Consider the following 140,988-nt stretch of genomic DNA (forward strand, 5'->3'; position numbering starts at 1 on the left):
CTCTGGGCTTAGGACTGTTTTAGCTGAGGGAGTCAAATGAAAGGAGTAAAAATCATTGCTTCCGCAACAACTAGTCAGGGATCCATGTCCATGTAGTCTGGTCGGTCTAGGGCCAATATTAATATTTTTATTGATGTTTTTGGGAGGATGAATCTAGACTGTATACATTAATCTGATGAATAACACAAAGACAAAAATATACACGGCCTGTGTCCTTGGTGATTATTTATCGTTTAGGTGTTTAGTGTCTAGCTTCTTCAAATGAGACTATAAGTTACATGAGGCCAGGCACCCTGTCTGTCTTGTGCGTTGCTATCTTCCTGGTGCCTGGAACGGCGCCTGGACCTAACAGTCACGGGGGAGGTTGTTTTAGATGGCTTCGACAATGCCACTAGACGGTGACACACACGGACAGCAGGATGGCAGAGGAGTATTAACTCCGCCGTGGAATTTGGGGAAGTCTTCGGAAAGAAGGTGGCATTTGAACTTGAAGAGTGGGTAGGACTCTGTGAAGTGGAATGGAAAGGGAAGAGTATTCCAGAAAGGGTGGGATACCATAAATAAAGGCACAGTGTCATGAAGAAAAAGATATGTTTGGGAGCTAATGTTTATTTTATTTTTATTTTTGACAGAGAGAGACACAGCAAGAGAGGGAACACAAGCAGGGGGAGTGGGAGAGGGAGAAGCAGGCTTGCCGCTGAGCAGGGAGCCAGATGCGGGGCTCGATCCCAGGACCCTGGGATCATGACCCGAGCCGAAGGCAGACACTTAACGACTAAGCCACCCAGGCGCCCCAATGTTTACTTTTTTGAGAGAGAGAGAGAGAGAGAGAGAGAATGAGTGGGGACGGGGATGCAGAGGGAGAGGGAAAGAGAATCTGAAGGAGACTCCACGCCCGGTACAGAGCCCAACATGGGGCTCGATGCCACCACCCTGAGATCACGACCTGAGCTGAAATCAAGAGTCAGATGCCTAACCGACTGAGCCACCCAGGCCCTCTGAAAAGCTTACTTTTTGAACATCGGTACTTTTTAAGAGTGTACAGTATTAGTGCAGAGTAAACTTCCTTCCATACCTTACTTTGTGCAATAGTTGTGAAACAAGGACCACAGGGGAATGCAAGTCAATTAAACACCTTTAGAAGACTATGGAGTGAAATTCTTATGTGGATAATCCTGCCCACAGTGAATCACCCCTATATATGGCCTTGGTCTAGCTTTTCCTAGAGGCTTATTCAAGGAAGTAGGAAGAAGCGGGAGAGTTGAGAGAAAAGGTAACAGCGGCTAATATTTTTTAACAAAAAGTTAGAAAGATCCAAGTTTAAGGTTATTTAATGTGAAGAGGCAACACCACAAACGTTCACCATTTCAGGATTAGCACTAGCCCACGCAACCTGTCTTGAAAACAGATCAGCAGATGTGGAACCTTCAGATACTTATTTGGTGAACACCTACTACACAGCAAGAGCTCTGCCTACTTGCTTCACCTAATCCTCACAACAATCCAGAGAGGTCGGGATCACCACCCTCCAGGCTACAGAGGCCCAGAATGGTTAGGGAACCGGGGTGGTAGATGAAACTGAAATCGAGGCCGACCCCGAGGCTCACCCTCTTTTCTGACCCCATGCTGCCTCTAACGTAGGCAGCGTTTTGCTTGCATATAGAGAAAACGTTCTTCATTCAACATGAAGCACCACACCACAGAAAGGCACGGGTTTCGGAGTGTGTTATGTGAGTCATTCTGGGCCACTCCTGTTGCACTGTGAAGCATTGCTTTTGCTCCCTAAATAGCCCCAGACCACGGTGTGTATCATCCATCCATTACAATTAACCCCGGGGTGAAGATACTGTTTCGAAGCCCTGGTTGAAATGCAGATGTGTGACCTGGGAGGACTGACAGCATCTCTCAATTACACCTAATTAAAGAGCGGGCTCTTGGAGAACTTGACCTGACTGTCCAGGTGTCGGGAAAGGCGGGGGCTGCCCGCGCACCCCGGAGGGCTGGTCCCCGGGCACAGGAAGGCAGGTGGGGCGTGCGTGCCAGGATTGCGGGCATCACTCGGTGAGGCCGCAAGGGCCGGAACTGACCTAAAGCAAACTTTGCCTTCTGGACAATTCTCTGGGGAGCAAGCGAGAAGCACACCTTGCCCCTCATTGCAGGGCGCTCTGCAGGACACGCCGACAGGTGTCCGGGTCCCCGCGCCTCCCGCGGGTCAGCCCGGCACGACCCAACGCGGCCACCGCGGCCGCGTCCCCGCTCTGGGCGCCAGGGGCGGTCCCTCCCCCGGCCCCGCGCCCCCGGCTGGGGACTGGGCATGCTCAGTCGCCGCCCGCGCCGCGCTCCCAGGGAAGCCTCCGCACGCCCTCCGCGGGCTGCTCTCGGTCTCCTCCCCGCCGCCGGCCGCCCGGGTGCCTCCCGGCTCGCTCCGCTCCCCGCGACCCAGATTCCTGGCCCGCCCCCGCCCCGCCCCGCCCGCGCCCGCAGCCAGTGCGGCAGCCGCGGCCACCCTGTGCAGCCGCCGCGCGGGGGACGGACGGGCCGCGTCCAGCGCCGCCGCGAAGCGCGCAGCCCGAGCGCCTGCGGAGGGCGGGGATGGAGACCCGGCCGCCGCGCGCCGGGACCTGCTGAGCTTCCCGCCGCCGCCGGCGTCCGGGTGAGTCGCCGCGCCTGGGGCCGACCCCGGAGGGGCAGAGGGGCGAATGCCCTTGGAGAGCAGGGGGGTGGTGACGAGGACGCGGCACCGTGCGAGCTGCGTTGCGTCTGGGGCGCAGCGGAGAGGTCAGGGTGGTGACTAGAGAGGGGCTGGAATGAGAGTGCGCCCTGTCTCGGTGCAGGGGCTTCGGGGGGCAACCAGGACCGTCATCCTTTCCCCCCTCCGGCCTCCCAGAACTAACACCCGCGGGGCTGCGGGGCCGCGCGGGAGGCCGTTTGCGTCTCGGCCCGGACGCGGGTCACCTAGCGACCGAACGGGGGCTCTGGAGGAGACATCCCTGGCAGAGGCCAACAGGGGAGACGGGGACACCAAGGGCGGCCTGGCCCCGGCGAGTGGCCGACCCGGGTCCCGCGCCCCCCCACCGCACCCCCGCGCCGCGGCCTTGGGCCCCAGGGGCGGTGCGGGCCTGCGGGGCAGGGGGGTCTTCCGCGGTGCGGTCCCCGAGGGGCCGTCTGAGGGGCTCCTGCAACTGCCAGGAAACTCCTCAGTTCGAGAGCATCTCTCCTTCCCGGGCAGGTAGAATGAACAGGCGTGTGGGGAGCGACGGGCGGCGGGGCTGCTGACAGCGGAACGGTGGAGGGTGGCGGTGGGTGTGCTGTCGCGAGTGCCTTCTGCCCCCGAGTGTGGGTGCGGGCTGCTCCTCCTCGGCGTGCTCCTGCTCTACCTCTAAGCGGCGAGTCCGGTAACGCCTTCTGAATATTTCAGGAACGACCTCGCAGGCTCGCTTGCTTCAGCTCAAGTTTAATGAGTGTGTTTGTCAGCCCTGCTGCTCTGTACAGCCAGGTGGAAGAAGCCCCGTGCCTTAAGCTTTCCAAATGTCCTCCGTTTCTCGCACCAACTAGGAAAATGCCGCTACTGACCCCCAGTGAGCTTCGGCATGGTCCGATAAATTGAGTGTGTCGTTTGGAGAGCCCGGTTTTGGGCAGGCATCCAGGCATTGTTCTGCATCTCTGCAGTGTGTGCGTGTTGTGCCGGTAGCTTGCTTGACAACCGTCCTTAACTGGGGCTGCCAATATGGTGGAAAGCAGGTACTGTGCTTGTGTCGGGATAAACGTCTTAATTCATTATCCCCTTGTGACACCCGGCAGTTATGCGGACGTAGTCATTCTCTCCCTAGAAGTTGAAGCTGAGATCAGTCCAGCTGAAATTCTGAGGAAGGTACACTCCAGTATCCCTCTCCTTAGGGAGGTATTTCTCTCTCCTTAATGCTTTCGTGGGAATAAGTAATGAGCAGTCACTGTCAAGAACACTGAAAGAAGAATGCATTAATGTGGGAAACTTTCAGGATTGGAACAAGCTATCCCCTTCACTCCCATTGCACCATCACCATCGGTAAACCCGCGCACACAGCAGTTAGTACTCTCCCATGGTACTCCTTTGCAGAAGAAACCTGCTTTTTCTTTCCTCACTGAGACAGGTATGTCTTTCAACGACCTGTGAGGAATTCTGTTGACCAAGGTTTCAAGCCTCCAAGATTTACAGGAAACTAAAAGAGGCAACTCTTTCCGCTTTCCAGCCCATTCACACTGACGCTGAAGCGCTTGGGTTTACAGATGTTTCCCCTTTAGGGGCGGCTTCTCCAACAAAGACCCACTGCAGTTACATCACAGCCCAGCTCCGCCTGCCGGGCCGCTTCTCCCCAACCTCTGAGTGAGGACAGTATGTCTCACTGTGCTTGATTAATGAAGAAAAGAAATCCCCAAAATCAAAGACTTACTTATTTTCAATATTGTGTTTTGCTGGCTTAATTGAAAATATGAAATTTTTAAAAATTATTAATTATTAACACACGTAGGTAGGACTTGACTCAGGCATAGTAATAACTGAGTATCAGCTTTGTAAGAGATTTTGAACAGTGCTACAGTGTTCTTTCTGCTAAAATTATTAACAGATATTAGAAAGGAGTTATATAAATTAGTAAAATAAATGGAAATTATATAAACAGCATTTCCTAAAGCGTGTTACTGAGATGTTCGGAAAGAAACCCAGCTGCAATAAAAGACAAAATCTGCCCAACTGAGAAGTTTGCAGAGCTGGGACACAAACCTCCAAGTGCTCTAAAGAAGCATCTTTAGAATTTTTAAGGAGTCACTGGTTGAACTGTCAGACTTAGCAAGTAAAAATACAGGCTGCCCAGTCAAATTTGAATTTCAGATAAACAATGAATAATTGATTTTAGTTCAAGTATGCCCCATGCACTTCTTGCGACATACTTAAAAAAATATTTGTTGTTTATCTGAAAATCAGTTTTGATGGAGCAGCTTGTATTTTATCTAGCAACTCTAGTCACTGGAAAGTTCTCACTCCTCGTTTTTGGGTCACTTATGGGTTGAAAATAAAGTGGAGCAGGAATCATATGCTGCTCTGCAGACAATCTGGGACAAGCTCATTTCTGGTTCAAGCTATTGAAAATAACTCATGCTTAAAAGTTAGTAGTTTCAGTTCAACACATATTTGTTGAGTACCTCAGCTTGCTAGGCTTAGTGAGAGGTGCCAAAGCTGTGAAGATGAGTAGGGACAGTGTGTGTGTGAGGGGGGGAAATCTACATCATGAGACATGAAACTTGCTCCGCCAAGTGTGTCTAGGAGCCTGGGAGCAACACTGAATTCTGCTGGGCAGCTCCAGTCGGGGAGTGAGATGACCAGCACTTTTGAGGGGCCTTGAATAAGAGAGTGAGATCTTATCCTTATTCTGGGAGGAAAACAAAGATCTTATCCTTATTCTGGGAGGAAAACAACCCCTGGGTTTATAGCTAGTGGAGGAGAGCCAGAAGTTGAAGGGTTTTACTTGAAGGCTTCAGTTAGAGGACAGAGTGGCCTGCTGAGGAGGGAAGTGAGAAAGAGATTCAGAAAGAGACTTTAAAGAGTTGCTGATGGGAGGGAGCCGAGATGGGACAAGTGCAGGGCTTGCTAATGGGGGAATGCATCTCATTGCATTTAAAAAAGCAGTTGGTCTGCCTTTGACTAATACCCTAAATCCTGCTTCACTATTCCGCTACCATCCTGGTTTCCTCAGGTGAACAGTCATCAAGTAACACTGGAGTATAGCATTTTATAGTGTTTTGTATGAAAGTAGATGTTTAAGTGTAATATTGAGATGTCTATCAATATTCAGTTGCTTCTGGCACAAACTTCTGAAAAACGATTAGCAGATGTTTTGGTTTTAGCAGATCTACTGCCTCAAGTAGGAAAAGATACTAACTTGCAATCATTTTCTGATGTCCAGCTATCTTTAAGGAAGCAGATGCTGATGGTGGAAAGAATGTAGATTTTACAGAAATAGCACTGTGTGAAAATGACCGACCATATGCCTGTAGTACCAGAGAGTACCTACTCAGAATATTCCAAATGCAACTAATTCCAAAAAACAGCATACCACTTATATTCGTGTCTGAAAACCCAGCAGGTGCCTTCACTATTAATCAGCACAGGAAGTTTCCAGAGAAGTTAAAGATCAAACCAGTACAGTTCATGTAGAGAACTCAAAGATTCCAATTTGTCAATCTCAAGCAAAGGACACAGAGTGCCATTCTAGATAGCACTTCTGTCAACAAATCTAGTTATCTGAGGGACCATCTTCAGAAGAGGCTCATATGTTTGAGTATCCAGATGGTTAAATTTCCATTTCATATTTTATAGTAAGTCTTAAAAATCATAAAAATTACTCTATGCTAAAATGCATAATGAAGTAGTTAATTAGGGTGTTTCTTATCAAAGGATTATCCTTTAAAATAGAGGGAAAAAAAAGTCCTATTTCAGATATTTGTACCGTTCTTCTTTGTAGTGTCTGCCAAACGTGTCTTGCCTTATAATTCTGATAGATGAGAAAAAAAGTGATCTAGGACATACTGAACTTACTAAAATTTCCAGGCAATTAGACCATAGGTTTTATTTTCAGCAAGATTTCCCATGGATATGGCTTATTAAAGAAAGGCTTACTGCAATGGTCTCTAATGACGGCTTACGTGCACTATCAGCCCGCGAGAGCTTTAACTGAAATTGTGTGCTCGGTTCACATTCTAAGTCCTCAGTAAATACTCTGAATTTAAAGAATCTGAAGACAGTGTGTTCTTGCATCCCAGGAGCTTTGAACCCTCCAGCACACTTATGCTGACCACAAGCAAGTCTTATTTTACATCAGTTTCTGTGCTATAAAATGAAAGATAGGCGCATTTAAAAAAGAAAATTATGCCAACTCCAATCCTCTATGTCTATAAAATAAATGTTAGCTGTTACTACTGTTTTAAGGGATAAATAACTTCATTTTCAGGGTAATAAGACAATTTGTATATTGTCTGTGTACCCTCTGCTGTTTTAGGCACCATTGAAATAATTCACAATTTGCTCTGTTTCATCTTATGCTTTTTCGGTACAAAGTGAGATGATTGTGGTAAATACTTAAAAAGAGCTCATTAAACCCCTTTAAAAAAATCAGTCTCAAACAAGCTAATAACTGCAGAACTCAAAGGTTTTTACATAGTTTTTAAATGTAGTTTCCATTTTAATTATTGGTATTAGGACTTGGTTAATGAGAATGCTTAGTATAAGAGCTTATTTCAGCTGCTACAACTCTCCCTTCCTAGTTCCCTTGTACAGCTAGATGGCAAAAAGCTGCCATGTGTTTTGAAGGTTTCATTCATGGTAAAATTAATTATTTATCCCACAGCTGCTTTTTGGCTTAGCAAATATCAATGACATCATAAACCCTGTCCTCCGCGCTTTTTTTACATCACCAGTTGGCATTATAAATATTTTAAGTGTAAATCGATCTCTGCAATGAATTTACTATACAAGTACATTTCTTCCTTTTTCCTTCAGAAGAAAAATAAGAATGTTCCACCCTTCAGAATTTAGAAGCCAGATTTTCTAAAGATTCTACATTCCAGTAGAACACTTTAATTTTAATTAGATTTTCTTTGGTCTTAGAATCCATTTAAGTTAGCAAAAAAACTTACAACAATTGTTTTTTAAAAAAAGTTAAATCATACATTCTCTTAAAATGGTAAGCATTTATCAAAGTTGTTTTAATTAAAATGTGCATTATGCACATCATTAATTTTTAAAGCCTATATTAAAATGCCTAATGTAGAATTTTGACTTTCATATTGACTCATATACAAAGTCTACATAGCCCAATAGTAAACCCAGCATATGAAAATCAAGACTTACAAAAGGATTGGGTTATAGTTTTTGCTTCACTGAAGAGTTCTGTGTTGAATCAGAAATTTCTCCTACTGTTCTTTTAAATTATAGATAACCAAGAGTATTTAAAATAGAGCCAGACCATCAGATTTTTAAATCCCCACAATCCTTCTGGGACACATCTGTAAACGAGGCTCTTGAGTAATCTTTGTGGATGAGATACAGAAATGAGGTCTAGGATGTGGTCTAATAGCTGGGTTGATCAGCTGTACTCAAAGAATGTTCATAGGTGTGGAAGCCAACACAGAAGGCGGTTTGTGTTGGCCTGCTTCAGAGCTCTTGCCTTGACCCTGACATTTCCATAATTTTATCAATGACTCAGGTATACTTAGACTGTATGTATATTAGGTTTGCGGAGGAAGCAAAGCTCAAAGCACTAGTGAATGTGAATGACAATCACTATTAAACTTGATATCCCTGAGCCCAGAGCAAGGGCTGAAACTAAGACTGTGTTTAAAAAGAATAGATGTTGGCTTCATTTAGGTTCTAAAATCAGTTGCCCAAGGACATGGAATGGAATTCCTAGCTTAACAGCAGTTTGGGTTGTAAAAAATAGTTTTAGGTCAGTTGAGCATTAACCAACAAGACAAAAGAAATTAATGCTATCTTTGGTGAGATTCATAGACGAATAGAGTCCGTATCAGAAACAAACAATGTAATACACTATACTCAAAACGATGCATTGTGGACTACCTGTCAGGGATGTAACAAGGGGGACTGCCTTTGTTGGTATGGATGCTGGCTCACATGACCTTAAAAGCACCTCTTAAATCTGATTATGCAGTTTAAATTGAGCTCCCAGGCACCTATACGTGAGTCTGCTAATGTCTAATTCAGCCTGATTCAGTAATATTTATGTAAGATGTAACTATTATATATCCTTTTGTTGACTTACAGTGAATATCTATCCTTATTCTTTTCTACTTAATGATTATTCCCTAGATAATTAATCAATCATCACTTAAAGTAAGTGCATCTATTCTGTGACCACCACTGGGTTAAATTTAAAAGGCTATTTCCAAGCATTCTTTCATTATCTTAGATCATAATTAAAATTCCTAGTTCAAAATGATATGTATTTTGAATAGCCATAAAATAGGCATGTGTCCAGGTTTTAATATAAAATTGCACAGTACACCTAATCAACTTAGACAAAGATGGAAGGCAAATGTGTGTTCACTCCGTGTACTCTCTGTGTACTCCACTACTCTACCTTGTGTTTTGGCTTTCAAAAGTATTTCTTTATAGGGTCAAGCGGACACTTGTTCCTTTTGAATGCTGTCATCTGAACCCCTTTCCCATGTTGGGGGCTCTCCCACATTATGAGGCAGAGCCCACTCCCCACCATAGGAGCTAAAATGCTAGATACATCAGGCTTGAATCCTGGGCCCATGACCGACTCCACCCCAGTGGCAGGTGCTCCAGACAGCAACACCCCTTTGCCCTGCCGTGCTGGGGGATCAGCGGGGCTTGCTCCAGAGTCTGGACCCAGTGGCAGCAGGAGAGGTGTCTTCACTGGACCCGCTCCATGCCATCATTTTGAGGGTTATTTTTGGCTACATAACCTCTAAACCTAGTTCTCTGTCCTCCTGGAGAGTCTATAGTTTACCTTCAGAACAAATTCCTTTTCGACTAAAATAGGCAGAGCTAGTTTCTGTTCCTTGTGATAAGAAATCCTGACTGTTAGGGGGTGTGAGTCTGTGCTTATGCTGGCATGTTAGTCGGTCACTAGGACCTACTGAACATGATGCACTCCGGAAAGCACAAAAGGGAATGTTTATTCATTTTCTGAGTATTTTCTGGCTTGGCACTGGACAGAAGAGGCACACGAAGCTGGTGTTTTCAAATTATTGCTGTTGGGACAAGCAGGAGGGTGGGGTGGAGGGTGGAGACATATTATTTTGTGGGTTTACTGATTCTGAAGATTGATTTAGCACGGATAAAGGGTCAGAATAAGGAAGGATGCTCTTGAGAAAAATACTGTGTTTCATCAATTCCAAGAGGCCATTTTTTTTTTTCATCTTAACATTTGTGGAATTAGGAAACATTGTTAGAGTGTGTCATATTTTAATTGCCACTTTTTTCTCCTGAACCCATCTACTGTATTTCACCAAATATAAAATGTTATTGATATACGCTATTACATGTTTTAACCACTAAGAAACAAGCTCCATAAATATTTTAATTTTTTTTTTTGAGAGAGAGAGAGAGAGAGAGAGAATGTGAGCGGGGGAGGGGCAGAGGGAGAGGGAGAGAATCTCAAGCAGGCTCCATGCTTAGCGCAGAGCCCTACGCGGGACTCCATCTCACGGCCCTGAGATCATGACTTGAGCTGAAATCAAGAGTCAGATGCTTAACCAACTGAGCCACCCAGGCGCCCCCTCAGTAAATATTTTTAAATGGCGACACCTAACACCATATGGAGGCTCTAGAGCATTTATAGTTCTCAAGAGAACTAAGTCAGTCATGGAAGTGGTATGGGTTAGATACCAAATTCCTGTTCATTTTTGTTGTAGTCTCCCAAAGCTCTTAAAGAGTAATAAATTTGCCTCTAACTTCTGTTATGAACAGTCAGGTGCTAATCATCTTTGCTTGGCTGTAAAAACTGCTGCTTATGGTTATAGTGATTCTCAATTTTGTTGAAGGCACCTTTTTTTTTTGGTAAGCTTTTATTTGGAAAATGTCAAATATATACAAAAGTAGACAGAATAATATAATGGATCCCAATATTCAAAAATCATCAACTCATGACCAGTACTGTTTGATTTTTAACCTATTGTCTGCCCACCCCATTTTATTTTGAAGCATATTCTGGACACATATCATACCATTTGTAAATATTTGTGTATGTTCTGTGAACTATGATGACTTTTCAAAAATATATAATCACAATATCATTATTACATTCCTGAAAAATATATCTATAATTTGTGACATCTTTTTTTTAATAACAAATTTTGTATTCATTAATTAGGTTTTAAGGTGCTTTTATCTTTGGAGGTTTTTAAAAAGAAAACCAAATTAGGTCCACTTCCATGTCTACTGATTTCTTTTTAAGAAATTAATATGATGCTGGTAGGTTATACTGTAGCTTTGGAGTAGTATTGATCTTGATTTTCCATTCTGTAGCTTTCTTATTATTGTGTTTTCCAGCTGAGAATTTGTATAAATATGCTGCTATTCTTTCCATTTCCAAAGCGACCTTCGGAAAACTCATATCCCCTTTTTATTTTCATTCCCAAAAGGAGGATTCATAATTACTATATCAAATAACTTGGACATTCTGTTAGATAACGGGCACACCTACACTGCACCATGTCAGCATGTGTTAACACAAACTCTGACTCCCCTGTTGAAGATTTCCAGTGCATCTTCATCTATGTCACATCCAGCACTCAACCTGCAGCTCATGGCCTAGTCAGATACTGTTCTGGAAGTAGGGTGGGCTTTTTGAATCCGCCCACTTGTTGCAGGCAGTGCTCTGGTTCCTTAAGCCTTAGGTTTCTCTTTCATTCTTTCTCTCTTTTCTGTCTTTCTTTCTGTATGGGTTCACAGAGTTTAGGGCACTGGACCTCGGGAGGCTGGAAGCACCATCCTCTGTGTGTCATCTTCTTTAAATTTAAGTTTTTGTTTTTATCAGAGTAATATCCACCATTTAAAACATCATATAATTATCTGTCAAGTAATCTGTCAGTTCATTTTTTTCATGAAGACATCCTTTGTTAAGCCCCCATTCACCATCATCCTGAGAATTCCTTTCACCTTTCTCAAATATGGATCTTCTGATTCCTGTATCCTTGAGGAGATTGTCTTGATGAGAATGTCTTCTCATTCTCTACCTTCATTTCAGTGGAATGCTTCCTTCAGAAACTCCTAAAAAGGCGTGCTTGGGAGGTACATGAAAGGCTTGTGTTAATTGTCTTCATTCTCACCTCATACTTAATATTTTGGCTGGGTATAGAAATCTAAATGGGAAGGAATTTTTTCTCATAATTTTTATTCTTGCTTCCATGTTCCTACTGACAAACTGGATGCTCTGATTCTTAGCCCTTTGTATGTGAACTGTCTGTTTTTATTCCCCCACTGGAAACATTTATGTTGTGAAATTTCATCATGATATGTGTTGGTGAGGGTCTTTTGTTGTTTAAGGACCTGGGTACCCTGTGGGCCCTTTTGATCTGGAGGCTTGGATTCCTCAGTTCTTGGAATTTCTTGTATTATTTCTTCAATAATTTTTTCACATACTTTTTCACTTTTCTTTCTCTCTGGAATATCTGTTGTTTGAATGTTGAATCTTTTCCTCCCATTTTTTCATCTTTTTGTCAATTTCTTCTTGGCAGATTTCCTCAAATCTGGGACATTTCTTCAATTTTCATTTCTATCATTTAAAAAAATTTCTAAGAACATTTTCTTATTCTCTTAATGTGGATTTTTATTATTTCTCATGTCTCTTTCATGAGTGTAATATTTTTCTAATATCTATGAAAATTAACTATGATGTATTGTTTTCTTCCTTTGCATTGCTCCTGTTTCTTCCAAATTCCCCCTTTTCTCACCTTTCATTGAGTCTCTGTAATTCAGTCAAGTTAGAAACTTTTCTTAATTCTCTGATAATCCCTGACTGTCTATTCACATTTAAGACTGAGGCACTAAAACACTGGAAGCTCTCTATGCATCAGTGGAGCTCGTTGACCAGTAGGGGGCTGGTGCTTCACTGGGGGAGATCCACATGTGTGTCGGATAATTTCCTGAGGGATAAATCCCCAGTAGCCTGAGGAGTAGCATTATGGCTGCCTCTGTTCTGAGAGCTGAGTGGAAGAAGAAGCCTGAATAAATCTCACATTTACCATGTAGTCTTTCACTTAAGCTTCTTGTATTCAGTATGAACCAAAAGTTCAGAACGTCTCTAGTTCAACCTCTTCAAGAGTAAATCTCACCTATCCTGATAGAATGGTGAATACTTGCTTTCAAAGAATGGGGAAAGAGATCTAACTATTCCTTATGGAAAATGTCAGCCAAGCCTCCTGTGTTGACTTCATCCTACACTACCACTTTTAGAGGAACTGGGCACCACGAACTCCTGGATATAACCAAGATTCTGTATTCTAAGTTGTATTGCCTTTGGGTCACTTCCTTCACTGCAGGCTTCATCAATTAGGCTAAGTAAATTACCACTTGTCCACCCTTTTCAAGCTCTAGAAATCTGCTGATACCTCATGTATGCCCCTGTTGCCCTCAGCCTTATGGATTTATGCCTTTTTGATTTCTTTACACTCACATCAGTGAGATTTCATGTGTTTTATTTGCCACGTTTAAATGGAAGTCCATGACACAAGTTTTAAGGGCACACTTAAAAGGAAATAAAGATGTAAAATACTGTTACATACATCAGCAATAATTGTAGTGAGAGAATTACTATGCAGTACGGACCTCATATTGCCTGTGTAAACTCGCACAACTGCCATACTTGTTTTGCTTACTCCTCTTGTCTCCTAACGCACAGTAAAATTTAATACTCTCTTAACCTACTCATACCATCTTCTTAGCAAAATATTCCACCTAACACATACTACTATAAATAATACGTACTCCCCCCTAAAAAGAGAGAGAGAGAATTTCACGTAATCACTGATCAGAATCTTGTCACACATCCATGATGAGTCCATGATACTGACCGATGGCTTAGGAAGCCTTGCCTAAGAGGGTGGTCTGGTTTAGTCTGACATGGCTGAAACGTATTTTTGTTTGAGACAGCTCAGAGCTTCTGTACTGACTTCGGGAAGGCCCTAGGCTCCATGTGTGAGATCTACTAGATTTTCCACTCCTGGAGGGCAAAGTCTGTGTGCTGTTTATTTTGTGTCTCTTAGTGCCTACAAAGAACTGAGCATAATAAGTAAACATGTTTATTGACTAGAAATAGGAGCTGAGGTCTTTTCCTACCAACTGGTTGTCTGGCCTTGGACAAGTCATCTGTTGGATCTGATTGAGGCCAAAAGAGCAGGTCACTTAGAAGAGGTGAAGGGGAAGAAAAGGGTCGGGAGTGGGATGCCAGGGGACACACTTAGGCTTAAAGGGTAGGCAGAAGGAGAACGTGAAATAGATGGAACCAGGAGAACAAGGGTCACGGAAGCCAAAAGAGGCCCTCAGAGAAGCAGCATCACATGAAATCATATCAACTAAGGACAAGAAAACGGAGCTTGGATTAGACCGTGCTCTGTCTTCAACCAAGCGTTTCCATACTCACTCATTCAGTCTGTGTAGATAAGGCATGCTCTTCACTCCTGAGATGGTTATGGTGAGAGCCTAAGACGGGAGCACAAGGGAGTAGTGCTGAGCCCCGTGTATGTGTGAGAACATCGTGTGTGTGATTTGTGTACGCTGTGTGTATACTGGAGGGACTGTGACGTGGAAGAGAACCAGACCCTAGAGACTGTGCAGTAAGGGCTTGGGAGGATCTCCAGTGAGGTAAGAAGGACATGAGTTGCTCGTATGTCATCAGCCTGTGACGTACCATGGAGTTTACTCACTCAGCCTGGTGTAACCTGAATAGAAAGGTTTGAGTCAGGGAACAAGAGTCCCCTACTGTGATTTGCTGCAGGCCGTTAGTGCTCTTGGTCACCAGCCAGTGGATTCTTCTGCAAAAGCATCATAGCCTGGAATTTGGAAATAAGTAGTAGGCTTCAGTCTTACTCTATTTCATTGATTCTAAGATTTTTTTTTCCCCACACCACTGAAATTATGTTGTACCACAGTCTAATTAGCAGCATTTTTTTGTTCCTTAAGGACACATGACATAATGGTATATTTTACCCTTGATGGCCCTGATGAAATACCATTGGAGAGAATAAAATAATATTCACTCAGCAAACATTTATCACGTCACGCATATCAAGTCATAGCTCTAAAGTGAGTTTAAAACTTTTTTTTTCATTTGCTTTACAGTACGAATTGTTACGGAAGCCTAACCTAAAAGATCTACTTGTCCTCAGTGAATGTTATTATCTCATCTGTGTGCTGTGGGTTTGCCGCCAGGTCCCTGGAAACGCTCCAGTTGGCTTCCCTGTCCAGTGTTTCTAGCAGATGCCCTCACTCTGTTTCATTATATGAAAGAGAAAATTTTACAAAAAGTATCAGTTTAGATTGGCAAAATCATAATCCATTTAATTTTTATGCAGACATAAGTGTACCATTCTTTGATTATGATTTTATTTAGAAATTTAACTTTGAAAACTCAAATATATGATTGAGAATGTATAAAATCTACATTGAGTATTTTTGTGTTAAAATGGATTAATACTTAGATTTTGAAATTTCCTTTTTTTTTTTTTTAAAGATTTTATTTATTTGACAGAGAGAGATATGGGACAGCGAGAGAGGGAACACAAGCAGGGGGAGTGGGAGAGGGAGAAGCAGGCTTCCTGGCAAGCAGGGAGCCCGATGCGGGGCTCGATCCCAGGACCCTGGGATCATGACCTGAGCCGAAGGCAGATTCTTAACAACTGAGTCACCAAGGTGCCCCGAAATTTCCTTACTCTTTTAAAGATGAAAGACAAATCTGATCAATTCTGCTTTCCCCACCCTTCACTCCCTCCATGAAAACAGTACAGACATGTAGGCAACCACAGTGAGAGCCAGAAAATCACTGCACCTTTAAAGCAGATCATAAATACATCTGCAGGCAGCACTGAATTCTGTGGCTGGCATGGGCCCCCATTGCTATAAATCACAAAAATAAACCCTGGATGAGTGTTTTATTCCCGAAGAAGGGGAAAAAAACCTTCTTAGTTGTCGTATTAGTGAGTGTCAGCAGAGCATTTTTCAGGCTAATCGCCAGAGGAGGAAAGTTCTGGAATGTGGCCTCAGGGAGAATGTTATACATGAACATTATACTCTACTGTGGTATGCAGGCCAGCATGTTTTACATGTAAATGCATAATCGGAAAGATTTTTCATTTCTCCAGGATGGTGAATTTTCATATTGCTTGCTCTCTCCGTCATCTGCATACCTGTAATAAAGTCAAAAGTGGCATTGTATACATGTTTCAAATGCTCAAAAATAGCCTTAGAAATGTTTCTTTCTCTTCTCTTTCCTCCCCTGCTCTGCCCACCCCTCCCTTCTTATCTCACGTGGTGAGTGACTGGGTTATATCCTTTGAAGACTGAGTCCGTCATTTGTCTAGGGCTCCCTGACACAGTGCTTCTTAGGACTTGACAAAATAGAAAGCATGATGCAAGCTTAGCTATTCCCTAAACTTGCTAATCTGGACCTATTTGTTCACCTAATTTGAGTCTGATGCTTGGCCCACCGGATTTAAAAGACTGACCTCCACCTTCTTGTGTTGCTTTGCCGGTCGGTCCAGCCAGAGCCCAGCCCCTCACATGGCAGGTGGCTTACCAGCCACTCCTCAGCCACATCCATCTGTACCCCTGCCTCTGTTCCCACAGACACGTGCTCGTTTGGGAGCGATTCTCAAGTAATCACATCCTAAAACGATCTTCGCTTCAAACATCTGTAAGGTTTGGCCTTTATCAGAATAGCTGCCTTTCTCTCTGTTTTACCTCCCCCTCCCCCCAGCCATATAGCTATGGCTGAAGAAAGGGTGGGAAAGAGGAGCCTGTATCTGTTTCTGCAAGAGTCCCAAATCTCTCCTTGACTGATGCAGGGATGTCACCACTGTGACTTCACTGGACGCTAGCAGGACACTAGGAACACCCTCTGAGACTATTCCAGTGGGAAACTGAAATTGCCCCACAGGTAAAGGTCATTTACTTGGGTTTATTATTGTCTCAAATACTTTTAAGAAATATTTAAAGTGACAGAGTATAATAAAGACAGAGAATAAATGGAATTGAACCAAATTAGCCATAGGCTTTCTTCTGATACCCAAAGCAGCTTTTGATCAAATGTATTTTTAGGGGAGAAAGCTATAAAAGTTATTATTTCTGGACCTTATGGTTCATTGCTTTCTTCTTTCAAGTGAAATGAGAAGAAAAGCTCAAAGTGAGGAAATTAAATCAGTGGCAAATCATTTGCTACTGCTGACCTTGACTTTATCACCTGCAGAGTTAAGCTGTAGGTGTGCCCCCAACCCAACTGCTAAGTGGACGTTTTTTTCACAACTGCTAAAAACTGTTGCCCAAACTTTTGTCTTTTGAATCCAGATTCAGGGGAGGGGGAGTGCAATGTGTTTTCATCTCCAGATTATAATCACACATTTTGAGATTGACCCGTTTGATTTTTTTCTCCTTAGTTGTGCTGTAGCGTGAAAAGAAAACAACAGAAGCAGTTAGGGAAATCTAAAGAATGGAACTTATTTTGCTTTTCAATGACTTCAAGAAAACTCATTCAAGTTAATATATTTCCTAGGTAGATGTGGAATATTTTACCAGCCATTATATACAGTTTATGTACAGTAAAAAAAAAAAAGGTAAATATTTTCATTTGCAAAGGGAAAGGTGTAGTGTATTATGAAAACAAAAACACACAGAGGTGGACTGAAACCAAACCCAGAGAAAATGCTGATTTGAAGACCCTGTCACACTGATCAATGACTCAAAGAATAATTTGGGAAGAATGCAATCACCACACAAACAGCACTATGAACCTAGAGCTTGGATTTCACTGGATTTCCCCCAAGGGAGCACTAGATTTACATTGAGGGGAAGGGAACTTTTACTAGTAGTTACTTCAGAATTATACTACCGAGGATTCATATGTCCTTGGAAATGTGGCCTCAAGAGAGGATATAAAACCCACCCGTTGGGGCTCTGTTGTGTAAGTCCCCATAAAATGTTCTTGTTTGGAAACTTTCAGATCTGCAGTGCATTTGCTTCAGGAAAGGAAAGAGGTTAATTTTTAGTGGAAGAGTAACCCTTATTATGCAAGAGTCCCCTAGCTAGCTCCCAGAGGAACACGAAGTTTTCAAGTGCAGATGTACATCCAGGCCTTGATTATCCCCAGCTCTGCAGTTTAGTTTGAATTGAATACACTATTCATTTCTTTCACTCTTTTGTCAGTCCAGAATTTTACTTCAGCGGTTTCCAAAGGCAGCACAGGAGAGTGATTAATAGCAATGCCTCAGGAGCCAGGCTGCAAGGCTCTGAATCCCAGCTCTGCTCTGCCAGCAGTAGCTGTGTAACCATGGGAAGGTTGCTTTACCTCTCTGTGCCTCAATTTTCCCAGCTGTAAAATGGAGATAATAATAATTATTCACTTCATAGGATGACTGTTAAGTAAGTTACTATAAACAAAGCTCATAGAATATGGCATATGGTAAGCGCTTTGTAAATATCAGCTATTATTCACAAACCTTTAGGCTGAGACTAAATATGTAAATTAAATTTTATTTTTTAAATGTGTTCCATATAACTTTTTTTTATTTTTATTTTTTTTTTCTTAAAGATTTTATTTATTTAATTGACAGAGAGAGAGACAGAGAGAGAGGGAACACAAGCAGGGGGAGTGGGAGAAGGAGAAGCAGGCTTCCCGCTGAGCAGGGAGCCCGATGTGGGGCTCGATCGCAGGACCCTGGGATCATGACCCGAGCCGAAGGCAGTCGCTTAACCAACTGAGCCACCCAGGCGCCCCTAACTTTTTTTTTAAACTAGGATAATCCCAAATTAGGCAAGTTGTGAGAGTAGAACACTGTTCACTTTGTAGACTGTCTTTTATTTACATATAAACATTATGAGTCCACAAGCATTTTGGTTGTTATAGGGGACTTAGCCAGAATTTGAAGGGCTACATACAACATCGATTTTTTAGTCTCACATAGGGGTTATGATTTTATTGAAAGGATTTCTCTTTCCTCTAGTTGAGTGTCTAATTCATTCCCTGGGATGCTCAATAGATAGATTGGTTTCTAAGAGGCAGGGTCACCCCGAGGGACTCTACAAAGAGCCTTAGGGGGTTCTCACTCAAAGGAGGCAGGGCAGGTTCCCTGATACCAGGTGAGAGGATGAGTTCTCAGAGGCGCAGACCACACCTGCTGCCCCTCTCTTCCCAGCTGGAAAAAAAAAAAAGTACAAAGGGGACATAACCCCACACACAGCACTGAAGTGTCAACTGATCTCGGAGGTGTTTGATGCATCAAACACAGTCATTTGATCCTTCCCTTTGGAACAGGTCCGGGTAGTGGACTCATACATGTGAAGAGGAATCACTGCAGATAAACTGGAAGGATCAGGAAACCCATGATTATGATCATATTCTTTATTTTGGTTTAAAAAAATCTACAGGGTTTTCTTTTTCTTCCAGCGGGGAGATTTTTCATTTGTTTTATTGGTGCTGTTACAGAATAGCGCTATTAAAGAAGTGCATTGCTGTAGAAGGGTGCTGAGTTCACTCCAACAAATCCATTCTGAGCCCCCAATGTGCCTGGCATCGTATCAGGCCCTGGGGCTTCCCTGGTGCTCTAAAAGAGCATGTAGTCCAGAGGGGAAAGAAACAGGAAGCACATCACTTCAGGACAACAGGAGAGATTTAAAACAACAGGGAATTCTGATGTCTGCCTGGTTAAAAACCCCTTCAGCAAGGAAGTTACAGGGAAGAGATGGCACAAGAGTGGTTCCCACATTGTCCTTGCATGCTGCAAAGCAGGGGGGCATTAGAGTTCGTGTCTGACCAAAAGAGGGTGAACTTTATATAAATAATACCTGAATAAATCTGAATTAAACAAGAAGTTCATATCAGTGTTTTTCATGTAGTGAGACAGATACAAACAAGGCCAAGTGACTTAACTGAGTTAAGGTCAACAGGCTGCTGTGTAAAATACTTGAGAATCTACCCAGCCTACCCTTTTGTTAAAATGCTGTGCAGACCAGAAGCAGCTGCAAATTCTCCCTAAACCCTGGCCCTGCCCAGCACTTGAAAAATGCTGCTTTGGCCACAAAGGCATAGATTAACTCAGCACCACTCAGGGGAAAAGCAACTCAAAAGACATTTTTTTTAAATCATAGTGGCTTGGAGTATCATACTTTCACACTATTTGTTGCATGTTCCTACCTTTACACAGATTGTCTAGTTAATAGCAACTAGGACGTTGACAAATGTGCCTCCTTTAAAACAAAGCCAGATTTAAAAAACTTTAAATTTTAAAAAATCAGTAATTTTTTTCTTATAGAAAACATTTAAAGAAGCTATTTTTTAAAATATTTTATTTATTTATTTGAGAGAGAGAATGAGATAGAGCATGAGAGGGGGGAGGGTCAGAGGGAGAAGCAGACTCCCTTCCCAGCAGGGAACCCGATGCGAGACTCGATCCCGGGACTCCAGGATCATGACCTGAGCCAAAGGCAGTCGCTTAACCAACTGAGCCACCCAGGCGCCCTTAAAGAAGCTATTGAATGAATACCCAGTGAGCACTGAGTTAAACAGCATTTACATAGGCTTTCCACCCAAAGCCATTTTTGGTGTCTCCTCTTTGGGGGACAGATAATTAGAACTAATTGCTGTCTTTGTTTCCTGTTTGGGGGACAGATAATTGGAACTAATTATTATTTTCCATCCCTTCACTTTTCCCATCCAACCAGTAAGTCCAGTTGATGCTACCTTCTCAGTATTTTCCATGTCTGTTCACTTCTCTCCACCACCACTGTCAGTGTCCCAGTTCAGGTCACAACTTTCCAGGATTTATCTAAACTATCTCCTCAGTGATTCTTCACTTGACAAAATGACCTTTCATTTTAGAAGAGTCTTTAATGGGGCGCCTGGGTGGCTCAGTTGGTTGAGCGACTGCCTTCGGCTCAGGTCATGATCCTGGAGTCCCTGGATCGAGTCCCGCATCGGGCCCCCTGCTCGGCAGGGAGTCTGCTTCTCCCTCTGACCCTCCCCCTTCTCATGTGTTCTCTCTCTCATTCTCTCTCTCTCAAATAAATAAATAAAATCTTTAAAAAAAAAAAAAAAAAGAAGAGTCTTTAATAAGAATGATAAAATACTGATAATAACGAGTACCAACTCATTTAGTGCATATTGTACACCTACCACTATGCTAAGCACCTTACATGCTTTAGTTCATTCAATCCTTAGTACAATCCTACAAGGCAGTTTTAATTTCTTTCCCCATCTACCAGGGAGAAAACTAAACCCTAGAGAAGTTAAACACCTTGTCTAAAGCCACTTGGCAAGTGGTAGATCCCAGATATGAACTCTGTCTCTAAAACTTATGCTCTTAACCACCATGCACACGCTGCCATGTTTGCTGAATTTTCCTTTAAATAGTAAAGCTCCCTTGCAGTATTAAACTATGTTATATTACCCAGCATGATGCTAGCATATAAGAATTCAAAAAGTTTTTTTTTTAATGGATAGATTCAGGAATACTTATGTAGATGACAAGAAGCTGAAGTATTATAATATTTCACTTATCCCACATCATTATGAAAATTTTTTAGATAAACCAGTTTTCTAGATAACAAATTAAACCATTTAAGGATATAATTATGTTTATTTTGATAAAATCTCTCTGAAATTTATTTTTCTTTATTGCCTTAGTAGTACAATTCTAATTTATTACCCTAATAACAGAAAAACTATTGTTATGAGCAACAAATGTTGTATACACTATTTAGTATTTCCTTCACCCACTGAGCCCCCAAGTGCCCCCAAGAATTTTTTTAAGACTTTATTTATTTATTTGACAGAGAGAGACAGCGAGAGAGGGAACACAAGCAGGGGGAGTGGGAGAGGGAGAAGCAGACTTCCCGCCGAGCAGGGAGCCCGATGCGGGGCTCCACCCCAGGACCCTGGGATCTTGACCTGAGCCGAAGGCAGACACTTAATGACTGAGCCACCCAGGCACCCCTGGATTGTGATTTTAATTACCATCAATATGCTGAGGAAGCCCAGATCTTTGTCTCCAACTGGATTTCTCTCCTGACTTTCAGATCCATGTATATCCACACTACCACTTGACCTTGCAAGTTCAGAATGCCCCAAAGACCTCCAAATACACCTAGACCCTTAGATCTGCATCTCCAGAATTCCATTTCTTAGTGGAAGATTCTACTGTCTAGCCCTAGGGATAGGCATAATGTTTGACGACTCCTTTTCCTCCACTAATGTTCCCTAATCAGTAAATTAACAAAAGTCCACTTGATTTTACCTTCTAAGTATCTCTCAAATCCATCACACTTCTTTCTCTGTCCATCGCCCTCTCCAGCCACTAGTATCTCTGCCTGGATTGTTGTAACAATCTAAATGGTGCCCCTACGTACAATTCTAACACAATCTAACTTACTCTTCATACCACAATCAGAGTATATTTTAAAACTAGAAGTCTGGTCATGTCACATCTCAGTTTGAAAACTTTCAGTAGTTCCCCATTGCTCAGGGTATGAGGTTCAAATGTCTTCAATATTGCTTACAAAGCCTTCTGAGACTTCTTGCCTTTCCATACTTTGCCATCCCTTTTTACCTGTCCCTCTCACCGAACACAACTAGGTCATAGAGAACATTTCCCCTCTACACGCTGTGTATTCTCTTCCTTCTAGGATTTTGCATGTGCTGTCTGGGGAGCCCCTGACCCCTACATCTAAAGTATGCATCTCTCATGCTCACAATCACAGCGGCTGTTTCCACTTGTAATATTGTGGTTAAGTACCCATTTGTTTCTATCATCTTCTCTTCTCTCTCTCCCTCAAGGGGACGGACGGAACCCATGCCCACTTGTTCAACCTGTACCCCTAGCACCTAACTCTGTGTCTAGAGCAGAGTAGGCCCTAACATTTCTTTTAAATTTTAGTATAGTTTTAGATTTAGAGAAAAGTTACAAAGACAACACAAAGAGTTACCTTACACTGGCACCCAGTTTTCCCTATTGTTAACATCTTACATTAATGTGATACATTTGTCACAACTAATGGACCAATGTGAATACCTAATTATTAACTAAAGCCATGCTATTCAGATTTCCTTAGTTTTTTTCCTTAAGTTTACTTATTTTTTAGTAATCTCTACACCCAGTGTGGGGCTTGAACTCATAATCTCCAAGATCAAGCGTCACATGCTCCTCCAACTTAGCCAGCCAGGTGCCCCCAGATTTCCTTAGTTTTTAACCTAATGTCCTTTTTCTGTTTCAAGATCCCATCCAGGATACCACATTCTATTTAGTATCCATGTCTCCTTAGGTACCTCTTGGCCTTGACAGTTTCTCAGACTTCCCTTCTTTTTGATGATCTTGAGAGTTATAAGGAGTACTGATTGGGTATTTTGTGGAGTATCCATCAATAAGAATTTATGTGATGTTTTTCTCATGATTAGACCAGGTTATGAGCTTGGAGGAGGAAGACTGCAGAGGTTAAGTACCATTTAGATCACCTCATATCAAGGGTACAGAGTGTCAACATGACTTACCACTGTGATGTTAACTTGATCACCTAGCTGAGGTAGTATTTGCCAGGTTTCTGTAGTGCAGGGTTACTAATTTCCCCCCTTTCCATTTTGCACTCAGGAGGTCACTACACTATGTCCAGTCTACATTCAAGGGGTTAGGAGTTAGGCTCCACCTCCTTGAGGGCAGAGTATCCACATAAATTATTTGGAATTCATTTGTACTAGACACTTATATATTCTTTCTTTATTTATTTGTATCAGTATGCAATCATGGATATTTATTTTCTACTTTGGGCAATAATCCAATACTACTTTATTTATTTTGTTACTTAAATAGTTCCAGTTTTGTCCATTGGGAACTTTTTCTGTTGGCTCCTGTGTTTATTTGACATATCCTTGATTGTCTCTCTTTTAAGCACTCCCTTACTTTCTGGCACAAGACACTTCAGGTTCATCTTGTGTACTCCCTGCCCCTGCCCTAGAATCAGCTATTTTTCCAAGGAGTCCTGGTTCCCTTAATTGTAAAACCACGATCTGGGCTCTGGGTAGGTATAACACTTTTTAATACAAAACCGGATTCATTTTTAAAAGCCACAAAAGCACAAATACTAATGTATCTTCCTACCACCCAAAATAAGCAGGTGTTTTTTCCCTTTGTTTTGCTTCAGATATATGTTAAGAAATAAAACAAGAAATCAAAGGCCAGTTTTCCCCAGTCCTAACCCCTTCCCTCGCCTCCCAGAAGCAACCACAATCTTTTTTTTTTTTAAAGATTTTATTTTATTTGTTTGACAGAGAGATAGAGAGAGAGCACAAGTAAGCAGAGAGGCAGGCAGAGAGAGAAAAGCAGGCTCTCTGCTGAGCAGGGAGCCCGATGCGGGGCTCCATCCCAGGACCCCAGGATCATGACCTGAGCCGAAGGCAGCCGCTTAACCGACTGAGCCACCCAGGTGCCCCAGCAACCACAATCTTAAGTTGAGGTGTAGATCTCTTTTTCAAGCATTCATGGAACAGTTACAGAAGCATATGTATTAAAGGAAAAACCTGGCTTTTATTTGGGCTGAGCTGCCCACCTTCCTGGGCTGTTCTGGTTGGTAGTGGTGTCTGTGCCCCGAGCCACGTGTCTGCACCCTCAGCTGTGGCCTTGCTCTTACATGCTGGGGCTCCGTTCGTCTCTTCTCTCAGCACCTCCAGCCACTCTCTCTTCTCTGGTCTGTACCTTTCTATCTTGCCCCAACTTGCTGCTTTGTAGGCAGCTTCTGGCAACCTCCCTGTCAGGAGGAAGAAGACCGGGCGCCTGGGTGGCTCAGTTGGTTAAGCAACTGCCTTCGGCTCAGGTCATGATCCCGGAGTCCCGGGATCGAGTCCCGCATCGGGCTCCCGGCTCAGCGGGGAGCCTGCTTCTCCCTCTGACCTTCTCCCCTCTCATGCTGTCTCTCTCTCTCTCTCTCTCTCAAATAAATAAATAAAATCTTAAAAAAAAAAAAAAAGGAGGAAGAAGACCAATAGCCCGTAGACTTTGCGGAAGCCAACTATAAACCGGAAAGTGCTAGGCAAATGGAAAATTTTCCTGTTTTGTTCAAAGTGCCAAAAGGGGAGGGGGTGAGGGCATAACATTCATTTGTTTGAAGTACTTGGCTCTTTAACATCTAATTTTTAGCCTAAAGACATTACTAGTTGCTTCTAGTTACTTTTGAGTTGTACTTCTGGAAAGTTGAGGCTACCACATTTAAGGCCACCAGATATCTAGAAATTAGGATAGTTAATTTCATGATTCTTCATTTCTATTTTTCTTACAAATACTGTTCTTCAAAATATAGGAATAATACCCAAAACAGAGAAAACCCTTACTATTGAAGAGGTTGCTTATGAAACGAATTCCTTCTCCAGCAAGGGACTTACAATGAAAGACTAATTATGTAATTATAAAGTGAAAGCCTTTGGCTATAATCTCCATCCACCGAATTGCAATGCTATGTGAGCAGTTTAGTTGATCACGTTCTGGGTGCATAGCACATTATCTGCTTATTAAGGTAAGCAGTAATCTTGGGTTTGGGATTTCTAGCCCCATTAATAGTAAATATATTAAATTTCTTCCCACAGCTTACACTTACTCTGACAAAGGCAAGTTTGGAAGCAATTACTTGGAGACAGTTTGGATAACACCTAGATAATCAAAACGGGCACAATGAAGCACTTCCTGAGGTAAGTATTTTTGGCCTGCTTGAGCCCTCTAAAATGGAGAGACTTCCTTCCGAATTAGGAAAATAGTTCTCTGTTCACCATTTGTAATCCTATAACCAGATGTCTTAGGATTGCATAAAATAGCATTGTATTTTAGCTAAGAATAATTTGGTCACAAGTTTCCTCTGCTGCCCTATCTGAATACTGATGCTAAGAGAGCACTTACCAGTAGGAGATTACAAGAGATCATAAGAGAGCACAAGCACAAAAGCACAGGGCAGGTGTACTTTGGACAACCTGGATGCCATGTGTCTCTAAAGCCTTAAGGTCGAGGTTTGAGGAATCAGTAAGTAGTTAAGGAATCAGTATAATTTGTGTGGAATTATTTTCCTGAAAAAAGTAATTTTAAATATTCCTTAATTTACATTTTAGTTAGCTGGCCATTCATACAGGCATTTTCAAATATTCCTTTTTGGTAAAAAAATATATATATGCATATAAAACATATATATGTGCATATATATATATATATATATATATATAATATATGCATTCTAAGCTTTTGCTCTTCCTGCCTCCTTGATGCCTCTGAACCCTGCATTGTTGGTTCCCTCAAGATTGTGCTATATAGAGTAACATATATGCTGGTGTGTTCTGTAGTGATATTGTATTGTTCTGAAAGCCATTTGGCTGGACCTATAATTATAATTATTTTTAAGAGTATTTAACAGCCATTCACAATCCATTAATGAAATTCCCAGAGAAATTTTACATCATATTAAAGTACGACAAATAGAGTTATTCTGGTCCCGAAAGTTAGAAAATAATACATACTTTCCAGAATATTAAGTTTCTTTTCCTCAAGATAGCCTACCTCTATTACACATTCCTGCGCCTTGCTCTGGCTGTTTTCTCTAAGCAAGTAATTAGTGGGCTCACTTCTTTGAGGAAATGATTTCATTCTTTTAGTGGCTTCCATTTAAGATTTTCTTTCCCTCACTGATTTTGATTGCGTCACTGTGTCCGGAACACCTAGATCAGTTTGTGTGGGATTCACTGTGTTTTGGTGGGGCTACTGGTCTTAGAATTACGGAAACCTCTCAGGAGGTCACTGTTAAACAGCTTATAGGCATTAGCTTTGGTGTTATTGTACAGAATACTCCTCAGCCTGTTTATCTTAGCTGTGTAAAAGGGTAGTATTTGAAAAATCACTAGGACATATGCCAGCAAAGTACTGACCTGACATGATTGTGGCTGCCATGGTACTTAACCCATCTACTTACACATTCATGAAAAATTGGTATTTATGAATCCCTCCTGAATGTAAACATGGCGTCTCTTAGTTGCAGAAGGTTTTAGTGTTAGATGAAGCTTAGGGGTCAGGAACTCCTTTTGAAAAGGGGGAGATGATAGTGGTGAAGTCTGGGGCAAGATTCGTCTACTGGATTTCTTCTTCAGAGTCTTCATTTAGAAAAACTTGAGCAGCCTTACAACCAGCCATTTTAGGAGAAATAGTAGCATTTGTTTCTGCTAGTCTTCTGTTAAGCTGAATAGCTACAACACTGTGTCTAGTAGAGACGAGAACATTTTTGTAATTAATTTGTATTTGGAACTGAGAACTAGTCTGGTAAAACCCTGCTGTGACTTCACAGCAGGCCAGCACCAAGAAGAACAGAACCAGCACACCCCAGTCAGTTCCATGTTCTGATACAAATCCTTCTCTTTCAACTCGAGACACGTTTTATAAATATTACTTGACACTGATCATTTATATGAAACGGAAGCCAGGGTAACAGATTACATATCAAGAAAGAAACTTGAGGATTTTCAGTGACCATTGGTTTTGAAATAATAAAAGGAAATTCAATCACTGCCCCAAGCTGACTATTGCTTTGGCCTTAGTTTGTGTTTTTAATGCTTTTTATTAAGTAATAACGTACATATTCACTATATGTTGGTGTTTATGGAATCGGAAGGGTAAGAGGGCAAGGAGAATTGCCCTGAATTACAAGCTCTATCAGGTCATTTAAGATTGCCTTTTTGGGTGCCTGGGTGGCTCAGTTGATTGGGCGACTGCCTTCGGCTCAGGTCATGATCCTGGAGTCCCGGGATCGAGTCCCACATCGGGCTTCCTGCTCGGCGGGGAGTCTGCTTCTCCCTCTGACCCTCTTCCCTCTCGTGCTTTCTATCTCTCTCGTTCTCTCTGTCTCTCAAATAAATAAATAAAATCTTTAAAAAAAAAAAAAAGATTGCCTTTTTCCCCCTGTAGTCCCTTTGCACAGATGTGGGACAATTTCGGCAATCTTTTCATTTGAACCAAAGAGGAGGCTATGTAAACACAGCCTGAACAAATTAGGTGTTTATTCCTGAGCTCAGCAAATACATTATGCAGAATAAGGAGTTGATTCTGAGAAGAATTCAGTATTATTTAAAAGCCCACAGAGTGGTTAAAATCTGTCAGCCTCTGAGTTGCTCTAGAATGAAATGCTTCATGTATAGCTCCAGAAGAAATGAGGTTAATCTTAAACCAAGTTGGGGTAAAGAATGGATTTTAATCCACAGTTAAGTGACATGATACCCACACTCCGCTCTTTCTAGCTCACTGCTGCCATCAGTGTAACTGTCACCAAATGTATCGATGGTGTGACTGTTCAGAGCATAGCAGAGTGCAGAAAGTATTTGATTAAAAAAACATTACATGAAATATTAGAAGTCATTGCCACAGGATTAGTACACCCAGCTGATGGGTATATTTGAAATTGAGAGCAGATATAGGAGACTGGATAAGTAACCTGTAGTCATTCAGTGACTTTAGCCATGGTCTGCATTAAGGGAATACAAAGATAAAATGCAGAAGAAGTGAATTTATGTAGATGATCAGAAGAAGAGGGGGCACTTTTTGAGCCCCAAATAGAACTGAGGCTTAGGGTTTAGTTTATATATTTTATTAATTTTAATTAAGTTGATGTATATAATAGGGATGGCTTAAAACTTGCACTAAGATCTTTTCCCATGCTAGGATTTTTTATTGAAATTGTATTGAACTGTAAAAAGTTATCAGAACATTATGAAATTTTCTAATAAAGGGAATCTTTTAAGTCACTCCATGTAAATAATTGCTTCCAACTGTGCTAGCCTCGGGATCTCACTTTCTTGGCTGTGGACTCCACTGCATACCTGTTTCCCTTAGGCAGAAGAGCGGGAAGGAAAGCATCTGTCACACTCACACCTCCTTGGGAGAAATTTTGAGAAATAGAACAAACTTATACCCAAGTGCTGGCTATAAAGCAGTGAAGGGGGGGGAAGTATTTTACTGCTATCATTAGGTAAATAAAGGCTTCCAACTAACAAAAAGATCTGTAAATTGGTTTTTTAAATCCTTCACACTTGATTAATATCTCGGTCCACTGATTCATTTAGTAGGCACTTACTGCTAATAATTCTAGTAGAATCCCACATTTTTAATTTTTATTTTCTCTTTATAACAATTGTAACAAAGTGGGGATTACTATCCCTTTATACAGAGCAAGGCAAGAAGGCTCAGCAAAGTTAAATAACTCATCCAGGGGCACACAGATATTTGAAGGCAGGCCCGTCTGCCTTCAGAGATGTTTCTCATCATTTTTGCAGCATGTTACCTCCTCACTCTGGGCCTGTTGTGAGGTGTTGTAGGTGACACAAAAGCGAATATGTGGGGACCTCTGCTCCAAACCTACCACTTGCTACAGAGATGAGGCACACACATACAAAGCTCTGATAGAAGTAGCAATGTGCTCTCCGATGTGCCACAGGCATTTTGTGGCAGGAATGTTCAGGGAAGGCTTCACTGAGGGGAGGCTGAGGGAAAGGAAGGACTGGAAGTCAGTATTTTTAATTAAGGACAGAGAGTGTGGGAGGTGGAGAAGATGCTGGGAAGGAAAAGGGCTGAGAAAGTGTGACCAGCTGCCACAAGCAGCAAGTGGTCCAGGTTTATTGGCTGTAGACCCTTTTTAGGGTGAGTAGAAGAGAAGTGGCAAAGATAAACTTGGGGCAGTTCTCGGAGACCTTTGCAGGCCGGGCATGACACAGCCCAGGAGCATGGGAACCTTTTCAGCCAGATCTACAGTGGGACTTGAAGAGAAGGGAGAGTCTGATGAAAACTCTTTTTGCCTTGCGACACACGTCTAGCCTTCTCTCAGAGCCAGAAAGCTAGTCCATTCCCTTCACCTGAAGAATGAGAGGGCAGAGACCCAGAGAAGCAAAGTGTCTTGTCCGAAGTCATAGTTCATAGCGGCAAATCGAGGCTAGAACGGAAGTCAGGCTTCCAGACACTTCCCTACTTAATCAAGCGGTGTTTCCACTCAGCACCAACCCATTTCCACTACTTTTAAAGGGTAGAAGGTGCGTAGAGTCATGCATGTAGTTGTTCCAGAATTTGGTTAACATTGCTTGAAACGATGACTGAGCTTAGGAAATACAGAGGCGGAGTCCTGAAAAGGGGAAGGTTTATGGCCTGAGCATCCAAATACCTCTCTCACTGGAGACCGGTACTTTTAGCCATAGTTTTCTCTTTCTTAGGACACAAACACGCACACATGCACGTCGATCATATATGTATATACATATGTGTGCGCACACACACATGAACACATGTATGTATATCTACACATACATATATTTTAAATTATTTTGTTCCCTGCGTTCAAATAAAACAACAAAAAACTGTTTCCGTATCCTTGTTGAAATATGTTAACCTGAAAAGTTTTCTAGGCAGTTTCCTGTGGGTGACCTCACCATCTAGCTGTGTTAGAGCTCCTCTGTTGGCAGCCCTCTCTCCTGCCCCTTTGCTTTCCCTCAGCTTTTCAAGACTGACTCTTGGCCACTTCACTGTTGGGGAAGCTCTTCCTCCAGAGCATGAGCAAGATAAATGAAAGCCAGGGACACTCAATAAGTGTTGGTTTGCATTTCATTCATTGAACTATTGAATGTTTCACTTTTGTTCTGAAGGGAGGAAGGCATGCTGATTTTCCATGTTGTTTCTGCCTCCTTGTCAGGAGAATCAGGTCGCCAAGAGCTGGCTTTCCTGTCCAATCTCGGAGGAAGGTGCTTTCTCTCCTCTGCCTCTCTCACACTCTGGGCCATTTCTTTTATAGAATTATCACACTGTTTCTGTTTTTACTGTCATTTTCTTTACTAGACTAGAAGTTCTTTGTGGATAAGGGATGGGCATGGGATTTGCAGTGACATTAAGTTCTTCACTCCTATTCACCTCTTCCCTCTGCCATATCCTCACCCCCATGTTCTGTACTACACAGTTTCTCATTTTGTATTTGTTCAGTTCCGTGAAGGAACTTTCAATGATCATTTTTCATTTTTCTCCCCAAGTCATCTCAAATCTCTTTCCTTCAGCTACTCCAGGTCTTTAACTCAACAGAAATTAATGTATTCATAATACTGAGAACATCCTCTACGTAGTGAATCTCTAAGAGTAACAGGCCAACTCCTTATCCCTCTAGAAGATTCTGAGGCCTATTAAGGATGATGACTTTTTTAATTTTTATTTTATATTATTTTATTTCATATTTATTTATTTATATTATATTTCCAAAAATATTTTTATTTATAATAAGACTTTATATTTGAGATTATGTTTAAATACTTTTTTAGTTATTTTTTTATTTTTTATTTTTATTTTTCACTTTTATTTTATTATGTTATGTTAGTCACCATACATCACCAGTTTTTGATGCAGTAATCCACGATTCATTGTTTTTGTACAACACCCAGTGTTCCATGCAGTACACGCCCTCCTTAGTACCCATCACCGGGCTAACCCATCCCCCCAGCCACCCCAAAACCCTCAGTTTGTTTCTCAGAGTCCATCGTCTCTCATGGTTCATCTCTCCCTCCGATTCCCCCCCCATTTTTCCCTTCCTTCTCCTAATGTCCTCCACGCTGTTCCTTATGTTCCACAAATAAGTGAAACCATATGATAATTGACTTTCTCTGCTTGACTTATTCCACTTAGCATCATCTCCTCCAGTCCCATCCATGTTGATGTAAAAGTTGGGTATTCATCCTTTCTGATGGCTGAGGAATATTCCATTGTGTATATGGACCACGTCTTCTTTATCCATTCATCTGTTGAAGGGCATCTCGGCTCTCTCCACAGTTTGGCTATTGTGGACATTGCTGCTATGAACATTGGGGTGCATATGGCCCTTCTTTTCACTACATCTGTGTCTTTGGGGTAAATACCCAGTAGTGCAATTGCTGAGTCATAGGGTAGCTCTATTTTTAATTTTTTGAGGCACCTCCACACCGTTTTCCAAAGTGGCTGTACCAACTTGCATTCCCACCAACAGTGTAGGAGGGTTCCCCTTTCTCCACAACCTTTCCAACATTTGTTGTTTCTTGCCTTGTCAATTTTTGCCATTCTAACTGGTGTAAGGTGGTATCTCAGTGTGGTTTTGATTTGAATTTTCCTGATGGCTAATGATGTTGAACATTTGTCTGTTAGCCACTTGTATGTCTTCTTTGGAGAAGTGTCTGTTCATGTCTTCTGCCCATTTTTTGACTGGATTATTTGTTTTTTGGGTGTTGAGTTTGAGAAGTTCTTTATAGATCTTGGATACCAGCCCTTTATCTGCAGTGTCATTTGCAAATATCTTCTCCCATTCTGTGGGTTGCCTCCTTGTTTTGTTGACTGTTTCCTTTACTGTGCAGAAGCTTTTTATCTTGATGAAGTCCCAAAAGTTCATTTTTGCTTTTGTTTCACTAGCCTTTGGAGATGTGTCTTGAAAGAAGTTGCTGTGGCCGATGTCGAAGAGGTTACTGCCTATGTTCTCCTCTAGGATTTTGATGGATTCCTGTCTCACATTGAGGTCTTTCATCCATTTTGAGTTTATCTTTGTGTATGGTGTTAGAGAATGGTCAAGTTTCATTCTTCTGTATATAGCTGTCCAATTTTCCCAGCACCATTTATTGAGGAGACTGTTTTCCATTGCATATTTTTTCCTGCTTTGTCAAAGATTATTTGACCATAGAGTTGAGGGTCCATATCTAGACCATAGATACGACCACAGAGTTCTAGATCCATATGCTCTAGACTGTAGAGTTGAGGGTCCATATCTAGTCTAGTCTATACTAGATAAACCATGAATTTATTTATTGTTTTAGTTATCCCTCTGTCAGCTATTGCTCTCTAAGCCCTCAGATAAAATTTCCCTGGAGTGTAAAAACAGTGCCCTTTGCTCTAGCAATAGAATTTGGAATGGTGTCAATCCAGGATAAATTTATATCACTACTTTTCAAAGGCAGTGTGATCTTCATGCCCAGGGCACTGGGCTCGATGGGGGGAAACATTCTTGTTCTTCTAGAGGCCCACAAATGGTTCTTTGTGATTTCATAATATCAGTTCATGCATCAGGTCCTGTCCAGCCTCTCTTAGTAGTAATAAGCTCATTATAGAGAGGGGCCCATTGACTAGGCCAAACCCCTACTGACAAGTTAATTTTTATTGATTGCCAGTGCCCCTAATTAGGAACTCCAGTAGAACAACTAAAGTTTTTTAAATATCATTTGAGAAAATGCATGAAATGCTGGAAACATTGAGCAGTTTGTTGTTCTTTGTGGACACTTAGATGGAAAGTGTTTCATGTAGGAAACTGTGGTTTGACCAAGAAATGTGATTATTTTGTATGTATCCTTCCTCACCAGTAGTGTACTTCTTATTTATTACAGGATTTCTTCAAGCAAGAATTAACTTTCATTAGCAAACTCATTGAAACTGTTCAAAATAAGCCACTTTTCTCTTATTATTCCAAACGAAGACATAAGTCACAAATTTAAGATGCTGGAGTAGTGTTGCACTACAGGTGCCCACACCTCCCACGCTGCAGGCAGGGGGCTGCATGGTTCCGGGTGATTCTCCCATTTCAGAGGCCTCATCCCTGCTGTGTGGGTTCCTCTAACAAAGCACAACAAGACAGGTGTTAGAGATATAATCCATTTTGAATAATTTACATTGGATGGCTATTCTGGTTCAAGCCAGAGAATGGATGTTAAATAATAGAAGTGTTCATAACTGCCTTATGGAAAAACACTGCTGTGAACTCCACCATAAACCTTACTCAGCAGCGTATTAATAAACAGTTGTAATAGAAAATGTTGGAAATAAAACATGCATAAGTAGTTCTTATTATTAAATCAGTTTCTCCCAATGCTTGTGCAAGGCATTCGTTGTTAGGAAGCCCCAATAAGTCCTTCTGGAACACCATCCCCAAATGCTGTGATTAAAAAAAGAAACAGAAACGAACACAAAAATTGCTGTCTATGCATACAATTATTAAAAACGGGATAGTGATCAGTATTTTCTCCTAGTACTCTTGAGAATGTTATTGTTGTTCCTACCAAATGTAGATCTTTTCAGTACTGAGTTGAGAATCTTCCATCAGAACTAAGAAAATGAGTCTAGTGTTATAAAGAAAAAAAGCAAAAGATTCCCCTAATTAAAAGTAAGCCTCTTGTTTTGGTGAGTTAGGCCAGGAGGAAAGACCAAGCAGAATTATAAAACCTCTGAATAGTGTTCAAATAGTGGAGAGGGTGTGGCTGTAATTCTTATTCTCAGAGTAGGAACTTCCTTCCTTCCTTCCTTCCTTCCTTCCTTCCTTCCTTCCTTCCTTCCTTCCTTCCTTCCTTCCTTCTTTCCTTCCTTCCTTCCTTCCTTCCTTCCTTCCTTCCTTCCTTACTTCCTTACTTCATCCCTCCCTCCCTCCCTCCCTCCCTCCCTCCCTCCCTTCCTTCCTTCCTTCCTTCCCTTTTCTCCTAAACCAACCACTGATCAACTTGAGAGCATTTGAAGATCCATTTCTTAAGTTCTTCCTTTTCAGGGTAAGCATGCCAAAATATTCTCTCAAATTTCTCCCAAAATATTTAATCATGTTTATTCTCCTCTGGACCTTCAACAGTTTTTTCTTAAACTTTACAATTTGGGGACTTAAATAGGTCCAAAAATTTAAAAAGTAAGCCCCTGGCAACACCCAATGGTGAAGAACAGCCATCCTGAGATGCTCATAGGGAGGCTTTGCTGATCTGGTCCTATCCAAGCAAGTTGGATATTGTTTTTGTCATCAAAGTAAGGCTTCCCAAGTAAAGGGCAGCACTGGTGTTTCCATCTCTGACCATGCCTTAGATTTATGATCTAAATGCAAAATAAATTATGTCTGTCAAAACACTGACCTGATGATCTGGCTTGAAAAAATACAAAGTACCTAGCAAAGCAAAAAACACAGTGCCTAGCACAGCGAGCTGGCATTTTAATGAAATATTTGTGGGTGTTTTGGCCCATTAGGAAAAAAATTAACATAATATCCTTCATAATTAATATTATCAGGACAACTGGCCCAGAAATTACAAAAGAGTAAAGAAGCAGTGTATAAATGTCACTTTGCAAGTGAATGGGCATTTTTTGTACACAGTTTGTGACTGTTTCTGTGACTTTTTTGAGAGGGATGCGGTACACCTCAGAGAGATGAGCCCAGAGGGATGATGCAGCATCTCGAACCCCTCACTGTACATTTCCACTGAGTTTTCCAGTCTTTGACAGTAGGAACCTCCTCAGGGGAGTTGAAAAAAAAGAAAAAAGAAAAGCAAACAGAACATGATGTCTTTTCTCTCCTTTTATGTAAGGCTGTCTTAACGCAACACAGCTCCCCAGGCATTTTCTTCTCACGTGCAAGGAGGCCAGTGGGAGAAATTACAGATGGTCTAGAAGCCACTGTACACCTGGACACTCCCTGGCCCTAGGAAGACACTTGTAGGCCTCAAGCCACATCTGTGTATGGATCTGATGGAGAAGTTGCATGGGGGAAACTTTCTAGTTTAATTTAAGCTATAAAATGGTCTGGTGGCTTGCACCCTAAGTAGAGTAAATACAAAGATACTCCTTGAACAATAATCAGAACCCTTTTGTCTAGGAAGATTTGGTACTACAAGAACCTGATTGTCCTAGGAGTCCTGACACATGAACTGAAGAGGCTTCGTTTGTGGAGTTGGCTCCTGTGCTAGGCAAATTACATGGGCACCATAAGAACAGATCATGTAAAGCTTTTATCCTCAACTTAGTAACAGGCAAAAAGCCAACCTGTAATATCATTACCACTTGGCTGGTGACCATTTAACAAAGATATTGCTCAGTCTTTTCTTCTGGCATGGCTATCTACTAGGTGGAAAAACAGAAAATTTTTTCCAAGAGAGAAAGTTGAAGTTTCATAACATTTCTCACTCATAGAATTAAAATGTTCCTCCAGCGGCCCCTGGGTGACTCAGCTGGTTAAGCATCTGCCATCAGCTCAGGTCATGATCCCAGGTCCTGGGATGGAGTCCTGCATTGGGCTCCTCGCTCAGCGGGGGAGCCTGCTTCTCCCTCTGCCCCATCCCCCACTTGTGCGTGCTCAGGCTCTCTCAAACAAATAAATAAAATTAAAAAAAAAAAAAAAAGGAGTTTCTCTAAATTTATTTTTAGGTTACCTTTTTGGGGGGGAGGGAAGCTGATAACCTCAATCCTAATACATTTTAGGATGTATTTGACTAAAATAGTTGAATTTCAGATTTTATGAGATAGTAAGTCCGTTTTTTATCTTGCAGCAGAATCTGACTTCACATAGATATTTTATATGCATTTTTTTAATGGCTTTTGGTGATCATTTTATACATTTTAACTGTTACAACCTTTTTTCTTAAATAAAATAAAATGTACAAAAGGAAAATATACTTAGCCAAAAATGAAAGTACTCATAATTCCTTTACCTAGAAATACCACTGTTAACATTTTTGTTGTATATCCTGCATCTTTTTCTTCTAGTTCATACATCACAATTTTTTTTTTTCCGAGAGAGAGGGATGGGGAGGGACGGAGAGAGAGGGAGAGAGAATCTTAAGCAGGCTCCACATGCAACGTGGAGCCTGGCACAGGGCTTGTTCTCAAGACCCTGAGATCGTGACCACAGCTGAAATCAAGAGTCAGATACTAAACCAACTGAACCACCCAGGCACCCAACCATTAAATTTTTTTTTAAAGAAAAAGTAGATCATTTCATATGTGTTTATTTCTAATTTTTTCTATTTGTTAAGCATATTATGACATTTTCTCATGTTACTAGATCTTCTAGAACATAATTTTGTTGCCTACAAAGGATTCCATTGTGTTATCTTAGCATAGCAGTTTCGTTACTTACTGTTTCCCTCGTTCCCTTTGCATTTACATGATATAGATCCCATGCCCTTGTACAAGTAAGCCTATTAGAATTTTTATTTTTAACACAGGCTGTCCAAGATATTAGAGCCAGAGCAATTAAGCAAAGGAACACAAAGTGTTGGTTCATATTCATAGATGGATCACATCACTAAGGCTGTTAGTTAACTATTATTAATCTGAGTGACCCTGGATCGCCTTATGTTAGAGTTGGAGGGAATTAGTGAACATTTGTGAAAAAGAAACATCTTTTAGAAATGACACCAATAGGAAGTTATATAAATAATTCTGCCTCCAAGGAATGCATGGTAGGAAGAGAAGATGGGTTGAATATAAGTTCCTGGATGAGAAGTCCTCTTTACTTGTGTAGCTTGAGTCATTTTGAGACTCTAAACAGTACCATGAAGTGGAAGAAACTCACATATTAAAAATAAAAGTCCGCATAAAACACAAATCCCCGTGTGCCAAAGACATAAGTACATGGTTGGCGACTATACACTTGATAGTTTGTTGAGGAATTATTGGAGTGAGCTAGAGGGTGCTGTAAAGAAAACTTTGTTAGCAAGAGCCAAGAACAAACTTGTCAAGAGGTAGAGTGTGGGGAAGGTTTAAATCAGAGAATGTTGGAGAACTAAAGGTCAACCCACTTGTTCAATGAACTGATGAGGAGCCTTCTGGCAAGTCCAAGAAGTAGTGGGACTGGGCAGCAGAGAAGACAGGTGCTACACAAGCAAGTCCAGTAGGGGGACAAGAGTGCCTAAAGGAGAGCAGACAGAGGGAGGAGAAGAATGAGAGCAAGAACCAAAGAGAGGAAGAATCAAAATAGTGGCCCCCTGGCCAAAAAAGGCACTAAGGAGGGGCTGGAAATTGACTGGGACGAGCTGAGAGGCTGTCTACAGAGGCAGAAGAAGAGAGCTGCCATAGCATGTTCTTCCCCAAGACTAAGGGAGAGCCAACTTCTCAAACACAAGGATACGTTTTCAAGGTACTTATGTACTGATTTATTTTCAAAATGTTTTTAGGCAAAGGTAGAGTAAGAAAGGATTCTTGGCTGAGCCTCACCCTCAGTTTTTGGAATATCAAATTTACTAGAATAGAGCGTTCTGGAGTTGCTTGCAGTGATAGTGCATCGTCACAGACCCTGGGCTTCCCTCCCAATAATGGGTTTTATAGATATGTCAAATAAAAATAACATGGGATTAGAAAAATAAAATATGCTTGTAAGCCCAGAAGTCTAATGTTTGATTTTCTTCTGGGCTTTTCCTGCTGGTGGTGGCTGCTTTCTGTTCTCTTCCAGAGTTCTAGTGGAAGGGTGCTGTCTTTTGTCTTTGACAGAATGTTGTTCCAGGTGTGCCTGTATTTTTACTGTAAATTTTTGTGGCGCTGCCTAAAATTTGTAATGAGGAAGCTGACTGGAAGATGTGAATTGCAACGGATCTGTTACAATACCAAGCCTGGGGCTTCTAGAACCATGAAAATCGGTAAGCATGAAACAAAGAAGTAAGCAAAATGTAAGCTTGGTCCGATTGTGGAATAGTGTGTTATATTTGTGTATAGTAATTTTAAACCACTTGTAAAGGAAAATTTTTGAATGGCTTTTTTTAATTGTCACTTTTACAGAAACATCACTGAGGGATTCAAAAAGCAAGGTAAGTAAAATTGTTTCTATATTTTCCAGCAACTTTTCACTCGGCAGCTTACCTCCATTATCAAAAACTAAACATTTTAAGAAACAAAAATATACCAATGGCTGTGCAAACTGAGAAGAAAGAGTTATTTGCCCATCACAAGCCACTCCACTTTTGACATGAGAGCAGCTACTATATGTGAATTTTTAGGCAGATTTATGATGCACTTATGACTTCATGGTTGAAGTTGATTTTTTATACCTTCCAAATTATAGAATAAATATTCCTTGAAAATAAGAGCAATGTTAACTCTCTGGCATTTCTTAAATATCCAAATCACTTAACTTTATACTCAAGATTTCCCAAGAAAATCAGAGAAGCCACTATGCGAGCTTGTATAGCAGTTAAGCATCCACATAAGAGAGAAAATCTGGGGTGTTTTTCTTCAAGATTCTTGAATATTATTACTTAACTTTGGCATCCCCAAGACTATATCCTCCATGTACTTCACTTAGTCATTGGCATAGTGCCCATTAACAATGGAAACCATGTATATTGGATAAGAAAAATAAAATAATATTTCAATATAAGTAGCTTGAAAAAGATGAAAATAGTAAAAAAAAATACTTATTTCTGTTTTATGTTAATTACCTTCATCAGGAAGACTGCACTACCCCCCTATTGTGAAAATGTCTAATTTACAAGAATTCAAATATGAAACCAATTTTTGCTTTTAGTTTAGTTTTAATTAAACTAAAAGCTCTAAGCAAATACTTGAAGTCCCATCTAAATAGATCCCACTCAAGCCGCTGATGCTCTTGACGAAGGAGTTGCCTGAACCATGTCTTCCAGCTGCTGCAGACCTCAGTGAGTGTTCACCCTGACGCCATTGAGAAAACTATAGAGGACATCATGGAACTGAAGAAAATTAACCCCGACATAAATCCACAGTAAGAACGCATTTATGCTGTTGTAAACACAGAACACGTGGCACGTTCTTAGTATTTCTGTAGCGCTGAGCTCGCTAGCATGCTCTCCCTCTCTCCCTGTCACAATCATCTTCAATATGTCTGGTTTTCAGATGAAGAATAAAGAAAAAAAGATGCCTTTTTCATATTTGTAAATAGCAGCAACTCTCTAGTTCTGTTATGATTTATGCTTATGCTTCTGAGCTGCAGTAAGAAATCTGATGGATGCCCTGATATCAGAAGATGAAATCAAAGGAGCCCATTTATCAACAGTGGCTCCGTGCGACACCTGTTTTAATTACACTAACAGTAAATGTTCACATTGTAAATGTGCCTAAGCTGATTCTGCTCCATCAAAAATATTCCTTCAGTTTATGACAGGCTGATAATCTTGGAGATGGTTCCTACTTGCTTGTCAAGAAGACTGGCATGTGTGGGAGGGAGAGATGGTTTTTATATGAAGACTTCAGAACTTTGTAATTTAGTCATCTCATATTGGAAATATTAAAATGCATTTGGCAATGTACATGACGTTTAAAATTAGCTTTATGTTTTCCCTTGGGTAGAAGAGTTTTTCAGTAAAATTTTGGGCTAAGGACATTGGGTAGAATAAATTCCGCAGGCAGATATATTTAGAGACAGTTTAGGTAGGTAACAAACTGTCTTTTAGATGTGCATAGGGGAGAACTTCGCATTATCGCTGAGAAAGGCTTTTAATTGCCAAAGACATGGAGCTGTAGTTGAAGAGACTTTCAGAGAGTGCTGCGTATAGGTCTGTCTCTTGGAGGGAGGGATTCTGGGCACTAGCAATTGGGGCTCATCACAAAACTCCATTTCCACATGGTCTCCACAGCATTCTTCTGCAGACACTTCAGCTAATTAGCTGTCTTTTCCTTATTCAGTCATTAAGGGTGATTTAATTATACAGCAAATGTCTTTTTGAAACCTCTGACATATATTTTATTTCTTTGGGAAGATGATAAGAAGGCAATTCATTTTAAATTAAGTTAAACCAAAAATTTAAGACTGCAGTTGGGCATGAAGGATATATTAGACCCACAATCATATTTGGAGATTGGATTCGATTTAACAGTAAATCTTTTTTGTCTCTTCTATGAAAGTTACGTGTTTCATTCAGAAGCATTTCCTTGTCATCTATTCTTTTGATTTCCTTTAGGGCAGAAAAACCCTTATAGGCAGTAGACTGTGTCTTTACATCTCAATGTGGATTTCAGTGCTTTTTTTCTAGACTGACATGACAAAATGTAATTTTTTAAAATGAAATAATTTTCTGGAAAAAAATCAGGAAACAGAGAAGGCTAGGTGAAATGTTTTATAATTTATCAAGCTATTACTACCATTAACCACACTGATTTTTTTTAAATTCCAGTGTAGTTAACATACAATGTTATATTAGTTTCAGATGCACAATATAGTGATGCAACACTTACACACATCACCTGGTGCTCATCATAACAAGTGCCCTCCTTCATACCCATCACCTGTTTCCCCCATTCCCCCAACGCACCTCCCCTCTGGTGACCATCAGTGTGTTCTCTATAGCTCAGAGTCTGTTTCTTGGTTTGCCTCTTTTTTTCCCCCTTTGTTTTTGTTTTGTTTCTTAGATTCCACATGAGTAAAATCATATGGTATCTGTCTTTCTCTGACTGACTTATTTCACTTAGCATAATACTCTCTGGATCCATCCATGTTGTTGCAAAAAACAAGATTTCATTCTTTTTTATGACTAATATTCCATTGTGTATATATACACACACACCACATCTTCTTTATCCATTCACCTATCGATGGACACTTGGGCTGCTTCCATAATTTTTAACAATTTGTTTTAATTACATTTTTTTCAAAGTGCTGTTTATGCACTTGAAAAATTACTACAGTAAAAATGGAAAAAAAAATGGAATTGGCTCCTCTTGTTCCCTCCTGTTTTATTTCTCTTGCTCTCTTCCTTAAAGTCAACTCTCTTCTCAGTCCAATATTGATTCCCTGGGTGACCAGTGCCACTCTGCCCTTTTCCTAAATTTAAATATCTCATTTGTTTTTTTTTAAGATTTTATTTATTTATTTGAGAGTGAGAATGAGAGATAGAGAGCATGAGAGGGAAGAGGGTCAGAGGGAGAAGCAGACTCCCTGCTGAGCAGGGAACCTGATGCGGGACTCAATCCCGGGACTCCAGGATCATGACCTGAGCCGAAGGCAGTCGCCCAACCAACTGAGCCACCCAGGCGCCCTCTCATTTTGTTTTTTGGTAACAGTTAACTATAAGGACCATTTAACTGAACATTCAAGTTTTATTTAAGTTTAGTATTTGGGCTATCTGACCCTGTGTTCAATGTGTGGAATAGGTATACAATCCTAAAATGTATAATTCTCTATTACTCCCAGCGTTAGACTTAACCTCTAAATATCTCATTTTCTCCTTCAAAAAAAAAAAAGATAGTCATGATTATAATAACCACCACAACAAAAATCCTCAAATGTAGTGTGAATTGGGAGTAGGAGCATATTGGACAGTACCTCTGAATGGAATCATATGAAATTGCCAATGTTCAACTATCTTGGAGAGCTACAAAAGTGAATGGCTATAAAGAAAGAACCGGAATACATAAATGTGAAATACTACCTTTATATTTAAAAATGCCATCAAACAAGTCCAGGAAAATAATTTACATGACAGTAGCTTGATAAAGTTGTTATGTGACTACTCGAAAAGACCCTATTTTATCTGCTATGTTGTAGGAGAGAAAAACAACACTGAAGTCACGGGAAGTAGTGATCCTCTGTATATCATGCTTGCTAAACTGTTTTCTGTTCTGGTGATCTGTTTTAAGGGGGCTGTTATTCAAACAGAATACATTCAGAGAAGACTGAGCGAGAGAGTAAAACATGTGAAACCCATGTCCCATGAAAGGGAACTGAAGAAATCCAGGATTTTTTTTTTTTTTTTTTAACCCTGGAGATCAGACTAGAAGAAAGAATCACTATCTTAAAATAAGTAGTCATGACAGGGGAAAGTTGGAAATAAATTTGCTCAGAGAACAAAATTTGAACCACTTGGTAATAAGGAAAGCAAATTTTGTTTCAACACAAGAAAAAGCATTCAGACAAATAGAGCAGTCAGAATGGAATGAGAAACTTTATAAAGTGGTGAGTTCTTTCTCTTGGCTTTGCCTCATCTGTCAGGGATGCTCCCGAGCACAGATGTTTTTGTATTTGTTTTGTTATTGTTGTTTTGAAATTTTCCTTCCACTGTGCCCCTGAGAGCTAGCTGTCTCTCTCACACACATTATCACCTATATTTTCTACATCTTACTTAAGTCACCGGCAAAAAGAGCTTCCTTATTTTTTAAGCCGTATTGTTGCAACTTGGTTTAAGAAAAGGCCAGAACAAAAGGTAAATTTTAGCCAAGTTCTACAACTGTCCATATGGAGCTTCAGTAAAGAAACTGTACTTCCTCCACTCAAGTCAGAAGAGATTGTGAAACCAATGCAGGAAATGTTACATTCCTTTATTTTTCTCAGTAAACTAAATATGGTTCTTTGTCCACAAAAAGAAAAGAAAAACTGGGCTTCGATCAAATACATCCCGTACGAGCAATTTCCTCAATATTAAATAGATATGGAAATCCTATTGTGCACACATCAAGTGAACAAATGCCAAAATATATGCTCTGTTTTTCCTCATGTGTGTTTCTTCTGTTTTTGAACACCTTAGGTTGGGAATCTCTCTTCAGGCTTGCCTTCTGCAAATTGTTGGCTACAGAAACCTTATCGCAGATGTGGAAAAACTGCGCAGAGAACCCTATGATTCTGATAACCCCCAACATGAAGAAATGCTTTTGAAGGTTAGACCTCGAACACATTTCAGTGCTTTTCTTAGGGCAGCTAACCTCTGCCAAGCACCTGCTACATGCTAGACACTGCTCTGATGGGGAGGGTATAAAGTTGAATAAGACACAAGCGTGTAACTGGTTGGTAAAGCCTACTTTGCTTGCTGGTTCAGATGTACGAGGTAAATTCTTCTTTAGAAAATTCATGTGGGAAGCTAAATGTAAAGCCTTTTTTTTTTTTAAATCTGAGAGAGCATCAGAGGTGATTTCCATGAGTGCTCAGATTCTGGCTCAGGTTTAGGCTGCTTACCTGTATTGGAAGCCAGTAGGAGAAAAAGCATTTGTCAAAGAGTGACCTGGAATTTCCATTTATGACTTTTAATAGACATCAAAGATGATGAAGTTGGTTTCTGCTTCAGCAATAGCCCTCTTGGGAAATTACCTAAGATCTTATTGCTGATTATTTATTCATGTAACTTGGAGAGTATCAGAAGAGGAAGTTAAAGTTTATATCTGGTTTATTAAAACTGTTAGAAGAACAATATGCACTTGTAAATACTTCTTCTGGCTGTCAAAGCAAAACCTTAAAGATCTTACATGATCTGATGTGCATTATTAAACACCAATAAAACTTGACCCTCAAAACACTGAATTTGGAGTTTAAGAAATTAAGACCCAACCGTTAGAACTATTCATCTGGAATGTTTTTTAAATTCACTTCTGAAAATAGATGCTTTTGAGGATGAAGTGCTTCCTTGTCCTTTGCTGGAATACAAAGACACTAACAAAATTGGAAGGAAACATTTGTTTAGCTGCCTTAACTTTATCTTATTGAAAACTGTCAATAGGAGCTGTAATTTTGTGTGAAGGAGTGCTGTATTTTTGTGTAAAGGAGTGCATGCTTTTGTGTATGTAAATACTTACGCAGATGACTTGTCTCTGCTAATTAGTGCTATATCTGATATGAATCCCTAAAAATGAAAGAAGGCTCATTCTTAGCAGTAGTTTTTCTTCTTCCCTTTCTGCTCTGCTTAAATTTAGCTAACCTACTGGCTGAGCTTCCTTTCCTATTATTGCCTTTTTTTATCATATTTTCTGATAGAAGTAGTCAAGCGTAATTAAAATGACTTAAGGTGAGAACTAAGAGGTGAATGAAAGAGAAGTGGAAAAATTAACAGAGTGGCCACAGGCAGCTGAAGAATTCGTTAGAATGGCCATGACGCCTTCAGAATCAGTGACATCCAGGTGCCTGCTGTGCACCGTCTTAGCTGATCTTGTTGTATGGATGCTGCATATAGTGGGTTTTCAACAAATACAGGGAAAAGCATGAATTACTGTGGTTCATTAGATACTAGAAGTCAAGAACTTTTATGATATGCCTTTTATCTGTGGTTGTGATTTGAGTTTGTATGTGTTATTTTTTACTGGCACAGCTGTAAGAGGTAAGCAAGGTGATGGTTGGTATCTACAGCAAACTACAAGCATTTCAGTCCAGATTCTGATTCATAGAGCTAATAAATTATAAAGCCAGGACTGTCCATTACTGCCTTAAGCACTTTGAGGAAAGGCATCTTTTCTACCCTCAAGTGTCTTGCAATCTAATTGGGGAGATACTATGCATCTACAAAAATCACTAAATCTTATCCATAGACCTCCCTCAAAATAGCTCCTGAATGTTTCCCATGCCCACCACCTTATTCCAGCATTATCTCCAGCTTGGGCCATTATAATAGCCTTTTAATTCTGCCACTAAGTATGAGCTTCCTCCCTTCCATCTTCTAAAATACTGCTGGAGGGATTATCTAGTCATGTTATTCCTTAGGTTAAAAACTTTAGGTTCCCTGAATCTGACAGAAGAAATCCCATGCATGGCATTTTGGACCCTTTGCAATCTATTTTTCCAAGCTGTATCTCCTGTGTCCTCTCTGCTCTGTCATTGACCCAGAATAGGCCGTGCCATCCCTTATGCCCAGGTATTTGCTCATGTGGTTCCCTCTATTACCTATTATTCTCACAGCAAAAGCCAGCACTTTTTTAAATCCTTACTCATTTGATTTTGAAATCTTCTCTAGTCTCCCCAAGAATACTTAGGAATGGGATCTCTTCTCTTCTTTAGTGTATTCAAATCCCAAGTATGATAATGAAATCAATAATAATAAAACATTGAGTATTTAGCACATGTTAATCATTACAGTAAATGTTTTACAGCATTATTTCATTTAACGGTCACAACCTTGTGGTGAGATTTTCGGGTGAGGAAAACGAGGCTGAGCAGTTCAGTACTGCCCAAGCTCACATAGTTAGAAAGGGCTCCACGCTACCGCACTACACCCCTTCCCAGGGGAGAAATGCGTCTTGTTCCCATTTGTATTTCAAGAGGCTGGCCTGTGGTTTGTGCTTAACTGCCTGATCTTAGGCTGCTTCATCTTTAAAGTGGGTAGTAACACCCTTGCTACCCACTTCATAAATTGTTTAGAGCAAGAGCCAGCAAACTAAGGCCTGCGGGCCAAATCTGGCCTGCCACCCGTTTTCGTAAGTAAAGTTTTAGTGGAATATGTCCATTCATTGATGTATGTAAATACATGTGTATACCACCGTCTGTGGCTTCTTTTGTACTACAGTGGCAAAATTAAGTAATTGCAGCAGTGACCATTTGGCCACCAAAGCCTAAAATACTTACTATCTGGCCCTTTACAGGCAAACTTGGCCAATCCTTGATTTACAGACTTAGGTATTATATTGCCATTTTGTTTAAGTGCTTTCATTTATAAACATGGGAGATCATTATCAGTGCTTAGTCTTAAAATATAAAAAAATCTGGATTTTATGATCATTCAAATATAGGGTGAGATGAAACTGAATAACATTACTTTATGTTCATATAGCACTGTCCATATGTTATTCATCAATATGTTATTCTACTAAACATTTGCTAACCACATTAATAATAAGGTGAAAATTTTAGGTGAAGTCATGTACTTAATAGAAAAAAATAGGAGCTCCTGGATGGCTCAGTCACTTGAGCATCCAACTCTTGATTTCGGCTTAGGTCATGATCTCAGGGTGATGGGATCGAGCCCCGCATTGGGCTCAGCACTGAGCGTGGAGCCTGCTGATGATTCTCTCTCTCCCTCTGTCCCTTCTTCCCCCCCCATCTAAAACAAAACAAAACCCAAAATTAAAAGATCCTCTCCTGATGGGAAGAGATAATTCCAAGGTGGCCTTGGTGTGAGGCTGCTTTTCCTTGAATGAATGGATAGACAAATGGCCTTGCCCTTGCTCTTCTGCAGCAGACCTGAGACAAGGGGAAATGTTGAAATAAGCTTGTGGTAAAGGCTCAGTGCAAAGAGAACAGTTAAACAGAGCGTAGGCCATGACGGATGACAGTCTGACCCAGGGTACAGCTTCCACATCTGAAGCTTGTCATTTTCCACAGGAATCACCCTTTCTATCTCTGGTCTCCTGCCTGTAGCAGGTAACTCTGTAATAACTCCACCCCCACCAGCACAGTTTGGAGGGCTGAACTCCACAGAGCCCCCCATCAGAGGCCCGCCACCTTTGTTCAGGTTTCTGGTCAGCTCCATATATGCAACAAATGACCTCACCCTTCAGGGCCACCCTGCCTCCTCCCCTTACTTTTTCAGAGAAGAGCCTATCAGAGGAGAATCCAGTAGCTCATTCTTAAAGGAAATATACACATGGTAGCACTTCATAGAAGTACGTTAGCATAATCGACTTTCATTTTCTGAGAAAGTGGCCCTTATTAAAGCAGATAGGATTAAGCACTTAATTAAGAACACTTTTTAGCCATTGGTCTAGTCTGTCATGATACACAAAATTATTAAAATGGAATTTCTTTTTTAAGCATTATTCAAACTTTTACTCCCCTAAAGTATTCCCCTAATGAATGAGGTTTATAACCTAGCTATAGGAATGAAATGTTTGCTTTTGCCATTTCACTCCACTGTGTAAGGCCCTGAGATTCCTTTGAATTATTGACCAAATGAGTGTGATGAGCTTTACCAACTGTTTCCTTTCGTTCTTGTTTGTTTTTTTCATTGTGGCAGTAACCAAATCAGTTCCTAAAGAATTTTTATTTTTTATTTTTTAAATTTTATTTTATTATGTTATGTTAATCACCATACATTACATCATTAGTTTTTTTTTTAATTTTTTATTGTTATGTTAATCACCATATATTACATCATTAGTTTTTGATGTAGTGTTCCATGATTCATCGTTTGCATATAACACCCAGTTCTCCAATTACGTGCCTTCTTTAATACCCATCAGCAGGCTAACCCATCCCCCCACCCCCCTCCCCTCTAGAACTCTCAGTTTGTTTCTCAGAGTCCATAGTCTCTCATGGTTCCTCTCCCCCTCCGATTCCCCCCCCTTCATTTTTTCCCTTCCCTACTATCTTTTCTTTTTTTTTTTTTTAAATATAATGTATTATTTGTTTCAGAGGCACAGGTCTGTGATTCATCAGTCTCACACAATTCACAGCACTCACCAGAGCACATACCCTCCCCAATGTCTATCACCCAGCCACCCCATCCCTCCCACCCCCCACCACTCCAGCAACACTCAGTTTGTTTCCTGACATTAAGAATTCCTCATATCAGTGAGGTCATATGATACATGTCTTTCTCTGATTGACTTATTTCGCTCAGCATAACACCCTCCAGTTCTATCCACGTCATTGCAAATGGCAAGATTTCATTCCTTTTGATGGCTGCATAATATTCCATTGTGTGTGTGTGTGTGTGTGTGTGTGTGTGTGTGTGTGTGTGTGTGTGTACCCCACATCCTTATCCATTCATCTGTTGATGGACATCTTGGCTCTTTCCACAGTTTGGCTATTGTAGACATTGCTGCTATAAACATTGGGGTGCACATACCCCTTCGGATCACTATATTTGTATCTTTGGGGTAAATACCCAGTAGTGCAGTTGCTGGGTCGTAGGGTAGCTCTATTTTCAACTTTTTGAGGAACCTCCATACTGTTTTCCAGAGTGGTTGCACCAGCTTGCATTCCCACCAACAGTGTAGGAGGGTTCCCATTTCTCTGCATCCTCGCCAACATCTGTCATTTCCTGACTGGTTAATTTTAGCCATTCTGACTGGTGTGAAGTGGTATCTCATTGAGGTTTTTTTTTTTTTTTAAAGATTTTATTTATTTATTTGACAGAGAGAGAGAACACAAGTAGGCAGAGTGGCAGGCAGAGAGAGAGGGAAAAGCAGGCTCCCCACTGAGCAGGGAGCCTGATGCGGGGCTCGATCCCAGGACCCTGGGATCATGACCTGAGCCGAAGGCAGACCCTTAACCGACTGAGCCACCCAGGTACCCCTCTCACTGAGGTTTTGATTTGGATTTCCCTGATGCTGAGTGATGTTGAGCACTTTTTCATGTGTCTGTTGGCCATTTGGATGTCTTCTTTGGAAAAATGTCTGTTCATGTCTTCTGCTCATTTCTTGATTGAGTTATTTGTTCTTTGGGTATTGAGTTTGATAAATTCTTTATAGATTTTGGATACTAGCCCTTTATCTGATAAAAGAGGCCTTTTTTCTCATTTTTTTATTGCTTCTCTGTTGAACTCAAACATTTTCTGTCCTAATGAATGTAGACCACTGGCAAATTCTCATATGCATAATAGAAAAAGAAATTTCTTATACTCATGTTTGCTATTTTGTTTTCAAGCATGACAGATTTACTTTCTTCCCTCTGAATTTTTTCTGTCACCCTTCAGATTGCATTTACTTGTTGAGCCACTAACATATTGCATCCTTTGAATTGTATCTTTTTTTTTTTTTTGGTTAGTGTTTCCTGTCACTGAATGTTATGTTCTATATTGTGTCAGATGTGACAATTCACTATAAAGCAAGCTATTTCTGTATTACTATTCTCTGTAAGATTTAAAATCCATACATCATAGAATAAACAATTTAGAAGTTGAATTATGCCTGAAATAGTATTAAGAAAATTTTACATTTGTATATGTCCCTGTCTGTAATAAAGATATATTATTAATAGTCTAAAAAGTAAATTTGCTTATATGCCCATCTCTATTTGAAAGACTAGTTTGAGCATTATATATTTATGCAGCTGTGGGTCTCACTTTTTCTCAAGTAATAGTATGTGCTGAATCTGTCTTTCTATAGAAAACTCAGGATAATAGAACGAGCTCCTTAGGCAGTGAAGAGCATAGTGTTTGCAGTTTGTATTTGTCAATTAATATATACTGATTGGAATTAAAATTCTTTTAGGTAACTCTTAAAAATGATAATATATTTTGAGGTTTATTTATTCATGAACATCAATGATCCTCCTTTATCCAGCTATATGATGCTTGTTTATTCTCACCTCTGCTGCAGGTGAGAAATGAAACTCAAGTCAGTCCACTTTTCTTTTTGTTAATAATGCTGTAAAAATAATACATGGCCTCAAATTTTTCCTTGTTCACCCCTTACCTTCATTCTCTTACATATTTTTGAGGACCTTTTGTGGGAGATTATGCAGTTTTATTTTTATTAGAAATTAAAACAGAAAGATGTAAAACACTAAAATATACAAGTACACATTCCATAGCCTCCAGAGTAATGACATTATCACATGTCACGCAGCCTCTAGAAAATTCCACTATATACTCATGAGAAGATGAGAGGGAAAGGCAAATAACCTAGTTTTATTATGAAGTAGTTTTTACTTCCCAGGCCCTCTGAGAAGGTCTTTGAGTTCCCTCCAGGGAGTCTTCAGACCATACTGTGAGAACTGCTGTCCAAATCATTGAAATATGATCAACTCTATATTCAGCTTTGTAAAACGCCTCCTAATAATGTAGTTTACAAAATCTACCATAGGAAAGAGTGTTTGTGTTTACACCAACATGCTAACTTTCTGTCTTGTCTTCCAGTTATGGAAATTCTTGAAGCCCAATACTCCATTGGAATCTCGGATTTCTAAGCAGTGGTGTGAAATTGGTTTCCAAGGTGATGATCCTAAAACAGATTTTCGAGGAATGGGACTTCTAGGCCTATACAATTTGCAGTAAGTAAAATGGAGAAGGGTCGAGTATTAAAAAGTGATGTCCTAGTCACATGGAAATGACAAAGTTGAGTTACTAGTTCCAAAAGCCACTTGGCAGAAAGCTCCAAGAAAACAGTGAAGTCCTCTGAAAGTCCTCTGAGAGATAACTCAGGTTCCTAAATTTTAAAAAGGTACTACCTCTCCCTTTTCTTTGGCAAACTTTATTGTGTTTTATAACCAGATCTCAAATGTTTTTATTTTTAATTCTGTATTATGAAAAAATTTAAGTAGATACAAAAACAAATAGAAAACTGTAAAGAACCCCCTTATACTGTCCAGGTTCAATAATTATCAAGATTTTGAAACACCTGCAACGCTTATTTTTTTTTTTTTGGCATAAGTGTGTTAATGAAATCCTTTACTGTTTGTCATTTCGTCCTCACATTTCAGTATGTAGCTCTAAAAACATCAACATTACCTTGTATTAACCACAGTGCCACTATCACATCTAACAAAATTACAGTGATTCCTTGGTGTCATCTGTATCCAGTCCATATTAAAATTCCCCAGCTCTCTCAAAAATGTCTTCTTATGGCTGGTTTCTTCCAATCCAGTTCCATACGAATATCTACACATTGCCCTTCGTTATTATGTCTCCCCCTCTCTGCCTTCCCCTTTTGCCCCCTCCCCAATGTCATAAACTTGTGCAAGACCCCAGGCCAGCTATCCTCTAAAATGTCCCATGGTCTGGATTTTCTGAAAATTGGAGGTATTCGGAAAGGCCCGAGTAGGTTCAGGTTGACATCTGAGGGTGGCCTGCAGTGTCCCCTTCTCAGTCCTGTGCTGAGAGGGATGGGAGGCGTCGCAGCCTGATGGCTCCATTGCCGAGTCCCCCATCAGCCATTTCATCCTTCAGTGATCTTTGCTGGACTTAATCAATTGCACAAAAAGGGCTTTTCCAATTCTGTGATTCCTCCCACAATTGTTGGCTGGAATTCTGTAAAGACTTGGTTTCCTTCATCAACTATGGTTATTTACTTTCTCTAACATACAGGCAGGACAGATGCTCGATTTTTCCATGTAGTTGCCAATTATCAAAGTGAGTTAGTGCCCCAAGGTCCCTCGTTAGTGGCCAAAAAAAATTTTTTTTACTTTATTTTTTAAATAAACAATTAGGCCCTTACCTCTTTATTTATTTGTTTGAAAGAGAGAGAGAGAGAGCACACAAGCAGGGAGAGGAGCAGAGGGAGAGGGAGAAGCAGGCTCCCCAGCTGAGCAGGGAGCCCGATGTGGGACTTGATCCCAGGACCCTGGGATCATGACCTGAGCCGAAGGCAGACGCTTAACCAACTGAGCCACCCAGGCGCCCCTTAAATACCATTTTTAATTCATGGTTCTTATATGTTCATCATGATTCAAATAACTGTGTGCTCATTCTTTTTTTCATGTTTAAATTAATTCATATGGAGTCACTATTTTTCAAGCCAAAGGGAGTCCTTTTCAGTGGTTCTTTGCGATTTGACACCATCCTATTAGTTAGGATAGCTATGTATTTTAAAAAGAAATGAAGCCTGGGACGCCTGGGTGGCCAAGTCAGTTACGCGTCTGCCTTCAGCTCAGGTCATGATCGGGGTCCTGGGATCGAGCCCTGCTCAGGCTCCTTGCTCAGCAGAGAGCCTGCTTCTCCCTTGGCCTGCTGCTCCCCTTGCTTGTGCGCTCTCTCTCTCTCTCTCTCCCTGACAAATAAATAAAATCTTCAAAAAAATAAAAATAAAAGAAACTAAGCCTTAGTCATTTTTGATATACCCCATTTTTCCTCTAGATGTTTGCCTTTATTTTAAATTTGGGACACTTAATAATCACCTATTCTTTTATGAAATGTTGTAAATACCACATTACATAACATGAATGAATGAAAAGTAAATTTTGAGGACAAAGATATTGTGACAAAGAAGTGGATAAAGGATGAGCTTTTGAATAAGTAGAGCTGAGAAAAAAAAATCTCTACCTCTGTCTCAATCTCAGTTTCACAAATGGAATGTCAAAAACAAGTCTTTACAACTTTTAGGAGAAAATCTTTCCGATATATAGGGAGGGATCCCTTAAAGACACAAAGAAAAAAAAGCACAAGTTATAAAACAAAAATCAATACATTTCACACATTAAAAATTTCTGTAAGATAAGGGGCGCCTGGGTGGCTCAGTTGGTTGGACGACTGCCTTCGGCTCAGGTCATGGTCCTGGAGTCCCAGGATCGAGTCCCGCATCGGGCTCCCTGCTCAGCGGGGACTCTGCTGCTCCCTCTGACCCTCCCCCCTCTCGTGCTCTCTCTCAAATAAATAAATAAAAAATCTTTTAAAAAAATTTCTGTAAGATAAGCCACCATAAATAAAGTGAAAAGACAAGCCAAGTCTGACACTCACATAAATGATAAAGGATCCCTATCCGGTATATTATTCTCTATAAGGTTATTTGTCTTATTTGTTTGAAGACATTTTTAGATATGCTGGACCAAAAAATATGAACAGATAAGACACAAAAGACATCCAGGTTTTCTAGATGGCCAACAAAAGTATGAAGAGAGACTCAGTTTCATTAATAATCCTGGACATGTATATTAAAACTGCTGACTGTGGTTTGAAAATTTCTGAGAGAAAATTCAAGAGCTTGTTTCATGCTTCAGATTTATGTGGGAAATATATACATGTCAAATTAAATAACATATGCTAATGTTTTATTTTGTTACTATCTTTATGAAATACTTTTTGTGATGTATTTTATAAGGTATTTTTGAGAAATTTCATTGCCCTTTTTCCCTAGGGTAGAATTTTGCTTTTAGCACCGTATTTTCCATTCATCCAGAATTCAAATACCCGTGAATACTCTCCAAGAAAACTGCACTTGCAGTGCATCACCTCCCACCTCCTCTACTCTCTTCCTCTCTCTGTCCCTTGACTGTCACAGCCCCTCGGTATGTCCCTTCATCCAGGCTGCTTCTGCCTTCTGAGGGGCCTCATCCTGCCCCCTCGTCTATAACCCTTCTAACTACAAATATCCTTGGTTCCTTGGGGAATGGCAAAGTTCATAATTAAAATCTCAAACCGGGGCGCCTGGGTGGCTCAGTTGGTTAAGCGTCTGCCTTCGGCTCAGGTCATGATCCCGGGGTCCTGGGATCGAGTCCTGCATCGGGCTCCCTGCTCAGCGGGGAGTCTCCCTCTTCTTCCTCTGCCTCTGCTGCTCCCCCCACTTGTGCTCACTCACTCTCTCTTTCTGTCAAATAAATAAATAAAAATCTTTAAAAATAAAAAGATAAAATTTCAAACCCACTCGATACATTCCTAAATCTGTGTGGGTTTTACAACTACCCTATTACACTGTCATTATATTTGGAAAATCCTATCATGAAAAGCTGTCTGTTCTCTGGAAGAGCTGAACAAGTGGGAGTCTTCTGCTGGTGTCTACCTCTGAATGCAAAATGGCCTGAAACTGGATTAAAATGAATGCATCCAACAGGTATGGAGCTGTGGTTTTCTTTTCCCCCAACTGCAGGTATTTTGCAGAAAGGGACGCTGCAGCAGCTCAGCAGGTCCTCTCTGACTCTCTTCATCCAAAATGCAGGTAATTACTGAAAATAGAAGATGGCTTAGGTCAGAGGAACTTCTCCTCCACAGATATGTGAGAGATTCTCAGGAGCATCAACCCGCCAGAAGTGAGGCTTAAAGCTCTTTCACATGAGCACTTTGGACAGATACTGAATAGGAGGGTTAAAACTTCAGGTACTTATGACGGGATTCAGGATGTAAAGTGGCACCGTTCAAGTGAGATGAGTATTTAAAGGGACTGATAACATCGCTGGTGTCCAGAGGATTAAGGAGGTGGGCATATGGAAGGAGAAAGGCAGAGTCTGAAAGAAAGATTTCAGAGACAGAGGAGCACATGGAGGGGACAGAGGGGGGAATGGGAGCCATGAAGTCAGGGGCCAACTGAGAAAATCCAGAATGCTGAGGCTTTTTTATTTTCCTTGATAAAAATCTAGATTCTAAATATTTTGCATTTTCATTTAACTTCCTAATTTTTTTTTCTTTAACTGATTACATGAAGGGATATCACTAAAGAGGAAATAAGGTATTTCCTGTTTGCTTTTGTGTTTTGTTGCTTTTATTTCATTTTAGAATCAGTATGGGTAAGAATTTTTACAGAAATATAAATTCATGAAAATTTTTCAAAAAACATTTCCCAACTTTTTATCTATTATACTTCATTATATTTAGGTTGTGTTTTAGTGAAGGAAAACCAGATTAGACCAATCTAACAAAATATCAAAGAGCCCTTCTACAGCCACGGCTGTCCCTGATCAGAGAACCATGTTGAGCACTTCACCTAATGGCTGAACACGTCACCACACATGCTCTGACCTCATCTACTCCCCAGAGAGGGACATTTTATTTGGAAGTTTTGTTGCATAGAGCAGTTTTTCTCTTCTACTATATATTTCTAATTTCATTATTAAAAATAGTAGTTACTGTATATAAGGAGTTCTGCCATTTTGCAGTCATGCTTTTGTATCACTTTTTTCTCCTCAGCATGCCAAGTTCCTTGTTAGTGTTCATATTTAAAAAATCAACCCAAAATTTTATCATACCATTCTCAAAATTCAGAAACAGGTTAACTTTGCTCCCGCCACCTTACTATTATTCAAGCTTCATTTGGCTGAGGTTCATTAAATTACACTATACTTTCTAAATTTGTATTTATAATCTTTTATTTATAAGATTACATTTTCATTTTTTTACCTTTTTATTTGAGAAAAACAGTAAAATCATTTAGCTCTTTCTTGATTTTATATATATAAATATATAATAAATATATATAAACCTGGTTAAAATCAAGCTATTTTAATTTAATTTTTGACTGCATTTTCTGAATTGCATATTTCTGTAATGTAGAGACTCTGAACTTCCTCCAATTAAAATTGTCTGGGGAGTCCATGTCTATAGTCCATACTATACTCATGATGTATTCCTGGAAGAACATCAGAAAAACACATGAATCCTCCATGGTCATTGGGAAGTGAATATTTTTTTGATTAATCATTATAGGATGATAAATTTTAGCTGTGAGCCATTCTCAAAGCTAGGCTTTGTAGTTTTATTTCTTGTGTCAACCATCAGAGAGGATATATTTGATAGTTTATGTGTGAATACTCTTATTTAAGAAGAGACTACTGTGTGTGTGTGTGTGTGTGTGTGTGTGTGTGTGTGTGTGTGTGTGTGTGTGTGTAGGCTTATAGATAAAGCCACCATGCTTTGTTCCTCAAGCCACCATAAAATTGAGTAGTATTTGAACTTCAAATATTAATCGCTTCATATTGATGGTAAATGTTAGTAAACACAAATGAGAATGTTTTGAAAATGCTACTATCCTTCACCAATGTCTAAAGTAAGTATATATTGACCACTTGTGTTAGCAGCGTAGGTTCTGTCAGGCCCTGAATACTTCAGGTGTTGAGCAGCAATGTATACTAAGGAAACTCTCTCCTGTCTACCCAACAGCAAGCATGAAACACATTGCTGTATTGCTCTTGTAAACCTCCATCTCTTAAGTCCTAGAGTAGCCTGAGGGACATAAGTACGTTCAAGTTTAAGAGAATTTTGCAACAAGTTTGTTGTTGTCACTGTTGTTGTGTGTTTCTTGAAAAAAGGGATTCATTCTCTTTGGTCCAGGATATCCTATAAGTGATTAAATGAGTGGAGGTCATTTGGCCTTTTCTTTTATTTCCAATGCAGAAAAAGACTTCACTTAACAAATACTGAGACACTATGTATTTTTAAAGCTTTGTTAAGAGAAAATATATGCTTATAAATCTGTTTATTTGAAGTTTCTTAAATTTCATCCCTAACTCAGTTTAGTTCAGATATGAGTCTTCTAAGTAAAAATCTAATGCCTTTTTGGCTGGTTAGTTGGCTGGTTTGTAGGCAGTTACACTTTAAAAAGAGGTGGCATATTTTAACATGAATGAAAGGCAGGGCTTTAAATAATCCCATTCCTGAGCTCCACATCAATTTTACTGTGGATTTTTAATTGATAAAATTTAAATTGATTAGTGTTTGAGAACTGAGTTACAGACATCTCTGCATCTAGTCAATAGTTTTAATATAAACATTAAAAGAGAAAAGTACCAATTAGAGATTAAATTTTATTTCTTTATTCATTCATTCAGCAAATTCAGCAAAGCAGAATGGGAGAAGAAAAGGATGGATAAAGCAATTGGGTGAGTGTGGGATTTCCTATATAAAGGCTGTCAATCAGAACCAGGACCAGGAAAAAAAAATGTCCTAAGAACACGGTAAAAGATGACAAAGATGAAGAATGTCCTGATGGAAATACATAATCCAGTTGAACTTTTAAAAGAATCTGTTTATATGTTTTTGGATTTATTTGGGTGATTCTATGGTGCTGCTTTGCCTTTGACCAACTGACAATCTTTACAAAGTTATAACTATATGGAAACGATTTTCAGAAATCATCATTTAGAGTTATATTTGGTAGGGTAGGGTGGCTCCGTTGGTGAGGCATCCGACTCTTGATCTCAGCTCCGGTCTGGATCTCAGGGTCATGAGTTCAGGCCCTGCATTGTGCTCCATGCTGGGTGTGGAGCCTATTTAAAAAAGATAATAGTAAGTGTAGGGGCGCCTGGGTGGCCCTTACCTGAGGAGACAGATCCATAAATATGTTGCTAAGGCTGATGTCTAAGAGTCGACTGCCTATATTTTCTTCTAGGTTTATGGTATCAGGTCTCACATTTGAGTCTTAAATTCATTTTGAGTTTATTTTTGTGTAGGGTGTAAGAAAGTGGTCTAGGGGGGCGCCTGGGTGGCTCAGTCGTTAAGCGTCTGCCTTCGGCTCAGGTCATGATCCCAGGGTCCTGGGATCGAGTCCCGCGTCAGGCTCCCTGCTCCGTGGGAAGCCTGCTTCTCCCTCTCCCACTCCCCCTGCTTGTGTTCCCTCTCTCACTGTGTCTCTCTCTGTCAAATAAATAAATAAAATCTTTAAAAAATAATAATATAAATAAATAAATAATAAGTGTATCTGGTAGGGTTTTTTTTAAGGATTCTTATCAAGTATCAGACTATTAGATTATAAATTTACTTTATTAGTTTTTTTAATGCCCCATTTCATTCAAAAATATTTCTGAATGGAGAACTCCTTTTCTTTATGTGCTGGATTTATATTACCCACAGACTTAAGGCCTCAATTCCATTTAATTTTTGGTAGCCAGGTAGAAAAGGAACTAGGAAATATACCGTGAGTGTCAAGATACTTAAATTTTGCCTCATTTTTTTTAAAAGTAATATGACTTATTATGGAAAATATACAAAATACAGGAAAGGAAACAAAAAAATCACCCCTATATTATTCCTCTAACATAGCACAGTGATATTTGGTGGCACTTCATTCTTGCCCTCTTTTTGGGCACATGTGTGAGCATATAATAAAGCTTGTTTCATACATAATGTTTCTAACTTAGTCTTTAGGAATACAGTATTTATTGGCTGTAATATGAGATTGCCATAATTTATTTCACCAGTCATCTTTTTTTAGAATATCTGAATAGTTCCCATGTCTTTGCCATTATAAATACTGCTATAATGAGTATCCTTGAGTATAAAGCTCTTTGTTTCTGATTTTTTTCTCTCATATATTTGGGAATGGAATTACCAAATCAAAGCATATGGACTCTTAATTCCCTTGGTTACATTACTGGCATTTTCTAGTAAGTTACAACATTCAGGGTAAAGATTGGGTAGAAAGGGAACGGCAACCTGCCAGTCTGATAATTTAACAGCAATTTAAAAATTAGGTTATTTTTAAATGCTTATGTGACATGCAGTTGGCTTTGTGGTTTGCACTTTGCAGGTACTCATTTGCAATTGTGGGCATCAATATAACTGATCTGGCATATAATCTACTGGTGAGCGGAGCTCTAAAAACCCACTTCTACAACATCGCCCCAGAAGCTCCAACACTGTCTCATTTCCAGCAAACATTCTGTAAGTGTCCTATTGCTGAATTATCAATACAGTTACCATGGAACATTCTATGCAAGGGGCAAAGCTGAGAGATCTTTGCAATTTGGCTGCTTTGGGATCTTTGAACTTCCCCTTTGGTTTTGATTTTGTTGTTGTTTTCTCATTCAGAAACCTCGAGTAATATTTTCATGCATTGTGGATTTTTCTCTTTCCCAGCTCTTGCATAATATCCACTGTATCAACTTCTGGTCTGGGTATCTCTCTCCCTCTGACGCAGCATGGTATAGCACTTGAGAGTGCAGGTTCGGAAGACAGCCCGAGTTGATTCCCAGATCTATGTTTACCAACCCCTCTAAGCCTTGGTTATGTCAGATATAAGATGAGTCCTTTCATCATAGAGTTGCTATGAAGATAAAGTGAGATCATGGATAAAAAGTTCTAACTAGCTCGCTCCCTAGTTAGTGTTCAGTGAACATTAGAAAGAGGAGATGTCGGTTTAGTGGGTGGTGCTGATGGCAGTGGAGTTCAATGGCATTATCTCCCTGCCACCAGTAGTACTGCTACAGAAGGAAGTACTAATGAGGGGCATCCTTTGGGTTTGCAGTTATACTGAGGTTTCAGAAGATAAAAACCAAGACTATTTGACAGAGTCCTGGGACAGTATTTTCTATTCTTAGAGATAGAATCCTAAAATCTGAATGTCATTGTGACCCTTGTGGGCCAGACACAAACTGGTTTGGAGGAACATGGAAAGATGTTCCAAGTCACTAAGTACTCCAGGCAATTTAAAGGAGAAATGTCATTTAAACCATTTAAACCATGCTTACTGCTCTGAGGGCCTTGTACCCAGGCTTTCTTAGAAATTTTCTAAGAAAATTTCAAAGTTTTTCTTCTCTTTTAAACTTTTTCAGCTCTTCCCTTCTGTTAATTTGCTGAGCAGGTCTGCCACTCTAACTATGGTTAAGACACAGCTGTTCATCCCAAATCCACTCTGGGGAATACTGTTCCCCACTTCATTTTTACAATGTGACAGAGTTAACAGCAATCTCTTTTATTTAAACTCCTAAGTTAATAGTGATTATGTCATCTAGGATTTTGTCTTTTTTAGTGTCTGCTTAATCAGGACTTCTGGTTAGAGGTGGCATAATTAAGGCATGCATTATGCTCCTTTTGAAACTTCACTAAAGTTAACATAAAAGGATTTTTCCAAGAAAGCATAAACCCACAAGGACAGGAAAAATCAGGAACGAGGCAGGAAAGACCTCATTTTGGAAGCTGAAAAACAGGTGACGTAATAACTGATTTAGTAGTCCTGAGGAAGCAAATCCCAAATAGGTAGTGTGGAAAAGTAAGAAGCAACCTGATTTATTCCACGGGACCTCCCAGAAGGTTCAGGAATTGGCAGCATTAGGTGTCTCTGGAAATAGGGGTGAAGGCAGGATCAAAAACAGCAAGACTGCTTGAAAATATGTTAAGAAACTCTTAGAGGCCCAAATCCCCTTCCCTAGGACACAGCTTCTGTCCTTCCCTGGCCCCCAGGAGAGGCTGGTGGATTATTCTCTAGAGAGTTAAAAATAAAGTGTCTCTGGTCTGATGAGAATCAGGTACAGCTGCTGGCAAACCACACTAAAAGTGATGATGGGGACTGAGTCATGCAGGCGGCTTCTCCTTCCTCTCCTTCCATTCCTCTAACCTTGGCAGCCAGTCACGAGATTGACAGGGCCTTCTCTGGGTTATCAAAACAGCCCGACAGAAAACTGCTGGAGATGCTGACCTCTGGGCTTCCCCAGTGAAACAACCCAGCCATAGCACTCTACAGTCATGCTCACTCTCAAAAAGCCCTACTTAATGCCCAGAGCTTCCAATAAGCTTTTAGTCCCTGGCTTTTTATTTAGAAAAAATATTAAGACAGCCAAGGATTATCAGATGTCTTAGCGTTAAAAACATGTCCTCAAATTCTTTGACACTCCTTCCGTTAAGAGCTAGGGTTTATTTGTTCCTCTTACCCCTTGAATCTGGGCTGACCAGTTGGTTGGCCAGTAGAATATAGCAGAATTGACACTATGTGACTTCCAAAACTATACTAGAAGAGGTTTTTGCCTGGTTCTCAGGGACCGAGCTGCTTTTGAAGGCATGAGCCCCATGTAACGGATCTGATCTCTACATGCTGTGAGGAAGTCTAGGATATATAGCGTAGCCATATGTAGGTGATCTCACTGACAGCTCCAGATGAGGTCCCAGCTGATAGCTAGTGTCCCCACAAACATGTGAATGAAGATACCTCCAAGTGATTCATACCAGCAGCTATCAAGTCACCACTTGAGTGGGGACTCCAGTTGAGACTCTAGACATTGTGGAACGATCCCTCCTATGCCCTTTCTGAATTCCTAATCCACTGAATTCATGAGTGTATTAAAATGGTTGTTTTAAGCCACTGGATTTTGGAATAATTTCATTAGCAGTACTAGATAACAAGAACAGTAATGAAAGCCTCAAGCATGAAACAGAATCCAAACAAGCAGAAATAAAGCCACTAGAAGGAAATAGAAACTATGCAGGGAGAGAAAAACTTTAAAGCTATGTATCATTAGTATCCCCAAGGAATTAAGACAATTGTAATTATAAAACAAGAACAAGGTGCTACAGAAAGAACATTCAGAAGACAAAAGAGTGCTCTTAGAAATTAAAAATCAAATAGCAAAAATGAAACACCGAAAAGGATTAGAAGATAAAGCTGAAAACACTCCCATAAAGTAGAACAAAAAGTATAGATGAAAAATAGAAAATAAAAGTCAAGATATTAAAGGACCATTTTAGAAGTCATATATGAAAATGGAATTTCCAGAAAAAGAACAATGACACTAAAGGGAGGGAATCAAAGAAGTAAATCAAGAAAAATTTCCAGAACTAAAGGAAGAGTTTTCATATTTAAACTAGTAAGCACCAGCATAATAGATTAAAATAGATTCACACCAAGGTCTATATCACTATGAAATTTTATGACATCAGAAGGAGATGATTCTAAAAGTTTCCAAAGCTGCCACATGAAGAATTGGGAATCAAGATGACACTGGAATTCTCAACAGCAATACTGTATTCTAGAAGACAGTGGAATAATGTTTTCAAAAATTTAAGAGAATATTTTTTAAAATCTAAGGGCATATGATTTCAATTTAGATTTCTATACCCAGGCTAACTTCCCAATTAAGTGTGAGAGAACAATAAAGATATTTTTTAAATGCAAGGTCTTAAACATTTTACCTCCTTGTACCATTATTAGGAAGATCCTGAAGGGTATGTTTTCATAAAGAGAGTAATCCTGAAAGGAATAAGCGGGGTCCAGAGAGCAGGAAATCTATCACAGGAACAAAGTGAAGAGACTCTTCAAGGATGAAGGTGAAGGGAAAGCCCAAGGTGCTATCTGTGCAGCAGGATGAGAATAATAAATCTAGATTTTAGTAGGTTGGAAGGCTCTGGTAGAGACTCTTTGAAGAATATGAAATTGATGGAATATCACTGTGTTTGAATACACTGCAAAGATGCTGGAATAGCTTAGAGTCCAGTGGGTGAAAACTAAGCAAATAAACAGAGAGGGCAGTTGGTAATACGGCACAAAGAAAATTGTTAGAAAATATGTGATAATGTGGTTGGAATGGGTGAAAGGGACCTAAATCTTCATCTTCTTATGAAGGAAATCCAAAAAATCAAGCAATGGCAATCATGTTATATAGAGCTATGGAGATCGATAATCAAAAGAATCAGCACAAGAATTGATATGTTCCTTTAAGGAAGCAATAATTAAGGCAGGAGGTGCTGCTGGTTTTTGTTTTTTTTTTTTTGTAACAAGACTTGTTAAACTATGAGACTCTAAACTATGTGCATGTATAACTTAAGATAAAAATGAAGAGCAAATTTAAGAATACATATACCTTATAACTTGTTAAAAATGGAAAATTAAAGTCCGTTACATATGTGATTATAGCTCCTACTTTGACAACTAGATGATTATATTCACTTTGACCACTTCTGACAGATATTGAAGTTTTACTACAGATCAGGTTCTGTGCATCTAAAAAAATAATTAAAACATAGTGGAAGAATTTTGTAATTGGGAAGTAAATGTACTGTTTTTAAAAATTGAAAAGTCTTATGACTGGCACAGCTCACTCAGTCTGGGAGTCGAGGAAAACTTCCCAAAGCAAATGCCACTTTCCATGAGACCTGAGGGATGAGTGGCAGGAAATCAAGAAATGGTGGCTGAGTAGTCCAGCCACAGGGGGTGGCACAGGCAAAGGCCACAAGACAAAGAACACGGTGGACTCAAGAAACAGAGCATAGGGTTTGAGGAGGCAGGTGACAGAGCTGACAATAATAAGAGCAGGGATGGGGGGGTGAGGGGCACTTATCTTGAAGAGCTTTGTAAACCATTTGAAAGAACATCAACGGTACGTGCACCCCGATGTTTATAGCAGCAATGTCCACAATAGCCAAACTATGGAAAGAGCCAAGATGTCCATCGACAGATGAATGGATAAAGAAGAGGTGGTATATATACACAATGGAATATTATACATCCACTAAAAGGAATGAAATCTTGCCATTTGCAACGACGTGGATGGAACTGGAGGGTGTTATGCTGAGCGAAATAAGTCAGTCAGAGAAAGACATGTATCATATGACCTCACTGATATGAGGAATTCTTAATCTCAGGAAACAAAGAGAGGGTTGCTGGAGTGGTGGGGGGTGGGAGGGATGGGGTGGCTGGGTGATGGACATTGGGGAGGGTATGTGCTACGGTGAGCGCTGTGAATTGTGTGAGACTGTTGAATCATAGACCTATACCTCTGAAACAAATAATACATTATATGTTAAAAAGAAGAAGAAGATAGCAGGAAGGGAAAAATGAAGGGGGGGAAATTGGAGGGGGAGAGGAACCATGAGAGACAATGGGCTCTGAGAAACAAACTGAGGGTTCTAGAGGGGAGGGGGTGGGGGGATGGGTTAGCCGGGTGACGGGTATTAAAGAGGGCACGTTCTGCGTGGAGCACTGGGTGTTATGCACAAACAATGAATCATGGAACACTACATCAAAAACTAATGATGTAATGTATGGTCATTAACATAATAAAAAAAAACATCAACAGTAGATAAATAAGGCCCCTTGCTTTGCTTCGCTACCCCTTGTACGTAGCCTACTCTATATTTACCATGCTTTTTAGGGGAGCCAGGGAAGCAGTTTTGAGGTAAAATAGAATGAGTTTTAGTTTCAGGCATACTGGGGGTGAGTTCCTTTTGGGAAATCCACATGTAGCTAAACAGTAGACATTCCAATGTAAGGCCCTGGAGCTCTGAGGAATTCCAAGGGCAGATTTGGGAATCATGAGCATTGAGGAGAAAATCAGAGCCACACAGTGTGGGAGCTCTGGCAGGAGAAAACCAAAATTAGAATCATAGGAATTGACATTTAAAGACAGGCATTTTGTTGTTTGTATTCATTACCTCAGCGTAGAGCCTGATAGAGTAGGTACTCAGTAAATATTTGTTGGATGATTGGATGGATGGATGGATGGATGGATGGATGGATGGATGGATGGACGGATGGATGGATGGATGGATGGACGGACGGTTGGATGGATGGATGGGAAGCTAAAATATTGGATAATGTCTTTTGTGGAAGAAAGGAAGTCTAGTTCCTCATGGAAAATTTAGCCTTGGCCTGAATGGATAGGCTTTCAAGACAACCCTAGCCCAAGTGAGTAGCATGCAATGGGGTTACTTATTTCCCAAGGCCCTCACCAGGTTTTAGAAAGAGCAGCAATCCCCCAATAATTGGGGTGTAAGCAGAGGGACTCATGCCTCTCCAGAGGAAGCAAACCATGCCCTAAATTCACTGTTCCTCCATCAGACATGATCAGTTCTGCACGTTTCCTCTATAATATTCTTGCAATTACCTGTGTCCTTGTTTATGTCTCTGATGTCTACTAACTGAATGCAGTGAAGCAAAACAAAGATACATTGCAGCAACAACAAATACACTGCAGGCTTGGGTTGGAAAGCCAAAGTAGTATTCTAAACAGGTATTTCATCTAGGTGAAAAAATGTGAGGAAATAATGGCTCTATCATTCTGACTTTATAGTATTACTCAGTGAATACTGCACTGCCAAGGCAGTATGCTACAAAAATTGCATTCAATCTAAAGCCCCACTGAACATACAGTTCCCCTGAAATGAAGTAAGGCAAGGTGTAGTGAGCACAAGGAAAGTGTAATGATCAGAAGAGGAAAAAGAATGATCTTTCCTTTGACCTTCAGAAGAAGGGACTATTCAGTAAGAATAAGAACCAGGGAAAGAGAATACACTAGGAAAGGCAGCAGGTACAGTGGTGAAAAGTCAGCTGATTTCGAGTTCTCGCTTCCAGCTTCCAGCTATATGGTGTAACTGTACACTATTCAAATATCGTTTCTAAGCCCTATGTTCTCATCTGTTAAATGAAGATATATCTGCACTACCCACTCCACAAACAATTAAGAGGCTATAAGCAATAGCCTGGCCTCTGTTTCCTCCCTCTACTTTCCATGCCATTTTGTTACCTTCCTTAGCTACTAAATCATTGGCTCGGCTGAAATTGTCTACCTGGGTGTCTCTCCCCAAGAGACAAGAGAATTGGGGGGCACAGGAACTCTACCTTTTTCTTGTATCTGCTGCATATTTGTTAACTGGCAGATGAGCCAACTGATCAATTGACCAAGTGGATAAATGAACACTCTGTAATGTTATAAAAATGAGTGGAGTATTATAATTATAAATGTACCCTGGAAGCCAAGCCACCATTTCTGCATTTTGATTAAAATCATGTTATACAATCTGTATTTTCCTAGTAGGATGGAGAGAATCTGCAAGCTTTACAGCTTCACTTTTGTACCCTTAAGAGGAAGGATCCTGAGAATAGTGTCAGATTGCTAGCCACCCCACCTCTAGTCTTATCCTTGCCTAACTTTTTTTTTTTCTTGCCTACCTTTTAAACCTTTCAAAATGTTTTTCTGTAATTGCATGTAAGGTGGAAAAATGAGGAAACCAAATGGATCTGCATTCTTTTAACGTTAGATCACCATTAGAGTGAGTTGCCAGTATACACGCACACTGTAGAAGAGTGAATATTTTTATGCATATGATGGAAAAGTGAATTCTTCGTTAAAAGATAATTTTCACAGTGCCTGTTCATTATTGTCAATAAGGGTAAAGACCTTATCACTCATGAGATAATAATGAGATTCTTTTAACTCATCATGTATGATTTTAATTCATAGTATTAGAAGCCTGACTCTATATACAAAACAGCTCAGATGTGTTTATTTGAGCTGAGAGGCCAAGTCAGGAAAACTATGTATTGTATATAGCACAGGAAGAAGAAATTTTAAATAGTCATAGATTTCACTTAAAACCATAAAAATATAATATTTAGGAAAAAGCCAAGGGAACTTAAAAAGAGGGCATCTTTTAGAGCAATGGATCTCAAATTTTAGTGACCTGAGATTCATCTTACTGCACTGCAGCTGAATCTGAGATGGGAGGTCTGCATTTTTAAAAGTACCCCATAGCATTCGTGGGATACTTTAGGAGTTTGCCCAGTCACTGAAATAGACAGATGATTGAATTCTTTTGGTTGAATAAGGTACTGAGATTAGAGGCAACCACTTCCTCTTGGTGTGCAGTAAACCCAGCAGAATAGTAAACAGACTCCCAGTCATGGCACGTGAGAAATGGTGAGGAGAAACAGGGATGCTTAACCTGGAAAAGGAAGAGGCTCAGGGCATAAGAGACACTTCAATTACCTGAGTTGGAGAAGGACTGAATTTGTTCCAAGAAATACAGGGTAACAGATTTTGGCCCAGTGTGAGGAAAAATCCTTTAAGAATCAGGTTCTTCATCCATGGGACAGGCTAATGTTAGTGTTGTCACCAGAAGAGCTCAAGGCTGGATGCTGCCTCCGGGACTCCCAGCACGAGAGAGAGCAGAGATGGACTGGACAGCTCCTGGGGTCGCTGATACCTGTGACCTGGGGCTTCCCTGACGTTAGCAGGTGCCCATAACAGTAGCAGTGGGCCCTGGGTGTGGCCCAGAGGCATGCGAGTGAGGGCTGGTGTGTGTCCCCATCAAGAGATATTAAAAACAGACACATCAGTTAATATGTGTGGAGGGCCCAAAGATAATCCAATCCTAAAACAATGCAATGGTCAAACCCCCCCAAAAAGTAAAATGTTTTCTCTCTCCTTACTACCTTTCTTCCTGTAGTTGTAGAGAGACCATATACTTAAAAATGTATAAGCATATTTAACAGTGTAATGAATGAGAAAACCAGGTGTGTTTGTGGAAGTAGACCAGGATCTGGAAGTGTGTTGGGGGTGGGAAGGAAGGTCACTTCTAATTTTGTATTACAGTGAGATATGGTAAAGATTTTAAAATGTGTATTTACAGACCTATGGTAAAGGTTTTCTCATAAGTAGCTAGTTACTAGAAAACCAAACGGTATTAATTTTTTTTTTTTTTTACTATTAGCATTGAGAATGTTTGTTCTCAAATTCTCTCCCCATGCCCCTTATCATTTCTGCTGCTCACTCCTTCCTGTGGAGGTGGAAGAGCTAGGATTCAAACCAGGTTTCTAGCTTCAGAATCCTTGCTCCTATATTCTGCTCCTTCTAATGCTAACACCAAGAAAAGCTTCTGTGATGTTCGATTTTTTAAACTAGAATTATTTCCTTAAATGCTCTGCTTCTAATATATGAGACACTTGAGTTTGTAATAGGTTTACTACATACAAATAGCTATTATCGTCTTTTTAAAAAACTATTCACATTTCAGTTCTGAATGTGGTGGGGGGAGGGTGCACAGTGGGGAGACAGAACACAGTGAATAGATTCAAATACCTAACGTTTATTCCAAAAATGCTTCCAATCTAGATCATTCATAGATAACACTTTGGAGACAGAGAAGTATTTGAATATGACATTATGCTTCAGAGCAAGAAGGTCTTATTGACAATTTCATGTAGTTTAATGACCAGTATGTGTTGTTCAGAGTTGACTTACAATTTTTATTGTCTCATAATAGACTGTCAGAAGTCATTTGTTTGATTTGTCAGAGTAATTTAAAACTTTACTCAAATCAAATATCAAGAGAAAAAAAGCTGACTGATTTTGAAAAATCAGACCGTTATTTTGATTTAATCAGGAGGGGAAGGATGAGGTAGTCACCATCGGCCTTTCGGATTATGTTCCAGATGTGATTCATATTCAAGAGATGGCGGAACTGATTTGTCTTCCTCCTTGGGAAGAGTGAGAATAATTCCAGAACCAATTGCAAAAATCTTGCAGATTGGTGGCTTCTACTGCACTAGTTTTAAAGAATAATCTTTAACAGTAATATTTGCTGCATTTTGATCTCTTCTTTGAGCTCCGTGGTTGCTGTCATTTGGTCTGACATCTCTTTCAGCATTCAGTGATTTTGAATGAAATTAAGGACTTTTTTTTCTCCTGCATTCTTATCACTGTCTTATCTCTAACAGGCTATTTGATGCATGAGTTTCATAAGTTTTGGATTGAAGAGGACCCCATGGACATAATGGAATTCAATCGTGTGCGGGAGAAATTCCGCAAGCGGATCATAAGACAGCTGCAAAACCCAGACATGGCGTTGTGCCCACACTTTGCTGCCTCAGAAGGTTTAATCAACATGTAGTCACCCACGCTGGTTTTAACGGATACCCTAGAACACTGCCTCATTGTCATGTTAGATCCCTGCTTAGGTCCCAGCTCACACACTGAATGCACAGTGATTGTATGCATGCCTTTTGGTACAGTATTTTCATCTCTTGGTCATAATTACCAGATTCCCAGATACCACTATTCCTGGAGTATCTGTCATCCAGTGACTGTTCATATTGTGGCATTATGCAGTGTTACATTTGCCTTGACACCCAGGTATGGAGAGAGTTTTCTATTTTTTTAGATTGTTTTCCTCCCCCTCGTAATTCAGCATTGAAGAACTGTATTTCTCTAGCTGTATTTTGTATGTAAGAGATTTAGCTGAATCTTGTTCTGTGAAAGCCTTTTAATTTATTGATATGTTTCATGACTACTGCTGCTAGCTCTTCAGGCCAGGTTCACGCTTGGATCTCACTCCACTAAAGTATATGACTTTCAAATAATACAGACAGACAGACACATGATAAGCCAAACCATTCCTGCAAACACAGCCGCGCTTCATGAAAATGTAACGAGGCTTACAAGAAGCAGATTTAGGTAGGTGCTGTTTTTGTTTGAAGAACCGCAAAATTATATTGTAACTTCCCCCGGCTGCAACTGTGTCATAGTCATATGGATACAAAATTATTTTATTCCCATAATTTTACTGGCTTGGATGCCTAAATATGTTTATGATGCTTGGAGCCTCAGAAAAGAAGTATGCATACTTCAAAAGCTGCAAAAGGTTTTTCACTGCCTGCCTCTTGCTGAACTCAGAGTTACACCCTGGCACTGTTCTGATCCAACTATCTTTGCTTGGGGAACTGAGAGCTGACTGGTTTGTTTTCAATGTCAAGAGGTTATATCAAAAAACAATTTGCAAGAAAATGTGTTGCAAGAGAGGGACCTAAGCTGTGTCCTTCTGTAATATTTCTTGAAAATAATGACCTTGTCTTGTATCAGTGAAAAAAGTAAATTGCTTGGAAGGGAAAAAACATCAAATCATTCCAAAACTGCTAAAAATCATTTTAAACCATGATTTAGTTTGGAATTATGATTGTAGTCTGTTGAATAGTATTTACCATGGCATTTCATACCCATGGTATTTTATACCTTCTATCAATTTTAGTATTATTAGACATTTGTGTAATCACTTGCTTATTTAAATGAAGTCTGAGTACTGCCTAACTGTCAGTTATATGAATAAATTACATGTCATTCTACTGTAACGTATAGTGGATTTCATTTTAATATTTTTGTGCTTGTACAGCTTCTGAATATGCAAATATGTGAGTGGGTAGAATGTCAAAGACAGACAACCTGGAGCTGAATATAAATCACGCCATCATTCAGAGTAACCACGTGTAAATTAGAGCGTGTCATGTCTGAGAGACTTCTTTTATTTAATGTTGATGCCTGATGGTGCTTTAATGAAAGAGTAAGATCCAGTTTCTTCTTTGTAACTTCCTATAAAGCCTGGTTTATCTACAGCTAGACGATGATAAAGGCAACATTAAGCTGCCTATTGTTTCCTTGTCCCTTCTAGCTCCTCGGGGACTGTGCTATACTTTCTCTCTCAGCTGCGTACCAGGTGGCAGCATTTTGCACTGCATCTATTACAGCCCTGTGCCCTTCGGCAGAATGGAGAAGGGAAGGAGTTGATGAACGCGTGATGTGTATCGTGAGGAATGACAAGAATACAGATTCCTCTCCAGGGTGAGAATGTGTGAACCTGCTAAATGGCCTGTCCTGGGAGCCGTGAGTGTGCACCGCAGCTGCAAGCTGCTGAGCGTGCAGACAGCTCTCCACTTCAGTATATATAGCCTTTGTCAGCCACATGTGCGTCCCGTCTGCTGCTCCCCACCAGGGCCCCGCGTCGCTGCCGCGGCTTGACAGTATGTGGCATTTACACCAGCTCACGTCTCTTCTGCTCAGGTAGAGACAGTTGACGGTAACAAAGCGGGGAGTTTCCCCTCCCAGCTCCTTGCATCTCTCTCTGTTGTACCCTAACATGGCTGCACAGTTTTAGGATGAGCCAACTGCCAGCTCCTTCCAGTTCCGAGTATTATTAGACTTCTCGTTAACACCTCTTCGTGAAAGATGCGTTCTACCCAGTAACCGGAAGTGAGGTGAGAAAAAGAGGAGGAGGTTTCAAAAGCATAAAAAAATGTGTGATGTGTACGCGTTTTCCCCTTGAGCGTTCTCAGCTTGCGTATCGTCGTTGCACCGAACAAGGGTTGACCGCTTAAAATGTAAATTATGTAGCAAGCCTCTCACAAGTTTTCCAAAACACTGCTTGCTATGATAAACACATTCCGGTTTGTACCACAGAAAGAAAACTCTTTGAAGCACTATTTTTGAAAAGTATGACTTCCACTTGACGTTCCTTATCACAGTTCTTATTATTGTAACTGAAAAAATAGTTTTTGCCTGATAACCCACCACCTTTTCCACTTGAAACAAAACTTCAATACATACCTATCCCAAAATGTAGGGTGACCTTACAATATATCTTCCAAAGCTCATGACATTTGTGAGAGAAAAAGAGGATGCTGTTAATAATTTCTTCAGGACAACGGCGTGAACTGGGACAGTATAAGGAAACTGAGATGTCAGACATTAAGTAGGGACCGTCTACCCACAGCTCAGACAAATGCAACCTGATTTTTTCACGTTCAAGCCTCTGGCAGAAGTATATCACAGGCAGACAGACATTTTGATATCTAGGCTATTATCCAACATCTTAAAGACCCATCAAGAGGCACAAGCTTCATCTGAGAAGCTCACATGAATAGGCTAGGCTTATTTATAGAAGGCGGTAGGGAAACAAAACCCAGCAATCAAACTCCATGGCCCTAAATTAGCTTGATTTGTAAACAGCTGGGGCCAGATCCAAACTGAAGAAATATCAGGAGCAGACCAAAGCTGGTAAAGTGTGGGGATGAGGCATGAGAAATAGAAGGAAAAGGGGACAGAAAAAAAAAGTGTCAGCTAGGTTCATAGCCATACCTAGGAAACTTTGAGCCACGGTGACATAGTCTATCAAAGCAATGCTTCTAATTCTTCAGGGAGCTTGAAGTAACTGCTCTAATCTGGAAACAAAATGGCAGAAAAGCAGAATCAAGTATAACACCAAGTCCTAGAATGACAGAGATTCCAGTACGGTTTCCATTTCAAGAGTGAACATTTAGTGAGTGCTGATGCTATGTGCCAGGACCATGCTAGCCTTTACTTGGATTAGTTCATCTCCTCAACAACATACAAAGTAAAATTGCTTCCTTCTTTTTCTAGACAAACAGGCTTAGAGAATCAAATATATTGCCACGGGTCTCAAGAAAACAAAATATCACCTCACACAGCAAAATGTTGGTGAAGATGTGGAGAAAAGGGAACCCAGGTGCACTGTGGGTGGGAATGCAAACTGGGGCAGCCACTCTGGAAAACAGTGTGGAGGTTCCTCAAAAAATTAAAAACAGAACTACTCTGTGATCCAGCAATTCCATTTCTGGGTATTTATTCAAAGGAAATGAAAGCACTAACTCAAAAAGATATCTGCAAACCCAAGTTCACTAGAGCATTACTTACGATAGCCAAGACATGAAAACAAGTGTCCATCGAACGATGAATATATATATATATATGCCAAGTTTTCTTTACTCATATATTCTACACACACACACACACACACACACACACACACACACACACACACACAATGGAATTATTATTCAGCCAATAAAAGAAGGAAATTCTGACATTTGTGACAACATGGATGGAACCTGAGGGCATTACGCTAAGTGAAATAAGTCAGACAGAAAGGCAAATACCTTATGATCTCACTTATATGTGGAATCTAAAAAAAAAGGCCTGAACTCACAGATACATATTGTGGTTGCCAGAGCAGGTGGTAGGGTAAAGGTGGTCAAGAGGTACAAAAAAGAAGTAGTAGTAAATGGCACAGCTAGATCTTGAACCCAGGGCCTTAAGCCCTGATTTGTAATCATGTTGTCTCCCTAACTGGAATTATTCTCTATTGCCCAGGGTAGATTATAAGCTTAAGTACACAACGTACCCCCCAAGTGATAATATATATGTAAAAAGTTTTTGCCAGGTGTCTTTAGGATGAATTCATACGCTGCAGATCACAAATGCTGCCACACTGTCCCTCAGGACTTCCCCCATTTTGGGTTAGAATTTCTTTCTTGATACACAAAGAACAATTTTGATGGGACTGTGAGCTCTCTCTCCTGATCTCTGTCTCCCCCAAGAGTCATGGGAGCCTGCACACCACCTCCAGGCTCCCCTGTGGGAAACTTCAGTGAGGCTCCTCCATGGGCCTGCAGAGCCTGGGCTGCAATATGCTCACACAGATGCTTAGGAGAGAGGTCAGGGCAGGATTACAAAAAATAAAACGTTGACTTAGTACCTTCCTATTATTTTATCTATTGTGTACCTGGCACTGTGGTCTCCTTTGCAAAAGAGGCCATAGATGAAAAGTTTGTGGTGGGGCACCTGGCTGGCTCTGTTGGGTAAGCGTCCAACTCTTGGTTTCTGTTCAGGTCATGATCTCAGGGTCATAAGATCAAGCCCCGCATCACGCTCTGCACTCAGCATGGAGTCCGCTTGAGAGTCTCTTTTCCTCTGCCACTCCCCCTACTCATGTAAGTGGGCTCTCTCTCTCTCTCTCTCTCTCTCTCTCTCAAATAAATAAATAAATAAATGTATGTGGCAAAGAGAAGAGAAAGCTGAGCTTCAGCTTGTAAAGCAACAGTTGAACCCCCTCCATCATGCAAGGCGGGCTAAGGGAGGTCCCTTTAAGACTGCCACCTACCATAACAATAGCTCAGATGCATTCCACAGCATCACAAGGCATGGGTCTTGGAATAGACTTTATTAGGAACATTTCTAAATCAAGGATTAGCAAGAAGAAACCAGATACGAATGCGTCCCATGTCCCAAGGCATACCAGGGCCCGTGTGCTGTGCTAGACACACGGTAGGTCTGAGTTTGGGTGAAGAATCCCGATACCCCTGTTGTCCTCCCTTCTTTTAGGGCAAGCCTGAGAGCAACCGTGGGGGAGGTGGTGATCTGACAGGATCACTTTGTACCCAGGCACTCTGGATCTGGCTGCCAGCCACCCTGCCCCTGCAGACCATGGGATGTGCGGGATGTTGCCCTGGGGAAGGAAATCTCTGGTCCTAATGAAAGGTAAGCAGACGCAACCCCTTCCGAAGGGAGAGAAAAGAGCCTTCAGGCACAGATAGTTTGGTCAAGCAGCCCAAAGAGAGTTTGTGAGTTCTTTTTTGACAAATCTCATCATATCACACCCATACACTTATATTTTAGATATATTAGCTCTTCTCTGCCAAGTGTGTAACAACAAGGAATAGGGACATCAGCAGCCTCTCGGTATATGATACTAAAAGTTAAATAATCTGCTTTTGGTCAAGTTTTTACTATTTCTGCAAAGTACAGCAGGGAAAACTGGCAGTCAGAAGACCAACATTGCAGCCTACCTGCTGCTAGCCTTCATTAGGCCAGTGACTTGCCCTCTGTGACTTCACTTTTGTCATCCGTAACAGAAAAATAATAATGACAGCTCCTCTTCAGATGATTATTGTTAAGAGTAAAAATCAAATAAGCTCTCATTAATTAAAGTGCTTGGGAAACTCCAAAGTACTGGTTAAACACGTGTTTAATTACGGTTGGTATTTTATCCATTTGGTTTTTGGCTATGAGCTTACTCTAACAGAAAAGCTATAAAATTTGTCCTTGTAGCCAGTGTCCCCCATTAATTCAATTCAGCAAATATTTATTGAGCACTCACTTTGTGCCAGGCATCATGCCAAGACTGGGGATAAAATGGGAAACAAGACAGTGTCCTTGGTCTCACAGACCTCATCGTCTAAACAGCGCCTTCTTGTCAGATGTGGTCCTTGGGCCAGGGGCAGGAGCACTGCTAGAAATGAATTGTCGCGGGGCGCCTGGCTGGCTCAGTTGGTTGGGCGTCTGCCTTCGGCGCAGGTCATGATCCCAGGGTCCTGGGATCGAGCTCCGCGTCGGGCTCCCTGCTCAGCGGGGAGGCTGCTTCTCTCTCTCTCTCTCTCTCCGCCTCTGCCTTTCTCCTGCTCGTTCTCTCTCTAATTAATAAAATCTTAAAAAAAAAAAAAAAAAAAGAAATGAATCACTGCAACCCCTCTCCAGACCTACTGAAAAGAATCATGTAACACTCTCCTCAGCCGGTTCATGTGCACTTCTAAGTTTGACAAACACTGCTCTAGAGGGTATTGATCCGGTCACTCTCCACTGAAACCTGACAAAGACTACACCTCAACTGTTAATGGTTTAGAAATCAATCAAACATCCCCTTTGTTTTCCCACAGCTTACTCTGGAGCAAAGAAGGACTACATGTTCTGTTGTCATCCACTTCCAAGTGCAGACAGGAGTCCACGTGGAAGAGCAGGAGGGCTGTGAGGGACTGGATTCTGTGTCCCTCAGTACACTGTGTCCCCTTCATATGCTGAAACCCTAACCCCCACTGTGATGGTCTTAGGAGGTGAGGCCTTTGGGGTGATTAGGTCATGAGGCTTCGTGGATAGGAAGAGACATGAGAATCTCTCTTCTCTTTCTCTCTCTCTCTTCCTCTCTCTCCCTGATGGAACAATAAGAGGGTGGCCATCAGCAGACCAAGAAGAGTGCCCTCACCAGACACTGGATCTGCTGGTACCTCAATCATGGACTTCCCAGGGGCGCCTGGGTGGCTCAGTCGTTAAGCGTTTGCCTTCGGCTCAGGTCATGATCCCAGGGTCCCGGGATCGAGCCCCGCATTGGGCTCCCTGCTCTGCGGGAAGCCTGCTTCGCTTCTCCCTCTCCCACTCCCCCTGCTTGTGTTCCCTCTCTCACTGTGTCTCTCTCTGTCAAATAAATAAATAAAATCTTTAAAAAAAAAAAATGGATTTCCCAGCTTCCAGAACTATGAGAAATAAATTGTTGTTTAAGCCACTCAGCCTATGGGATATTTGTTACAGCAGCCCAAACCGACTAAGACATCAGCTTGGACACGGGAGGACGGCCTGCCTTTCCACCCAATGCTTCTTGAGCCGTCAAAGCTGCTGCTGCCCCAGATGCATACTCTCACTGAAGGCCATTCTCAGTTTTGTTCTCAGAGTTATCTGTCAGAGTGGCCAGCCTCTTACATGCTGGAGAAAGCAAACAGAGTCTTCATATAGTATAGCCAAAGTCTTCCCCTCACTGAACGGAAATTACCCAGCTGCAGCTTAGCAACTATCCAGAGGAGTCATTTGAATTCTGAGGCATGTGCTTCCGAGACCAAACCCGGAAGCTTGGGAGCAGCAAGAGGGTAAGAATCAGAATAACGCAACTCTGCCACCCCAGTGTTCTGACCCTATTCCAGGAGAGAACCAAGGAGTGCACTTGTGATGAGCACCAGGTGATGTATGAAGTGGTGAATCACTATATTGTACACCTGAAACTAATATTACCCTGTATGTTAACTGAAATTTAAATAAAAATTATTTAAAATAAATATAAAAATAAATTTTTAAAAAGTTTTTAAAAAGGGATGTGGGGTAGCTCAGTCAGTTAAGTGTCCAACTCTTGATTTCGGCTTAGGTCATGATCTCACAGTCACGAGACAGAGCCCTGCCTCGGGCTTTGCACTGGGCGTGCAGCAGGCTTAAGATTCTCTCTCTCTCTCTCTCTCTCCCCCTCTGCCTGTTCCCACTCCTGTCTCTCTAAACAAACAAAAACTTCAAGAAATTTTTTGAAAAAGAGAGAGAACCAAACATTTACAGAACAAGGTGGAGCCAGTCTTAAATAAACTATAATCTCACCTAACTTATAACAATCTAATCTTTTCTCATGATCTAGAATAAAAATGGCAAGTTTAAACCAATTTAAAATACTAGTCAATTGTAAGAAAGCTATTTAAATGTCCTTATGAAACTGCTACTTTTGGGGTTACGCCTATCCTTACCATAAGCCCCATAGCTAATTTCCTGGCTTTAGGTCTTTTCCTTGCTTATACTTGGGTTCCTGACTCTATTTAAGTATAAAATGAATTAACATGTATGAATATGCTACACAAATGTGACGGTTTCTCTTTTGTAAAAATTATTACTATTTGCAGCAGGATACATGGATCATCTAAACAGGATTCATCTAAAATGCCATTAACTTGCTGTGGGTTTATTTTTTTATGGATTAATATGTTTTAATTACATTAATTTTGTTTACTTTCCCAGCTTCTGAAAGCATTTCTTAATCAAACTTTTTAAGATAACTGTTCGTCTGACCACATGCAGTTGTAAGGAACGATATGGGAAGATCCCATACACTCTACATCCATTTCCCCCCAACAGTAGCCTCCTGCATAACTATAGCACAATATCGCAACCAGGAAGCCGACACTGACACAATCCACCTCAGATTTCATCAGTGTCATATGTACTCATTTGTGAGAGTTCTGTTCTCTGCACTTTGATCCTGTGTGTACACTTCTGTAACTGACACCACAATCAATGTTCAGAACATTTCAATCACCATAAGGATGCCTTAGGCAGCCCTTCTATAAGCACACCCACCTTCTTCCCCCACCCCAGTCTGTAAGCACTGACAGCCACTAATCTGTTTTCCATCTCTATCATCTGGTCATTTCAATCATGTTTTATAAATGGAATAATATGGTATGTAACCTTTTCTGATTAGCTTTTTCACTCAGCATAATTCCTTAAGATCCATCCACGTTTTTCCCTTTAGCAATAGTTTATTCCTTTTTATTGCTGAGTAGTATTCTGTCGACGAACCATACCAGTTTCTTTAACCATTCATCTGTTGAAGCATATTTGAATTGTTTCAAGTTTTTGGCTCTTACAAATAAAAGTTGCTCTGAATATTACTGTGCCTATTTTTATGTGAAAATAATCTCCATCACTTATTTCACCCATCCTCCCAGCAACCTCCCCTCTGGTAACCAGCAGTTAGTTCTCTGTAGTTAAGAATCTGTTTCTTGGGCGCCTGGGTGGCTCCGTCGTTAAGCGTCTGCCTTCGGCTCAGGTCATGACCCCAGGGTCCTGGGATCGAGCCCCGCATCGGGCTCCCTGCTCAGCGGGGAGCCTGCTTCTCCCTCTCCCACTCCCCCTGCTTGTGTTCCTGCTCTCGCTGTGTCTCTCTCTGTCAAATAAATAAATAAAATCTTTAAAAAAAAAAAAAAAGAATCTGTTTCTTGCTTTGTGTATGTCTGTCTGTTTTCCTTTGTTCATTTGTTTTGTTTCTCAAATTCCACATATAAGTGAAATCATATAGTATTTGTCTTTTTCTAACTTACCTCATTTAGCATTATACTCTCCATCCATGTCATTGCAAATGTTAAGATTTCATTCCTTTTTTTTTTCTAAGATTTTATTTATTTATTTGACAGAGAGACACAGCGAGAGCAGGAACACAAGCAGGGGGAGTGGGAGAGGGAGAAGCAGGCTCCCCGCCGAGCAGGGAGCCCGATGCGGGGCTCCATCCCAGGACCCTGGGACCATGACCTGAGCCGAAGGCAGACACAACGACTGAGCCACCCAGGCGCCCAAGATTTCATCCCTTTTCATGGCTAACATTCCATTATATATATATGTACACCATACCTTCCTTATCCATTCATCTATCAATGGACACATGGGCTGCAATGCACATTTAATTTCATAAGAAACAGCCAAGTTATTTTCCAGAGGAGCTGAACCATTGTACACAAAAGATGAGTAGGAATTTCTAGATACAGCAGAGACTGCCAGTAATTCCCCAATTATCTGAGTGACCCATCTCTCATAGTGATTGAAACCCCTAATTTTGGCTACCCCGAAGTAAAGACTTATATTCTCTGTCTTCCCTCACAGCTAGGTATGATCACTTGATTAATTCTGGCTAATGTTTTGTAAGTAGGAGTCTTGCGGGAAGCTTCTAAGAATATTCCATGAAAGAAATGCAGATTGTACCCTCTGCCCCTTTACTTATTTCTTGGTTCGTCCTGCTGCTATAAACTAAATGTGATATTTGCCATCCTGGATCATAAATACAAGTGCTGCATCCTAGGGATGTCAGGGTGGTAAGCTGGAAGTAGCCTAAGTCCCTGAAGACCCCGGCAGACCTATTAGCCCTAGACTGTCTTGCCCAGACTTTTATGTGAAAGAAAAATAAACTATGTGATTTAGGCTGTTCTTTAATTCCCTGTTATTCATAGCCGGGACTGAATCCTGACCAGGTACCAAAGCACGGAGACATAAATGATCCACCCAGGAAACACCATTAGCTCAGAACAGTGTGAGCACGGAGTACTCCTTGGTACCTAACTAGAAAAGAAGCAGAAGCCAAAGACAAAAGCAAGGCCCAGTCACGAAGGGTGTGGCATACCAGGGCTGCTCATCTACAGGAACAGAGAGCGCTCTTTCAAAAGCTTGCCTAAAAGGTCTAGGAATACCCATGCATCCAGATGGGTTTTCCCACAAACCACTGAGAGGGAGGCTTGGCCTTGGCAGTAGGCTGGAGCCCTCCCTGAGGCCGCTGCCTCCCCAGGATCTGCTGGGCAGCTCAGCCTCCTGGCTTCGCTGCTGCTTTGGCAGCGGACACTGCAGCTGTGGTGCACATATTATGACACATCATGCAGAGCCCCCTCGTCACCAGATCTCTCCAACAGCCCTGCTTGTAGCTATAGTATCACCAAAAATGCTTAAGAAGACAGTGCCTTCAGACTCTGGCCCAAACTCCCCTCCCCCATCAGAGGCGTCTCAAGAGCAGAAGGGATTTCAGACACCTTTCTACCCTCTCCACACTTCTTCTGGAGCTAAAGCACAAAACTCCTTCCCTCTCCCGCAGAATACACATGCACACACACACGCACACATACACTTTCTCACTCTCCATGAACCACACACACACACACACACAGGTAAACATGGCAACCCTGTGACTATGGCAGGGCTGTGATATGGTCAGATTTACACTTAAGACTTCTGTCTGCTTTTGCTGCATGGAAAATGGTTTCGAAGACAGCAGGAAAAGAAGCAAATACAACTGTGATGCCCAAGCAAGAAATTCTGAGGGCCTGAACCAAAGCAGAGATTGGGGGGTATATTTGAGGATCTCCTCCCCGCAGAGAGGAGGGGACATATTTGAGTAGCACGAAACAAGTAAAATCAACAGCGTTTGGTGACCGGTAGACAGAGGGTGAGGGTAGGGAGGGACACGGGGAGACTCTTCCGGGACAACGTTGACACTAAAGCTACTAGAAACAGCCGCCAATCACTGGCCACTGACTCCACGCTGCTCCTTGAGTCTGGTGCTTCATATTCATCACCTCTTAATTCTTAGACTCACTCTGTGGAATACAGTTTTAACCCACACTTGACAAATAAGGAAACTGAGGCAAGGAAAAGTTGAGTGACCTACTCAGAACTTCCCAGGTAGAAACCAACAAGGATATGCCTCCAACCCTGTCCTCTGGCTCAGTGCAGGTCTCTATGACACAAGCCTACGTGTCTACATAGTCCCCCAGTTCAGCATTCAGATTCTGTTTTTCAGAAAAGGAACTGAAAGAAAATATACCAAAATGGTTACCTTCGGATGGCAGAAGCTGTTTTTATTTTATACACATCTATGTTTTCCAGATTTTCTTCCATGCATTCAAATGGTATCTATAATCTAAAGGAAGCGATAAATGTTTCTATTTAGACAATAATATAACACTCTGAGAAAGAAAAGCTTCGGAAATCTAAACATATGTACGTATTCTTGGGCAGGAAAGAGGGGAGGGTCTTAAATCACAGGCCCAGGTTGCCGAAGAAGTGAGAGCCAAGCCTAATAAATACTCCCAGTAAAAGCCGTGTCAGATGGCAGGCCCCTTGGCTGGTGCTGGCCAGGAAGGCCCCTCCTTTCACAAAGACATTACCTTGAGAAATTCTCATTATCTCACTGGCTCTGAGACAACTAGTTTGTTGGTTTTTCCTCTTTAAAAAAATTTTTGTCAGTAATAATTTCAGGCACTGAAACAAAAATTCCAGACAGCACATCCTCTGCCAACACTTCATAAGTGTCTGAATAATGGCACCATGAATATTTATGTCTGGTTATTATCATGGCTACAAGGAATGACAGTTTCAGCACAAGTGACCATATTCGTTTTCATCTCGCTGTTTGACCCTGAATATTCTTTATTTCTCCCGCTCAGCAGCACCACATACCCCGCTGCAGATTTGCGTATGGTCCTGTTACACAGGGGGAATACTCCTTGAAGAAATGTTCAGTTTTCCTTTCCTGTGCAACCAGAGAGCTAGGGAATCCTGCATTCGTCCATCCATCCATTGGCAAATGCTCACTGAGGACCCTGTGCTGGGCTCCAGGACACAAAGCTGACATGTTCCTTGCCCGCAAGTCGGGTCAGGAGACAGACACATCAACAGCCCGTTACACTACACTGAGGTGAGTGCAATGAATGGCTGGCACTAGGTCGCAGGTGCTGTGGCAGATACTACTAATGGGGACAACATGAACAAAGGCACCAAGCTGAAAAGAGCACAGTCTGGGCAGAGCATGACAAGCAGTTCAATGTTGTCAGAGAGCAGCGAGACGGAATAAGAATGGCCTCAAAGGCTTCAAGAAAGACCTGGGACTTGAGGGTGAATTTAAGGGATCAAAATTAAAGCAGCAAGATTGATGGGAGATTGGTAGTACAGGCCAGGAAACAAAATTATGGGGGCCCAAACTGGAACTGTGGGGGTGGGTATATGGAAGAGGAAACAGATTCAGAAACTACTGGAAAGATTAAAGCAGAAAACACTGGTCCCTGATTACAGGAGGAGGGTGGTATGCATTTGGACGAGTTGGGAGAGGAGCATCAGGGTGTAGGAGTGGGAGGAACCAATACATAGAAAAATCTGCAGATTATTTTATGGAAATTTCATCTATTTAAAACACAGTGTCTTCCAACCCAGGTTCTTATTGTCTCTTTTCAAATATTCAAATCTTATTCTAGTCCCTCAATAACATTTCATCATTTTCCTCACTTAGGTCTCACTTATTTCTTTCTAGATGGATACAGATGGATTTTTTATTTCCCTGTTGCTATTGTAAATGGGCTCTCTTTTTCATCATATTTTCTCATTAGTTGCATCAGTTAAGATTCACTTGGTTACAAATGACAGAAAATCCAACTCAAATTGATATAAACAAATAATAGTAACACACACTGAACGCTTATTATTGCTAGATATTGATCCAAGCACTTTACATGTATTAATCTTCTGACTCAGTTAAATATAAGGAGAAGATTTAAATGAAAAAAATGAGTCATGTCTGTCTTCAAATATAGATGGATCCAGCAGCTCAAAAACCCTCACCAGGACTGAGTATGTCTCCATCTCTTGGCTCCACAGTGGCAGTGACTGAAGCAGCTTCCACACTGTCTACTTTTAGGTGCAGGCCTGGCGAGGATTTAGGTGGAAGAACCTGCTCCAGATAAAGACCTCACACTGAGTCTCTCACTAGCCCAACTTGAGGTGTGTGCCCATCACTGCTACTAGAGGGAAGTGGTGCTTTGACTGACTAGATGTGGTCATGTGCCACTCTCCCAAAACCGAATACACTGAGAGTAGGGGAGGAGTCACTCAGTCTTAAACAAATCCTTTGCAAGAAGTAGGGACATGGGGGGAGATGGCAAAAAAATAACCAACGTCCACTCCACTGGTTACTAGTCCATCAATTACTATTATTACTTTGGATTAAAAGTACACAAACACACACACACATGCCTAAATATTACATGTGTAGTGTACATATAACAAGCAACCAGCCTGGATAATTTCAAGGTTACTTTAATTGGGTGTTGTACTAGATTGGTTGTACTGGTAACCCCAGTCTTCACACTTCCCTGAATCTGATCTCTCTGCTCTGCACACTGACTCTGGGCTCAGCCTGGTGCCTCGCTTTTACCGATGGGACAATCTCAAACCTGATACAAACAGTCCTGAAAAAGAAACTTTAGGTTTCCTCCTCCTCTCTTTGAACTTGGCCACCACCAGGAAGACAAGCTTGGGTTAGCCTGCTAGAGGATCAAAAACCATGTGGAAGAATGTCAAGATACCCTAGCTAAAGCTATCCTAGACCCAACCAGCCCCAGCCGACCTGCCAGCTGACTGCAGATGCATGAGCAAGCCCAGCCAAGATTAGCCAAGCTCAGCCCGGATCAGCAGAACCACCCCACCATAGACTCGTGAGAAATAAAAAATGGTTGTTGTTTTAAGCCACTAAGTTGTATAGTGACTTATAATGCAGCAATAGGTATCTGAAATAGACATTCTCCATTTATGCCTAATAACGTGATTATCAAAATTAACAAAGGCAACAAAGCCCAATATACTAATGGGCTAGTGCTGGTGCTCAGGAAGATAGCAGGAAAGAGATGGACACAGGGCTGCAACCTGAGTAGGTTGCTACATTAGGCACACTAGCAGCCTGACATCCTGGAGAGCAGGGCCAAGCATACTGAAAGGCAGAAGTAAGTTATTAACAAAGGTAATTTGCAAATCGAACCAATCAACATACAAGTTTCAATTCACACATTTTTGTGATATACTATTAAGTGATGCAGAGGTCTAGGCCTTGAGGCAAAGATAAAGGAGCTGCGGAGAGGAGACGCCAGCTCATGAAATGAGAGCATAATGATCCCTGTGATACGACCAAGTACACATAGGCGAGACGGAGGAGCAGAGCAACATACAACTGGAGAAGGGAGACGGCTAGCCCTGGGGTGCAGGAAACTTGAAGGAAAGAAACCAAGCCAGATTTTCCATGAAATGGGAAGAATATAATCCCAGGAAATTTGAAAGCTTGAAGAGTATACTAAAGGATGTGAATCATGTTGCAAACCACAGAAAAATCTGGAAAATTTTATTTCATTGTTTTTGTGCTAGAATAGAAAAAGCAGAGTTGACGTCAGGAGATGCGAGTTTTGTTTCTGCTTGACCTTAGGTAAGCCAGAGAATGTCTTTGTGTTTTGTTCTTTGCTTTTTAAGATTGATTGATTGATTGATTGATTGATTGATTTTTAAGTATCTCTACACCTAACCCAGAGCTCAAGCCCACAACCCCAAGATCAAGAGTTGCACCCTACACCAACTGAGCCAGCCAGCCACCCCAGAACATCTTTGGATCTTACTTTTCTCATCTATAAAATAAAGAAATTCAATAATCTCTAACCTTTCCTCCATGTCTAAAAATTCTCCATTTCTTTCCTTCTATCTCTCCCCCCCACCACCACCTCCCTCTCTTCCTTCTCTCTCCTCCCCTTCTATATATAGCAAAAAATATAATTTCTGGAATATTTCATCCACCTTACCTTTGGTCCAAGAATCAGCTCTTCTCCAGAGAGCTGGAAGAGGAGCGAAAAAATGAGCCAACTGTCAAAGCTGAGGATGAGGGAGATATACATATTTGTCTCCAAACATATGATGAAAAAGAATAATCTTTTGGCTATTACCATTTTCCAGAAATGTTTCAAATCTTCCAACAGTAATAAGGACTCTTTTTTGACACTGTGAAAATAATCAAATGTCTTTCTCTGCTTGGAACACTAACCTGTTTGATGACACAGGGAGTGGTAGCTCAGTATCAACTGTCATTGCTCTTTTTCTTTTAAATTTTATTAACATATAATGTATTATTTGTTTCAGGGTTACAGGTCTGTGATTCATCAGTCTTACACAATTCACAGCGCTCACCATAGTACATACCCTCCCCGATGTCCATCACCCAGCCACCCCATCCTTCCCACCCCCCTCCACTTCAGCAACCCTCAGTTTGTTTCCTGAGATTAAGAATCTCTTATGGTTTGGGCGCCTGGGTGGCTCAGTTGGTTGGGCGACTGCCTTCGGCTCAGGTCAGGATCCTGGAGTCCCGGAATCGAGTCCCACATCGGGCTCCCTGCTCAGCAGGGAGTCTGCTTCTCCCTCTGACCCTCTTCCCTCTTGTGCTCTCTGTCTCTCATTCTCTCTCAAATAAATAAATAAAATCTTTAAAAAAAAAAAAAGAATCTCTTATGGTTTGTCTCCCTCTCTGGTTTTGTCTTGTTTCATTTTTCCCTCCCTTCCCCTGTGATCCTCTGCCTTGTTTCTCAAATTCTACATATCAGTGAGATCATGATACTTATCTTTCTCTGATTAACTTATTTTGCTTAGCATAATACCCTCTAGTTCCATCCACATCATTGCAAATGACAAGACTTCTTTTTTGATGGCTGCATAATATTCCATTTTGTGTGTGTGTGTGTGTGTGTGTGTGTGTGTGTGTGTGTGTGTGTGTGTGTGTGTGTGTGTGTGTGTGTGTGCATCTTCTTTATCCATTCATCTGTTGATGGACATCTTGCTCTTTCCACAGTCTGGCTATTGTGGACATTGCTGCTATAAACATTGGGGTGCATGTGTCCCTTCGGATCACTACATTTGTATCTTTGGGGTAAATACCCAGTAGTGCAATTGCTGGGTCATATGGTAGCTCTATTTTCAACTCTTTGAGGAACCTCCATACCGTTTTCCAGAGTGGTTGCACCAGCTTGCATTCCCACCAACAGTGTAGGAGGGTTCCCCTTTCTCCGCATCCCCGCCAACATCTGTCGTTTCCTGACTTGTTAATTTTAGCCATTCTGACTGGTGTGAGGTGGTATCTCATTGAGGTTTTGATTTGGATTTCCCTGATGCCGAGCGATGTTGAGCACTTTTTCATGTGCCTGTTGGCCATTTGGATGTCTTCTTTGGAAAAATGTCTGTTCATGTCTTCTGCCCATTTCTTGATTGGATTATTTGTTCTTTGGGTGTTGAGTTTGATAAGTTCTTTATAGATTTTGGATACTAGCCCTTTATCTGATATGTCATTTGCAAATATCTTCTCCCATTTTGTCGGCTGTCTTGTTTCCTTTGCTATGCAAAAGATTTTTATCTTGATGAAGTCCCAATAGTTCATTTTTGCCCTTGCTTCCCCTGCCTTTGGCGATGTTTCTAGAAAGAAGTTGCTGTCGCTGAGGTCGAAGAAGTTGCTGCCTGTGTTCTCCTCAAGGACTTTTATGGATTCCTGTCTCACATATAGGTCTTTCATCCATTTTGAGTCTATTTTTGTGTGTGGTGTAAGGAAATGGTCCAGTTTCATTCTTCTGCATGTGGCTGTCCAATTTTCCCAACACTGTTTGTTGAAGAGACTGTCTTTTTTCCTTTGGACATTCTTTCCTGCTTTGTTGAAGATTAGTTGACCATAGAATTGAGGGTCCATTTCTGGGCTCTCTATTCTGTTCCATTGATTTATATGTCTGTTTTGGGGCCAGTACCATACTGTCTTGATGATTACAGCTTCGTAATAGAGCTTGAAGTCCGGAATTGTGATGCCACCAGCTTTGCTTTTCTTTTTCCACATTCCTCTGGCTATTCGGGGTCTTTTCTGGTTCCATACAAATTTTAGGATTATTTGTTCCACTCCTTTGAAAAAAGTTGATGGTATTTTGATAGGAATTGCACTAAATGTGTAGATTGCTCTAGGTAACATTGACATTTTCACAATATTTGTTCTTCCAATCCATGAGCATGGAACGTTTTTCCATTTCTTTGTGTCTTCCTCAATTTCTTTCATGAGTATTCTATAGTTTTCTGAGTACAGATCCTTTGCCTCTTTGGTTAGATTTATTCCTAGGTATTTTATGGTTTTGGGTGCGATTGTAAATGGGATCAACTCCTTAATTTCTCTTTCTTCTGTCTTGTTGGTGTTTAGAAATGCAACTGATTTCTGTGCATTCATTTTGTATCCTGCCATTTTACTGAATTCCTGTATGAGTTCTAGCAGTTTTGGGGTGGAGTCTTTTGGGTTTTCCACATAAAGTATCATATCATCTGCAAAAACAGTGAGTTTCACTTCTTCTTTGCCGATTCAGATGCCTTTTATTTCTTTCTGTTGTCTGATTGCTGAGGCTAGAACCTCTAGTACTACGTTTTGTTTTTTTTTTTAAAGATTTTATTTATTCATTTGCGAGAGAGACAGAGAGAGCACAAGCAGGGGGAGAGGCAGAGGGAGAGGGAGAAGCAGACCCCCTGCTGAGCAGGGAGCCCGATGCGGGACTCGATCCCAGGACCCCGGGATCATGACCTGAGCCGAAAGCAAACGCTTAACCGTCTGAGCCACCCAGGCGCCCCTAGTACTATGTTTAATAGCAGTGGTGATAGTGGACATCCCTGCCGTGTTCCTGACCTTAGGGGAAAAGCTCTCAGTTTTTCTCCATTGAGTATGATATTCGCTATGGGTTTTTGATAGATGGCTTTTATGATATTGAGGTATATACCCTCTATCCCTACACTGTGAAAAGTTAATCAAGAAAGGATGCTGTACTTTGTCAAATGCTTTTTCTGCATCTATTGAAAGGATCATATGGTTCTTGTTCATTCTTTTGTTAATGTATTGTACCACATTGATTGATTTGCTTGAACCAACCTTGCAGCCCAGGAATAAAACCCACTTGGTTGTGGTGAATAATCCTTTTAACGTACTGTTGGATCCTACTGGCCAGTATTTTGGTGAGAATTTTTGCATCCATGTTCATCAGGGATATTGGTCTGTAGTTCCCCTTTTTGATGGGGTCTTTGTCTGGTTTTGGGATCAAGGTAATCCTGGCCTCATGAGTTTGGAAGTTTTCCTCCCATTTCTATTTTTTGGAACATTTTCAAAAGAATAGGTATTAGTTCTTCCTTAAATGTTTGGTAGAATTCCCCTGGGAAGCCATCTGGCCCTGGGCTCTTGTTTGGTGGGAAATTTTTGATAACTGACTGCTTCAATTTTCTTACTGGTTATGGGTCTGTTCAGGTTTTCTGCCATTGCTCTCTTAATATACGTAGTAGACTAGGTCATTATTTAACTTCCAACATGTACCCCCATTCTAACAGTACCTCAATTTTCTTGAGGGGAAAGAATTCTCCTCCACTGTGTAATCTTAGAAGAAAATTCTTGGAAACCACTTCCCGTAATAGAAGATAAAGGGCTCGGATCCTCCTCCTCCTGGCCCTGGGAGTGGGGGCAGGAGTGATGCAAGTAGTCAAGATTGGCCAGTAAGACGCGTCCTGGGGACTTGGAATTTGAGCCACAGCTTCAGCCGACCCAGCGTTGGGTGTTATTCGTTCCAAACGTTGCTCACCACACTGTTCCTTCCCCACAAAGCCTACTGAGATTTCCATGGGTTTTTATGGGTTCTACGTTTGCAAGCCTGCTTGTTCAGCCTCCTATCTGTTGTATGAGCCCCCTGACATCCTACCAAAAATTCCCTTTAGCTTAATCCCTTTAGCTTAAGCTATTCTGAGGCAGTTTCTAGTATAGGAGACTGAGAAGTTGACTGATAAAATAACATTCCACCAGAAACAGTCTTAGGCATAAGTCAGCGTTAGGCTATGGCTTCCTTCCTGTCCTTTTACACACTGTTTCCTGTGCATCAGGTGCTTTTCCTCCTTTAATAATAATTAACTTTTATTTATTTATTTATTTATTTATTTATTTATTTATTTATTTATTTTTACTCTTTATAGAGATGATAAGGTAGCAATTAAAAGCACAGATTAAAATTCCAGATTAGGTCCTAAATGTGAGCCCTGAAACCATAAAAATCCTAGAAGAGAGCACAGGCAGTAATTTCTCTGACACTGTCCATAGCAACATTTTTCTAGATATATCGCCTAAGGCAAGGGAAAGCAAAAAAAAAAAAAAAAACCTATCAGGACTACATCAAAATAAAAAGCTCTTGCACAATGAAAAAACCATCAAGAAAACAAAAAGGCAACTTACTGAATAGGAGAAGATATTTGCAAATGATATATCCAATAAGGGGTTAATATCCCAACTATATAAAGAACCTATACAACTCAACACCAATAAACAAACAATTTAAAAATGGGCAGAGGACCTGAATAGACGTTTTTCCAAAGAGGCATACAGATGGCCAACAGACACATAAAAAGATGTTCAACATCACTCATCATCAGGGAAATGCAAATCAAAACCACAATAAGGTATCACCTTACACCTGTCAGAATGGCTAAAATCAAAAAGACAAGAAATAATTAGTGTTGGCAAGGATGTGGAGAAAAAGGAACCCTCGTATACTGTTGATGGGAGTATCACTTGGTACAGACACCGTGGAAAACAGTATGGAGGTTCCTCAAAAAATTAAAAATGTAAATACCATACGATCCAACAATTCCTCTACTGAGTACTTATCCAAAGAAAACAAAAACACTAACTCAAAAAGACATATGCAATTATACCCAAATAAAACAATTTTTGAAGATTTAATTAAAAAAGTAAATTTCAGTTTATTCACTTACGTACTATGTAACAAGCTAGCCGTTTGAACACCTATGGCTTCGGTTTCTTCATATGTAAAATGAGTATAATAGAAATATCCACATCACAGAATTGTTATGAGGATTCAGTGAGTTATATTACCTGAGAAATTAAGTAATAAAGTAAATGAGAATAATGTCTGGCACCTGGTAAATGCTTTAATTGTTTGCTATTGTCATTATGTACTGAGTACTGTACAAACAATTCCCTATGCCTTTCACAATGTATCAAGTAGGCACAATAATCTTTTTATATATAAGAAAACTGAGACTCAGAGAAGGTAAAAACCTACCTTGGGTCCCACACTTAGTAAGTGTCAATGGTAAAGTCAGTTTCATGTCTATATCTAACTTCTAATGTCTGCCTCAACTCAAGTTTATCTCCTAAGGAAAGCCTTGAAAACCCCATGCATTTTCCATGATGACTAGCTATTACTTTCATAAGCAATACAATTTAATTTTTATAAAATGGTGACCTTGGAAATATAATGGGGACTGAAGACTGACAATAATCAATGAACATACCTCCACCTCTTCCTCTCCCTGGTCAAACCCCTACAACAAGCCAGGCTCCAAGTTCCCTCCAATCTTTCTGTGACTGTATGAAAAATGAATTTAATCCTTTTCTAAGCTTAATAGTGCAATTGTCTAGTACAAGAGTAACCTCTGTTTGGGCCATTTAGTATTTAGTTATTCCACTGTGGAATAATTTGCCATAAACTTTCCAAAACAAGGTGGTGCTTTAGTCATTATGCATCTGGCCTCTAGGATGATTTACATTTTTTTCTAGTATAAGTTTTAATTAAGTATAATACAGTAATGTATAAAACATGTGTTTTTTGTTTTTACATATGTATAGCCAGTGTAATCACCATTCACATCAAGAAAGGCAGTATCTCCAGCTCTCCAGAGGGTTCCTTCATGTTCTGTCCAGTCAATAACCCCCCCGGTCAAGAACCATTATTCTGCAGACTTATATCGACACGGATTATTAGTTTACCTGTTTTCGAACTTAACATAAATGGAATTATAGGAAATGGACTCCACTGTATTTGGCCTCTTTAATTCAAGGTTATGTTTGTGAGATTTATACCCGTTGTTTCATACTCCAATACTTTGTTCTGTTTCAGTGCCAAATAATAATCCATTGTTTGAATTTTATAATTTACCTATGCTACAATTCATGAACATTTTGCTTGTTTTCTATTTTGGTCTATTAGGAAGAGTACTGTAATAAACATTCCTGTGCAAGTCTTTTGTTATACATATACATTCACTGATATCGGGTATATATCTAGGAGTGAAATTTCTGGCTCATAAGACTAACATACAGCTTTCTGAATTTTCCAAAGTGATTCTATTAATTTCAAAGTAGTTATATTAGTTTTAAATCATAACAGCAGTATATGATAATTTGTGTTTCTCTATATCCTCACAAACACTTGGTATTATTACATTTGTTTTATTTTAAATTATTTTGGCAGGTGCACATATTATTTTTGCTTTAATTTAGATTTCCCTGATAACTAATGAAATTAACTACTTTTATATCTGTTTATTGGCCATCTGCATATTTTTTGTGAAATTCCTGTTCCATATTTCTACTCATTTAAAAAAAAATACCCTGCCCCATTTCTCTTATTGATTGGCATAGTATCTTTATATATTCCGTGAATCTTATATCAGATATACATATTGAAAACATCTTTTACTCAGTGGTTTATCTTCTTACTCTCCTAATGGTAACTTTGGAGAAGATATGTTTTACATTGTAATGAGGTCCAATTTATCAACCTTTTTTATTTACACTTGATACTATTTTTTTATACTGAAGCACAGTTAACAATGCAACACTGGTTTCAGGTGTATTACATAGTGATTCAACATCTCTGTGCCTTATGCTATGCTCACCACAAGTGTAGCTAGCATCTGCCATCGTACTATACTATTGCAATACCATTGACTACGGGCGCCGGGGTGGCTCAGTCGTTAAGCGTCTGCCTTCAGCTCGGGTCATGATCCCGGGGTCCTGGGATCGAGTCCCACGTCAGGCTCCCTGCTCAGCTGGGAGTCTGCTTCTCCCTCTGCCTGCTGCTCCCCCTGCTTGTGCTCTCTCTCTCTCTCTCTTTTCTCTGTCAAATAAATAAATGAAACTCTTTGGAAAAAAAACAATGCCATTGACTATATTCCCTAGGCTGCTCCTTTCATCCCCATGACTTACTACTCGCTCCTAACTGGAAGCCTGTATCTCCCGCGGCCCTTCCCCCGTTTTGCCCACCCTCCCACTCCCTTCCCACTGGCAACCACCGGTTCGTTCTCTATTTGTGAGGAGTTCCCCTATCTGAATAGAAGCACCTCCAGGTCACCCCTCCCTCCCACTCCCAGCTCCCCTCCCCCACACCCCACCCCCGGCCAAACCAGGCCTTATGAATTCCTACGTGAACGATCTCTGTGGGTTCCCTCACTACGACATTCCCCATCAATCTATTCCACTATTCCTTATGAAACTCACCTTCCAAATGGTATCTAGGATCACATTTTCTCTTGCTCAAAAACCTTCCTTGATCCCTCCCAATATATTTCTTTATGTAGGAAAATACCTTTTAGACAGTATTTCATCCTCAAGGCATTTGGAACGACCACGGAGAAGGCTCTTCTTAAAATGATGGAAATTTTATATAGACAAGAAATTCAGAGGCCACCTGAGTTAATTCATAGGCCTACATATTTAAACTCAAACTCTTAAATCTCTATGCAGAAGGAACTGGTGGGTACAGAGGAGAGGTGGTCTTGATCACTAGATGAAGTGAATTAAGGTTGTGGGTTCTGTTAAACCCATAGTCTTGAACTGTTGCATTAGCCACCTCAAAGGCATCTTGCCTTCAATCTCTCCTCCCTCCAAACTTTGTATCATACCACTACCAGAGATATCTTTCTAAAACCCAAATCTATGTCATGCCTTTAAGAGCTTCCCATTTTTACAAAATAATGTCCATAGTTGGTATTCGGACGGCAATAATCTCTGGTACCTGATTTTACTGCAAGAGCAAACACGTCCACAAGTCCTCACCCCTCTCTGTATTCCCGTCCTATGCAATTTGACTTTGCAGCTCCTCCCATCAAGGGGTGGAGTCGATTTCCCCACCCTATGAATTTAGGCTGGCCTGTGACTAACTTTGGCCAATAGAAAATGGCAGAAAGGGCAGAGTGCCAATTCCAAGCCCGTCTCAAGAGGCCTTGACCACTTCCACTCACCTCAGAACCCTGCCACTGCCAAGTGAACAAACCCAGGCTAGCCTACTAAATGATGACAGGCCCAATCACCTTGATCCACCCGCCAACATCCGGTCAACCACCGCATGTGTGGCTGAGGCCATGCTGGGCAAGGCAGCCCCTAGTCTACCCATTAGGTCACCACAGACTTGTGACCAAGCCCACTTGAAATCAACCAAGTCTGGCCGGATCAGCAAAACCCCCCAGCTGCCCTGTACCCTTATAAACAATAATAAATACTGATGGCTTAAATACTACATTTATCATAACTTGTTATGCAGCAATAGCGTATGTGACTTATTACACAGCATAGTTGAGACACCAACCTACTGTCCACCTTCTCCTCCCTCTCCTACCGTGTATTCTGATACTCCCTCATCCCACAGTACTTGAAATTCCCTATCTCACAGTCATTTCTCACTGCCTTGGTTATGACCCACTGCCTAGAAGGCCCTTTTCTGTCTCCTATATTGTGAAAATCTCATCATTCGAGATCAAGCTCAAACATTATTCTTTGGATCATGAGATAGTTATTGAGGCCAGGCACTAAGGTTTCAAAACTGAACAAAACAGTCTGCCCGCTAAGCCGGTTCACAGGTGAGGAAAGGCTAATGTCACTGTCTTACTTCCTTCTCCTCCCTCACTCCCTTCAGGAGACTGACGTCTTTCTTATTTCTTCCCAAGCACCCGTCAGCTACAGCACAGCTCACAGTGTGGTGCCAGCCAGAGTCACAGTACCTGACTGATAGAAATCTATGGATAGTAGATGAGAGTATGAAGGCAAAACCCTGAACACGGTGTGTGAAACATAGTAAGTGGAAACTACACGTTAGCTGTTGTTATTTTTAGTTAACACATACGCTCATCTCCCCTACTGGACTGCACGTAAGTTTCTTGAGAGCAGGAACCAAGCCAAATTCATCTTTGTGTCCGAAGTGCACCTAGAGTGTATATGTGCCTGGCACATAATAAACACTCACCAGATGTTTGTTGACCAGCTATCACCAGATCTGTAAGAACTGAGCACAAACCCAGCAACCGCAGAGCTGTTCAGTGGCCCTGGGGCTTCAGTGTTATACTGGGGCGCCCTCTGCTGTGTCTGGATCTGTTCACCGTCCGGGTATGAAGCAAAACTCCTGAGGGAATTCGAGTAAAGCTAGAAGTTTCCGGAAAGGCTCGTTCCAGGCAAAGCATTCGTCTCCTAAACCGGGGGGTACTGCTTTCCCTCCCTGGTGCTATCCCTGGGGTCATCCATTTTACAGCTGCAATCACCCATGTCATTTGTTTTTGGAAAAAAAAACAAAACGTTTTGGCTCAGTTTCTTTTCTTTAAAAGATTTATTTATTGTAGAGCGAGCGAAAGAGAGCGCGAGCGAGCACGGATAGGAGGGGCAGAGAGAGAGGGATAGAGGCTCCCAAGCAAGCTCTGCGCTGAGCGTGCAGCTGGGCGCGGGGCTCCATCTCACGACCCTGAGGTCCCCGCCTGAGCTGAAACCGAGAGTCAGAGCTACTTCCCTGACTGCGCCACCCAGGCGTCCCTGGCTCAGGTTTTATATCTTGTTTAGGTCGTAAATAAGCCCTTCGTAAGTAATAATGGAAGAATAAAATAAAGAGGTGCTGGGATAGACAGCTCACAAGACTCCATGCCTGAAAATCCTCTGAAGAGAGAGGGAGAAAGCAACTACGCACGGCGCACGTGTCCCTCCCTCGGGATTTCAGCTCGAGACACGTGGGTGCGGAAGCACCTCAGCTGAGGGCACGGCCAAATCCTGAGGAATGCCCGTGCGAAGCCCACTTCTAGTGGCTCACATCCTACGCTATGATGCACCAAGTACCTGTAAAGAGAATGTTGAGACAGAAGGGATAAAGAAAATGACACTTAATCTTGCGGCAAATTATGTAAAACACTGTATTTGCCTGAAAGAGTATATAATTTATATAGGAGCAGATCCTGTTTGCACACTGTGGTGAGAAAGGAAATGTGAGTGGGGAGCTGCATTTCCAATGATGTACCCGTTTTTACCTAAGAGCAACCATATTGAACCACGTACCGTGCTCCGGAGACAGCGGCTCTTCCTAGTCTCGCCCCCCACGAGCGGTCACAGCTCGGGGCGCCGCGCTGCCCTTCACAGCGACGCCTCCCGCCCTCAACGCTCGAAGCCGGGACCAGGGGAGCCGAGCAGAGGACCGCGCTTTTTACAAATACCAAACTCCTTGACTCCCTAATTCTGCGGCTGCTGGAGTTATCAGTTCCTTTGAGCTAATTTTAACTGAAATGGACAGTTGACACTCGCCAGGACATATGATAGATTTGTAACTGCGGCAACAAATCTGCGTAAACTTAAAAAACCTTTTCCCTTCTTTAGTGTTAACTGAGGCAAGCACGAGGGCCACCTCTAGGGGAATCCTAAGCCTTTTCAAGGGATAGGAGAAGAAAATTTACAAAATTAAGGTGAGGCGGGGCAGAAAGGAAGATTAAGACAAAGCAAATCACCAAAAAAAAAAAAAAGGTAACATTCCCTGAAGAAAATTTACTGTCAAAAAAAGAGGGCGCTTGAATAACCTGGAGACTACAGTCCAAATGCGTAAAAAAAAAAAAAAAAAAAATACTGCTGGATGTATCTGTGCATATTAAAAAGAGGGGCACCTGACGGACTCAGCGTGTGGAGCATGCGACTGTTGACCCGCGGGTTGTGCGTTCGAGCCCCACCTTGGGTGTAGAGATTATTTAAAAGCAAAATCTCAAAATACGTAAGTAAATACAACTTAAAAAACCAGAAATACGGGCTAAGCAAAAGTGACTCTCACTAGTCCTTTCAACTGGATCGAAGCAAGAGTAGTCTATTCTGGGAAGGTCTTTGACTTTGGAGCATTCTTTTCTTCTACAGGGATTCCCTCACACTCCCACACAAGGACCTCAACCCATTGAGGAGAAATAGGGCAGCGCGCGCGAAGGTGAGGCCCGCCTGCCTCCGGCCTCCGGCCTGCGACCACCCTCCGCCCGCCTTCGCAGTCAGGAAGATGGCGACCCCCCGACTCAGCGCAGCGGGCCGGCCGCCTGCGCCGGTAGCTCTTAGAAGGGCGCGCTCTTAGGCACAGCTAGGAGCCTCTGGAGCCCAGCAGGCTTTGCGGGGCCCCTGTAAGGTCCCCCCTCGAGTCCCCCTGGTGTCAGGGGCTTCTGCCCGAGCCTCTCCATGCAGCCACTAGACAGCTTTTCAGCCCCCCGTGAGACCTCTCCGCCGCCATGGACCGAACGGAGGCAACAAGGGGGGAAGGCAGCCGCGCTGGCCGGCCTTCTCAAAGAAGACCAAATGGCCGACACAGAGAATATTAAAAGCCATGAGAGAATACAAGGGACAACTTTATAACTATATATTTTTTCCTTGACCATTTTTGCAGAGTTATTTCAAAGTCCATGTCTGTTCTCTGGGTCTTCTTTATTGTCTGTTGTTTCTCGTGTTTCATTACTTTCTCTTGTCTTTTCATGTGCCTATTTTTTTTTATTGAGTGCCAGATATTGCCTATCAAAAATTATAAAAAAAAATGGAGCTCTAGGATTATGAGAGAGTCTCTCCCAAGAGAGTTTTCATTTGCTCCGCCGGACCATTGTCGCTCTAACAATCTTATATCATCTTAATCCAGTCAAGAGGGTAGACGATTCAAATCTAGACTTCAGGAACTTCTGCTTTTAACTAAAATGAATAAACCTCACTCTGTATCTTTCTCCAAAATCATCTAACGGGGCGCCTGGGTGGCTCAGTCGTTGAGCGTCTGCCTTCGGCTGAGGTCATGATCCCAGGGTCCTGGGATGGAGCCCCACATGGGGCTCCCCGCTCAGCGAGAAGCCTGCTTCTCCCTCTCCCGCTCCCCCTGCTTGAGTTCCCTCTCTCTCTGTGTCGCTCTCTGTCAAATAAATAAAATCTTTAAAAAATATAATAAAAAATAAAATAAAATCATCTAACAACTAGTAAAATGGTGAGTTTTCTGGTTTTTATTTTTCTACTCAGGTCTTCTAACTTGGACTCTAGGGCAAGCCCAAATCCTGGAACTACACTGCATGTGTCAACAGAATAGCTCCAAAAGAAACCTGTATTTCTAGTCAGAGGACCAGGGAGGGGACTGTGAATTTGAAGGAAATCTCCCACTTTTTTCTTTTGTTAATCTCCTGACCCTGCCCCGTGTAAAGTCATAAAGCTGCAACTCTTGCAACAAAGCAGCAGTGGTGAGCATGCAGGCACCTAAAACCCAGAGAAAAATCCTTCTTTATTACCCAAGAACGGAGAAGAGGAGTCCCTGTAATCTGAACAGTGTTGAAGGGATCTTTACTGTTTTCTCTCTCTTTTGTTTCTACCCTTTATTCCTAAGCCAGACCCAGCTATGGAAAGTATGCAACTGCATGGAAAACAAAAACAAAACAAAAACAGTACTCCAGCTTTCTAAGGACCATGAAAAGGTGCTCTTGAGAGCTAGGGGATATTGGAAAAGTCACAGAAGAGAGACAGCTGGAGAAAGGGATGCCCTAAATCTGTGTATGAAGCCACTTAGGAGCTCTTCATGGACAGTTATGGCTCTGACGCTGGTGGTGAAAGCGTCCTCTTCAAAGCTCCCTCCCCAGCCAAGCTTACAGATAAAACTCACAGGTGTCTGTTTTGCTTTTCCCAGGTCATGGTGCCCCTCATTCTCAGAAAATGGACCACAGCTACAAAACATATTCCTCGCTAGCCGGCCCACAGCCCACATTCCAGAGGAGCCCAGGACAGAGCCCTCTCCCCACTTCTGAAGCTTGTTCCTCCTGCTCTACCTGGCCAAGAGTCAACCCCCTCCTCACAAGGCCCAGCCTCACAGAAACTCAGGGCCTACCTCTCTCTCCACGGCTGGCCCCTCTCCTCCCTTGGAGAGTGAATAAATTCTGTCCTGCTTATTGCTGTATTCTTTGTGCAGATCTTTGCCGCCAGCATCACTGGCCACCGCAACAGGTAAGTGTAGTGAAAAAATAAGACTCTGTGGTCAGGTAGGATATATCTCAGGAATGTAAGTAAATTAATTAATTACCAGATCAAATGAGAAAAAAAAACTATATGATAACCTCAAAGGAATAGCATTTGGTAAAGCTAAAACCATACCCGATTCTTTTAACTAACAAATTCAAAACAGAAAAGAAATTTTCCTTACCAGGTAAAAGCTATCTACCAGAAGTTTACATTAAATATCATATCTAATGGGGAAACTGTAGAAGCATTCTTAGTAAAGTAAGAAAAAAATTAAAGGATGCCCTTTATTATCACTGTTAATTGACATATTATAGGAGAACCTAGCCAATGCAGCATGAATACAAAAGACATACTAACAGGTCTTACTTGTTTTTTTAAAAAAAGATTTATTTATTTATTTGACAGAGAGAGTCTGTGTGTGAGTGGGGTGGGGCACAGCGAGAGAGGGAGTAAAGCAGACCCTCCCCTCCAGCTCAGCGCAGAGCCCATGTGCTCAGTCTCACCACCCTGAGATCATGACCTGAGCCAAAATCAAGAGTTGGACGCTTAACTGACTGAGCCGCCCAGGTGCCCCAGATCTTATTTCTTATTCTTGCCTTCTCCCATAGAAACTCCCACCCCCAAAACATACATGCACCGATCCACGTGTGGGACTTGGTGGGGCATTAAATTCTCACAAGCTTACCTTATATAGAGAAGGTGCTCCGTTCTAGTAATCACTCTCAACCTATGCGTCATAGTTACAAGTTATAATTTATCTAGAATCTACTATATTAGAGTACTTTATATGTACTATTTCTACTTTATCACTAGCTTCTGAGGTACATAACATTATCTCCATTTTTAGATTAGACACCGTGGCTCTGGGAAATTATTTTACTTATCAAAGGTCAAACAGCCCATAAATGGCTGAGTCAGGATGAAAACTTCAACTGTAGCAAAAGCCAGAGCTTTTTCTACTATGCCCTATTGCCTCTCTTCTGAGGAAGAAGCTGTGGAAAGAATTCCTCTGGCATCTCTCAGGGAATAGGATCCTGTGTCACTGGGAAGATTTTCTAGCCAAGGTCTTGGTGCCTGTGATGATTCATATTTAGATCGTGTTCCTTGAGAGTAGGGAAAGATATCTGAAAGCAGCTGGTTTTAGCATCTGAGTTGTAAAGAAATTTCTCAGGGAAACCATCCAATGATATTGTAGGAAATCTCAGAGGTCATAGGAGCTGGTTTTTTTGGCACTTTCAGCCCAGATTAAGGGAATGTACCTTCTGCCCTGGAGTCACTCATCTGATAATGCAGAAGGGCAGCCCTGCAATTGGAAAGAGCTCTACATGATCTGAGCTGGAAAGAACTGGATCTGCCTCTCAGCTCTGCCTCTCATTAGCTCTGTTTTAGGACTGGTCATCTGTCCTTTATGTCCAGCCGTCTCACTGGCTGAATAAAAGGTATGAATAAAAATGAATACTTAGGGCGCCTGGGTGGCTCAGATGGTTGAGCGTCTGCCTTCGGCTCAGGTCATGATCCTGGATTCCTGGGATCGAGTCCCGCATCGGGCTCCCTGCTCCTTGGGAGCCTGCTTCTCCCTCTGCTTCTCTCTCTCTCTCTCTCTCTCTCCCCCTCCCTTTCTCTCTCCATCTCTCATGAATAAATAAAATCTTTAAAAAAAATGAATACTTAACAAGATAAAAGAGAAATACGTTTCTCTTGTTTACATACAGTAGGTATGCCGTAAGTTTTGTTTAAGTATGCTGTTTATAAATGAAGTTTAACCCTAACTTTATGCAGCTTGAAAAATGGAAATTTTTCCAGTATCACCCTGTTTGTAGATGAACTCAAATGTGTGCTCAACACATTGGGCTTTGCTGAGTCATTCACAAACACTGTCAAACTGTTCAGGGTGGTGATAGAGATAGATCAAAAGAAGCAAGTACCATGAATATTTCATAAAGATGCAAACTGCCTTTGGAAAACTGTTTCAACTGCCTAAAGTTTAAAAGAAGTTTGCTTTGCTCATTACTGTGTTAGAATTTTTAGAGCACAGATTTCATGCCCCCTCTTTTCTTACACTGTGGTGAGCACAGATCATGCACCTAATCATAGAAATGGGCACATGTCTAGTCCCAAGACTGTTATACCCCGCCAAGCATTTCTTGATGGATTCAATAGATATTTATCTAGCGATGATGGTCCACCAGCTAGGAACTAAAATTTAGCTTTGAAATGAGAGCCCCCCCGCCCCCCATGGACTAAAAAAGAAATGAGAGAGACATGCAACAAACTATGCAGTGGGATAAGGGCTAAGAGCACGTGAAGCATGAAGCTCATGGAAGGGAATCCTCTGGGGATAACCTCCAAGAGGTAATAACACCTAATGGCAATCTTAACAAACGCATTGGCCAGGAAAGGAAAGAGGAGAAAGTCCAGACAAAGGGATGGACAAGGTCACAGCAGCATAAGAGAGCATGGCATACTTGAAGACTATAAATAGTAAGAAATGATGGGAAATGAGGGCTGGAGTGGGGCGCGTGGGACAGGCGTTCAGAAGAGCAGCTACAGGTGGGCGTTCGTCAGCTAAGAAAGGTCTTCTGTGCCAAAAATTTTTAAAAGACATTCTAAAAACAAGAAAATGCCAAAGGATAGTACATATTAGAGGCCTCCAGGCAAATAATTTAGCTGCTCTATAGCTCAATCATACAGGGTGTGTAATGTACACAATTCTGTTTCCCAAGAGTTTGATACAAAGTCCTGGAATCATCTTCGTCAGTCAACTGAGCAGTAGACGAGAAAGGACAAGAATATTGATGGCTGATTAAAGCTATTTTCCATGTGTCAGTGTTATCTGTGGGGATTAAGTAGAAACGACCTCTCTGTCTACAGCATTAGCCACTTATACACACTGGCAGGAATTTGTCACATGAAGATGTTTCCATCTCCTGCTCATTAGATCATTTAAAATAAGTTTACTGGAAGAAGTACAGTCTTTGGATTCACAGACTATATTTTGTGTACTGACATGTGACCCCAGACAAGTTACTGAAGTTTTGTGAGCCACAATTTTCTTAGCTATACCAATAGAGAATAATATTTTCTTTGTAGAAAGATTAGACATTGTTTAGATATCCTGTGTTTAATTAGAGTGCCTGGAAATTAGTAAATACTCAATAAACAATAGTAAATATTGTAACATAAGTAAAGTGTGTACAATATTTGGAACAATGTAGCCCTAAAAAAGTGTTAAAGATTTGTGGTGAGTAATACTGCTGAGATTCCCATGCTATTTCTTTTAAGAGGGAAAACGAAAATGATAAAACCTATCTAGGAGAATGATGGGTAATATATTTGGAGGAAAGAGGTACAGAACCAGCTTAGTTTATTTGATCCCTACCTACTGGGAGCCCTCTAGGCATTCAGGACAGGATGCTGGGTAGTGAGGTCTCAAGGAGGTAACGCAACACTTTGTAAAAGTTGGGATTTTTTTTAAAGCAGAGGAAAGGGATAGGGGAATGGCTGATTCTTTTACTCCAAAAGAGTACAGTATTTTTCCTCAAAATGCAAGGACCATTTGAATGATATCTGGATTCCTGCGCCGACCCCGAGTCTACTGACGGAATCTCCTGGGGAGGGATCTGGCTTGCTACATTTTAAACCTGCTCCCTAGATGATTCTTATTTCCCTAAAGCTTGAGAACCATGAATCTGCAACACCCACACATGCCAACCCACAGGATTTGCGTCTCTAATATTATTAAGGATTTGGGTTCTCGCTGGACTCACAAGTTCTCCCAGTTTCACTTTCTCAGAGGGATCACAGAGTTCTCACCCCATCCCCTTGAACTACAAATTTATGTTCTTTCTTTTTTTATTATGTTATGTTAATCACCATACATTACATCATTAATTTTTGATGTAGTGTTCCATGAGTCATTGTTTGCATATAACACCCAGGGCTTCATGCCGTACGTGGCCTCCTTAATACCCATCACCATAGAGCTACCCGATGACCTGGCAATTGCACTACTGGGTATTTACCCCAAAGACACAGATGTAGTGAAAAGAAGGGCCATATGCACCCAAAATTTATGTTCTTGTTCCTCCCCATCTTTCTGGGGAAAGCTCTCCTTGCACCCTCTAGCCCCTATTCTTAGTAGTTCCCATGCCGGATCTATAGATTCTCTCTCAAAAGTATTTGCTTCTTTGTACCTGAAGATTCAGATGCTCTCTACACCTCCACTAATACAACTAATACTAATAAAAGTATTTCTAAGCCTGAGGTTATGTAGTGTGTTAGCTTGTATGCAAGGGTTCTGTTTTGATACATTTTCAAAGAAAATGTTGGAACTGTCCTCAAATTTTGATAGCTTTAAAACATAAACATCAACAGATCTTCCCAAATTATGTTCCCACTTGATCCTTGCCTTCTTCCTGGCAATGAGACTGTACCCAACGCTAGAACATCAGCAGAAAGCAGTCTTCCCATTAGATCTTGGATTTTAAAAATGCAGAAATTTGTTACTTTCTCCCTGGGTGGGTAAAGTGAAAATGACTTTTCTCAGCAGCAGCTGTTTCAGGGTCTGCCTGGTGTGATAGCAGTCTGGTGGCAGTGTTCACAGGCTTCAGCCAATACTGTCTGACCTACATCCACCTGTGAATTGCTTTTCCTCCAACCACTTACCCACTTTAGATTCCTCTGACACAGCCTCAAAAAGGCCATGGAAGAAAAAAAGTCAGAACAAACAGGAGGTAATGCACATACCCACCTGCTGAGGAAGGCTCTGGGATCCCATACAGGAATGACAGGGAGCACCTGCCCAGATGGCTGTGGGAAGGCAGAATAGCACAATGAATTGTGTCCCGGGGAGGGGGCGTCTGGGCGGTTCAGTGTGTTAAGCGTCTGCCTTCGGCTCAGGTCATGATCCCAGGGTCCTGGGATCGAGCCCCGCATTGGGCTCCCTGCTCAGCGGGGAGCCTGCTTCTCCCCCTCCCACTCCCCCTGCTTGTGTTCCCTCTCTCTCTCTCTTTCAAATAAATAAATAAAATCTTAAAAAAAAATTGTGTCCCAGGGATATAAAAGGGACAGCTAAGCAAAAAGAAAATCTTAAAGGTGATCAGTCCCCTTAACCATGAGCTAAAAGGAAAGTGAGAGCAAGACCCTTCCATGAGACCAAGCCATTCCAGTGTAGTTTGACAATTATTTCTCCAGTACACCTGATGATCAATCAGAAATGAATGGAGAGGGGGTGTGGAAGAGACCAAAATATACACACTTTGTTTGAAAATATCTATTGACGTGGCAAGATACCACCCAAGGGACAGGCTTGTGCAGCAAGAGATGACTTTTTTCTGTGAATCTTGCTCTTTTGACTCTAAACAAATAGGAATAGGAAGAAGGTGGAGGAAAATGAAATTGCAGATCTGACCTTTACCTTTTCATGTGAGACTGCCTTCTAAAGAAGGATTCCCCAATTTGTTATTCAGGGAGAGAATAAACTTTATGGTTAGTGCAAAAAAGAAAAAAAAAAGTAAACATGCAATGGGTGCTGTCCCCTTGAAATGCCTTCTAGAATGATTGAGAGCCCACATTAAAAGACAACAGTGGCAGAGCAGCCAACTCTTGATTTCAGCTCAGGTCATGATCTCAGGGTCATGAGATTGAGCCCTGCATTGGGCTCCCAGCTCAATGGGGAGTCTGCTTGAGGATTCTCCCTCTCTCTCTCTGCCCTTCCCCCTGCTCACGCGAGAGCTCTCACTCTAAAATTAATAAATAAACCTTAAAAAAAAAAAGACAACAGTGGCAGCACCATCATTTTATGATGATTTTCACACTTCCCTGTCTGGGTCAATGGAGCAAAGATGGAAATGTGATTGGAAAAGCTGATCAGGTTGGAGTACCTTGGGGCTCTTTTCTAAGAGCCATGGCTGGGACACAAACTATATGGAAAATTTCTTATGCCTATAAAGCCGACACTCCTGGCACTCCTAGGGAGAGGAGTTGGCAACCATATATGGTGTTGGGACTGTCAACAACTGATAAACGCATGTCATTAGATAAAAAGAGGATGTCCCAGGGACGCTTGGCTGGCTCAGTCAGTAGAGCGTGCAACTCTTGCTCTGGGCCATGAGTTCGAGCCCCACATTGGGTATAGAGATTATGTAAAAATAAAATCTTTTAAAAAGGGAGGGGAGATGGATGTTCCAAAAGATGCCTAATTTAATAGTGAGTTTAAGGAAAACTGGAAGAAAAGCCTAAGCCAGCACTTCAAAATAACTTCCTTTTAAAATTCATATGGTTGGTTGCCGCTGTAATATGAGCAGCTCAACTTTAAGAGGCACTTGAATGGGCAGTCTGGGGTTTATGGCAAGAAGAGACTATCACCCAACAGGGGGCTACCCCAAGGGCGAGAAGGTAAGTGGGAAGAACTCTCCTCACTGCTGGGGGTACAGGTAACCAGGGGTTCCCAGACCCTGTGTCTAATTCCTGTATAAGCACAGACATGGTTCAGATGATAGTTGGTGGCAGGAGGTCCCTTCCAGTGAGTGAGGAGGCCTGACAGCGAGGAAAGCCAGAGATGGTCCAACTTGGAAGTCAGATGCAGTCAGAACCTTGAGACCTGCCCTCATGTGGCTGGAGTGGTACTTTATGCTTCAGCTGTGCTGATACTTTCAATTTCCTGGAATTGCCATGCTGTCTGACCTTTGAATTTCTATTCTTGCTGTTCCCTCTGCCTGGAATCTCTTCCAACAACACCCAGCCTATCCTTCTCTCGTTGAAGAACTTACGCCATTATAACCACCCAGTCATGTATCTGTCTCCCCCACTAAATGATATGCTCCTTGAGAAGGGGCTTGCCTGTCTTATTTGCCATTTTATCCCCAGTGGCTAGTATAATGCCCAACACATCATAGTTCCACATAGGTACTTGTCGGATGAATGAACTAGAGAAAGAAGCTAGCACGATGGATCAAGCCCATGAGCTGGAACTTTAGCTAACAAGTAGGATTCAGCATTCTGGTTGCAAAGAACTAGCATCTTGTTTGAGTGGGTAGGGCCAACACTAAGGGTACTGTGATGATTCAGATACCTGAGGACTCAGGGAAGATTATACATGAAAGGAGACTTACAGGGAGCCTGGGGGGCTCAGTCAGCTAAACGTCTGCCTTCGGCTCAGGTCATGATCCCAGGGTCCTGAGATCAAGCCTGGCATTGGGCTCCCTGCTCAGCAGAGAGTCTGCCTCTCCCTTTCCCTCTGCCTTACCCCCCACTCATGCTGTCTTGCTTACTGTCTCTCAAATAAATAAAATCTTTAAAAAAAAAAAAAAAGGATACTTACAAGTCAAACAGGAATTTAGCCATACTGACTAGGACTCCTGAACGTAGAGGAAATTAGACACATTTGCTAATGGATGTCCTACCCCTGCAAAGGTGATCCCTAATGTGGTCTGCAAACGGGTCCTATCAGTAGATCCAATCACAGCAAGTTAGGAAGAGAAAGGCAGGAAAAAAGCAAGTAAGGAGTGACAAGCAGAGAAATTACGTAGAGAATTACACCTGTTACCTTTATCTCATTAGCCTGATGTTTCAGAATGCTAAAGAATGTGAGGGTACAAACTTATAATCAAAGGGTTCGGAGAGCTATAATAAAAGCATGACTTGTTTGCAGCCCCGACAGAGGGGAACACGCTACTTTCGTCACCCTAGCTTCACCACTTACATCTGGTCGGTGAGGTTTGTGATCCTCAGCTTCCACATCTACTAAACGGCATAATATGTGGAAAGTGCCTGGTACGGGGCTTCACGGACAGCAGACTCAGTAAACGGCTGTGAACGTTGGCGCCAGTAGTGACTCGGGTGAAGGGACTGTTGTCACTCATTTTATCCACTTCCCTCTCTACCACCACACACACACCTTCTCAAACACAGACACAAACAGCCGTAGATTCTCTGAGGTCTTCTTAGGGTAAGGGAGAAACTAATAACCCTCTACCAAGGGCCCCAGAGCCACGTGTGTAGGAGGAGGCGCACTGCACACTAAATCATTAAGGACTGCACATCCGTAGGTGTAGTCTGACTCTAAAATAGGAACAGGAGGGGCGCCTGGCTGGCTCAGTCTTGAGCATCCAAGTCTTGATTTCGGCTCTCGTCACGATCTCAGGGTCCTAAGTTGGAGCCCCGAGTCAGGCTCATCAGGCTCCAAGCACAGATGTGGTGGAGGGAGTCTGCTTCTTTCCCTCTCCCTTTCCCTCTGCCCCTGCCCCCCCCAAATAAATAAATAAATCTTTAAAAAATAAAATGAAATTAAGAACAGGACACTGCAATTTCCTAACTCTTGCTGGGAACACCTTAAAGAAAAAAAATTTTTTTTTCCCTTAATCACATCCAGGTTCTTAATTGGTTGCACAGAAGAATCAACTGGAATCCTTCTGAAAAAGAATAATGCCTGGGTTCACCCCAGACCAATGAGATTAGGAACTCCTGGGAAGGGGCGCCTGGGTGGCTCAGTCATTAAGCGTCTGCCTTCGGCTCAGGTCATGATCCCAGAGTCCTCTTCAGACCAATTAAGTAAAAGCCTCAGGGGGTAGAGCCCAAGCATCTACATTTTCCAAAATTCCTCTAGATGATTCTACTGTGCAGCCAGAGTTGGGAATCCCTGATCACCACTAGTACTTCTCAAACTTTGATGTGATTATGGATCACTGGAAGTGAGGATTCTGATTTGTTCTGATTCTAATTCAGTCTGGAGTGGGGCCTGAGATCCTACATTTTATTTTTATTATTACCATTTTTAAATATTTTATTTATTTGACAGAGAGAGAGCACAAGCAGGGGGAGCAGAAGAGGGAGAAGCAGGCTCCCCAGCTGAGCAGGGAGCCCGATGCGGGACTTGATCCCAGGACCCTGGGATCATGAGCTGAGCCAAAGGCAGATGCTTAACCCACTGAGCCACCCAGGCGTCCCACATTTCTTGTGAATTCTAAAGATAAAACACAAGGCCTGTACCCCTGAAACAAATAAAACATTATATGTTAATAAAAAAATAAAAAGTATATTCAGCAATTTAAAAAAAGATAAAACACAAGATTTCAAAGAAATTTTGCGCTTTAAGGGGACATTTCTGGCTCTGCCCCAGACCCCCTAGTGGAATTTATTCTCTCTCGGCCCTCGGGACCAGTTTAGAGGGTAAGTTTGAGGAACACTGAATCAACAGAATTATTTGAAATGTGACAAATCTTAATTGATTTGGTTTCAAATCCTCAGCAGTTGGAGCATCTTGGCTTATCTCAAATGCTAGAAATACTGTAACATGTCACTTCAATCTCAGCCCGGGGTCAAATGTAGCATCGCAAATAGAAGGGGAAATAAATCCCAGAAGTCATTTTGTGGTTGACTTCACTTTATTCACATGATAGTTATCGGGGTTGACAGTGACTTCCTCTAACATTTCTTTCTTCTGGTGAGTTGATGGAGAGTCTGGTTGCAGACAGTGTAAGGAGACAGGATGTGTGGGAGGACAGATCAGGGGCTTGTTACAATTCTACATCATCATGAATCATTTAATTTTAACCTTGTGGCTTGTCTAACACATTTGCCGTAAGAGTTGAGGAACAAATCTAATGCTCACTGGCAAATACTTGGCAGCCCGTGTGAGCAGCATCTTTAGAGGACACACAATCGATCCTAACACTGGAAGCACCTCAGATCGTGTGCGTGTGGGTCAGAATGCCTTGGGGTGCTGAGAAAGGCATCCCATGACAGCAGTGGGTGCTCAGGACATACAGCAGGCAGCTCCAGAGAGTTGCAGTCAGTCCCAGGAGCGTGACATGGCTTCTCAGTACTGATAGGACCTCACAAGGAGCCACATAAGAATCACGGTGATCAGGACAATAGTGAAGTTGAGAAACAGCTCCCGGGTGGATATCCCCATCCTCCGAGTTGGCTCGGTGAGAACTGACGGCAGACTTCGGAGGGCACACCAAGGACCCCCTGCTTGTCCTCACCTAACGGAAAGTAGCAAAGAAAACATGGGGAGATTCGTGAGCATGCTGTCCTCAATGTGGAAGAGGAGAGTGTTATGGGCTGAACGGTGGCCCCAACAAAACTTATATGTTGAAATCCTAACCCCCAGTGTCTCAGTATATGACTGTATTTGGATACGGTCTTTCAAGCGGTAATTCAGTTTAAATGAGGCCATTAGGATGCACCCTAATCCACTATGACTGGTGTTTTTATAAGAAAAGCAGACGAGGACACAGACATGTACGGAAGGAAGTCCGTGTGAAGGCAGGAGAAGGCAGTCATCTACCGGCCAAGGAGAGAAGCCACAGAAGGAATCAACCCTGTCAACTCCTTCATCTTAAATTTCTAGCCTCCAGACTATCTTTGGACTAGAGCCGCAGCTCTTCCTGGGTCTCCAGCCTGCTGACCTCCCCTGTAGATTTTGGACTTGTCAGCCTCTACAATCACCTAAGCCAACTTTACCCATATATCTACCTACATCTGTCTTGATATTAACTATAGATGTAGGTCGCACACACACACACACAAACCCTATTGTTTCTGTTCCTCCGAAGAACCCTAACTAATAAGAAGAACCTGGGTTTTCTGCCTAATGTCAAAAAGACCAACAAAGTCCTGATTGTTTTTCTGTGATGAATATATAGATGCTTTGGATAAAACACAAAATATTGTATTTTCTCTCTCCAAGGATGTGCATGCTTGCCTTGCTAACATAGGGTATCAACAAGCAAGGTCACCGAAACAAAGTAAGACCAAAAAGTGGTATGGTTTAGTTTTTGTTCTTGCCTGGAATCGCGTGTAGAAGTAGCACCCCGTAATTTCTCAAGTGTTGGGCTGCCATAGGTCTCAATCTAAACCCGTGAACGCATCAAGTTCTTGCATCAGCTGCTTGGCCTCTTATAAGCCCTGCATTGGGCACAGAGCCCACTGGGGTCAACCAAAAGTCCCTCACATAACAGGCACTCAGTCAACAGAGCAAGTGTTAACCTCATGGGTACTTCTATTTCAAAAAGGGCTTCTGCAAGCTATTTTTAGTCAAGTGCAGGATGTGCCTATATTGTAAACACTTCAAAGAGCAGGGATGGTATCTTTAGAGTGCGTACAGATAATACATGCAGGAAATCGTACTTTGAGAACATATGCAATGCAATCAATGAGATCACTACCTTCAGTGATGTGGCATAATTGGTCCTTCGTGTATGCAAACTGAATGAAATTAAAGATCAAAGATAACATTTAGATATTTATTTAGATCCTAAAATTTTAGATACTATAAAGTGAAAAAGTTTAGGGGGAAGGAGTGTTTTGTTTATTTGTTAAGGGTGGGAGTTCAGGGGATAGGAAGTGTTGTTAGCATGCTTTTGGCCTGAGGGGCATTTTTAAGCATCTAATCTGACTGCATCATTAACTGTAATTACCATGTTTATTATATTATTACTGGATGAAATCATAAGTTGTACATACCAACTGAAGAATCATTCTTCATATTATGGAACAGTTGGTGTAATTAACACATAGGTTCAAATGAGATGGTATCAAGCAGTAGCTTATTGAATCTTGCTTTAAAAAATGGCTGATAATGACTGATTTCTGTACCATTTCCCTTTTAATTGTTATCCATCGTTTGGCCCTCCACATTCAGGATACAGTGAATTCCAATGGAACGCTTTACAAAGATTTGCTTTTGAAGGAGAAAGTAAACAGAAGAAAATAAATGGATAAAGGAGCTGGAGAGAATGTGTTAGAAGGTATACAAGAGCAGAGAGGAACAGGAAGGTAACAAATCCAGGCCAGGAGCCTGGAGGCAAAGGAATGAGAATCATAGACAGATTCTTCTCTCTTAATAAAATCTAGTCCTGGTCCAAACACTAATTTATTTGGGTGCATTTTGAAGAAATACAGGGATATGCAAAAAGAGAGAGACTCTATAATGATCAAAACAACCCAATTCAGGGAGGGCAAAATCACTATCCCACCAAATCTGCTTATTAGATTAAGCTCTTAAATAAAGGGATCCATGGAGAGTGGCCAACAAGAACATACTCAGAAAATGTTATTGAAAGCCATCCACAGCTCTGTGTGACCTTCACAACTCTGTGACCTTCACAACTCTGGCAAATATTACCATGATTTTTCTCTTTCCCATGACTGTAGCTGAGAAACTGAAAGAGAAGGTACGTTGTTTGCATAATGGCACATAACAAGTTAGAGACAGAACTAGAATTGGCAGACTGGAACTGAACTAGTTGTTAGAATTGTGGTTACTACATAGGAGTGATTACAAGGATGAGTTATTACTGCAATTAACTGCCCTGACAAAACAAAGTGTGTGTAAAGTTTCAACACTTTGGGAAAACCATTTGACATTTTTTATCGAGGCTGGTAATGCTAACTCTCTATTACCCAGCTATTTCACGTCTGCTCTAGAAACGCAGGCACGTGGGCACCAGGATCCATATACAAGACTGTTCACAGCCACATTTTCATAATATCCCCAAGCTGGAAACAACTCAGATGTTCATCAGCAGTGGGAGGGATGATGAGTTTCGGCACATTCATACATTTGAATGCTGTAGAGCAAAGCAAATATGTGAACTATAGCAACACACAACAAGATGGATGGGTCTCACAAATAGAACTGTCAGGCCAAGGAATTTACAAAAGACACACAGAATGTGATTCCATTTACACAAAACCCAAAACAGGGAACTTAGTCACATGTTGTTTAGGAATGCTGACAGAGGTGGTAAAATTATAAAGAAGAGAATAAACAAGATTATCTCAGCAATCAAGATGGTGATCACCTACGGTGGGGCAGAAGGAAGAGATGATCAAGAATGGACTTCTGGGGTGCCGACAATGATCTCTTTCTTGACCTGGGTGATAGCATACAGGTGTTGCTTTATAATTATTGTCCAAACTATGTTTTATGATTCTTTACATTTTTTCCCAGTAGTCTCTGAATTGACAGCCTACCCCATACACTTCTTTACTTCCTACCTCTTGCTGTTTCTCGCACTTTGATGGTAAACTTGAATATTTGTTGTTTTATATATTTTTAAATAAGTAAAATACAAAGAGTTAAGCTGAGAATTTCTAATGAATCCAGTTGAATCAATGCACACGCTAACAGTAAGAAGTGGACTTTACTATCACACACATTTACATCAAAGTTAGGCAGATATTCAGATCAGCAAACTTCCATTTGTCTGCTGCTACTCCACAGAGACAATTCTGGCCTCATTGTAAATCTTCCCCAGAGTCAAAATCACACCATATGATCCAAAGTGATTGCCAGATGGGTGAAATAAAAACCAGAAAAGCTCTGAATACATTGACATTGACCTTCTTTGAATGGAGGCTTTGAGAATTAGGAAGGGAGAAATGCATACCACGAGATGAAAGAAAAAAGGCAAGTAAGAATAAATAGTACTCTTTACATCTTTAAAAAATACTGGATACAATAGGTATTGCCTATTTCATTAAGAAATGTAAATATGCCTCCGTGTTTCTCATTTGCAACTTGTACACACAGACACACATACTCTCTCTCTGCTAAGTATAAAAATCCCTCTGTCACCTGAAGAGGGTCAAGGACACACCTGGCTGCAGTAGGCTGCTTCTCTCTCTCTCTCCACCTCAGGCTCCCACTGCTGCTTGTCTCCCAGGCTCTCTGGACTCCTGGACTCCGGGCAGGGCCTAAAGTAGTCTGAGGGAGGTGGCAGTCACTGTGATGTCACTGATGAAACATCTCAAAGGAACAACCTCCAAAAGTTTGAAGCTATTTGTGTTTAGGGGGAAGACAGAAGTCTGTTGACTAAGACTCTAGTCCTTTGGCTGCCTGTTTGTACTAACACCACACGGACTTAATGTCTTCCCTTCCCGTTGACTTTAGGCACAACTGATGTGGATTTTAAATTTATCTTTTACATCTTCACGAACAGCTCTAACATGTGTTTCAAACGTCATAAACCCAGAGCGATAGACTAATATCAGATCAATGTTGAAACTGGCCGCTCCCCCCTACTCATCACACAAGGGTGTAAAAAATACGACTTTGTTGGGGCGTCTGGGTGGCTCAGTCGTTAAGCGTTTGCCTTCGGCTCAGGTCATGTTCCCAGGGTCCTGGGATCAAGTCCCACATCGGGCTCCCTGCTCCGCGGGAAGCCTGCTTCTCCCTCTCCTGCTCCCCCTGCTTGTGTTCCCTCTCTCGCTGTGTCTCTCTGTCAAATAAATAAAAGCTTTAAAAAAAAAAGCTTTAAAAAAACACGACTTTGTTTACCATCCATATCCTTAACTATCCGAAATATGAAGAGTTCTCTGCCTTACACACGCACACTCCAAATCACACGGCACCAGAATTCAACAGATATCTCCAGCTCCTTCAGAACTGACCCTCATCCAAGCAGTGAAAGCTATCTCCTCAGTCACCTGCTCTCCATAACATTCCAGCTAAGTTGTATTTTGGAAGTTTACACATTAATATACAGTTTCAACTGAGACAGCTGTGGAAGGCATGGTTTATATCTCTCTGTCAGTAAACTAATCCCGCAGCAAACTTGTAGAGCAAAACTCAGTCCTTCGGAGAGACCTCAGGGGTGAAAACAGAAGCGGTTGACACTAGTGCAATCATGAGTTATGGAACCTATCTGCAAGAAATAGAAGTGTGGAACTTTCCATTATAAATGCTAACTAAAACTAAGCTGTTAAGATGAGTTTACAAGCAACATTCCAGATGTCTGGAGGTAAATGGAGCCCCTGAACTACTTAATGGGACTTGAAAGCACATCAGCAAAGCACTTTCCACGGGACCCCAGCAACTGTGTTTGCTCAGCAAATCCCTTCCTTATAGATAATAGGGCAAATCCCCCTCTGAATTCTCAAGTAGGGCCAATCAAAATCATGCATTCCCAGAAGGCATAAGCAAGCAAAATTCTCCATATAGTTGTGTTCATTGTCAAACCTCTCTCCCCACCATGCCTTATACTCCAGAGACGTTACTAAAAGACTTTCCATCCTTTTCTTCATTTTCAACATAAACCCAGTGATAAATAATGTTAAGACAACATTCTGTCACCATACGCCTTGTAAAAAGATAGCTGGGTGAAGTGACATAGTATATAATAATTATAGCTCAATCGAACATTGGCACTGACGTGTTGCCATCTGGCAAACCCCTTCGAATGTAGTCAGATTTCTGTCTTTTGCCTCCGAGCTCTTGCCAGATCATTTCAAAAGCTGGGAGTGTTTTCCCAGTCACCAAAGCCACACCCGTACCTTTTTTTTAACCACTCAAAACTATGCTGGGGGCAATCAAAAGGTTACATATTTATTACAGAACATCTGAAAATATTAAATCATACAGAAAATTTCTATTAGCTATTAATCTCACCACCCAATGGGGGAAAAAAGTCCTTTCTACTACTTTTTATTCATGTTCAGGCTGCACAGACACAGTCTCAAATTCCCAAGATATTTTTGGTAAAGGAATCTGTTATGTGGAAAACCTCTATCTTTTTTGATTCGCGTAGAGTCAAATCCATACTATGCCACGGGTTTGGTATTGTGTGTAGGGGACGAGCATTTATTTTGTACATGTTCAAAATAGGATTAGCTGTACAATATTTAAAACATTAAATACAATGGGGAAATGTCAACATATTCCCAAACATTGTCAATTTGTTCGAATTGGTCAATTTCAATGTAACTGGGAGGGAAAATCCTATTGCTTATTAATGAGTCAGTTCAATTTATCTACTCGGCTGTCCCATTTAAGTTGGTCCACTTTATACCAGGGACTACTCTGCCCAGTACATTGACAAATTCCCGGATAAAGCCTCAGAAGCTTCTGCATAGTAGTGGCTTATCCACTGATGTCATGAGAGAGTGGGATTACGTTGAGAATTTTGACCTAACCCTCTCCAGAAAAATATGAAGGCCACTCAAAGTCACCTGACAACTATTCAAAGGCCTACGGGATAGTTTAGCCCTGAGAATTTGCAGGTCTCTTAAAAAAAAAAAAAATCAACATTATGGTCTCTCATTTAAGAAACAGAATAACAAGATTTTAAAACTCAGTGCCAAAGCAAATGCATCCTTTTCAATTAACCTTTCTTAAGGTCTGCTGACATTTTCCTTTCTGTGAGCAGTTCCCAGGACTTAACAGCATTCATTCCCTATCAACTTTCTTTCAAGGCGCTGTTCTGCCCATCAACAAGAAGACATACTAAAAAACCTTTGACGTTATTTCTATGCCTATGAATGTAGAATTCAGCCAAGGGCCCAAAATGTCAAGTAAAGGGGCACCTGGGTGGCTCAGTCAGTTAAGCGTCTGCCTTCGGCTCAGGTCATGATCTCAGGGTCCTGGGATCGAGTCCCGCATCGGGCTCCCTGCTCAGCGGGGAGCCTGCTTCTCCCTCTGCCTTTGCTGCTCCCCCTGTTTGTTCTCTCGCTCTCTCTCTGCCAAATAAAGAAACAAAATCTTTTAAAAATGTCAAGTAAATAATGTTCACATTGACATTGATCCTGATGATCTACTTGGCATTAATGTACCCTCCCCTGCCCTTTCACCACCACCATACATTCTTCAATATAGTATACCCTTTGAGAATCAATGCATCAATGCTGAGCTCTTGTACTTGGTTATTCCCCATTTTCATCCACCGTTTTACTTTGCAAAAAGTGAGCACCTCAAGTCAGCCCATGATTTCTGGGTCAAGTCTATGACATGATGGAAGAAATCAGCAGGGCCTGATGAAAGGCGATAAGCTCTTAGCACATCACGGTAATGAATATGATCATGAGGACGATGCCTTTCTCATCTTCACATTTTCACATCCAGCTGCTCACAGAGCTGCTCAGAAGGAAAGAAACCGCTTTCTGCTGTGCTTTTTCATTATCCCAAACACAGAAGTATAAGCCCAGAGAAAGAGGAAACCCTATTTCTTGAAGCTCTCTCTGGGTCCTTGAAAAAGTAATGATTACTACCTGTATTCTCAATTATTTATGGCATATGTGTGATTTTTGTTTCACTAACTGGATTTTAATCTCAAAGGCAGGGATAGTCTCTCGTATTTCTTTTGTTCTCTAGCTGTGCATCGAACCAACGAAGTATCATAAGAGATGCTCTAGAATGTATAGCAAGGGCTCAGTCTGCACCTCCATCATATCACACCTGCTACTGAGATCCAGACATGTCTGAGCATGCCCTGCAAACATGAATGAGGTAAGCTGAGGTCGACATCAAATCGACCCATAAAAGGATCTAGATACCACCTGGGAAAGAAAACTCCTTTGAAGGGAAATGATCAAAAAGATACATGTTGTTCAGCAACAGGGAGAATAGTCATTCCACTGCACATAACACAACCGGTTAGCCAGGTCCCCTGAGAAATAGATGCCAAGGTGGGACTAAATGTGCAAAGGGAAAATATATCAGGGGAAATGCCTGAGAGAGAAAACATGGAGGGAGAGAGGAACTAAGAGAGCCATAGAACAGCAAGAGACAAAGACAGGGGGGGAAAGGAATGGAGGTTGGGTAGAAGCATCTCAGACTGCAATTCATTCTAAGGAAAGTGTGACCAGGCTATTAGGAAGCCTCAAGTCACAGTTGCATGTCAGAGACATGCCGCGTCTCCCAGGGAGGAGATGACCTTCGCATTCCTCCCATGCTCATTGACCAGGAGCAGCCCGAGGGGCTCATGGCTTCTGTGCGGATGTGATTACGATTTCAGCTGGGATCCACCTCGATGACTGTCGTTGAGAGGCAGTCATCGAGGCTCGTGGCCCCTGTCACCACACGCTATCCATCCTGCTTCACTATTGTTTGGAGTCTGGGTCCTAGAGGAGAGAGCTAGAGATAAAAACTCTCAGCAGCGTGTAGCACTGAGCGGGAGAGAGAGATTCTCCCTCTACCTGCGCCATCTCTTGGACCTCAGCGCATCCGGGGAACCAGCAATGTTACTTCCTTCTGGTGAAGTGTCACGGAGCCTGGCAGAAGCAGCAGTACCGATCAAGACCAACTTGCAGTTCGTATTCAGCTGTGCAGGCCTCAGCAGCAAATAATAGCAGAGAGCAAGAAAATGGCAAGCACTGTGTGGTAGCCAACCACACTTGTGCATGGGTCCATGTGAACCACCTCCTCAAGTTGCTGGAAATAGTCAGGAGGAACATGACAGGGGCATGCAGTCTTGCATAACAGGTGGGAACAAGAACCAGAAAAAAAAAAATACATATTGGTCCTTTTTATAATAACCCATTTCGAGTACTGGGTTGGTGAGATGACACCTGTTAACATCATTTGACTTGGAACCAATTAAATTCCTCTTCTCTGGAACAAGTGTATTTCTGCTCTATAATAAGTTTCTGCAAGCAAACAGCTTTCTTTCAGCTCGTTAAACATAGCAACCGGGGAGAAAAAAGAAGCAGCCAAAAATGTGTTTACTACTAGGCTAATACCATCTGCCCTCAAAACACTCCCAGATTTCAGACTGGCTTTGTTATTTTTCAGATGGGAAATAAAAATTCAGCAGTCTTTCGATGTGCTGTTACCAAGCCGTTCAGGGAGACTAGCCAGACACGCCTACTTGAAACCTTCTGTTTCCTGGTGAATTTGATCGAGGATTTCACTGAATCCCTTTTGAGCATCTGTCAGTCAGAATAACACAATTGCAATTTCAAAATGAATAATAAGGATCAGGCAAAATTGCTTGTTCTCTGCGAACAAGTTCATTTGGCTTTAGCTACGGCTATGAAAGCCCAGGGAACAGAGTCGTGAAGAATCATGAAAATCTAACTCTGCTCTCTGTGAAGGCAATGATAAAACCAAAGCGCCTCGTTGCAGTAATGTGGAAGAAGATTAGCTGGATGCAAGCTACAGGCTAGGTTTCCTTTTGGATGAGGGATGTACTCTCTCTGAGAGCAATTGGGCACTTGTTCTAGAGCCTGGGGAGTAACCTAACCTTTTACACTTTTACAGTAAGTGACGTGAAGGTGCCAGGGGCTTGTATTCTGGGAATTTGGGCAGCTTATCTGGGAGAAGTGGTTCAGGCCTCCTCTTTAGCTTGCATTTTGCTAGTTCTTGCTCTCATGTTCCAGTGTGGAAGAGGAAAGGGGACCCCTACACCTCAGGCCAATTATATCTGTGTCCTCATGGGGGTACCCCTTTGGCACTAACAAAAATCCAGCCAGCTAACTTCCTCTTCATCTTCTGTTGTTCTGCCCCCTTCTTTTGCTAGATGCTATAGCACTCACCAGGCCCTTACCTGTCAACCACGCCCACTGAGTACCAACACAAGCAGAGACATCCCTGCCACTTCCGCTCTGGACCACGGCATCTCCCAAGCACCACCGTGGCTTGCCTTGTCTGGGGCCTACAAGACACCTCTCCTCTGCAGCCTCCTCTGCTAGGTACCACAGATTCTGACCACCGTGGGCCCAGAGTTACGCTCACTTCTGGAGCAAGATGAGGAGGGGCAGTGAGGCAGTGTGCCTTCTGCGTGTGTAACCCTGTTGAGGAACGCTGAAGGAAGACTTCCTTGCTCTCACCCCCGGGTCTTCCCAGACATGAGTTCGTAGCCAGGGACTACGTAGAAGTCATAGGCATCGTCTGTTCTCAGATTCACTCCTTCCCTTCCACCACTAACATCTGATACTAAACTTTCCCTTTCTTGGCACGGATTGTCTCTCGGCAGGCGGCTAAGTTCCCAGAGCAAACCAACCTCTCTGGGGTCTGCTCTATCAGTAGGCATGATACACACTGACAGAAGCTGGAATGCGGCCCTAAATACAGGGCTCAGGCTCCCGCTCAGGCCCCACCACATCAGCAGCCTGGTACAGACCATGTAGCACACTGAGCTTCCTGCCAAATATCCGCCCGTGGAGGTCAGAGCAGAAATTGGCTTCTCTTCACTCCAGAGAGAAAGTATACTATTTTGTGTGTCAGTGGTTTCGTGCAACTCTGGGATGAAGTTCAAAATCTTGATGATGAACAATGCTACCAGAATCAAATCAAACATCACATCCCCTGATCTTTAAGGCCCGGATCCCCGTAGCCCTGCACACTACTAACTCCACTCTATTGTCACCATGGACCTTCTTGTCCATCTCCCCAGCTTAAGAACAGGGATCGGATCTCTCACCCTGCAGACGCAATGCTGAGTCAGGTAGTGCAAGGAATGTAATGGGCCACCCCATAGAAGTTTGTGGAACAAAACTATGCCTGAATGCAAAAATGATTGATTGGTTAATAACTGTTCAACTCTGGAGAGTCATGGGCCAATGAATGTTGTAAAAATAAACCTCTCGGGCGCCTGGGTAGTGCAGTTGGTTAAGCATGGGACTTTTGGCTTCGGCTCAGGTCATGCTCTCAGGGTCGTGAGATCAAGTCCCGTGTGGGGCTCCCTGCTCAGCATGTTGTCTCCTTAAGACTCTCTCCCTCTCCCTCTGCCCCTCCTCCCTCTCTCACACACCCTCTCTCTCCAAAATAAATAAGTAAATCTTTTTAAAAAAAAATAAAATAATAAAAAATAAGTAAATAAATACAACTCTCTAACCTTTCAATAATTTACGTGAGAAAAGATGATGATGTTCACAGGACCTGGAGTAATTTGAACTACTTGGGATTTCTTGATCTAAAAACAGTACATTCTAGGCTTCTTACCATTGACCAGGTCTGAGAGCTGTTTTTGAGGATGGTACATAATATGCTTTAAAGGGATGATTTTCTCTCTATTGAAGCTGAGCAGCAACGTAATTTGTTGTAGATTTTTTAGAAGAAATTTTAAAATTGAGCAATGTAAAAAATAATTCAAATGTGCCTACCGCACAAAATTAACAATTCTTAATATCTTTGTCATATTGCTTCATGTCTTTTTTAAATAAGGGAATGAAAATATAATTGATAAAGCTGAGGTCCCACTGAACCATCAACTCTATGCTCCTTCCCACCTCCCCACCCCAGATAAAACAGCTGCTATGGGTTTGAGGTACAGTCCAAGCTCTATAATTAAACCTTTTAGATTTAGCATCTAGATTATGCTAGCATGATAGGTAGGTTTCCCTCTTTCTTTCTTCTCTGAAACAGTTTGTGTAAAGTAGGCATTATTTTTTTTTCTTTTTAAGATTTAGAATCTACCAGTTCCTAAACTATGTGGGCCTGGTGACCTTTTTGAGAGTATGAGAGGAAATTTTTGACTACTCATTTCATGATTTTTCGTAGTTATAGGTCCCACTTAATAGGTTTTCTGTTTATTCTTAAGTCAATTCTGGCAATTTACTGTATTACTAGAAAATTGTCCATTTAATGTTTCTGTAATTTTTCCAAGTATCAAATTTTATGTTTTCATTTCATTTCATTTTTGCACAAAGGGGGCAATTTATATACTTCTACTCCTGCATACTTGGCACTTTTGGCGCATATGTGAAGCAGGGCAGGGAGAAGAACCCGGATTGGTGTGTGCGGGGAGCAGAGCAGGGAGAACCAGGAAGAGCCCCAGGGCAGGGACTGGGACTGCAAGGCTTGGGGCAAACACGGACTTCATCATAAACTTAACAGCACACCGGGTAGCAGAAGACCCCAGCAGGACTGACTGGGGCCAGGAAAACCATGGTGAAATGCGCTCAGGGTAGACAGCAGAGGGGCAGTAAAAGTGGGATCTATGACCTTAGGTAGAAGCCTCTGGGGGAAAGTCCAGTCAGGAGGGGCAACCGTGTAGAGTCCGATTCTCAAGATGAGGGAAATCACGCTGAAGCCGGAGTGGGGTCATGAAGTCTGGCTGGATTCTCCACTAGTGCAGCTCCTCGTCCAAATGATAAGCTTTCTTCTTTCTTCCAATCTTTGACCCAAACTGAGTCCCCTGTCTGGAAGGAGTGTACCTGAGACCCTAAGGAGATTGGGGCCCTCTCAAAGGTGTACTTTTGTCATTTATTAGGGTGGCCCCCAGGGTCTGAAGCTGCTCCTTTATCCCTTTATCTCCAACCTGATGCAAGTTTCCTGGAAGGCTTCCCAAGCACGGAAGAGGCTGTCCATAAACCTAATGTCCCAGGCGTGCAGGGAGCACGCAGGAGAGCTAGAGGTAGCAGACCCAGCCATGGAAGTTAAGTCTCCTGACAAAACTTTGCTAAGGTTTCCTTGAGGGTGCGATTCATTCGCTCTACTGTTCAGAGACCCCATCTCCTCTTGCCTGGGGTTCAATCGGAGGCTAGCGTGTCCAGTGGGCTCCAAGTTTACTGGAGCCCTAAGCTTGGAGAGTATGTCTCAGCGCAGGAGAGGGATGGGGCAATCCGGCCGATAAAGGAATTCATGTCGGACCTTGTGGCCCCTGAGTTCACACTGGCGAGCCTGGCACAAGGGCTGTTGTATCGCCCGCATTCCGGTGGCCCCAAAGATGGTCACAGTCCTTTTGCTGAAAGGGGCCACTGGGGAGGTGACAACACAGTGCTCGGCCCCAGTATCAACCATAAAAGTCACCAGTTGACCCCCCACCTTCATTCTGTGGGCTCATGGGGGCCAAGGAGGAAACAGCCTGGTGCCCCTCAGTCTGAGTCCATTCCCGCAAGGCCTATGAGGTCCTCCTCTCGGGGTGCTTCCTCGTAGCGGCTGGGCATCCGTTTTTCCAATGCCCTTTCTCTTTACAGTAGGCACATTGATCCCCTGCCAAGGGGCTTCTGGGCTTCCCCCCTTTCGGTGGTTGGGGTCTCCCCGTCTTTGTGTTGGCCTTTTCTTTCAGGGCAGCGGTGAGGAGGCTGACTTTCTTTTTCATCTTTTTGTCGGCTTCCCGTTCGGCGACCTTCCTGTTCACGTAGACCTTATTGGCAATCTCTGTTAGCTGGGTGATGTTCATCCCGGCAAAACCCTCTAGTTTCTGAAGTTTTTTTCTGATGTCTGGGGCAGCCTGAGCCATGAAGGAGGTGTTTATTATCTGGCTTTCCTGTGCCTCGGGGTCAAATGGAGCGTATATCCTGTAGGCTTCACATAGTTTTTCGTAGTAGTCCCCTGGGGACTCCCCTGGTTGTTGAGTGACCGAGGATACCTTAGTCATGTTCATGGGTTTCTTAGCTCCTACCCGGATTCCTGGAGGAGGACCTCCTGATACTGGCGGATGTGGGCCCGTTCCTCGGTTGTGGTGAAGTCCCGTGCTGGGTGCTCTTCGGGTGCGGCCGTGTTAGGCCAGGCGGCAGGGTCGATGACTCCTGCTGGTGCGTGCTCTTCCAGGTACTGCCGTGCACCTTTCATTACTCTCCTCCTTTCCTCTGTGTTAAACAGGGTGCAGAGTAACTGTTGGCAGTCTTCCCAGGTTGGCCAATGAGTCTGGAAGAGGGATTCTATGAGGTCTACCACGGCCTGTAGTTTCTCAGAGTAGGATGGGGTGTTATGTTTCCAGCTGAGGAGGTCGGTGGTGGAGAAGGCCTGATAATACATCATGGAACAGCCGGGTTGGACCGTCCCATCTTCATTGCACCTCTCGGGTTCCCGTGTCTCTTATACCAGCGTTTGGAGGGCACTTGTGCCTGGCCTGGGGCGCAGTCTGGCTGCTGGTCCTGGAGAAAGAGGATCCTTTGGGCCTGGGGGTGCTGGTGAAACCAATGGTGGCAGAGTGTCTGGAGCTAAGGGCCAGGTGTAGACGGTCTTGGGGTATGTACAGTGGGGGCAGGTTCGGTTTGTCCTCAGGATCTCCAGCTAGGATTTGTGGAGACTGGGGCTTTTGCTGATTTTCTTTGGGCTGCTTGGATGAGGCGATTAAGACCCTGGCCTGTCCCTGCCTATTGCAAATGAATCGCACCCAGGGTGGAAGGGTCTGAGCAATTTCTAGCCAGGAGTCAATGTACAGAAACTGGTCAGGGTGTCCTGGTTCTCCTGTTGTGACTCGCCATACTCGATGAATCATTCAGACATCCAATGTCCCTTCTGAAGGCCACCTGACATCAAAGATGGGCCATTCCAATTCACATAGGGTTCTCAATTTGCTAGGGTTCATCCTGGCTCCATAGTCTTCCAAAAACCCCTTTCCCTGAACTTTGGGGCCAGTAAGTGGTGTGGAGTCTCCAGGTGATGTTGAGAGATTTGGTCAAGACCTGTACAATGTCTGCCACAAATGCGGGTCCATTGTCACTATGGATTGTTAATGGCAGGCCGAACCAGGGCACGATCTCCACAAGAGGACTTTAGCTACTTTTTGGCTTTGCTCCATCCTGGTCGGGAAGGCTTCGATCCACCAGTATGTGCATACTATTACTAGGGGATATTTGAACCCCCTGCTCGGCTGCACATCTGTGAAGTCTACCTCTAGATCTTCGAAGGGGGTTGCTCCCATCCTCTGGACACGTGGCGGGGACCGTGGTGCAGACTGAGCATTATTGTTAGCACATGTTATGCATCGTTCACTTGGTGCTCGGCAGAGTGCTGGCAGCTAACTGATGTAGTAGTGCTTCTTGAGAAGGGCCTCTAATGCAGTTTCCCGCAATGAGTGAGTCGGTGGTGTTCCTTGACTAGATGCCCTCCAGTTGCTGTTGGAATAAAGATGGCACCTGTCTGGCATCATCCACCATCCCTTTTCAGTCAGGATGGCCCCCTCAGCCATGGCCCATTCTTTTTCCTTTTTAGTGTAACTGGGCAGAGGGACTTCTTCTGGGGGTCTTAGGACCATGGTGAGGGAAGGGGCTCTGTCCATGTCCTCACTGGCTGTGGTCTTGGCTGCCTCATCTGCCAGACAATTTCCCTGCACTATGGGGCTGTCTCCTTTCTGGTGTCCCTTACAGTGCAGGATTGCTACTTCCTTTGGAAGCCAGACGGCTTCGAGGAGTCTTAGTATCTCTTTGTTTTATTTTTTTTTTTTTTTTTTTTTTTTTTTTTTTTTTTAGATTTTATTTATTTGACAGAGAGAGATAGCGAGAGCAGGAACACAAGCAGGGGGAGTGGGAGAGGGAGAAGCAGGCTTCCCGCGGAGCAGGGAGCCCGATGTGGGACTCGATCCCAGGACCCTGGGATCACGACCCGAGCCGAAGGCAGACGCTTAACGACTGAGCCACCCAGGCGCCCTCTCTTTGTTCTTGATAGCTTTTCCTGCTGCAGTCAGGAGGCCCCTTTCCTTGTAAATGGCTCCATGAATATGTACAGTAGCAAAGGCGTACCGAGAGTCAGTATAGATGTTGACTCACTTGCCTTCACCGAGAGTCAGTATAGATGTTGACTCACTTGCCTTCACCGAGGGCTCAGGCTCGGACTAAGGCATATAATTCAGCCCGTTGAGCTGACCATCCAGCTGATAATGCCTTAGCTTCTAGGACTTCAGTGGTTGTGGTTACTGCATAACCCACTTTCCGGGCACCCTTTTGTAGATAACTGCTGCCATCGCTGAATAGCGTGAGATCTGGATTCTTTACGGCTTGATCACGCAGATCTGGACGGCTTGTGTAGACTTCATCAGTCACCTCGGAGGAGTCATGGTCTGTTTCCCCTCTTCCTTGGGGAGAAAGGTTGCTGGATTTAATGTCCTTAGTGTTTCAAGGGTGACCCACGGGTTTTCACAGAGGAGCCCTTGGTATTGTGCTAGCCGAGAGTTGGGAAGGAAGTGGTGTCCCTGTGCATTCATGAGGGACACAACTGCATGAGGGACCTTGACGTTAAGTTCTTGCCCCAGGGTAAGTCTGTCCACCTCTGTGGTGAGTAGGAGTGTGGCTGCCAGTGCCCTGAGGCACGGTGGCCATCCCGCTGCCACGGGGTCCAGCTTCTTTGACAGGTAAGCAACTGGCTGTTGCCAGCGTCCAACAGTCTAGATGAGTACCCCAAGCACTCTTTTTTCCTTTTCAGCCCAGGCAGGGGGTTCTTGATCTGGTCCCCCTAAGAGATCATAAAGGGGCCTTGCTATTGCCAAGAACCCAGGGATCCAGACGCAGCAGAACCCTGCAGCCCCTAGGAATTCTCATAGGCCCCTTTTTGTCTGGGGCTGTGGCAGGGAGATGATGATCCTTTCCCCCTCCAGCCCGAGTTCTCTTTCCCTTGGGTGAGGAGAAAACCAACGTATTGGACCTGTTGTTGGCAGATTTGTGCCTTCTTCCCATGTGGCTCGGTATCCCGAGTCTAACAGTTTTTTCTGAGCCACTTAGGTGCCCCGGGGGGTTGCTTTTTAAACAAACAGAAACACACAGCTTCTAGGATATTCCCCCATCCCACCCATTTTGATTCAGTGGGTTTGCATAGGAGGGACAGTATTATACCCAGTGCTCATCACAACACGTGTCCTCTGTAATACCCATCACCTGGCTACTCCACCCCCCAAATAGTTGCCTTTTTAACAAGGTCCTCCCAGGTGACTCTTATAAAGGAGGTTTTTTGGAAACAATGTCTAAACCTTGCTGTTCAGAGTGCCGCCAGGGGGCCAGCAGGATCTGTATCACCTGGGGTATCTTATTTAAATCACAATGTCAGCCCTACCCCAGGCAGACAACCGGAATCTGCCTTTGAACAGTGTGTAGCTTGGCTTTTGATCTGACCTCTTCTCGGTTTTCATTTTAGTAGGGTTCCTCCCCCGACTTCCTTGCCCCGGTCCTCTCGAGAAGAACCAGTATCTCCTGCCTCTCCCTACCTGAGACCTGTCCCATCCCTGGGGGATGCTCGCCCCAACCTCCCACCACCCAGAGACGACAGAGAAAGGTGCTCTGTGAAGCCAAAAAACCTAAACAGCTGGAGATCTTGCCTTGTTAGAGAAGGCCGACTTGCCTCCCAGGTCCTCCAACCTCCGCAAACTCCAGACCCCCAGGCCTGTCTCGTGATCTGAATTTTGGTTGCTCTGCTTTGTCTCCATCAAGTGTTCTAAAGTATTTCACACACAACTGGGCCTAGGCAATTTGGCCAGACCTTTGATCATGGTCTTCAGAACCGTGGGTTTACTCTGACCTGACCCCATGGTGCTGTCCCTGTGTGCAGTGGCGCAGAGACAGACAAGGGGGTAGGGGTGCATCCTGGGATGAGGAGTCAAATCAGATGCCCGTCTAGCCATGTCCTGAAGGAGCTTAGGTGAGGCTTAGCTGTGGCAGTCTCAGCGTTGTGACTTACGATCAGAAACGATTCCGATGCCACCATAGACCATACGCCTTTCACCACGGAATTGCAGACGGGCCCACTCAGACTCCGTAGGCTTCTGGGGACCTTAAGGGTGCCCGCCCATAGAGTCACAGAATCAGTCCACTTGGGCAAACCAGGTCGGACTGCACATTCACTCACACATTCACACTCCAGAAGTTATTACATTCCCTCCCTAGGAATCCCTACCTATGAGGCCTCTAAGAGGTCTCTGGGAGGTGACCAGGCTCCCCTTCCACCCCAATGGGTGGGCCTGTCTGGGTACTGGGGCCCCAGGCCTTACCAGAATCCAATGTTGGGACCAGGTCCTCACCTGCCAAGTTTCCTCAAGTCCAGCGGGAACAGCGGAGCAGGGCCGGCCCGAGGCGACCGGGGCAGGAGACTGCTGAAAATTAGGCAAGGTGCGCCTTCTCCGTTATGATCCCTCGTTCTGTCGCCGCCTCGCCGGTTGCAACAATGGGCCAGCGCGGCTGGGTTTCCCGGTCAGGGAACCAAATGTTACAGAACTTGGACTGGATCGCCCAATGGAAGAACCAAGCGGCACCCGGAGATCTTGGAGAATAGGAGGTTTATTTAACGCCAGTGGGCTCAGAGGAGAGTGATCTCCAATGCCCTGAGCCCCGGGCACAAAGGGGGCAATTTAGACACTTCTACTTCCGCATTCTTGGCACTTTTGGCGCGTGCGCAAAGTGGGGCAGGGAGAAGGAGCCGATTGGTGCGTGCAGGAAGAAGAGCAGGGAGAAGAACCCGGAAGAACCCCGGGGCAAGGCCTGGGACGCTCTTGCTGGCTCCGTCAGCCATCTTAGGACACAGATTTTCCTTATCACTCTCTTTAGTTATGAATTTTCTTATTTATGGATTTATGACTATTTCCCATGACACTGAGTATCCTCATGTTCGTAGGACACAGTGATATTTGAGAGCAAAGGAAATAGCCCTTGTCCCCCATACTGAAGAAGAGAACTGCATCTCCATCCTCTCATGACCAGGGCATGTTGAGTGCTTGATCTCATGAAGGCAATGAAGCCATTGCCGTGCCTGCAATCCCAGCTTCCTAAGCACCAGGAGCCTTCAGGCCCTGCTTACCTCGTAGTTTCCCTGTGTTTGTCCATAGTAGTTTTTCCAATTGTTTTTTAATGTGATTGTATATATTATTTAATATTTTATCTCTTATTTCTATGCATTTAGAACAGAAAGTGATTTCCACATGTACTCATTCTGTCATGCTGACCCAGAAATTTTGCTTCTAGCTTTTAAAAAAGTTATTAGTGAGGTAAACAAAAAAACTAAAACTTTCATGCACTTAAAAATCAAGAAACTTGAACCTCATTCCCTAACCCTGAGATAGGAAGGTAGGTGAATTTTTTTTCAATTCTCTCATTATCCTTCTAATTATTATATGGGAAATTTTGATAATAACCTCATCACAATAACATCTGGTACTTTCAAAGTATGTGGTTACTTTTTTTTTTTTTTAAGATTTTGTGTATTTATTTGAAAGAGAGGGCACAAGCCAGAGAGAGGGCAGAGGGAGAGGGAGAAGCAGACTCCCCACTGAGCAGGGAGCCTGACATGGGGCTTGATCCCAGGACCCTGGGATCATGACCTGAGCCGAAGGCAGATGCTTAACTGACTGAGCCACCCTGGCGCCCCTCAAAGTATGTGGTTTCTTCAAAACAGTCGAGACTCACAAAATTCCTGGAGGAATAAATATAACATTGTATTGTATTCTTCATTTTTCAAATGAGGAAAGTTAAATGAGCCACACAAGTATTTAAACAGTCAACCCAGGATGGAGTCTTACCCTTTATATTTGAAAGCAATATTTATAGTCATTCAAAGATACATATACCAGATCAAGTACTCATTTCACTAAATAAATGATTTCTAAACTTTTAGAAAATATTTATCAAAAAAATGCATACTGAAAAATGTTTTAATCACTTTAAATGAATTCTGTAGCATCAACAAGTATTTAAAAAATAGTAGTAAGTGTCATGTATCCCGTGCATAGGGTATGTTTGGTATAAATAAGAATTCACTAACTTTGGTGGTAACTCCATAACACCCAGGCTCTGATCCAATCTACATCATTCATGGAACATCCTCAGTCCCTTAAAGTTTCATGAACAATATTACATAATAAATTTCTACCTGAACTTCTCAAAGAATTAGAAGAATTCTTTTTTTTTTTTAAAGATTTTATTTATTTATTAGAGAGAGAGAATGAGAGATAGAAAGCACGAGAGGGAAGAGGGTCAGAGGGAGAAGCAGACTCCCTGCCGAGCAGGGAGCCGGATGTGGGACTCAATCCCGGGACTCCAGGATCATGACCTGAGCCGAAGGCAGTCGCTTAACCAACTGAGCCACCCAGGCGCCCAGAATTAGAAGAATTCTTATCATTTGATATGGTGGAATCCAAAATGGATCATTCAATGGAAACATATATATATATTCACTGGCCTTCCTATCATTCTTAGAAAGTAATAAAACCTAAATAAAACTAAGATAAAAATAAGAAAAATATTAGACAAGGAGAAAAGATAGGATATTCAATCTACCATCCTTAAGGATGATAAATCTGCAACTCTACTAATTATTGAAAGATGTCAGAGAAATTTTTCTTTTCCATGAAGTCTGTCCCTGTACTCATTATAGAAAGGAAGATCCTGCTGATAAAGGCCAGTAGTTTCTTTTATTAATATATTACATGATTATCAAAGATTGAAATATGGTCTGGCTGTCATATTTTAAAAACCATTTGTAGAATAAATCTTCACAGACAATTTGGTTGTACCAAAATATAATTACCAGTCAGAACTATCTACAGACAAACTTTTTTTTATTTTACTTTTTTTTAAGATTTATTTATTTATTTATTTGACAGAGAGAGAGAGAGGGAGAGAGCTCAAGCAGGGGGAGTGGCAGGAAGGGGGAGAGGGAGAAGCAGGCTCCACGCCGAGCAGAAAGCCCGATATGGGACTCCATCCCAGAATCCTGGGATCATGACCTGAGCGGAAGGCAGACGCTTAACTGACTGAGCCACCCAGGCGCCCTACACACAAACTTTTTAATCAAATGAATAGCTCTCTTCTTTCTTTAAGAATAAAACAAGAGATGAAGTATATTTGTTATTATTCATTACAACTAGCATTATTTTGTGTAAATATAATTAGTTTTCCTGATTATAAAAGTAATATAAGCAAATTTCAGAGACAGAAATGTTAGAAGGAAAAAATAAGTAGAAAATAGCAACGTTAAACACTATTAACATTTTGTCACTTACCTTCTGGTCTTCTATCTATGTTTATGAAAAACATATTCGTGTGCTCAGAATGAATGGAGGCAAGCTACAGGGGCAATGGTCATATCAGTGAAGTCCCTGTGGAGGTGGGGGAGGGATCCCTGGGGAAGGGGGAGAGGGAGGGGGTGGATTTTTTCACTTCTTCCTTTAATCATGTCCAAATAATTTTTATGTTTTACTAAAAAAAACAATAAATTCAGTAATAAAACTATATAATGGGGAATAAATGGGGGGAAATTTTATTTTCTCTTGTCTATAATTAACCTCATTTATAATATTCTTACCATCCTAAATTTGTATGGAATTGTAGAAGCTGTGAGTTGAGAGAGTACTCTGTCCAATCTCTGTTTTATAGATGAGGAAGTCAAGGCCAAGAGAAGCTAAATGACTTGACAGAAAGATCACATCTTTAATCCCTTTGACCTATGTGTTACAGGTTAATATTAATTTACCTTGAATAGCTAAAAGGTATGTGCATTTTATTGATCCATTTTCACATTCATCTGGATTCGACATAAGCAATATTCTCAGTCATTAAAAGCTTTTCCCAACAGACTGACCCAAAGTAATTCTCCCTGGTTATTCTTCACAGCATTCTGTTCTTTCCCTTTATAGCACTTACCACAAATTTTAACTATATATTTACTTTGCTTATTTATTGCTCTAAACTCCTCGAAAGCTAACCTTACATGTGTTCTGTTCTCCATGATATACCTAGTATCCAGCACAGTGCCTAGTCTATAATGGGTGCTCAATAACATGCAACCAGAAGGTTAAAAAGTCATTTACTATAGTTTCTCTCTGCTGACTGTCCGGTCATGGGCACCGAAGTTCCCTCAATTTGTTGAGCCATGTTCTAGAATTTAGACAATGTAAGAAGCATATCATAGATGGATATGTACTTTAATCTCAAAAAGGAGCTGCGTTATTATCTCTACTGTACAGATAAAAAAAATACTGAGGCTAGGAGAGGCTAGGTAAATGTCAAAAGGTCAGAAACCCAGCAAGTGGCAGACACAGGGCTCAATCCCAAGTTTAATTCCAGGGTCTAAGCTTTGAATCCTTATGCTATCTCGTTGCTAATTTCCTGGCTTCGACTGATGTTCAAGATTCAGTAATAGGAATAGCATCTCTTTACCCTCAATTTAAAAGTTTTCTGGGCTTCTGGGTGAAGATAGCAGATTGAACATATGCATCTGATTTTGCTCCCGCTCCAAACCCTACTAAAATAACAGTAGAAAGATTTTTTTAAAGACATAAAGCCATAAGGACAAGGAGAATCAAGGAAAAAGCAGCAAATAAATTTTAGAAGCTGTAAAGCAAAAGGACGGGTGTAACCAATTTAGCAAATCTAAGAAAGCTGAATCCTAAACTGGTAGTAGAGAAAGCCAAGAGCCAATCTAATTTAGACTCAACAGATTGGTGGCAGTGGGGATAAAAAGTGGGGTGTCTAAAATGAGGAGAATGAGAATCGGTTGAGAGTTTTTCAAGAAATTGTTAGGTGCCAATTCCACCCAACCTTGGTACAGCCAACAGTTGCCCTTTCCCCACCCAGGCAGAAGGCTGGAGTTCTAGTTCCTGGAGAGAGTCTCTGAACTGAGAAACCACAGGCACAGTTAAAGAAAGAAGTATCCTATTGACAGGGGGGATTTCAATGAATGTACATCTGTATGGTGAACCTATCTCCCAACTAAGCCTTCTTCCGCTGCTCAGGTTCCAGAAGAGTAGAAGCTAAGCCTTCACATGAAGTGCCAGGCAAAAGATGAGAAGAACCTTTTCTGAGAAACCTGAGCAGCCCAAGAGGAAAGGATACTGATATTGGAATTCCCCAATGAAAAGGTCTCAATATCAGTGGAACAGAATAGAAAGCCCAGAAATAAACCCATGATTATATGGTCAATTAATTTTTGATAAAGCAGGAAAGAATATTCAATGGGAAAGAGATCAGTCTCTTCAACAAATGGTGTGGGGGAAACTGGACAGCCACATGCAGAAGAATGAAACTGGACCACTTTCTTACACCAGACACAAAAATAAACTCAAAATGGTTTAAATACCTAAATGTGAGACAGGAAACCATAAAATTCCTAGAAGAGGTAGTAACTTCTCTGACTGGCCATAGCAACTTCTTACTAGATGTCTCTGAAGGCAAGGGAAACAAAAGCAAAAATGAACTATTGGGACTACATCAAGATAAAAAGCCTCTGCACAGCAAAAGAAAATCAACAAAGCTAAAAGGCAACCTACAGAATGGCAGAAGATATTTGCAAATGACTTACCTGATAAAGGGTTAGTATCCAAAATCTATAAAGAACTTACAAAACTCGAGGGTGGGGAATGGGTTAGCCTGGTGATGGGTATTAAGAGGGCACGTTCTGCGTGGAGCCCTGGATGTTATGCACAAACAATGAATCATGGAACACTACATCAAAAACTAATGATGTAATGTATGGTGATTAACATAACAATAAAAAATTTAAAGAAAAAAAAGAACTTACAAAGCTCAACACCCAAAACATATAATCCAGTTAAAAAATGGGCAGAAGACATGAACAGACATTTTTTCAAAGAAGACATACAGCCAACAGATAGATGAAAAGACGTGGGATATCAAAACTACACTGAGGTATCACCTTACACCTGTCAAAATGGCTAAAATAAAAAACACAAGAAACAGCAGGTGTTGGTCAGGATGTGGAGAAAAAGGAACCCTTGTGCACTGTTGGTGGGAATGCAAACTGGCGCAGCCACTGTGGAAAAAAGCATGGAAGTTCCTCAAAAGTTTAAAAATAGGATTACCCTATGATCTAGCAATTTCACTACTGGGTATTTTGAATACAAAAAGACTAGTTAAAAGGGATTTACGCATCCCTATAGTTATAGCAGCATTATTTACAATAGCCAAGAAATGGAAGCAGCCCATGTGTCCATCAATTGATGAATGGATAAGGAAGATGTGGTGTATATATATATATACAATGGAATATTACTCAACCACAAAAAAGGAATTAAATCTTGCCAGTTGCAACAACACGGATGGAGCTAGAGAGTATTATGTTAAGTGAAATAAGTCAGTCAGAGAAAGACTGATTTCAATCATATGTGGGATTCAAGAAACAAAACAAATGAGCAAAGGGAAAAGAGAGAGAGAGAGAGAAACCAAGAAACAGACTCTTAACTATAGACAGCACACTGATGGTCACCAGAGGGAAGGTAGGCAGGGGGGTGTGGGAAATAGGTGATGGGGATGAAGGAGTGCACTTATCAAGATGAGCAGCAGGTGTTGTATGTAAGTGATGAACCGCTATATCATACACCTGAAGCTAACATAACACTGCATGTTAACTAACTGGAATTAAAATAAAAACTTAAAAAAGAAGAAGAAAAAAAAAAAGGCCTCAATAGCTCATCTTATAGAGGATTGCACAATCAGAAGGCTGTCTCATGTCCTCAAAGAGTCTTAGCAGTTTTTAGTCCACATACTTAAATATTAGCAGAAAAAGTAGAAGTTAGAGCCCAAAATAAACAGAAGAAGAGCAATTTGCAGGAAACAGAAATCATACGGGGGAAAAGAAAACATGCAAAGAAGAAATCAGATTGGTGTCCAACTCCTCACCAGCAACATTGGAAGCTAGCAGGCAATGGAGAAATTACTTCAAAACTCTGAAGAAAAACTATATCCAACTGAGAATTTTATCCCCAGTCAACCATCCATCAAGCGAAAGGGTAAAGATATTTTCAGACATGCTTGGCTTCCAATAATTCACCTCCCATTAGTTTAGCCCCAGATGATGTGCTCCACAAAAATCAGGGGTTTACCCAGGAAAGAGGACATGGGATCCAAGAAACTGCAGATTCCAAGGGGGTGCCAAGATAATCGTGAATGCATGTGGCAAAGTGATGTCTGGGTACCTTGGAATAAACAGCCCTCGGTCCACACTGGAGTGGGTCAGGCGGCCATGAGAGATGCCTTCTGGAAAATGCAAACCACTAGGAAGCCTGATACACCTGAATATCTTGAAAGGAGTTTTAGAGAATCAGCAAAATTTGGAGTTGAAGAACTGATAAGTATTAGAAAAGCAAGCAAGCAAACAAAAAGTACCAATTTTTACCACCAGGAAAAAATTAAATTCTGAACAGAAAATGAAAAGTAGTCACAGTTTATTACATGGCTCAATTATGAATAGCATTTCCACAACTCTAATGTAAAAAAAAATGAATATTGAGCTAAATAATATTAAGGCATAACTCTATGGAGACATGGAGGGGGTAGGAGTAAAAAGAAATAAGCTTTTTCTACTATAGTAAGAAGTCAATATAATGCTTAAAATTGAAAACTCAAGGAGTAATGCAAACACGTTATTTAAAAATATGTAAGTAGGGGCGCCTGGGTGGCTCAGTTGTCAAGCGTCTGCCTTCGGCTCAGGTCATGGTCCCAGGGTCCTGGGATTGAGCCCCGCATCGGGCTCCCTGCTCAGCGGGGAGCCTGCTTCTCCCTCTCCCACTCCCCCTGCTTGTGTTCCCTCTCTCGCTGTGTCTCTCTCTCTCTGTCAAATAAATAAATAAATAAAATCTTTAAAAATATATATGTAAGTAAACGTGAAATGAATCAGTGAAAAGGCGAAGATGTTGGCTTCTGAGGGAGGAGACGTGGGGGTGAGCACAGAACTGCTCTGGGGTGTTGTAAAGTCATTAGTCACCTTGCCGTAGGACATATATAACTTAAAAGATGAAAATGCAGATGGGGCGCCTGGGCAGCTCAGTCAGTTAAGCATCCAACTCTTGATTTCAGCTCAGGTCTCAATCTCAGGGTTGTGACAAGGAGCCCTGCATAGGACTCTGCGCTCAGTGTGGACTCTGCTTGAGATTCTCTCTCTCTGCCCCTCCCACCCCCGCTTGTGCATGCATGCTCTCTCTCTAAAAAAAGAAAATAAAATGTAGATAAGTATTTCTACATGATACATGTTCATCCTCCCTCTCTCTCTTCTCCCTTTCTCTCCCCTCTGTTCTATCTCTGTTTCTCTCTCCTTATAAACCTTCTGCCACTCCCCTCCAGCCCATCAGCTGGAAAAGAGGACTGGTTCTAAAGAACAAGCTGACTTACTCTGGTAAATCAGCAGAACTCAATTAGACAATAAAGAAGAGCATTTCCTTTCTAGCACTCTATATAAACGGGCCCCAAACTTGCTGGAAATGGAAATTCTAGTCTTAACATAAAACAACCCCTTTATGATTTATCTTTCACCTGTTTATAGCTCTCTGTATTTCTTTCCCTTTAGCAAATGCCTGTGTTAACATTTGACCCACGTAAGGGGTGTTGGGCCAAAAACAGTCCTCGGTCAAACTGTGGCCTGAGACAGATGGTGAGGTGCCTTAGGGGACTCAGATTACATTTCCAAGGCGTTCTCACGTAACAGCTATGTGCCTTTGATCAAAACACTGAGAAACACAAACCCTCACGTCCTCCTCAGCACAAAACCGGCCAGGACCCTGTTCTCTTGGATCAAGGAAAGGTATGCCAACTGTTCCAAAGGATGCCATATGCAGTAAACGCCCACACTGGCCGGAGATATGCAGAGGCACAGGATGACAGGGGTCAGACAGAGGAGGAGGAGGGGAGGGACTCATGGGGGTTGTTTCCCTTTGTGCTCGCTACCCCCCCCCACTGCACCTGCAGCAGTGCTCAGCACATAGTAGGGCTTCAACAAATATTTGTTGAGTAAATTCCTGAATAAATATGCTGCTGCTCTGCCTGGCACAACCTTGACTTTTCTCAGATTAACACATTCCTGCTCATCCTTCAAGATTCAGTTCACTTCCCTCTCCTACAGCTTTCTCTGACCCACTAAACTCTTTCCTCTCTATTTATCTGCATTTTGAACAGATTCCTGTTGCTTGTTGTTGCATTGCAATATTCTAGTTACCTGGTTGCACGTCTGTGGTCCCTACAAGACTGTTTAGTTCCTTGAGAGCTTAGTCTTTGCCTTATTTATTTCTGTATCCGTGCTGCTAGCATAGTGCCTGTATATACACTCATTCATTCATTCATTCATTCATTCAACAGGATTTCAGTACTTGTTATGTTCCAGGCACTAGAATGGGCTCTGGGGATACAGCAGTGAACAGGACATGGCCTCCCATGCTCCCAGGCTTACGTTCTATTCGGGGTTGCAGACGATTAATGTAAGTGTGGTGCATGCAGTGATAAGGGTTGTGAGCGCACCTACGGGATCCCATAGGAAGAGCATCACACGCAGAATCTGAGGGCTCAGGAAAAGCCTCCAAGGGGACGCTGCCCAGAAAGACAAAGAACATCTGAAGAAGGAACAGAAGTTAGCCAGGAAGCATGGGATTGAGTGTTCCAGGAAGTATAGCAAGTGTGGGGAATGGAAGAAAGGAGAGTAGAAGAAGAAGAATGGATGGATGGGAAGAGGAAGGGATACTGGATGATCTCATTGGCCTCATAAGACTTCTTGCTCCAGAAGGTGGCCTTACCAAGAGTCCTAAGTCATCAGAGGCCGCCTGCTACCTGCTCTGATCCGGATGGTCTGTTTTCACCCCAGTCCCTGAATCGCACCCTACTGTCAAGCTGCAAAGGGAAAACCTAGTTCTTGTGACTCTTACTCTACAGACATGAAAACTGAAGCCTACAGAAGTGAGAAATGACAACATGTTGCTTTTATCTCTCATCTCACCAAGCACTTTCACCCCTATCCAGCCCTTTGAGACAGCACCATTTTTCTTCACATATCAGGAAACCGAGGCTCAAGCGGAGTTAGCGGTGCTGGAAGCCAGGTCTTCTGGTATCACTTTCATTGCTCATCCTGCCACCCCTCAGCTCCTCGACCAAAGTCACAGCATTAGAAACAGAGCCAGCAGTAGACTGGACTCCTCACCCAAAGCTCCTTCCAGAAGGCAAGAGCGTCCTGACACCTGATACGGACTGACCGCTGCTAATTATCACAGTATGTCCCATTACAAGAATACCTGTGCTGACTGACTTGCTCACCGGCAGCCTGGAGGACACTGAAATGATCGGGGTCTACTTGGTCTTGCCTTGATTTGGTGTAAGGGTATAGGTCAGCCTCCTTACAAATAAAAAGACTGTTAATTTTCACTACCTAAAAATGTAAAAGTTCTGTAAAAGCAAGACTCCATAAACAAAGTTAAAAGATAAGCCAAAGACTGGGAAAAAATATGAACTGCACATCAAAACAAAGAAATAATATCCAGAGTTCAGGAAATTCCTGCTAGTCAATAAGAAAAAGACATAACCCAATAGAAAAATGGGCAAAGGGTATCAGTAGGCAATTCACAACCAACAGGAAACTTTAATGGCCAATAAATGCATGGAAAATGCTCACTGTTAATAAAAAACACATGCACAGTAAAACACTAAGATAACAAACCTTCCACCCCAATCAGATTTATAAAAATGTTAAAGTCTAGCCATAGGAAGTGTTGATGAAGATGGAACAACCAAGAATTCCACTCTGGAAAGGAGTAAGACAATATATAGTAAAGCTGAAAATGCTCAATGACCCAGCAATTAATTCCATGTCTAGATAGATAGATAGATAGATAGAGATAATCCAAGAAATTCACACACACACACACATCAGAATTTTCAGAAAGCAGATTTCAGAATGCTATATACTATGTTACCATTTCTATAAATTAAAATAATTGTATAATTACATATGAGCAATATATATTACAATTATATAATACATACATGAGCAAAAGTGTAAATGCATGCACTGAACACACACCAAATTTGTAATAATGGTTTCCTCTGGGAAAGGACAGGAATATGATTAAGAAGAGAACATGTGGACTTCAACTTTGTTGGACTTTTTTTCTTTTTTTATTTGAGTGTAGTTGGCATACAATGTTACATTAGTCTCACGTACGACTTAGTGATTTAACTTCTCTGTACATGATGCTATGCTTATGGGCTTTTTTATCCTTAAAAATAATTTTTTTAATCTAAATCTAAAACTTAAAAATATTTTATAATTCTTTGTTTGTTTCTGCACCAACATTATTTTTCAAAACATTTTAAGTCAGTCTGACATTTCACATGCAGTTTTCAAATATTCTCGTCCCACCCCAGCCTTAACATCGTCAGGCGGCTCGTCTGCTAAAGAAAGAAAAGGTAGATTAGGCCACTTCTAAGATTGCTTCCAGCCCTGACACTCTAACCTCCTACAAAATCTCAAAGGCTTTAAAGAGATTGTAGATGAGTGACCTTTTGTTGGAGTAAGTGCTGGAAAGGGGCTAGGAATATACTGTCAGCTGTTAGAAGGGAAGGAAGCTCTGGAACATTTTTTAAATTATGAAACCTTCTTCTTTTCTAAGTAGCCTCACCCCAGAGGCATTCCCCAGCTAGTGTCTTATCTATTTATATTCTGGGAACCCTATCTAAATGAAGCTTCCACACCAGGTTTAAATGGTGATGGGGTCTGGACGTTCTGGATTGTTTCTCTCCACCCCCCAGCCCCCCACCCCAGCCAAATGCCTTGACATGAAACTCCATTATTACAATTCATGTATAAAACACTAAGCTTAGGGTGCCTGGGTGGCTCAGTTGGTTAAGCGACTGCCTTCGGCTCAGGTCATGATCCTGGAGTCCCGGGATCGAGTCCCGCATCCGGCTCCCTGCTCAGCGGGGAGTCTTGCTTCTCCCTCGGACCTTCCTCCCTCTCATGCTCTCTCTCTACCATTTTCTCTCTCTGTCTCTCTCAATAAATAAATAAAAATCTTCAAAAAAAAACAAAAACAAAAACAAAAACACTAAGTTTAAAGGTATGGTGACCATATATTGAAGCCAGAAGTAGAACTTGTGATCTGACACAGGTTTGATGATGCGACAGAATATTTGCCATCAGGAGGATCCCAGCAAGTCTCCGGTCTTGTGGGAGATGAAAGGAACCAGGTAGCAGGTTTGATAGGAAGACTGGCAGAACCAAGGATTTTATACCCACTTATACCCAATCAAGCTGTCCTCCAGGTGCACATAAACACTTCTGGAAAAACCTAGTGGGGATAAGTTTCATTTAACCAAAAGAGAACTAAGAAAACTTCAACAAGAGGTCTGATGATGAGCATTTGATGTATTTCACTGCAGAACTAAGAATAAAACAAGGCTTGGGAAATAGGTGGAAGAATGGTATGTGAACAAAATAAAAACAAGGCCACTAACATAACATGAGAAGAAGAGATAAAGGAGAAAGTAGAAAAAAGATGATTGACTCTGAAAAAAAAAGGATGCAATTTTAAACTAAAAGGGTATAAAACAGGAACTAGGGGTACTAGAAAAGATTTTAGAACAAAGATAACTGTTATATGCACCCGCATTCATTGCAGCATTATTTACAGTAGCCAAGACATGGAAGGCAGCAAAGCATCCATCAGAAGATGAACAGATACAGAAAATGTGGTGTATATGTACGTATATTCAACAGAATGTTATTCAGCCATTAAAAAGAAGGAAATCTTGCTAGCTGCAACAACATGAATGGACATTGAGAGCATTATGCTAAGTGAAATAAGCCAGACATAGAAAGGCAAATACCATGTGAGCTCACTCATATGTGGAACCTAAAACAAACACACAAACAAATAAATTGAACTCATAGATCCAGAGGACAGGCTGGTGGTTGCCAGAGACAGAGGGTAGGGAGTGGGCAAATGGATGAAGGGGATCAAAAGTGATAAACTCCCAATTATAAAATAAATAAGCCGTGGGGCTGTAACGTGCAGCACGGTGACTGTAGATAAGTTCTCATCCCAAGGAAAAAAATTGTAACTGCGTGTGGAGATACATGTTAAAAAGACTTATTGTCAGTGATCATTTCACAACATATAGAGATATTGAATCATTATGTTGTACACCTGAAACTAATACAATGTTACATGTCAATTACTTCTCAATTTAAAAAACAAAGATAACTGTTACAACAAATAATACAAACTTTCCAATGACCAAAAGAAATGTTTTTAAATAGTAGAGAAGCATAGTAAAGGTAATACATATGATAGTTATGGCATTAAATAAATGGCAGGGTTGAGAAGGACGGATTTCTAGGATACATTCTTAAGTGAAATAAGTACTAAAGATTATGCATAGTATGCTACCCCTTGTGTTTAAAGAGGGAGACAAGAGCAGTGCCTGGGTGGCTCAGCTGGTTGAGCATCTGACTCTGGGTTTCAGCTCAGGTCATGAGATCGGGTCTTACATCAGTCTCCGAGCTCAGCACAATCTGCTTGACCCTCTCTCTCTGCTCCTCCCACTGCTCTCTCTCAAATAAATAAACAAAATCTTTTTTTTAAAAAAAAAGAGGGAAACAAGAAGCATACATGTACCTATTTATTTTTGCAAAAAGAAACACAAGGATAGCCAAAAGAACAATCAAACTGATTCCATACAGAGAGTGGGGAGAAATGAGAAAACCAAGAGGAATGGGTAGGAAGGGAGCAATACTCCTCTGAGTATACTTTTGACTTTGGGGAAGCATGTTAATATGCTACATATTCAAACAATGAAATTAAATCAACAAGAAGGGGGTATGCCTAAAGCTGAGCATAAACAGAAACAAATGAACTCAACTGTATTTCAAATGAATGAAAGAGAGAGAGGGACCAGGACAAACAAGTCCTGAACTCGTCTTTTGGTAGGTTTGTTTTCCATAGCAGTATGGATGCAACTATTCTGAATCTATCCTACATCTCTTGGTAGGATTGAGTAAATGTGATTATGTTTGAGGAAGCCAGCATTTTCAGTATGGAAAAAAGGAGGTACAACTATGCAATGGGCAGAAGAAAGTAAGATTCTTGCAGTCTTGAATTGGCATTAGTGTATAAGCATGAACTCATGATTTCTGAAACATGCCAACAACAATGAGCATCCCTAGTATCCAGATCTTGGTTTATAGTAGAAATGACCTCACTAAAAATGAGGCAAAGATGATGTTGAAAGAGTGGCTCATGACATGGAAAAAAAATTGGCGTGGATCCACACTTCACATCGTTAATCAAGGTAAACACCAGATGTGTTAAATTAACTACACATGAAAGGTAAATCCACAAGACAAATAAGAAAAAAAAATGTCAGAAAAGATCTTATCCACTTAGGGAAGGATTTCTTAAACAGGACCCAGAAAGCAAACCAGAAGGAGAAAAGTTGATGAGATTTGACTACATCAGAATTAAGGATTTCTGTTCAACAAAGCACACCATACCTAGTGGTAAGGTGACAGGCTAAAAAGTGTTTGCCATATATAAAACCAACAAGGAATTGCCTTCCAGTTTGTACCAGGAACACCTGAAAGCATCTAGGAATAAGAAAGGACATCCAATTGTCTAAAAGGTAAAAAATATGAATAAATAAATAAATAATATGAGTCAACAATAGGATTCCTAAAATAGAAAAAAAAAAATGAGTAGGAAACATCTGCCCCTCAAGTCAAGATCTCCCTCTTCTTCTAAAACACTGGATATTATTGTTCTGGCCAACGAGTCTCTACACCAGTCACTGCATCAGTCTGGAGCACTTTTCCCCTGAAATTTCCTTTAAATGACTGTGTCTTGCTATTCAGATCTCAGTTTAAATGTTATCTCTTCAGAGAGGTCCTTCCATCCCACTCCAGAGCCATTTCACATCATTACATCTTTATTACATCACGGCACACTGATTATTTGGTGACATATTCTCCTTTATCTGTGTGCTGATTCCTCTCTCTAACCAGATGGCAAGACCCACGGAGTAGGAAGTTTGTCTTGTTCAACCTTGTATGCCTGGTGCTTGGCACAGAGCTGGTATTCAATACGTTTTTGTTAATAAATATATTACGGTATGAAAAGGGTCATGCAATCCCTATTGCTGGCTTACTGAGCTTTCCAGACAAGGATGTTCAATCGTAATGAAATGACTAATTAATGGAATTTTGCTAAGCAGTGTTAAGCATCACACGGAGAACAGGACGGGACGACCATTTAATAGGCTCCTTCTAAAAATATTTTATGAGTCAAAGCAGCACAGTTCCCTTGGATACTTATGTTTGGACCACACTGCCTAGAGCTCATTCTTTTAGCCAAGTAGATTAAGCCAATTGAAACTCAACCCTCTTTAAGACTGTGCACTTTCTAAACACCATCACCCAGAGGGGCCCTGATGTGAATCCCATCAGTATTTGTGCAGAATCTTCCATGAGGCAGAAATAGCCTAACCATGTATCTTTGTGACTCAAGGTCACTGACAGTTGCTTCCCGCTTTAAATTCTGTGGAGCAACAATCACCACCTAATAGTGGAAACCCATACACTTTGCTAAGTAGGTTTCATGGGAGAAAATCCAGTGAGTGTTTTTTATAATCAGGTCTCAGAAGGATGCAAAATGGCACCACACCACACCTGCCGTTTTAGTTAAGACACAGAGACCTTGATTTAACAAGTTGTTGAATTTATTTCAACAAAATACTTACATGCTTGGAAAATCTGTCATACAGCTTCTCAACATGCCATGCGATTTCTAATGATCCATTTCTGTAACCTTCGCTTGCCCGGCGTAACATGAGCCTCATCCCTGTGGGTTTGCAGGGATGTCTATTTATGAGGTTTGATTTTGTTTGTTTTGTTTTACCTCAGATGCAAAGTTACGCAGATTCCTAATTCTTTTTTTTTTTAAGATTTTATTTATTTATTCATGAGAGACAGAGGGAGAGAGAGAGAAGCAGAGGGAGAAGCAGGCTCCCAAGGAGCAGGGAGCCCGACGCGGGACTCGATCCCAGGACCCTGCGATCATGACCTGAGCCGAAGGCAGACGCTCAACCATCTGAGCCCCCCAGGCGCCCACGCAGATTCCGAGTTCTTAACACACTGTCATCATCAGTCCATGCAAAATACCACTCTTCTTATCTCTTGATTCTTTTATTTCTTTTTATATTTTACTTAATCTCTTTATTCTTTTCCTACATTCCTGACCCTCAGAGCAACTAACCATCATGCATTTTATATAATGTTCTCAATTAGGCATATATTCTCATGAAACTTATACTTTTTAAAATAACTTCAATCTTTTTCTTACTTCTATCACTTCAACACCATTTTTTAAAAGAGATTTTGTTTATTTATTTGAGAGAGAGACAGAGAAAGCATGGGTGGGGGGAGGGGGAGAGGGAGAAGGAGACTCCCCGCTGAGCAGGGAGCCTGACCCAGGGCTCGATCCTGGGACTCCTGGATTATGACCTGAGCCAAAGTCTCAGACTGAGCCACCCAGGCGCCCCCACTTCAATACCATTTTTAAGAATTATCTATTCCTGCATGACTAGTTCAAAACTTCTGTTTCAGTCTGTAGCCTCTATATTTTAATTATCTATGTTCTTGTGCAAGTTTTATTGCTATTGTCAATTTTTCTTTCTCTATCATGTTCAAGTTTGTTATTACTGGCCTAAAGGAAGAGTGTTGAGTTTTTTTTTCATTTGACCTTGTACCAAAAATTTCATCAAATATTCATATTAGTTCTAATATACTTGCCCATTGAATAGATTAGTTTTAGCTCTTCCGTTGAGGAGCAAGAATGTCTTGTCCCCTTCAAGGTCCTTGGACTAAGAACCAGAATGACATGAGACAGATTAACAGGAGAAAACCAAATTTAATTTTGTACCTACAAAGAATCTACACACAGACATGGAAATTCCAAAGTCAGTCCAGCAAAATGAGGATTGCGTGTCATTCTGAACCAAGGAAGGGGGTAGGGGTCTGGGACTTCAAGGGGAAGGATGGCAATTCACAGGAATATGAAAAAGAGTAAATGTTTGGTAAACAAATGTTTTCTGGGACATTTGGAAACAATGGGACCCAGAGAACTTTGGATCAAACAGGCCTTGCGAGGTTCCTCCCTGTCCACCATATCTAGTTCATGATAATAATGTGATACAGTAATAGCTCTCTTCCTGGAGCAGGTCCTCCGTCTAAATTCTTTAGACAGTTGTGGGGTAGGCTTTCAGGAAG

At 41.7% G+C, this 140,988-nt stretch overlaps 2 protein-coding genes, 1 long non-coding RNA gene and 1 pseudogene across 6 annotated transcripts; 2 read left to right on the plus strand and 2 right to left on the minus strand.

The window, feature by feature from the left end:
- Positions 1-2,476: 2,476 nt before the first annotated feature.
- On the plus strand, positions 2,477-69,135 carry ELMOD1 (ELMO domain containing 1). Of its 3 annotated transcripts, XM_027581399.2 has the most exons (12): positions 2,477-2,653; positions 25,350-25,451; positions 37,999-38,144; positions 38,284-38,312; positions 39,144-39,241; positions 42,996-43,125; positions 50,025-50,158; positions 53,686-53,754; positions 54,238-54,261; positions 56,357-56,407; positions 58,054-58,187; positions 67,729-67,901. In XM_027581399.2, the coding sequence occupies exons 2-12, from the start codon at positions 25,435-25,437 to the stop codon at positions 67,899-67,901; spliced, it is 1,005 nt and encodes a 334-aa protein (XP_027437200.1). In that variant the 5' UTR covers positions 2,477-2,653; positions 25,350-25,434. The 3 variants fall into 3 exon arrangements, with proteins under 3 accessions (XP_027437200.1, XP_027437201.1, XP_027437198.1); XM_027581400.2 differs by lacking the exon at positions 2,477-2,653 and having other exon boundaries at positions 25,369-25,451; positions 37,961-38,144; XM_027581397.2 differs by lacking the exons at positions 2,477-2,653; positions 25,350-25,451; positions 54,238-54,261 and having other exon boundaries at positions 37,984-38,144; positions 67,729-69,135.
- Positions 10,920-16,334, minus strand: LOC113913748 (annotated as a pseudogene).
- A 3,383-nt stretch (positions 69,136-72,518) lies between the features above and the next one.
- LOC113915443 lies at positions 72,519-74,740 on the plus strand. Of its 2 annotated transcripts, XR_003517661.1 has the most exons (4): positions 72,519-72,567; positions 72,959-73,114; positions 74,290-74,463; positions 74,576-74,740. It is a non-coding gene; the product is annotated as an uncharacterized LOC113915443 (long non-coding RNA). The 2 variants fall into 2 exon arrangements; XR_003517660.1 differs by having other exon boundaries at positions 74,290-74,740.
- A 31,220-nt stretch (positions 74,741-105,960) lies between these two features.
- Positions 105,961-110,259, minus strand: SLN (sarcolipin). The gene is made up of 2 exons (XM_027579773.2): positions 110,195-110,259; positions 105,961-106,573 (listed from the first exon to the last, which is right to left on the minus strand). The coding sequence occupies exon 2, from the start codon at positions 106,498-106,500 to the stop codon at positions 106,405-106,407; it is 96 nt and encodes a 31-aa protein (XP_027435574.1). The 5' UTR covers positions 106,501-106,573; positions 110,195-110,259; the 3' UTR covers positions 105,961-106,404.
- Positions 110,260-140,988: the final 30,729 nt, after the last annotated feature.

The sequence above is a fragment of the Zalophus californianus genome, chromosome 11, assembly GCF_009762305.2.
Source record: "Zalophus californianus isolate mZalCal1 chromosome 11, mZalCal1.pri.v2, whole genome shotgun sequence".
Taxonomy (NCBI): Eukaryota; Metazoa; Chordata; class Mammalia; order Carnivora; family Otariidae; genus Zalophus; species Zalophus californianus.

Coding starts and splice junctions, on each gene's coding strand:
- ELMOD1 (XM_027581399.2), top strand. Junction 50,159..53,685: donor CTAGGCCTATACAATTTGCA/GTAAGTAAAATG, acceptor CCCCAACTGCAG/GTATTTTGCAGAAAGGGACG. Junction 54,262..56,356: donor ATCACTAAAGAGGAAATAAG/GTATTTCCTGTT, acceptor TCATTCATTCAG/CAAATTCAGCAAAGCAGAAT.
- SLN (XM_027579773.2), bottom strand. CDS start 106,500: ATGGGGATATCCACCCGGGAGCTGTTTCTCAACTTCACTATTGTCCTG.